We start from the raw sequence: 142,817 nt of genomic DNA on the forward strand, positions 1-142,817 counted from the left end.
GTCGCCAAGTCTGACCTGGGAATGCAAGTCTTTAAGGAAAAAGAAGCTGTTCGTCTGCGACCGGGGAAAATGCCTGTGTCCAAAGACGGGAGATACGGGTGTCGCGCTGTGCAGATGCCGAGTCGCGGCCGCTCCCACACGATCCCACGCGGCTGTTCCGGGAGCCCCTTAACCTCTAGCGCCTGGGGGGGTCCCTGCAACGTGATGTCACCAGCAGGCAGCCCCTGTCAGACTCGCCCCCCGCTCCCCAGCGCTGGGCGCTGCCTGCGGGTTCACAGGCCCTGGGCTCGCAAGCCACGCGAGTTTTTGACAGAATATCCTCGGGCCTGCGTGCCCCGGCGGCCCGCGTGTCCGAGCCTCGGCCTGTTACCCTGCTATGCTGACACTGCGCAGGGCCGCTCTGCTGCTCGCTGGCGGAAGCGAGCTGGGTGAGGCCTTGGAGTGGAGGCCGTGCTCGCTGGGGGCAGCCGCGCTCGGCCCAGCCCCTCCGGGGCCCCTCGGCCCCTCGGCCCCAGCCCTGCCTGGTTCCTGGGTTTGCAGCGCAGGGACCTGAAGTTCTGCCGGCGACCCTGTGACCTCCGGTTTCTACCGGTGAGGGAAAGGGCCCTCCTAAAATCATTCGGTCATGCCAGGCCGAGCCAACAGGAGGAGGAATTCAAATGGAACGAAAGTTAAATGCTGCAGTCTCTTTCTTCCTACAGATCTGGGTGGCGGAAACACGATCAAATAGCAATGGGCAGCTCAGAGAGCCGGAAAGGGCTCCGTGCAGGCGCAGAGGCCGCAGAGGGTGGGACCCCCGAGCCCCTGCGGGCACATTTCCGAGGGCCCCGCCTCTGCCCCCGAGCGCAGCCAGATGCTCACAGGCCTCCCTGAGCGCAGACCACGGAACCAAGCCAGCGGAGGACGCGCTACCTCGACCCCAAAGCGAGCGTTCGGTGGTGCTGCTTTGGCTTCCCTCGCTCAGAAGCAGAGCCGGGGGCTCTTCCCTTGGGTGCTGTGCTCTCAGGGACAGGCCTTGCTGTCGTCCGAAGTAACCGCGGCAACTGCGCGTCCCCGCTGGAGCTGGGCACTTGGGAAACCTGAGAACTGGCTGTGCGTTGGCGGCAGCCTTTCGGATCAGCAGCCTTGACCCGTATTTCTCTGGAGACACCTAGTGGAGAAAGTGCCGGCCGGACGTACTTCTGGAGCCAGAGACAACATCCGTCATGCTGTGATTCAAATACAAATAGGGCATCACCTGAAACCCTTTGCAGGCCTTTGCAAGTGCCAAACAACTGCAGATTAGGAACCACGGCGGGCACAAATGCTGTAAAGCTGGTTTAGGTGGACCACAGCAAACGGTGGCCGCTCTCGATAAAAAGCGGAACATCTGCCTTTGGTTTTGGGTGTCTGTGGTTGGAGGATGAACTGCTCTACTTTTTATCGGGTGGTGGTGGTGGTGGTGGTGGTGGTTGTTCTACACGGACATGGACTAGAGGTGAGAGTAGAAAATGGCGCGGCCGAAGCCGAGACGGCTTTCCCTCCTCCGGGGAAGCGACGGGGACCGGCCTCTTCGGCCGTGTGTTTTGGCCACGCGTTCCGTCACACTGGTGCGCGCGGCCGGGTCGATGCCGCCGGCGGTGTGCCTCCCGCCGTTTCTTTTTCAGATCTGAACGCCTTCGTGTGAGGGCCGATCAGCGCTCCGGTCATCGCCCGTCTCCCGCTCGCCGATAACTTCCGATAAACTCTCTCAGATCAGATGTTAAAATGAGGCGGTGGGTAATTGCTGCAATTTGCATAACTTCACAGACATTCATCCCTTCTGGTACTAGAATGTCGACACGCCATCTGGCACATTTGGTCCGTCGACACAGGGGGCGGAATTGCGGTAACTCCATTATCCGTAATCGCTCATTATCGCCCTCCTTGGACCCGGGCACCTCTGAAACAGGAACATTCCGAGCTCCCGGACTGAGAACCTGCTGATGCCGCCTTTGTTGATTTGTCCATGTAAACGCTGTCCCCAAATTCTCTTCACCGTCTGTGTTCCGTGTTTGGAATACGAGGTCTATAGTCTCTCTCTCCACATTCGAGCAGTTTCCTGCACTTCTTCCAGGAAAAAAATGCCAACCGAAGACATTGATTGTATTCTGCCCTAAAATAAACCGCGTTTCTCTGCTTCTCTAGATATTGATCATATATGACAGATTTCCAGTTGCAGGGATTCAGCCTCATTACTAGTAGAGATTCATTTTTTTTGCTTGCCCCGTATATCACGAGGGTTCCTGCTTTCTTTGCTCCAATTTACTCAGAAATGTCACGTCTTCTCTAAATACTGCAACCGATGAAGGTTCTTGTGCCCTACAATTTCCTTATAGGCAAAGCAGGATCAGGGTCCTTTGCTAGCCCCGGGGGCAACGAAATGGAAAAGACCTTCTATTCTTTCTATGTGAACAAATGTCTAACATCCTTTATATTTTTATTCTGGTTCCCAGGGGCACCCATACGTGTGGAAAAAGTAGAAGTAGGCAAGTCACGGGACCTCAGGTCACGTCTATATGCACAGCCTGCCGTATTTAATGAACAAAAAGAGAGAGGTCGATCCCGTTGGCAAAAGCTCTTGTGAAGAAAGTTATTCAAACGGACATAGAAACTAATTTTGTGGTTCTTACTCAGAAAAAGGTCCTGGAGTAATTCATGCAGCCTTTGGCATTTCAATGAGAAATGAATCTTTAAACAATAAATTTTAAGTCAGTTTTGAAGACTCACAGAAACCAACACCCACCGCTGTACATTTTTGCCGTTAGCACATCATTTTCAGCCGAAGGGAAAGAAACCCGTAAGTGTGTAGACTCTGGTTAAAATAAAAACGGTAACAGAGACTCATTTCAATGGATATACTCATGCACTTCAGCCGTGTTTGGACTTTGTACACAGAGTCCAAACGTGGCAGGAAACCCATTACTTGGAGCAGGAGTCGAGAGCGCTGGTACAGAAAGAAACTAATAACCAACCGATGAGAAGCCATGGAGTCGCCCGCGAGCAGTTCTTCAGCCTGAGAGGATGGTTGGAGAACTCAGCTCTGCAACGTATTATGCTCATTTTTTCGCTGTACGAGGCATCCGCCGCCGCATGTTGTTTGACACGCGGCCTCTTTTTCTCCCCCTGCTCTTACATAGGCGGGGGCAGCTGCGAAGAACGGACACGTTATTTGCCCCGGTTGACCCCCACTTGGGGTATTTCTGCTTTGCAGGGAGGGAGCTCAGCGAATTTGACCGGGTGTTTCAGTGCCCCGGAAGCATGCCCCCAAAGGTACTGGCAGGAAGCAGCCCCCCCCCGCCCCCTGCAGGTGGGGGTTGCCATGTGCACGATGCAGGTCCCCCTCTGGGGCCTCCGGGGCTTCAGCCGGGCGGCCCCGCTGGCTGGGGCCCCTCCAACGGCGGCAGCTGCCCCGTCGGACTGGAGGGGGCTCGTCCCCCGGGGAGGGGGTCTCCCCGCGCGTGCCCCGCGCCTTGGCGGAGATCCTGGGAGGCCGAGCTCAGGTGGGACTGTCAGCTGCGCGCCTTCCTGGGGCCTCTCCGGGGCGGTGGCCTCAGAGCAGCCCCGGGGACCCGCTGGGGCCTGCAAGTTGGCTCACGTGTGGGGGGCGCCCGGAGCCTGCCGCCCCTCGGCGGGAGGATAACGCGTTGGTGGCCTGGCAGAGGGCGTTTAGGCCTTGGGACGCCGGGCAGACCGGGAGGGGCAGACCGGGAGGGGCCGTCGGAGCGGGCGTGCCCGCCCCCGCCGCTGCGCGGCGCTGTGTGCGAAGGAAGCGGGGCAGCGCCGCGCCCAGCTCCCCGCGCCGATGCCGGGTCTCTCTCTGTGTTTCTGGACTGCGTTGCTCTTGGGGATTTTGCGGCCTGGATTCCAGATGGTGTACGACGCCGGTCCACGCCGGCAGGGGAGGTTGTGAGCCTTTCGAAATAAAATAAAGGACTTTTAAAAATGTAAGGAAATGTAGAAACTATTTGAAAATCAGAAGACAGGATTTTAGACGGGGTCCCTTGAGGACTTGAGCGGCAGTTAAATGCCTGACCTCCAGTGGTTGGAACTAATTGTTTTAAACTGTAAATGGATAAGCATTTTTTTTTTTAAAGATGCATCTTTACAAAGCGTTTTATGCTGTTCCATGTTATCATAAGTGGTGGACTTTTTCCATTTAAATTTTCACTTGCTCGTTGCCAGTATACGTATGGATAAAGTTGATTTTGTATATTGAGCTTGTATTATGCAGCCAGGGATATTTTCTATATGTCCTATTGTTACTGATTTCTCTCCAGTTTCGCCTGGTCATAGAACACACTATGCATAGTTTCAACCTTTTGACGTTAACTGTGACTTTTTATGATCCAACATGTGGTCCCTCTTGGTAAATAGGTCATGCCAATAATGTTAAGTGTCAGTAACATTGAATGGGTGGATAGTGCGAATTCTCCAATGTCCTTACGAATTGGGTGATTGCTTACATTTTTAACCATCCTTGAGAAGGGAGCGTGGAAAACCCTTCTGCTTGGTCCCCCTGGAGGAGGGATGACCGTCCGCCGGGCATTTACTGAGATGTGGAGGCCAGGACGCAGCCATCGCCAGGAAATATGAGTGACGTCCAGCTGTGCTCAGGGCAAGTGGGGGCCCAGGAGGCACGGGGCTCACCAGGGGTGCGGTCAGCAGGCGAGCACATGGCGGGGGGCTGTTGTGGTGTTTAGGGGGCAGAGCCAAGGAGTGGGAGGGTCCCCGGGAAGCTGGCCTGTTTGGATCCCAGAGGGCAGAGAGCAGGCCTGTGGCCTTTCCTGACCGGTCGCGCGTGGAGTCTCGGCTGGGGAGGGGGGCGACCAGCCTCTTCCTGATTTTTGCAAAATCTTTAACTCTCCTGATGTGTCTCCTCCTCCATTCAGCTCTTTCCGTTTTGCCTCGCGTGTTCTGAAGCTCTGATACTGAGTACCTATTTTTGCGGGTTTTTCCATCTACTTAGTAAACTGACCCTTTGAGAATTATGAATTGTAAATCTTTAACCCTGATAATTACCCTTGTTTGGAATTTTGCTTTCTTGCTATTAAATTAGCTGCCCCCACTTTCTGCAGACTGGTGTTTAAATAGTATGTCTTGTTTCTCTTCTGCCTCTTTCTGTATTTTTTATTTCCAGCTGCGTTTACATATAACGCACCTGTAACATCATGTAGCTTTACGGCGTGCGGTACAGTGAGTTGATATGAAGCGTGAAGTAGCACCGCCAAAAGGTTCGCCAGCCCGTCCTTCACCGCACGATTTCCACTTCGGTGTCGTTCCGATGAGAACATTAAAGCTCCGCTCTCCTGGCCCTTCAACGTATGCCCTGCCGTGCCACCAACTGTAGCCACGGTCGGAGTCTTCCCCTCCCGGGACTCACCCGTCTAAGGGCTGGCTGTCCGCACCCCAGGGCCCACATCCGCCCTTCGCCCCGCCCCGCCCCGTCTCCTGGCAACCACCGTTCTACTCTCTGTTGCTGGGACTTTGCGGTTCCTAGGTTCCGGATGCCTGACGTCATACACCATTTGTCTCCTTCTTTCTCTGCCTGACTGATTTCACTTTGCATAGCGGTCTCCTTCACTTTTGATGGGAAACCAAAGGACTTATTTTGGCTTTACCAGCACATTAATTAAGGAATATTGTAATGAGACTAATAATTTGGAAGAACTGAAATCAAGAACGTCAAATAATGCTATAAACCAAATTTTAAAAAAGCATTGTTATTTTTGAATTTATCAGAGTTTTAAGCTAGACGAACATGTGTATATTTTCCTGATTACTAGCACAAAGTCAACAAGGCACTTAATTGAGAATGTAGTGATCCGAAAATGTTAGGTTTCTAATTGGCACGAATACACGTTAAGTTGTCCAAAAACGTACTTGTGCGGACTGACGCTCTGAAGACCCTTGGACAAAAGGCCATTTTGTGTTAATGTCTGTCTTCTCCGCAAAGGAAAGTCTGAACACAATCAGACACGTACCCAAAACTTTAGGACCTGTCTTTTGGACTATTCAGAACAAAAATCCACAATGTTTTTTGGCAAAATTAAAAAAAAAAAATAGGCGGAGAACTTGAATAGATATTCCTCTAACGAAGACATACAGATACAAAACTGCGCAAAGTCGCTATCCATCAGGTAAATGCCAAGGAAAGCCACCGTGGAATGTCAGATCACAGCTCTTAGAATGGTGTGCCGGCAAGGCCAGAGCCAGCCCGTGCTGGCGAAGACGTGAAGACAGGCGCCCCTCAGGCCCTGCGGGTGGGGACGCAGGCTGGGGTGTCAGGAGCCCACCAACAGCCCGCCCTTGACACGGTGGGCGCGGACGAGGCCGCCTGCGCAGCAGAGCAGCCGAGGCAGCCACCTGAGCCTCGCGGTGACCCCTCCTGCCTGCCTGCTTTTGTTAGTCGTTGGCGGTGGGGGTTCACGGCGCTTGCACCCTACCGCTAAAAGCCTGCACAGCCCTCCTGATGCTGTGAGGAAGGAACTGTTCATTGCAGAACAAAAAGGCCCTGACCGCCCCGCCGCCTCCCACTTCCCCTGTCGGGAAAGCTAATATTAGACATGGGGCAGACCAGCTGCCAGAGACGTGGAGGAAAGTTCTGTCGAGACTTCCCCCGGGTGGGACGCCACCCCCCAGAATTATGGAGACCCCGGCCCCTGCCACACCCCGGGCGGGAGCCTGGGTGAAGGGAGACACGCGGGTGGAAAGGCCAGGGGAGCTAGGTAGGTATTGAGTTTAGTACTTGGGAACGAACGCATAGAAATCCCCCCCTCTGTGCATGGCGCACAGCTAACCCCCCACGGGACAGCCGCTCGGGCTGCTGAGCCCTCTGTGACCCTGGGTGGCTCTAAGGACGGCACGCGACACGGCGGCTGCACCTACGCGAACAGCCGGGAAGTCAATCGTCTCCCCGGACAGGCAGCCGCAGGGGCATAAGAGGGACCTTTACAGAGTCACCGCTCTGTCTATGGGACTTGCCTTGGCCTTTGCTGATGTTTGAGAATCACTGACGGACATTGAGCAGGAAGTAATAGTCTGTACTCCTCGCTCTATTGGAGTGTCCGACTAGCCCTCCTGGTCGGCATGACCTCTGCTCAGTACTATTGTATCCACAAACGATGGTACTTTTCCAATCAAAGTAACTTTTACTAAAAATGATTGTATTTAAGTTTCCCTGTACCACGCTGGGCTATTTTTTGTAATGACCTTTCATGTAATCACGCCATGTATCAGTTCCTTGTTTTATCCCTATAAAAATAAAGTTCCTGAGCTCAACGGCGGTCAGTCCAGGCTCACAAGTCTCGCTGTCCTTCCCTACCTCACCCTACCGTCTCCCTCTGTGTCTTGGCCGAGCCATCTCTCCTTTGGGGACCCTGAGACCCGCCGAGGCTCTGGGGCAGCCACTGTGGGAAACAGTATGGAGGGCACCCAAAAAATTAAAACTAGAACTACCATGTGACCCCAAAATCCCAGACCTAGGTGTATATCTGAATACATCATTATCTCAAAGAGGTATCTCCAGCTCCATGTTGGCCGCAGCATTATTCCATTATTCACTGTAGCCAAAACGTGGAAACAACCTAAGTATCTATAGGTTGGTGGATGGATAAAATGTCTGTCTGGAAAAAGGTCAGCCATCGTTAATGTATCGAGAATGGCCTGCGCGACATCGATGTGGCCTGGCAGCCGAGGAGAGGGGACTGGAACACACACGCGTGAACAATGACACCTTCACTGTACTCGTCATTGCGGGTGGTAGACACCGCTCGGTGAGCATGTGCCCTGTGTGGCCGTCACATTCAAAATGACTGAGCGAGTAGAGCAACAAATCTGCATCAAATTTTATGTTAAGCTTGAACGTTCCTCCACGGAGACTATTCGCGTGACTCAGAAGTCACAACTGTGGGCAACTGGTGACTGGCAGCTTCATCATGACAATGCGCCTGCTCGTGCATCACGTCTCACGCAGGGCGTTTTGGTGAAACATCAAACCACCCAGGTGACTCAGCCCCGCTACAGGCCAGATTTGGTGCTTGCAACTGCTGGCTTTTCCCAGAACTAAAATCACCTTTGAAAGGGAAGAGATTTCAGACCATTGATGAGATTCAGGAAGACACGCCGGGACAGCTGATGGCAATGAGCTGTGTGAGGTCCCAAGGTGCCTGCTTTGAAGGGGACTGAGGCGTCCTTGTCCTGCGTACAATGTTTCTCGTATCGTCTTCAATAAAGGTCTCTTTTTTTCACATTACATGGCTGGATACCTTCTGGACAGACCTCATGTTATTCAAGTGTATCAGGATGACATACAATAATTTTTCACATTTGTTTGCAACTAAATATAAATAACGTTTAAAAAACCCCTTTTGAGTATTTTGCCTAGAAAGGTTTCCTTTTTTGTTTGTTTTGCTTTGCTTTCTTTGCTCTTTGGCTCCTGGAGACAGAGACCATTGGCCCAGAGCTACAAACGTTTCAGGGGCACCGGGGGCGGGGCAGGGCGCCCCGAAAACGCAGCGGCGCGGTCGTCCTGATGAGCGCGTCCAGCGAGAGTCCAGTGGGCACGGTGACTCTGAAGGTAAAACCTTCTGTGACCTCACTCTGAGGCCACTTCAAACTGCAAATGAGGTGCTGTCCCCGAGGCCTTTGCAGGCCGCCTGCGTGCCCCTGTGGCGTTCGCGAGAAAGCGAGTCACCAATGTGTCAAGCTCTGAGTTGCTATTTCTGTTGGGGATCATGTTACCATAGTAATATATTCCCTGTGGCTGAGATAAGATTTATTTTGCTTTAGTGCTATTTTTAGATTATTCAGCATGAAATAGAGATAAAACGTGAAAATGGTTTTCTTTCGTCTATAGCCTTAACAGTGGTTTGGGCAGAAGGGGAAAGGTAATCAATGTGTCCCTTTTGAGCAACCTCCTTACGCTGTGCGGGGGCTGCTGGGGCCACCTGCACCGGTCCAGCGACCACGTGAATGGGAACCAGTGAGTATCTACATTTTATTTTTCTCTTGTCACTTGTGACTGTCCTGAGCAGGGTCAGAATTGATGCTACCCCCTAGATCGGGTCTGGATGGAGAGACAGGGAGAGAGGGAAGCACCCTGGCCTCTTTCGAGGCCTCTCTTGCTTCTGGACGCCTGTAAGTTGAGTCCAGCCGTGTTTGTTTACCGCATGGTTGCACTTAGAGAAATTTCAAACCCCCGACTTTGCTCGAGGCTCTTCACTCAGATGTCGAGTGCTGGGGTTGACTCCATTCTATTGCTAAGGCAACGCACGCTCGCTGCAGGACAGTTAGAATAAAGCCTGAATGATGAGCTCTGAAGGAACCCTGATTCTTCAGCCTCTCTCCCAGCACCTGAAAATAAGCCACTTTCCTCCCCGCCAGCGCCTGCCTCTCGAGTCTCGGCTTGCGAAGCAGGGGCAGCCTGACCTGCGTGCAGCTCCAGTTGAAAATAACTAGATTGCTATGGCAGGAGTCCATGTCCCAAGAGTTAAAACGCTGACAATGGCCCTTATTTCTCTACTGGAGTCACACCAAGAGAGCATTCTGACAGGGGAAAAAGGCATTTGGATCCCGGGAACAATGGACTCGAGCCGGTGACGGGGTGAGGGGCAGAAGCCGAGACGCAGAGACAAATGGCGTTGGCTTCCCTCTCTGTCCCCTTCTGAGCAGCCAACCGCCAATTCTGCTCAACAGCCGTACTCGTTCTGCACGGGGCCGGGCAGGAACATAACATTTATTTTGTTTCCGAATCAGGCAACAGCAGTGGGCCGAAAATTTCACAACGGAAATCTTTAAAATGTGGCATTTTAAAAACTGCACGGGAAGGCACTTGTCAAGTTTGCCCTCAGATCGAAGTCACTCAATAAACCTTTGTAAAACACCAGGTCGCGACAATAGACTCTGCCGTGACTCACATCGATGCCATTGTTCCCTCTCTTTGCTGCACACAAAGCCAGTGTTGGCTTCTGCAGCTTTTGATTGTTCTTTGGATGCCGTTTTCTGCATCACTTACCCAACAGCAGGCGGCAGAAACCTTTGTGAGCGTCTCCGGCGACCAGGGGGCAGAGGTCATGAGCCCGCAGGGGCAGAGGAAGGCAGAACAGGCGGGCAGGATGCGGAAGGCCGGCCCCGCCCGTTAGCAGTGCCCTGCTTTTAGGACCTGAAGATGCAGTGGTGCAAACGTATCTTTAGTGGGAAGTGCATGCAGGGTCCTTCCATACCCCGTTTTCAGCAGAGCGCCCGCTGCGGGCATGAATTTCAGGGCGGATTTCTTCAGGCTCCTCCCAAGACTCTACAGGTGCATATTCTGCAGAGGCAGAGAGCAAAGGAGAAAGGCTCTTTGTTTCTTTTCGTTTACACAGTTCTCCTCTGGCAGGGTTTCCAGTGTGTCAGGAAGCAGTTACCCAGGATGGTAATTATAGGTGTAAGGAATAATAGCTTATTAATAATAATTTCCTTATCTTTCTATTTTTAGTGCAGTACGAATACATGAATGCACACAACGTGACTCAGCTACCTGAAACACACGTCTCTCCCGGATTTTGACTGTAGGAACCAGGTTTGCTCTGTAGGAACCAGAGCAAATACAACATTTTGCAAAATCAGTTTGGGGCTCTAAATGAAACCAAATATCTTCTGCCATTTTTTTTATCTCAATGTCAAAAACTGTGATATCATCAGAAGAACCTGGGCTTTGGGATTAAAAATACCCTTGTTCGAATCCTGGCTCCGCCACCTTTTGGTTATGAATCCCTTGGAAACAAATCACTAACTTGCTATAATCACCAGTGTTGAGTGAGAGGGCAATGGAGTTCATCATAGGTAATTATTGTGGAAGGTGTTGTAACAATTGCGAAAATTATGAGGTAATGTTCATTCCAAGAATTGTCCCATTTTTGTAGATAGTTCTCTCCTCCCCTTTCCCTCCGGCCCCTCCCTCCCCGTCCCGTCCCGTCCCTCCCGCCTGCTCCTTCCCCTCCCCTCTCTCTGAAGCAAGGGCTGCCCTCCCCCTTACGCACCGCGTGCCAGGGAAGGACAAGGCGAAGCGCTGGCTTTCTCCGTCCGGTCTTCCCCTCATCAACACGACCGCTGCCCTGACAGCCTTTACAGGTTACATGAGATAAAATAGATGCGTGAAAGCTTCCTAGTACAACCAAGTGTTCAGACATGGATTTCTTTTCCTTCCTTATTTCTTTGTTCAGTTTCCGGTAAGAGTTTGCATTTCAGAACGCCCTTGAGTTTACGCGCCTGTCGCTCTGGGTCTGCGACTTGGCCGGCGGCCCGAAGGAGCGTTTGGCAGCTCTGCCCGCGTGTCGCGTGAGGCCTGCCCGCAGCCCACGCGCTGTCCCACGCGTGGTGCCAGGCTCTGGCAAAGGAAGAGCCGGGGGACGGGGGCGGCGCCTGCTTTTCCGGAACAGCGTTTCAGGGACGAAGAAGCAGGCAGTACAAAAGGAAGCCATGAGTAGAAAAGTTTCTGGATAGGAACAGTTTAGGTAGCGTGGTAACTGTTGAATGCTGCCGTAAAACTGAGGGCTCCAAAGGGACATATCCAACCTTCTGTTAAAAATTCCCTGGGGCCATTAATCCCTTTTGAATAAGCTTATTCCCACCGGCTCAGCCAACCCAACCTGATTTTTCTTTTCTTTCCTTGGTTTTTCGGCAACAATTCTCAAAATACACAAAAAGCGTGGATTTCCGTTACTGCTTTCACTCAGCTCTTTCAAACGAATCACTGGGCAGCCGGGCAGGGCTCCCGGCAGCCCCGACCTCGGCCCCTGAGAGCGGCCGGCAGGCAGGCGCTCCTGCTGCCCGGGAGGAGAGGGCGCGGCGCGGCGCCCGTCCCTCCCCGGCCCCCCGGGAGCTCGGAGAATCCGGGATTTCAGGCAGCCCCGCCGCCGCCGTCGGTTGCCTGGATGTCAGCCTTCCCGGCCTGGTGTTCTCCTGTGAGGTCTTCCCCAAGCCCCCGCCCCCACTTTCAACTCTGGAACAATGACTTCTTCACCTATTTCATGGTCAAGACATGAATTTTAAATAGGCACCCTTCCTTTTAAAAATAATCAGCGCCCACTTTCCATTTGCGAATACGTGGTCCCCCCGACCCCCCAGAGCACATTTGGGGGTGAGCCTCACTCTCCAAATCCCGCGGGCCCCAAGAGCAGAGAGCTGGAAGGCTGGCACTTTCTATGGCCGGCGCGGCCCCTCCACCCTGCGGCTCTCCGGCCAGCTTGCTGTGACCTGCTCTGTTCCTCCTCGCTCTTGTCGTCCCCAGAGAGAGCCTGCCCTCACGTCACTGGACCTCTGAGGGCCTTGTGGACGAAGGCCGCTTCCTCCTAGACATGCGTTCCCTCCTCGCAGCCCCCGATTTCCCGTGACCTTTCCGGCGGGCCGGTCATTTCCTGTCTCCCTTCCCGCCCCCAGCGTGTTCACCTGCCCGCGTCCCAGACGGAGGCGCGCTTCTTGGCTTCCCATCGTTCCCATCGCCAGCGTAAGTTGTCCTTTACAATCAAACACTAGAGGATGTATTGGTGTTGTTAGCATACATGTTTTGTTTTATTTCTATACATTTATTACATTTTAGAATCTGATCAAAGCCACATTCATGGTCTCTATGATCCTTTTTACCTTTGCGGGGTTGAGTCACTTTGGTCTTCAAAGGCCCATCTCTCATACGCGCACATCGCCGAAGTTGGGAGCTCGCTTTCTGGAATCAAGATGCCTGCTTGCTGTTTCCATGGTTACAGCTGTCCGGTCATCCAGAAGCCATGATTCCACATGGGCAGGCGTTTGCTTCACGAATGTAAGTGCAACGGGGGGCTCACCGGTACCGAGAGGTAAGACACTGCGTGGGAGGCAGCTGGCTGACACGCCTCCTCCCACCGGCTCACAGCCGGGCTGGGCCGGCGTTACCCACGGCTCGGGCCGCTCCAAGCTGAGGGCCCTCCCTTCCCAGGGTGGTGAGTGGCTGGGAAACGCCCAGAGGTGCTGCTCTGACACTCTTGTCCCCTTTCTCTCTGCCATTTTTCTAGACTGTGGCTGTCTCTCCCACCCTGACGGATACATCCTTGGTTTTGCCACACGAACACATTGGACCCGGGTGCCATGGGATCTTGCTCCGTGGCTTATTCTGCTTCCTGAGGTGGTTTGCAGTGTTTCCTTGACCCAAGTTCCCAGACAGGAAACTTACACATCACTTGATTCTAAATTCTTTGTCATTTCTTAATGTCTTTGTGTGATGAAAAGAAAATCCTGCACATGTAGTTCCTTATACTTGGCGAAATGTTTTTCATTTCTTTTTAATCGTGATAATTGAGCTCCTAGGTTGGGAATAGTAAATGGCTCTTTTCTCACTTTACAAATGGTCCAATAAGGAGTAAGATAAAGCGGGAAACTGAACTTCTTGCTTTCAAGCCCAATAGTCAAGCAGAAGATTCTAGGCAGCATATTTGGGTTGGGGCAGCTTTTGATATTTTCATTTATTGAACATAATAGCAACCGAATTCCCATTTGATTTAATGCCATATTCAGGGTCTGGCACAAATGATGCCCCTTTTAATGAGCTGGTAATCTATACCAAATCTTTTATTACAAAATCAGAAGCATGGAATTCTGCGACATAATAATATCACCCCCAAACCTGCCGTATGACATCCCAGGTGACATGTTCGAATTGCTGTCCATCTCGTGCAAGTGACTCACGTACCACACCAACCACACTCAATGGCGTGGCTTCCCCCAGACCCTGTATGTATATGTTCAGTATGTGTGTATCCTTGTCATCTGCTATGACGCGAGCCTGGAGGAACCGTGTTTGCAGAGGTTGGGGAAGGGGAATGTTGCCTTCCGTAGCTTAAAGACCTTCCGAATGGCGGAGGTTAGTGTGGGGAAGAGCGACGCTGAGTCGTGCTGCTGGTCCCTTTGCGAACCAGCCCTTGATCACAGGGAAATCAGGGAGTTCTGCAGGAGGAGAGGCATAAGCACCGTGGCCTTTCGGGAACACGCTGCTGTTTCTCAATCACTCCTCCAGACCTCCTGTTTTATCCAGTAAGTAGCTCTTCCATAGGGGTTTTAAAAACAGTCTATGAATATATTTCCAAAGGTGAAGCAACTAATAAAGAAACCGCTTTGAATGGATTCCGATAGCTCTTCTGCGCTAAACGGTTCTCGGACATTGATGTCTCTCTCGCTCTCTGCTTCCCTCTCCCCCTCCCTCTCACAAAGTCGTGGGAACGGGCCGTCACTCGCTCCACCAAATCCCAGAATTAGCCGGGATCATTGAATAGTAGAAGAGTGCATTTGTATACCATTTTGGCTGAAAAGTTGACTACTTTGGGAATAATAGGATGTTGACTACTCTCAACTCTTCATCTTCCTTTTTTCTTTACATCCCAACAGTTACCCAAGAAGTTTCTTCATTTGGGTTTGTGTGTTTGATTCCTAAATGTTGTCAAGTTGTATCCAGGTCAAGGGGAAAAAAATGAGAATGGTTTTGCAGTATTTTAATTGCCAGCCAGTAAATAAAATATCTAATTTAAGAAAATTTGATATACAAATATCCAACATATGAAACAATTAACATTTTGAGGATGATTATCACTTTGAAAAATAATTTATCATTTTACAAAATAATTCACTACCTTTTCTTTCTTTTTCTCTCTCTTTTTTTGTTTGTTTGCTTTTACACAGATAGTTTCCCTACGAAAGTTACTATACATTTATTTACAAAGATATTTTCAGGAACACGTCTACCACAAACAATGAGGTACCTCTTTATAGCATTCTTTCTTATAAGTGGGTTTTTCAAGATATATCAATGGTAAATGAATTGCTTTGAATTTAACCCAATTCTATTAAACTATATTTTCTAGACACTGTTCCACCCAATCCCGGCAAGACATAAAAAAATGAATAAGGTGAACAATAGCGCGATCAAGAGCGTCCAAAACACAAGGAACGTTATGCAAATGAAGGTGCGCCATCAGACCCCATCTGGGTGGTTAGGGCTTTCTGTTGAAAGGAATCTGAATAGAAGTGGAAAAGAAACCCCCAAATTACTCATTAAAAGGCCTAAAAAAAAAATCATCCCTCAACTTGCAATCCTGCTTTTGTTTTCTTCTTTTTATTTTTTCCCTACTGTTCATTTTCCTCACTGGTACCTAATACAACTATGTATTTAGAATAATATTGAATTCTAGAACATCTGGTACTAACCATACCCAACACTTTGTTTAACTTCGTAAACGTATCTGTCAGTGCCATCTGAGGGTTGTGGTAAACCATCGTTTCCAGAACGTTGCAGAACAAGAGGTTGCTGGCCCTACGTCAATTCCTCTGTGACCAGCGTGTTCACCTGTGAAGTGTCATCTCCCTAATCCTGACTGTAAATAAGCCGCTGGGAAAAATGTGTTGTTGCCTTCGTTGTCGGTGGTGTTATTTGAAGGAAGAGAGACGATGTGAAAGTCCATTCTTGTGTGTATGATCTTTACTTGGGGGAATACAACAAAAAAAACAATCATTGGAAAATACACCGAGTATTGAGAATAGGCCTACAATTCCCCTACTATTGTACATCTGACTTAGAGCTTCGGCAGTTCACTGTCCCAGGGCTAATCCTGAGTGCTGACACGTCGGACAGAGGTGTGCTGGAAGCACAGACACTTACGAGGATTATGGTTTTCTCGCGACCCACTGGGACCTCCCTTAACTCCACGGACAAACCCAGACTGAGGAATGAGCGGCGAGTCGGTGCCCGTGGCTTTTCTGCAAACTAAAATCTTCTACCTCAAGCTGAGTTCTGACATTCCATACCCCACAGGTTTTTAAAACTCGGGAATGGAACTGAGTCTAGAGAACCAAACGCCTTACATCTTTATTTTGGCACATTCCTCTGACTTTATAACAAGGGTCACAGATGTATGGTGTTTATTCATTGTCTCCTCAAAACACCATTTCAGAAGGGGCGGTGATAACCCGAAAGTCACGGGCGGATCATTCACTCGACTGCACCCCAGCATCGCCGCGTGCACGTGGCTGGCCCAGTCGGTGTAGGCCCTGGGAGGCGGGGCGCTGCGGCGGTCGGGGGCGTGGGCCGGGGCGCACCTCGAGCTGCACCCCTTCGTGTGCCCCTCGCCTAGTCTGCCCTCGCCGCTGTCCCCAGTCTGAGCAGCGGACGTGGTGAGCGCAGCGGCCACCTCCGTGTTATGCTGAGCGGCGCGCGTGCTCATGCACGCGTGGCGCATCAAACTGGCTGCCGTTGCTATTGCTGTTATTCCTTAGTTTTCACGTATTGTAAGCAGAATCCGGGTTTTGTAACACCACGCAGTTTTTGGTCAATGCTAAGTCTTACAGTTTGTCTACTCCATGGATCTATTAATAAATTTGGAAGTAAAACGAACTCAGCACTTTTCTAGTGATTTGAATTAAATGCTGATTGCATGCGGTGAGGACACGTTCTAGTATTTCCATGGTGGCTTAAGTAGACACAGGTTATGTGATTTAAGCCTTAAAAAGTTTCCGGTACCTCAGGTGGAAGCACTTCCCCTCCAGCGGCTCAATGAAGGAGGGGGGCAGAGCTAAACTACCTTGAGAACAATAGAAGAAACAAGCAATTAAGAACGTTGTCCCTAGAGGGAAAAGTACATTTCTGTATCTGCTGCTAAAATTAATTATTTTCAGGAAATTCTAATTGCCCCCCAAAAATGTAAGTTACTGCAGGAAAGAGGAAGAGAGTGTTAGGTTTCCGAATGTCTTTTGAATGGACATTATGGCACTGGTTGGAAGTAGAATTCAATTTTACTTAGATGTAAGAGTGCTGGAGTTTTCGCCGGGATATTATATGAGTGTGCCCTCCGTCACCTTGCTCGGTCTGAGGTGCTTAAACTATTCCAACTGACTGCGATTCTTTTCTGACACCGAGAATGCGGCTACCTTTTGGAAACTCAGTTCTATTCATAAAGCCTCATATCTATGCTGATGAGCAATTTAACCTGGAAAAGGCCCTGGGGAAAAAAAAAAAACACAAGAAAACTTGAAGCAAAACATTTTTCTGGAAAAATGTTAAAACCGTCAGTCATCCAAATTGATCAGAACCAACATTTCTGTACTTCCTGAAGGGAAAACCTGGGCACACTAAAACTCTGTGAAGTACACACGGCTTTCCCTTTAAGAACAGTTCGATCGGGACACCACGAGAAGCCTCCTTGCTATAATGGTGCTCTGTCCTTATCCGGCCGTTTTTAAGAAGTCACTTGTTAATACTTGTGTTTTAAAGCTAAACCGTCGGGCTGAGTGAAAAGTCCTTACCGAGTACCCCTCTCCGGAGACCCTAAAAATGTAAGAAAAGCACTAATGTTTCAGCTACATTAATTCTCGCATATAAAAATATCCATTAGAGGAGTCCACTACCACATGAAGCTGCGTTTGTTTTCCTTGAAAAAGATAGCTAAAAATATCCTGTGGCTTATTGCAACAGTACAAGAATACAAGGTGAGTTTATTTCTTAACAACAACAAAAAAATAAATTGTAAAACAAATTGTGAAAGCAAAAGCGGGCTACAAAACAAGGTTTTTTTTTGTTTTTGTTTTTGTTTTTTTGGGATAGCTTTTGCCTTATTTAAACATGTTACACGGTGTTATGTCGCAGTCGATAAATGCTCTAAAGTGTAAGTTAACATTTGCTAGTTTACTTTGAAATGCCCGCCCCCAGCTCAGAGCCCTGCGGAAAATACACGTAGGTCGGATCAGCGCCTCCCGCTTCCGGCGTCACAACCTGGTGGTCACGTAGTCTTCGTGGGCGACGGTGTCGGAGAGGGTGGCGTCGTAGTCGGAGCTGGAGTCCTCCTCCCGGGCACGCCCCCCCTTGGGGATAATGGGGACTGTGTCCTCCACCACCGCCTTCTCGGGTTTGAAGGCGCAGATCCTCTTGCCCACCTGCACGGGCAGGCTGTCCGCGCTGCGCTCCCGGTGGTCCACCAGGACGCACTGTTCGCTGAGCCCGGGGATGCTGCGCTCGCCGCGGGCCGCCAGCCCTCGCGGCTCCAGCTGAGCGCTCCTCTCCAGGGACCCCTCGGCCTGGTGCCGAGCCACCTCTTCCGAAACAGACGAGATCGGGTGTGCGTGTTGCTCCGCGGCGCTGTGTTTGGACCGTCTGTGAAACAACCCGAAATGTTTGATGTCGGCCACAAAATTCATTCTCCTCTGCTTCTCCCGCGGCGGGGGCTCCTGCCCCACCAGGGCGGAGCCGTTGCTCACGGGGTGTCTCTCTGCGGCGATGGCCGCCGAGCGTGGGTGGATCAGGGTGGTCAGGTCGAAGAGGCTGAAGTTCTTCTTCTTGTCTTTGCCTGCGGCTTCGTCGCCCCTGTCCTCCCAGTCGGCTAAGTTAGAGGAGCCCTTCTCGGCGGGAGCGGGCTGCACTGGAGAGAGCTTGCTTCCCCTCAGCAAGCCCAGGACTTCAAAGCGGAAGCTGGAGATGTCCTGCTTCAGTTCCTAAGTGAAATTTGAAATGACAAATTAGTGGGGGACTTACACAAATGCACATTGGGAACCATCAGTGGCCTGTTGCATACGATATATGGGTCTGATGGGTTCTCTGCGTTTTTTTAAAATGTATTTATTTTTGGAGAGGGGAAGGGATGGAGAAAGAGAGGGAAACATTGATGTGTGGTAACTTCTCTCCCAACCCTCCCTGGGGACCTGGCCTGCAACCCAGGCCCGTGCCCTGACTGGGAAACAAACCCGGGACCCTTTGGTTCGCAGACCGGTGCTCAGTCCCCTGAGCCACACCAGCCAGGGAAGTTCGCTGGGTTTTTAAGAGCTGGGACTCCAGCTGGGCTGTGGTTCTCTCTAGAATTTCACTCTTCCTCTTTGGCACGGTGTCATGGTTGTTGTCTATTAATGTCCATGTTTGAATTCTGTAGTAACAAGGAGACACTCTAAGGTTGACGTGAAAAGGAACAGCAAGCGTTTTCTTTTTCACCGCTGTGCCGTCGGTGCCCTGGTTTGAGAGGATTACACTTTCAAATACTGCCTCTTCAAACAGTCGTCCGCTTTCAAATCACCCCACACTCTCTCGGGGACAGCTTTGGTAAAGATCTTTCATACTGGCACATTTTGCCATCCAAAGGGACACATAAAACACAGGAAAGTGTGGCCGCCCTTCCTGCCTGGAGTTGGCAGCTACTCCGCGGATTTTACCCCCACATCGGGGGCGGCCACTGCGCCTCGCAAACTGCTTCATTCAGTCGGGCAGCCGTTCCGAGGTTCTTCCTTTTTTTCCCCTTTTCGGACACGTGAGCCCTTAGTGCCAATCTGATGGGGGCCTCTGAGGTGGGCTCCCGCCTCCAACCTCCCTCCCAAAGTACCAAGGGCCGTTTCATCCAGAAGTTCGACGCTGTGCCCGCGAAGGGCGCCCTGGGCGCCGGCCAACGCGCGGCGCGCTCTGGGTGGGCGCAGCGGATCCCTCTCTTCCCGCACTGGCCGCTCCTCTCTGCGCCCCGCACACTCGCTGCTCTTCCCTGGGAAAGGCCCCTGGGGGCGACTGCAGCTGTTTATGCCTGTAAGACCTTATTGACTTCCACCCTTCTTGCAGAATCTCTAAAAACTCAGGCAGAATAAGGGGTATTTTACACACATATTATGTGTGTGTGTGTGTGTGCGCGCGCGCGTGCGCCTACGTTTATATTTATTTATATATTTCTGTATCCCGCCTGTCTCCTCTGATAGAATAAAAATAAAACTCAGGGACAAACACTGCGTTTGTAGGTTCCAAGAACAGTGAAACCTAAAATTTCCTGCCCCCAAAGCTGTGCAGAGCACAGAGAAGGTTTTTGTGGTTGTTTTTAGCACATTGGCCACTAAGCGGTTCAGGATCAGAAATCAGACTGAAGTTCCCAAACGCAAAGCCCCAGCGGAGCGTGGGAGGGTTGGGAGAGCGTGGGAAGGTCCAGCAAGCCGGGCGCTGGGACCTCCTCTGCCTCCAACAGACCCTGGGGATGTTTCAGGTTCAGTGTGTGTGAAAACAATGCATTTTGAGAAGAAGTGTCACCATGTGCGTGTGCGTGTGTGTGTGTGTGTAATTCAGTAGCGCTTTCCTTTGAAACCAGAAGGCCCACAGTCTCGCAGGCGCCCACTGCTGCCTTGGGCCCTGATTCTAACTGCTTGGCGCAGGCTCCGCGCTCGGCGGGCCCCGCCGCTGGGTGGCACCCCCGCAACCGGGACAAGCGTCGTCACCTTGAAGTTCTCCTCGGTCAGGCCTTCCTCGGTGCGGGCGTCTCGGATCATCGCGGCCACGTAGCGCTTCACCAGGCTCCTCATCACTTCCTGGGGGTGTCAGACAAGGGGACGGACGGTCAGTGCGCGGAGCCGGTTTCTCCCTCGTCGGCTCGGAAGAGGGGACAGGCCTGCGCTTCAGGGCACGTTTCGAGGTGCAGCAAGGGAATCGAACTCACCTGGTACTGGTGGTGTCGCCTCAAGTTGTCAGCCGCCCGCCTCTGAAAAGGAAGAGGATGTGTGCTTTTCAGTGACAGCGATCTGGTCCCCACTCTGGAAACTAACTCGTTTGTGCTATTTCTTCAAAGTCGGTGTTTAACGGGACAATGGGACAATGGACAACGGCTAGAGAGCACTTCACGTGAACCCAGAGAAGGAGCGAGCCAGAACAGCCACGCCAAGGCTACAGTCTGTGCGGCGCTGGCGCTACAGAGCAAGTGAGAAATGGTGCAAATGCTGCTTTTCTGCGATGCAGCGATGGAGAACGAGGTCATTACAGTGCCCACGCCCCCCAAGGCACTTGAAATGATGGTAAGAGACACAGACGGCACATGTCAAATAAAAAATAGGAGAAATAGCAAATAAAAAAAATTTTGACCGAGTCAAAAGCTAGCATTATAATGATATAAAGGTCTTCATCAATACCAGCATAGCAAGATTCAGTAGGTAACATGATACATAGAACATGTAACCAGAAACACGCTATAAACATCCTGACACTAATTTCAGTTAGGTGCACATTCAGGGGGGATTGCTGTTTTAATTATATGGTTGGATTTAATAAAAATGAAAAAAAATTCTGCTCAAACACAAGGTTACTTATTGCAAACTTATTTTTGAAATAAACATGAGTCCCGGACATCACTCTGAAGAGACCAGAGAGGACAGGGAGCAGAGCCGTGAGTGCGGAGGGCGGGCTGAGGCGGGAGGTGCTTAACGACCGGAAAGGGTCCCTCGTCCACTGCGCTAAGTAGTGAGTGGTACTAACATTCTGTATTTGCACATTTCACTATTCTAAAGATATTAGAAGAAAGCTATCCTAATCCCAATTTTATGTATGTAACATAAATGCCAATATTGATTCTTAAAGAAGACAACTAGCCAAATCACCTTTATTTAGAAATAAAAATATTTCTCAAATACAGGAATGAATTTGATAAAGTGTGAGAAAGCAAAAGAAAGAACATATCTTAGGTTTAAATAAGTCTTTTGAGGTCGTTCTTTACTATATATTTAATTACAAATATTTAGTCACAGGTTGATAAAATTCGATTTTGAAAAGAGATACGCATACCTCATTGTGAAATGGTATTAGGAAAAATCGAACAATTCAAGACACTTCTTCTCTAGGGGGGTAGAAGAAATGGCATTTTTAGTGGCCCAGAGACGGGGTTTGCGTTTCCTACTGGAAACTTTTAGGAACAGATGAGACGATGCTTCAGCTTGCTGAAGGCTGCTAATTATAATGAACACCATTTGCTGTAACGCGAACCTTAAGAAACAAATTCTCAGTATGATTGTGGTATTCATTAAAAACTGGAAAATGTGAAATAATACAAAATTAGAACCTCTTGAAAAAATATTTTGTGCCTGGGCCACCAGATGGAGGTATGCAACTCCTTTTGAGACAGGGCTTAGTGACAATCAAAGACAAAACACCACGGCGGTAAGAGAGCGAGCCTTTTCGACCTCCCGGGGTTTGCTGCAAGGGAACAAACAGGACAGCAAGCCGTGCGCCAGCCTCGTTAACGCTCTTGCCATGGATACGGCACAGGGGACCGGTGCCCCGTGACTTAAATAGGCAGAAACTCCGAGTTTATCATGGGATTCAGTCGACGCACATTTTATTAATTTAGGGTTCTACAGCATTTCACCATTCTATTTGAGTCTTTAAAACATCCCTAAAAGTCAACAAAGAGCAGTTTGAAGCCATAATTTAACTTTAAATTTCCTTAATGTACAACTAACTGTAAGGACAGAATCATAAAATTAGGAGTAACGAGTAAAAATTGTCATAGTGCGTTAGTATAACCTCATTCCTGTATACATTTTAAAATTTTAATACAAATATAAGAAGATCAAAGAACCTTCTAAAAAATAATTTCAGGTTTATTTTTATGGGGCAATTTTTTCAAAGCAAATAATCTGGCAGAAAGAAAGAACATAGAAAAGTTTACCAAGATAGATTTTAGGAGCGATTCAATGGCCGTAGCCCCGAATAAGGCTAACAGGACTAATGGTTTTTGCTCACCAGTTTTTTCCAATTTACACAATTCTGCTACAAAACAATTTTTAGTCTTTACGATTAGATCAGCCAACCGAACTTGAGTATCCTAGGACAATAAGAATGAATGGTCTTCTGAATACTGAAAATAAAAATAAATGTAATACATTTACCAAATGATGGTTACTGAATTCTGCAGCTCAGCTCTCTCTCATGTCAACACAGTCGTCTCTCGGGGAGCATCGCGGGACTGATTCTTGTGTTCCTGACCACGACCACAGTGCCTACGTGGGTTCTACTTTTGTACTTTCTGGCAGGGAGGCTGGCGTGGGATTAGAGCCATGGACTGAGGGGCACACCTGGGTCTGAAGTTTGCGGAGCCTGAACAAGGACTTGATCTATGAGGCTCTGTCCCCTCCCCTTGTTGTACTTTCAAGGTGAAGATAGATACGCTGGGAGATTTTAAAGGTTGAATAACACTGCATTTTGCCATGTATAACGCACACCCATGTTTTTGTGCCCATTATACATGGGATTACTATATCCATGGTATGTAAACATTATACCTACGTATAATGTGCATCTTTACTTTTCCCTCAAAAATTTCGGCCAAAAAGCACACATTATACACAGCAAACTATGGTAGATGTAAGGCTTCTATCACTAATTCCTATCAGTTCCCATCGTCTTTCCATTTGGCGTTCCTGATTAGTAACAGGTTTTAACAGTTAAAAAAAAAATATTCTTAAAAAAAGCCACAGATAGTTTGACATATGGCGGGATCACCTCTGAGGAAGTGGGGGGAGGGGCCACTGAGGGGTGACGCCTCTGCGTGGGGCCAGCACGGCCTTCCGCGCTTTGGGCCCAGGCAGGAGGGGTTGGGGTCAGAGATCTGCGTGCAAGTACAAGGTCAGGGAGTGGTTCTAATAAATATGGAGAGACGTAGCGCTTTCCTTTAGACAGTCAATTACGGCTATTACGACTTTTTTCCCCTAGAGCAATTTAAAGGTCACAGCACAATTAAGAGGAAGGGACAGAGATTTCCCATGCACGTCCCACCCTCACACTCGGCTCCGGCTCCTCCGCCACCCACCTCCCCACCAGAGCGGGACAGTGGTTCCAGCTGGTGAACCGGCAATGTGACCAGCTGAAGCCCATAGCTGGCGTCACGGTTCACTCTTAGGGAAACCCCCACGGTCTGGACAAGCGCAGGCTGCGACGGCAGGACCCTGGAGGTAGTGTCTTTACTGCCCTCTGATTCCGTTCTCTGCCCCTCTACCCCTCCCCCCACCCCAACCTCGGTGAGCCGCTCACCCTGAGACTGTCTTTGCCAGAATGTCACACAGTTGGGATTACAGCCTACGCTGTCTCTTCAGACTGGCTTTTTTCACTGAGTAACATCCACTTATGGTTCCTCCGTGTCTTCCCACGCCTTGAGAGCTCATTTCTTTTTAGTGCTGGACCACAGTGCATTTGCCCATTCGCCCTCTGGAGGGCATGTCGCTTGCTTCCAAGTGCTAGCGATCGAGTCAGGCTGCTCTGCCCGTCCTTGTACGACACCGTTGCGCTATCAGTTTTCAGCTCCTTTCTGTAACTACCAAGGAGCGTGACTGCTGGGCTGTGGGGTCAGACCGTACTTAGTTCTATAAGAAACCACCAACCAGTCTCCCAAGGAGCTACGCCACCTTGCGCTGCCGCCAACCATGAATGAGAGTCCCCGCCCCCCACACCCTCACCAGCCTTGGGTGGCACTGGCGTTCCAGTTTCTAGCCAACGCAAGAGGTTTGTAATGTTGTCGGCCATCTTTCGGGAGGTCCCCAAAGGTTTGTGGACATCTCTGCATGACATTGGACTTTGGCTATGGCATCTCTGTGAGTTTTCCTCGGAGGTCTCTGCATCAGGAATCTTAGCTCACGGGGCCAATGTAAGATCTACTTAATAAGCGCCTACATGTTCATGGCCATGAGCTGCAAGAAACCAGAGATGGATAAAACATCTTTTTTACCCTTAAATGGCTTATCGTCAACTAGATGGATTGCGAAGAGCACGTATGTGTCTATAGATGAAGGCAAGACACAAACAGAGACCACAGGCAGTGCTCTGCGGATGTTCTTCGAGAACAGGGAACAAAGATGTGGCCTTGAGCTATGGAAGGTATCAGTCACAGCCTTCACCCCGGGAACGGGGCTTCCGGCTGGACAGGAGCGAGTCCCAGGGCTTGGACCGGCAGCGGCGCCCTGGGGTAGGGCGCGCAGACGCACTGGCGCCAGAGACCGAGAGCCGCGGCCGCCTGCGCGGGGGCGGCGGGCCCTGGTGAGGACTCCCGGGTTAGGGGACGCGTGGGGGCTGCGGGTGCATCTTAGATGGCACAGTGGATCCAGCGGTTGGTAGGCACCCGAGGTTGCTGACTAACCAAGTGACATGGGACGACAGTTTAATTTCTGGGACAGTCATCTCGCGGCACCATTAGGCAGAACAGTAAGCGCGAGAGAATCGGTGGACGAAGCTATCAGCTGGGAGGCTGTTCCCACAACGGGACTGAAGGGTAAAGTAGGTATGAGTGGACAGGAGGGGACAGGGGACGGCAAAGGCTGAGGGGGACAGAGACGGGGGGCTTTGAGGCTGCAGCGGAGGCACAGTGACAAAGACTTTCAGCTTGGCTGCTGAGAGAGTGGTGCTTTAAAAACGTAATAAGGAATTCAGTTTTGCAGACACTGACGGAGGACATTAAGGTAGAAATGCCGCCGTCTGGGTGAGCCATTTGCGGGAGCGTTAGTGCTAACCAGGGCTCGGGGGCCGCGTGCGCAGGTGCGACAGCGGGTAAGCTCGCTCACTCGCATTGCTGGGCACGAACCAAAGGCAGCTACCACGGACAATAAAATCGCTGATAGATTGTGACTGTATCCGTTAGGAATGCATAAAATGACCCTCTTTGTTTTGAAAAACTGCCTTTCTTAGGCTCCCTCTAAAGCTAGTTTAATTCTCTCACCTCCGAGGATCTACCTAAGGTTGCAAAACAGACTGGGATTTAAATTTCCACACGTGGCAACTGACACCCAGGCTTTAGAAGAGACACCTTGTTTATCAGAGCCAAAGACTGGCCCCCGTCTCCCCGCCTCACTTATAAGCAAGGAAAGCAAGGCCCGCATTGCCGAGCCAGCGACCGGAACGCCCGAGGCTCTCCCGGCAGTGCCGCCCCGGAGCCCCGCACTAGGACTCGCTCTCCCTCTCGGGGGACACCAAGAGACACCAGAGCACACCCCCTCCCACCGCGCCGTGACTGGGGGGGCAGCGTCCTTACCACACTGGGTCCACCTTTATCGTAGTAAAAAGGAGCAGCCACAGCATGGCACGGTGTGTGCCGCATTCGTTTCTTAGGGCGGCCGTCCCGCAGTGCTACAAACCGGGCGGCTGAAAACTACAGAAATCGCCGTCTTGTACTTCTGGAGCCCAGAAGTTTCCCATCAAGACATTGTCAGGGATACGTTTACTCTGGGAATCGGCGGATCCTCCCTTCTGTGTCCCCGGCTGCCGGAGGCGGCTGTCCGCGCTCAGGCGTTGCCCGGCTCGCCGCTGCGTACCGCCAGCCTCTGCCTCCGCCTTCCTTGCCACGGCGTCTCGTCTCTCGGGGTCTCTGTGTCCCCATGGCTGTGTCCCTGTAAGGACTCTCCTCCAGTAAGATCCCCCCTAAACCAAATACACCTGCAATGGTCTCGCTACCAGATACAGTCGCACCCCGAGGCCATGGGGTTAGGGCTTCGACATACCTTTGTGGGGAGACGATTCAACCCACAACATGCACTTTTTGCAATAAACATGATGATTGTTTTTGACAATCAGTGACGTTGCTAAGTATTATGCAGTAGAACTACCGCTGACAGTCACCGGTAGTATGCTGGCCACATTTCTGTCAGTCAAGGTCAGCTGAGCTTCAAAGGGATGCGCCCTCATAAGGGAAGGCACCGCAGCACATAATTATCTGGAAATAACCCCGGACAGAATGGACCGACTGGGTTCTACAAAAGTAACATATTAAGGACATCTCTTTAAAAACTACCTAAGTGAGTAAGGGTTATTCAATTTTTTCAAGCCATGCACATGTTAAATGTGGCTGGTAATCCACAGCGGTTAGGGGCGCTGTACCTTCACTGAAAAAGAAGAAACGAAATAGAATTACAGCAAAGCAGACCTAGGTTAGAAATAATTTCTCCCGTGAATGAGTTCACGTTTGCAGTGCTGTTGAAAAATTTATGGGACGTGCCTTTTGCAGCTTTAAAAAAAAATTAGATTAGTTATGTGTAAGAGAGAAAAAATGGGCCATGTGATCAGGAAGGAGCTTCCTTCCTTAACTTGCTGTCTCTGAAGATTGATTTGGCCGGTGGGGGGGGCGGGGGCGTGGGGTGGGGGCGGTGTGGTCAAGCCCTGGCAGCCGGCAGTTGGTTTTGGCGCTCAGTTCACAGTCCGGCCTGCAGAGCCGACCTTGGCGGGCGCACCTGCGGGCCGCTCCTGATTTGCTGGGACAGGCGTGGGCAGTATCTGGATCACTGAGCTAATGATCAAGGACAATGCCGACCAGTGAGAAGCCTCTGCCTCGGAGGCTAAGGCCGCATTACAATGGAAGTGTCAGGCGCTTTGAGCAGGAGGGGGTTGCAGCCGAGAAAGAAGGCCCTGGGGGAGCAGCTGTGACATTTTCCGCGCGGTTAGCTCCCCTCTCCGCAGGCCCCGCTGCCTGGGCCGCCGGGCTTTCTTCGCGGAGCTGGCTCCCCGCGCTCGGCCGTGGGGGCCCTTTCTCTCCGTCCCACGCTGCCCTGGCCGGTCGCGAATGGGCAGCTGTGAATGACGCCCTTCATTCTTCGCTTCGCTGCGCGAGTCCCGCGAGGGATGCAGCTGGCTGCGCGCTTCTCTTTTTAACAACAAGCGAAAAGGCGGGGGCGGGGGGGGGTGGCCCAGGAGGAGGCCCCTTTATAAAAATTGCAGTTTTGCTCATTGACAGGCGCGTCTCTGTGTTGTTCTCCGTGAACACACGTCTAAGCACAAGCAAATAAACAGAGTAAAATACCTGAACCGTTGCCTTGTCAGGCCAAGTGTCCAGAACCTCACGCCCGAGATACCGAGAATAGGAAGCAATTTCCTCCTCCCTACCCCCACTTGGGAAAGCACAATTAATTAAAAGCCGTTGCCGGCAAAACTTTCCGCTGTACACCACGAGGACCCGAGTCACTCACAGACCAATACTGTCCTCTCTGAGATTTGTAGGTAGGCCCACCGAACGCGACACAGATTCAGGAGCAGGACCGTTTGATGAATTATCCCTAAAACGGTGGCGGAGAGGCACGTACTAGGAGCATTTTTTCCCTCAGCGGTGGCAGCTGGCGCTTACCCCAGCGCAGGTTCTAATTCCTTGGCAGCGACCCTACCTGAGCCCTTCCGCGGCGACTCCAAAGGCACGAGCCCCGCCTGCAGTCCCGTGGCGGGGAGCTGACGGGCCACAGGAGGCGGAAGTGGAAAACCTCCAGCCGAAGACGTAAAATTTGTTCGTGATTTTTTTTTTTTTTAAAGTCCTCATCTTTTCTGGCTCAGCATCCTGGTCACTTACGCACCCACTGAGAAACCCCATCCAGGGCACAGGACCTATTTCAGGGCGAGACGGGCCGAGCGGCTGTGGGGGCCGGGGAAGCTGCACTCACCCCGCAGGCACCAAACCCGATCAACAGCGAAAGTGGGCAGCCGTCCCCCGCGCAGCCGCCCGACCGCCGCTGCACAGCAGCCCCTGGCCAGCGCGCCTTGTGCACCGTGTGCGAGGCAAACGCGAAGTGGAGCCAAGGCTGACACGTTAGGCTCAACGCCATAAAAATCCTGGAGGAAAACCCAGGCAGGAAAAGGTCGGACGCTGCTCCTCGCAAAACGTGTTCTGACACGCTCTCCTCCGGCAAGGGAAACAAAAGAAAAAATAAACAAATGAGACGACATCCACTAAAATGTTCTTACACAGCAAAGGAAGCCGTCAGCACCATGAAAAGGCAGCCCACTGAGTGGGAGAGCAGATCCGCCAAGGACACATCCGATAAGGGGTTAATACCCCAAATTTATAAAGAGCTCCGACAAGGCAACGCCAGGAAAACAAATAATCGTGGGCAGAGGGTCTGACTAGACATTTCTCCAAAGAGGGCACACGGATGGGCAATAGACATAAGAACAGTGGCTCAAAATCACGCATCACCAGAGAAATGCAAACCGAAGCCACACTCAGATGCCACCCGATGCCTGTCAGAGTGGCTGTCACCGGTACAGCCACGCAGAGAGCAGTGCTGGGGGAGGGTGTGGAGGAAGGGCCCGGGCTCTGCGGGCGGGGGCGCGGGCGGGCGCAGCCGCGCGGGGCGCCAGGGTTGGTTCCTCAAAATACTACAAACGGAGCTGCCCGTGGGGCTTCCACCCGTGGCGGGGCTGGGCCGGCCTGTCACCCAGGAACTGCGAGACTCCCGGGCGCAAGTGCAGCTGAGGACGGTGAGGGGACCTGCAGCAGCTGCCGGAGGGCCTGGGATGGGGGGCGCGGCGGCAGGGAGCGGGGCGCGGGACAAGCGCCCTGGAGAGGACACTATGACCGACTGGTTGCCTCCTGGTTCCCACAAGCGCCTGGGCAAGGCGGACCGGGTCTCGTTTACAGGGGATGGTGGAGCCCGTGGTTTCCAAGGTCCTTTTGGAGTGTAACGCGATATTCCAAGCCCCCTCTGGGCTGCACGAAGTGACTGTTGCCCTTTTATGCGTGGGTATGCGTAGATCTCCTTGCCTCCCCGCCTGCTCAGAGCTGTGAACAAAGGAGAGGCATTCACAGCGAGCCCAAGGCTTTCTCACATGCTTTTCTCATTTAACGCCTCTGTTAATATCAGAATCATCTTCATTCACTTGGGTGTCTCTTACATGTCTATTCTTTACAATGAACATGTATTATTTATTTCCATCTACAACAGAAATGGATAGAACTCAACGAGGAGTGTGCAAACCGAAGTAGTACATCCTCCCCACCCGGGGGACGCAGCCTAGGGAAAGGGTGGGCTCCCAGCCCCGCGTCCGCGTCCGGGGAGCCTGGGCCTTGCCCAGCGCCTCGGCCCGGCAGAGGCCAGGCAGAATCGAGAGCGGGATGAGTCTGAAGACAGACGTGACTCACGCTATTTCTTTAGTTTTTCATAAATTCCCGGAGCATAAAAATACCCAGAGGTTAGTAAAATGAACGCGGCTCAGGAAAAAGGAGTGGTTTGACATCGCAGTTAGTTGTGAATTATCTTTCTGTGCAGCACCTTGGATCAAGACATTTACATTGAGAGACAGAGACAAAGAGATAAATATTTTTTCAGGCGCAACCGTGTATAGAAAAGAAAGCTTTTACACGTGCCCTTCTCCCTCTGAAAGGAGGGCGTCCAGGCTGTCAAGGAACAGTGAGCGAGGAGCCCCCGTTTGCCTCTATGGAGGGAGGGTAACATTCCTGACAATCAACAGTGGGCGGAGCTACAGCGCGGGGGCAGGGCAGTTGGAAGTCACATCCCGAGGGCCGTTCTGCCTGATTCTGGGGGCGGAACGCAGGGGTTCCTCAAACTGCTAGAGCAGAACCTCGCATCTTCCTGCAAGTGTGGTGGCGCCCCGGAGCCCAAAGGTCCCACGGCCCTGGCCTCAAACTAAAACACTAAAGAGGAATTTCTTCTGTGCGTGGCCTTTATTTTGGGACCCAGAAACTCTTTTTAAATCGAAAAACACCTAGGACAGATAGCATAACATGGTATTATTCACTAATATCTTTTTAGGGGTGAAATGAATTTCTGATGAATTTCAGAAAAAGATGGGGGACAGGAATAAACCAGGGTGCGGCTTCTTGGAAACTGTTCCCTGTTTATCTCAAGGAAAACATTATTTCTGGTGCTGTGTTCCTGGCATGGAACTGTATTATAACGTTCAATATATCCTATAACCTGCATTATAGGGATACGTCCTCACGCCTGCCTCTCCCATATTAGAAACCCGAAGACGTGGCCTTTGTAAGTCCCCCACCCCCAGTTCCTAGCTCAGTTACTGGCGTGCCGAACACATGCGGTAATGGCCTAGTAACACTTAATGACATCGTCACATTTATTTTACAATCATACATTGTTTTAGTAACTTGAACCTACCTTTCAAAAAAGAGAAATTAAACATTTGGAGTAAGCCGATTTAACCCTTCCTAGACCAGCGCTCAAGCCTATCCATCCGCAGGCAGACCGCAGTGGGAGGCTGCATCTTAACCTGGTCTTGCTTCTAAGAGCAGAGCTACGCCCGAACTGCAGTCCTCCACGTCTACGAAGTCACACTTGAGAGGAACAAAAACACCTGCCTCTCCTCACTGTCCTCCTGTTGGCCACACTCTCTTGCCAGTTGACTTCTCTTTAGAATTGGAATTGTCACCGAGATCACAGACACGCCAAGGCCACTCTGAGTACGGAACGCCCCTTCATATTAGATAAAATTAAACACAAAGCGTAATTTTTTCACTAAGTAACTAGCATTGCTGGGGAATTCCATTACAAAGGCACAGTAGAATACTTTCTAAAGCAATTTCTCTTAGAAGGTCAAAGTGATTAACGAACGCGAAGGTGTTAACTCCCAAAATATCCCCGTGAGAACTTGGACGCTGAGGACATAAAGTGAGAAGTCAATGAGGAACGACTTGTCCCACGTCAGTGGTTTGACGGGAACAAAAACCTAAGTCCACGTATTTTCTACTGGAATTGCTTGACCTCTTGCTTTCCAGTGTCTCGTTCCCAAGGAACTAGAACCTTCCAGGGTGAGAGGACCATGGCTCTGAGAGGTCCTGATACTTTTTACAGACTCGACTTCTTGGCATGTGCTATAGTCGCGAGCGGAAGCCAAATGCGGGACAACGAAGCGGAGTCTGAAATGCCTGGGCCTGTGCGCGGCCCAGCATCTCCTAGGTTCAGCGTTCGCCCCATCACGCAACTGAGAACATTTCACCAAGCACCGCAGGCTCTTGACGGAACCTCGGCTTGGCACCAAGACTCTGAGGTGACACGGAATCAGGTCCCCTCCATCACAGCCCGGAGAGAAAAGCAATGAGGAAGAAATGCCACAAATAACCCGCTAGCTCTGAATGGATCTAGTGACTGAGGGCTGAGAGGACACGTGCTGTTCGCCAGGCCTGACCGGCGGGTCAGGAGGGGCCTGTGTGACGTGTGGCCCCTAATGAACAGGCACGGTCCTCAGGGCACAAAGTGGGTTTGCGAAAGGCAGTGCTGCGCACGGCGTCTTCGATACGGGAGCTCTTCACCGAGGCAACCAGTCAGGACAGAGTGGCTAAACACGCAACAACATTCGGTACGAAACACAAGAGCGTTTACATACACAGTTAAAAGAAGGAGGGGTGCGAACATGCTGGGCTCTTACCCCTATCGTTCCAAAGCTTTCCGGCTTCCTTCTCATCTTCTTCTTGCACAGGTGCGTCCATATCCACTTGACCAGGTACCAGAGAGACTTGGGGCTCGGGATGACGTTGAAGGGCGTGGGCAGGGTCCCCCCTTCTTCAAAATAGCTCATCCAAAGCTTTGTTCGAGCAAACTTCCACTCTATGTCCGCGTGGTCCTGCAGGCAAGAACAGGGCGGCTGTCGACGGGCCTCCTGGGGACGCAGGCCGGGGGGGCCTGGCTCTCCGCAGCCCTCGGCCCGTCTCGCCATCGCTCAGGGACACAGCGCTGAGCCCTGGGGAGAGTCGCCCGGGCCTCCCGGACAATGGCTTCCTCTGGCGAGGAGTCGCCGCCCCCTCGCCCTCTTCGCCCTCCCCTCTTCCGCGGACCAGACGCCAGCAATCACGACGGCCCGAGGGGCTCAGGGGCTGGCTCGCCCGGAGGAGGGAGCTTTCTGCCCTGCGTCGTGGGGCCACGCGAGCTCAGTTTCTTTAGGCTCTGGCCACCAACTAGCCTTGAACCACTCCCCTCCCTGCCTCCATGAATGTCACCTTCGTGGGTGCTCACGGCGGAGCCTCCTGCTGTTCCCAGGAAAAGCCCAACTTGATACCCTTGCCCAGGAATCATCCCCGTGGGCAACAGGCGTCAACTCAGAGGGAAGTTCCCCTGACCAGGGCACAGGGGCGACTCGGACGTGCCATTGACCCTGGGCATCGCCCTGGCCCGATGGCACCAGAGGATGGTCTGGCTGGTGGGGGCGCACAAGCCGGAGGTCACCCCCCATCGTCACGAAGCATCATTGTCCTTTATTTATCTCCTGGGAAACTCCAGGGCACGGGTGGCCATCGGTCAGAGAGCAGCCAGTCCCCTCCGAAATCAGCCACGAGTGGGTTTAAGCGGAAAACCTGGGAAGCAGGAAGTGCTGGCCACAGGCAGACACACAGTGGCGGACCGCGAGAGGGCTCCTTTCAACCCATCGCGATGACGGGAAAGGCCTCAGGGGTTGGGGAGGACAATACGAGGCCGTGCATCGTTCCGATGCTCCTCAACTGCTGCGCGCCCGTGAAGGCGTGTGTTGTAAACGTATTTCTACTGTGGACAACACGGCGTTCGGTCCTGGCACCGGATGAACGGTGCTTTCCACAGGAGGCGCGGCCTCCGCGGCTGTTTGGCCAACGTCCGGTGGGAGGCACCAGTCAATATCCGGGAGCACAGGGGCTGGTGTTCCTCCCCTTCCCCCCGCCCCGTTCCCGCTCCTCCTCTTTCTTTCTAAACAAGCTTACAGGCCCTGGCCGGCGGCTCGGGGGGCTGCAACATTGTTCTGATGGGCCAAGGCTGTAGGTTCGATTCCTGGTCGGGGCACACGCAGGAATCAGCCACTGCGTGCACGAAGGGGGCGGAACAACAAGTCGGTGTTTCTCTCTTTTTCTCCCTTTCTCCTGCTTCTAAATTAAAGCCAGCACTTGAAAGTACAGATTGTTGGCTGCGGCCATGGAAAAGGGGACTTCGGTGCTAAAAAGGCGGTGACTTGGAGGAAGCAGCGGCCTGTGAGCGGCTTCTGCGCCTCCTGGTTCTCCGGTGGTCCCAGGGCACGGGCTGCCTTGGCCTCAGCAGGCGCTTTTACTAAAAGCTCAAAGCAGGCGCTCCCTCGGCCCCTTGTTTGGGATCCTGGGGGAGTCTCAACAACGTCTCCAAGGATTGGAAACACTGGGAGCGGACAGTTCTAGGCTGGGGGTGACTAACCCCCTTCCGCTACGCACCTCCTAACTGACCCCTGCGCTCAGGGGTCGGCTCTGGGAGGACGCCTGTCCCCGCCGCCATCAGCCTCGGCCAGCCCCTCCCCCACACGCCTGGTCTCCTGTTCCGTGCCCTGAGCACACTCTCGACCCCCTTCTCTCAGTATTGACATTACTAACTTACTTTGTTCCTACTACGTGACAATTTTCTTGAGGGCAGGGACTTCCCTGTCGGTGTGTCCCTAAAATCAAGCAAGTGTCTGGCATATATTAGGGTGCACCGTAAATATTGAAGCAAAGAACCAATGAGCGACAAGCAGGGTTAGATGTGGCTGCCATGATTGATTTTTGCCTGTTAACTATTCGACTGCCCTCATTTTTCATGCTTTACCTTAAAGCTCTGAGTTAGGACTAGCAGGGCCGAGGAGAAGGTCCTCGGGGTGCAGTGTGATGTTCTGGGATGGCGGGGATACAACCCTGGGCGGGTCCTCCAAGGAGGCGGGGAGCACCCCGGCACAGCCTGCAGCGCCGGCTCTCCTCTCAGGGAGTCTCCGCGTGCGGCCGGACAAAAACAGGCATGGGAAGCCCCTTCTCGTGTCTGTGAGAAGCAACCTAGGAAGACCCGCTCCACAAAGCAGCAAAAAGAAAATGCCATGCTGTTCTTGAAGAGTGTTCTCTTACTGGACTCGGTATGTTTAACGTTTTATAGAGTCCAAATCGGAGAGACAGCGCCCCTGCCTATGGCTTTATAGTTAGAGGCTCCCTAATGGTTTTGAAGGCTGGTCGGGAAGACAGACCCACCCTGCGGAAATGTGGCGATGAGCGGAATGCAGAAGCTCTGCAGCGAACATGGGGGGACTATGTAAAAACCTGTAAGATGCTTAAACGAAGCTCCACGAATTTAACCATTCACACGCAAATCCTAGGACCCAGATAGATCCGAGTGTGACTATGTTAGACTGTGAATCGGAAAGTAAAAGTCATTTTTCTTCTGTTTACCCGATTTATCATTTGTGTCGTGTACATAAAATCCAAACATTGAGTCTCAAAATAACGATAGCAATGCTTCAGCGTCTCAGCAATAGATTCCAAGATGCACTATGACTGTAGCTCTTTGTGGAGAAAATGGGCAGCCTACCATTATCCTCACAACGTGACACTTGCCCAAGGTACAAATCGTAAAGACTTAGAAAATGCCTTTCAGTCCAGTACGCTTTACGTGGTCACTCGTGGCCGGCCAGGGACACACGCCCACAGCAGGGAAGGGCCAGCACGCAGCAGGCTCTGTCTTCCTTGTCGTCGCTGTGTGGCCAGGTCCTAGGGCAGAACCTGGCAGCGGGGTAAGAGCTCAGGAGAGTTTGCAGGATGAGCGAGCGAAAACTCGCACTAAGTGCTTGGGTCCCAGAATTTCAATTAAACACACACGGCGTTGCCCGTGCCGCTACAGAGTTCAGGGTCGCTCCTGCCTGACTTTTGCTAGGCTCTCAGAAGCGACAAATCCTGTGATTTTTTCCCCCCTCAGACTCCCCCGTGGGTTGTCTTTTGTGTCTTGCCAAGAGGGCCCGAGGTTGCGTAGATGCAGGTTGTAGGGGCAACGGACAGAGGCAAGGCAAAGTTCAAGGGTCACGGCACAGGCATAAGGCGCCTGTTCCTGATTCGTTCCTCGCCCCCTGCTCACCGCAGCCAACGACTGCCTGGTAAGGCAGACTTAGTTTACCTTATAATCCCATCTATTGTGATACCACTAAATTAGGAAATAGCTAAATACAGCGAAGCCTGCTAAGGGCCTTCAAATTAACCGTTTATATTTCACTACTGTCTTATCAATTACAAACCTTATTTCCAATGACAACAGGTTGAAGCATAGCTAAGAACAATGCCTTCTGGGGGGAAATATTGAATTAAGATAGAATTAGTCAACTTACAGCAATGAGTTGGTAAGAGTTATTCATCATAGCTATTAACATGTTGAGCAAGACAACCAGAGAGATGACGTTGTACGTCCCAAACATGGTGGCACCAACAAACTCGGTGAATTCGTGCTGGGCTTTCACGTTGGTCACGTACAAATTGATGAGCCCAAATATGGACCAAAACAGGGACTGGAGTGTCTCAAATAACCTGGAATAAAGACACAGTGGCACCAGTGGCTCTATCAATACAACCAGTGTACAATGAGATATAACAGTAAGGTCTGGCTACGGTTGTGTGTATGTGATTAACTTGAAGATACATGTCCTATCCTGGGATTCTACCCAAAACATTTGAAAACATTTATTCGCTAAGATAGATGCACCCCTATGTTCATTGCAGCATTAGTCATGGCGGGCGAGACACAGAGGCAACGGAGGCGTCCTTCCAGGGAGGACCGGCTAAAGATGGGGCGCACAGAGATGAGGGAACACCAGCCAGTCCGAGAAAAGATGAGACGCTGCCATTGGCAGCAACACGGATGGACTCTGAGGATATCGTGCTGAGCGAAGTCAGTCAGAAAAAGCCAAGAACCACATGGTTTCATGCATACGTGGGATATAACACTGAAAGCAACACATGAACAGACAAGGCAAACAGACAACAGTGTGGCGGTGACCAGAGGCAGCGGGGGCTGGCGGGTAGTAAGGGCGTAAAGCGGTCAAATGCATGGTGATGGCGGACACTCAGACTTTGGGCAGTGGGCGCACAATGCAACACACAGATCACATGTCACAGAAATGGACACCTGGAACCCAGGTGATCTTATTAACCAATGCTACCCCCACACACATAATAATAAAAAACAGTATCTTAGCTCGCCTTCCGTGAGGCCATTTCGAAAGAAACGACCATTTTACTCCACTTCACTAAAACTTAAAATACATATACTGAACTTTTTTTTAAGCAAAGGAGCCTTATATCCCAAGGCTCGCCGATTCTGTGTTCTGCCCTAAGCATAACTTGCTCGGCAGCCCCTGGTCCCGGATTTTTCGAATCCCTAACGCGGCGCGTTCCGAACGCCGCCCAACCGCCCCGAGAGAAGCGCTCGTCCGACTCACGTGGAGAACGCGTTGTTCTGCTTCTCGCACCGTATGCCTTTGCAGCCCTGCTCCTTCGTCTCCTCGTAGTAGAAGTACAGCTGGTTGAGGCCGTTGGCGAAGGCCAGCAGCACAAGGCAGTAGATGAAGAGGAACTTCAGGATGTCCAGCAGCATCCGCCCCAGAGAGATCTGCAGCGGCCCCAGGTGCGAGTTGGCCGTGAACAGCGAGATGAGGCGCAGGGAGCTGAAGATGTTGGCGATGGCGAACAGGGCTTCGGCCACCAGCGTGGGGTGCCACATGTCCCAGGTGTCTCGAGGGTTATGGGCGCTGTACTGGAGAAGGGAAGGACACAAAGGGAGCGTGAAACCAGCCCACCCGGCCGCGCAGGCCGAGCTCAGGCCAGGGTGCCCGTGCAGGCAGGTCGAGCCCTGGGGCCTGCCGGGGGGAAGCCGAGGCCGCAGGATGAATCTGCGCGACAAGTCAGGCTCCTGGAAGTCGTTCGCAGTTTATACACTTCCGCGAACGTGCCTTCCTCATCTGTCCTCGTCCCTGGGAGCATTCATCAATATGCAAGGGACATCTGTCCGGGCCCCTCCAACGGGATTTTGAAAAAAAAGGAAAGGGAAGCGTGACATGGCGGGAAAACTCTGGCTTTATACTGGGAAACACCGCAGTAGCATTTGAACAAAGAAAAATCACATGATAAGTGAAAGGCGCTACATTTCGAACACAGTCGTCGACGGCTTTACTCACCGTATTTGACACAGTTGCCTAGTCCGGAGGAACGCGTGTAGGATACAAGGCACGGCTACACGGTGGGAGGCGCTGCCCGTGGCCTTGGAAACAGCCCTGCGCAGCGCGGGCGGCGTGGTCAGGGATGGCGCTTAGCAGGGAAGTCATACTGGAGGCCAAAGAATCGCTCAATTCTCATATTTAATGTGTAACGTGATGTTTACCTGAACATTCCTTAATGCTATAAAACATGCGATTTGAGAAGAATATTTGCTACATTAAAATCTGACCAGCAATTATTTGAAAAGAGTTAAAAATCAGCTGTGAATTATCTTCATGTTGAGAGCTACCTAGAGAGCACCATGTGTTCCTTATAGCACTGAAGCAAACTTGTTTCCTTCTCTAAAACAAGGGTCAGATATGCTCTTTGAAATATTGCATTATAAAGACCTACTATATTATATTTGTGTCAGAAATGAACAAGAAATCGAATTCTCTTCTTCATACACATCGCTAAAAACACGTCTGAAAGACTGCATCTTTTTTTTCCTGTCAGAAAAAAACTTTTTATTTCCTTCTGAGTCCGTCAGAGAATTGCCTTTCTCTTTATATTACATTTTCTACCAAAGGCCTTTACAGCTCTTAATCCATTGGAAACTAATTGATAGTGATTTTTAACTCCCTGGAAAAAAATGCAGCAGAAGCCCCCGACTTCGCTCAGTAAGGAGGCTCCCGCCCGAGGCCGGTTGCAGACACCCCGTCCGCGCGGGGCCCCCTCCCGCCCCCCACCTCCTCGCCCGCGCTTGTCTGTGGGTGCACCGAACATAGGCGTGTCCTCAAAAATGGAGCTGCCCTGTGACCCAACAAGCCACTTCTGGGAATTTACCTGAAGAACCAAAACACTGACTCAAAAGAACATATGCCCCCTGGGGTCACTGCAGCATCACTTGTAAGAGTCAAGGTTCGGGAGCCGCTCAAGGGCGGTGCGCGGGTAGGAAGCGGCGGTACGTTTGCCCAACGGGATCCCACTCCGGTGTAAGAAGGAAACCTCACCTTCTGCGGCAGCGTGGACGGACCTAGGGGGTATTACACTGAGTGAAATGGGCCAGTCCGAGAAAGACAAATGCCATAGGACCTCCCTTAACTGTGGAATCTAAAGAACAAGATAAACTGATGAGCAACAGAGACATAGGCTCACAGATACAGAGAACAGCGGTCGGGGGCGGGGGGTGCAAAGGAGTGGGACTGAGCTGAAATAAGCGTGCAGACGGAGGACAGTGCGGTGACGACCCCCGGGGCGGGGGGCGGGGGAGGGGGGAGGGTCCGGGGTACGTACATGGTGGCCGACGGAGACCTGACTTGGGGCGGTGAGCACAGTACAATACACAGATGGCGTGTCCCAGAACTGCACCCCGGAAACCGGTACAATTTATGAACCAGTGCCGCCCCAATAAAGGCAACACGCGTTAAAAAAAAATTAAAAAGCTGAAAAAACCCATTGAATCTGAACCAGAGGGAGGTTTTAGTCTATTTTGAAATCCTTGTGACTGTCCTTAAGTGTCCCCACGTACAGCTCTAGCAGAGAGCAGGCGATGACGGACGGGAGGGGCGGATGAGAACTTCGGGTGTTAGGGGCGCCCCCCAGCCAGCGCCAGGGCGGGGGTGCGTGGTCCCTCACGCGGTGCTTCGTCTCCTGCTTCTAAGACCAAGGTCACAAGCGCCTCCTTTTCTCACTTCTCTCGGGAGACACCACGTGTAAGCAGAGAACAGCGCCCCCTCTGTTGAGGGCTGATGTTGTGTTTCTGTCTGTCTGTCTGTCTCAGCACAGGCCACGTCTCCGGCCGTAGAGAAGAGGCCCCGGCACGCGCGCGTGAGGATCTGACCCTCCCCCGGGACTTCCTCACAGCCTTGCACACGGGGCCCGGCGGCTCAAGATCCGCGTCGCCTCATCAAGTTTTCACGGTCCAGCGAGGAGGACGCGGACGCGGGGGGACGGGGCAACTCGCTGTAGCAAGAATGCGCTCAGAGGGGAGGGCGAAGGGCTGCAGAAAACAGGGCAGAGCTGGGAGCCTCAGCCGGGGGCCGATCGGAGACGCACCGCCGCTTCGCCGCCAGGGACCCACGTCCGGCAGAGGCGCCGGCCCCTGTTCCAGGCTTCACGGCTCTTCGAGGCAGCTGGACAACGGCGATCTCAGCTGGGATTTCCAAAATCGCGAGGGGGACGCGCCCCACTTTACAAATCCTGAAATGCTAGGTCCTGAGCAAACGCGCTGGCGCCAGGGTCAGGGAGCGATCGCGGGCCCACAGGCCTGGCAGGCTGACCACAGGGCCTCCCGAGAGGCTCCGAGCACCCCCTCCCCGCCCCCGGGGCCTCCATGACGGGACAGCAGCCGCAGGGGCCCGGCCTCGCGAGGGCCTGTGTCTAGTGTAGACGCGAAAGTCTCTCCCCTCCTGCGGGGGGCGGGCGCCTGCGCGGTCTGGGCCCCGAGACCCCTGCCCTCTGGGCCCTCTCCTCTGCGCCAGCCGTGGAGGCAGCCCCTGCCCACCCCCCCCCCGCCCCGTTGCCCTCTCAGGGACCGGCTCCCGCGACAGGCGAGCGACTCGCCGGGGAGCGGCCTCCCGTTGATCCCACCTGCTTCATGGTTAGCAAATCTCTTCTGTGCGGATCCTACCTTCGCTTCTTTCAGCCCCGCCTTCGCCTGGCGCCCCCATGTCCACTGCCCTACGGCAGGGTCCTCGTCACGGGGCGCCCTCTCTTTATGTGCAGGAAAAACCCCAGTTGTCCCGCAGGCGGCGGGACCGTCCCTCCCTGGCCTGGACGCTCTGTGTGCGCTGGGACTTCGCACGCACTCCCCGTCGCCTGTGTAACTCCAGGGCGGCGCTAGCCAGGCGCAGCTCCCTCCCAGGGGCACCCTGGCCTCAGAGGCAGGCCCTCTGGCTCCGTGCAGGCGCCTGGCCGCCTGGGTGCCTCTCCCCGGCCTGGGCCCCCCACCTCCGCCTGGCTGGGGGCTGCCGGGAGGCGGGGCTGTGTCTCCGGCCTCTGCGCTCTCAGCAGCCAGGTCCCCGGCCGGCATCCCTGTGCGCCCCGCGCCCCGTGAGCGCTCACTGATCGGCTCCTGTCCTGGCCGTTCCCCTTACGAGAGCAGGGTCTGGTTCTGTCCACAAACAGCCACCTTTTCCAGAGACGGCAAGTTCTGAGTTATTTACAATGAGCGTGAAAAACTGAATGATACACCAGAAGGTGGTAAGTACGGGAGTCCAGGCCCGGAGCTACGCAGAGCTCAGCGTACACAAGGTACGGCATATAAACATGTATCTTGGGGTGAATATTGTACCTAAGAAATGCACGAGAGGTCCCTTTTGGAGCCCATGCGGTGCTTCTCCGGGCCACCGAGCAGACTCCCCTGGCCCAGGGCGGCCTCACAGCAGCTACAGCCGCGCCAGGGGCGAGCCCGCCAGAAACGCGAACTGAGGCCCTGGCCGGCCCTCCGCCTGCCGTCTCGGGGAGGAATGAAAGGCGGCGGGGCTGTTCGCGCTCTGGGTGATGCCGAGGTGAGAGGGCGCCGCTGTCTCCCTGTAGCACGGGGACCTTGTAGGTACCTGCACAGGCCCTCAAAGGGACACCCTTGGCTTGCGTTGAGGTGTCGAAAACCAGCCTGCACCTCTGCTTCCTTAACAGTCCTCGCCGAGAACCGAGGGAAGGTAGAGGCGTTGGCAGACAGGCTGCCTACCTGCCCGACGGAGGCACGGCTCCGGGGTCAGACGACGCCTTCCGCTCTCTGCCCACGGCCGTCAGGGGCAGGCGCCTCAATGCTACCAAGAAAAATCACCAAATTACGTGTTCGTTGTTGCAAGAATAGCTTGCCTTCCATGGACTAGGGAGGAGACCCTTCCCCCGAGGGTTTTGGATGCGTGCCGGAAGCCTTGCAACTGAGCAAATTCTAGGGACCATGGTCTTTCCGACGGGGGCGGGGGCAGAGGCCGCACAACCTCTGGCCGCTCCTTGGGAAACTCTAATACAGGAATTCGCTCGCCTCCACACGCGCCTTTCCGAGCTCGGATCGCCACCTGGCATGGATCACGCCTAGTGAGACGCTCTTCCCTTGTTACTACTTCACTGCTACTTTGAAACGCATTTTTTAAAAAGATAAAAGAGGGACAACGGCAGGTAGAAGGAGATGACAGTACCCTGCTTACAAAAACACCCCCCAAAGTATGAAATAATCCCGGTTGTCGCTGCAGGACAGAACTGTCTACGGGACGTGCGTGGCTGGCGTCGTACAAATCCGGGGGGTGGGTGTGAGGGGTTTCGGGCCCTGAGTGGGGCGAGGAGGGAAATTACATTCTGCTGAAATACTTTCAAACTGTATGAGTTTAAACTGAAATAATAACTGCGGGGCTTTGAAAGAATAATATTTCGACCTATGTAATCTCATCATCAGTTAGTTATAACTCATAAAAATAGATGGCTTTTTTTTTTTTTTTTTTTTTTGGCCAGAATTTAAAGTGTTTGAGGCAAGAGCTTCATTAGAAATCAAAAGGAGTGGACACGGGAGGGAGCGTCGCGAATAATTCCGGGACCTCGTTCCGGCACAGCGGGGAAACCGGGCGAGAACACCCAGTTGCCCGGCAACTTTGTTTCCTCACTCCCAGTCGTGTCCTGACCGCGGCACTTCCTGCCTCTCACTCAACGCGCCCCGAGCTCGCGCGCATCCCACGCAGACCGAGGACACTCCGCGGAGCCGCGGTAATGAAATCGGCAGCAGCGGAAGGCATATCGCGTTTACGGGGGTCGGTGCCCCACAGCAGCATGAGCCATAGCTACCTTCACAAACGCCACGATTTTCAAGGAGATGGTGGCCAGATACAGGGAGTTCATCACGAAGTCCATCAGGTTCCACCAGTCGTGCACGTAGTCCTGGAGGCCACCGTCCCACATCTGCTTGATCTCCCCCCAGATGAAACCTGCAACGACAGGAGAGCCGCGGTCAGCGCGCTTTCCAATCCAGCGGCGCGAAACCGGCTCGCCGTGGAAGAAGAGCAACGGCGCCTCGGGGCTGGGAGCGGCCGCACACCGCAGCCTGCCGTGGGCCAGGCGCCGGAGAACGCACGTTCTGGGCCCAAACTTTCAGGGGGAAAAAAACCTTGCGTTTTCCTTTTTTCATTCAGTGTGTTATTCAGTTATATTTAGAGAGTCGTCGTTTGCACTATAAGGGACGGTCCGCATGGATTTTTGAACATGTTATGGTGCAAGGAACTGGATGTGACAAATAATTTCAGAACAGGAGAACAGGTAACAAGGTGTTTCAAGTACCACCCCTGGACAATGCACATCCTTCTTTTCCCCTCAAACATTTAGGCCAAAACGTGCCCATTACACGCGGCACAACACGGCAGCGGCCATCGGGGGCCGCCTCCCTTCCCGGGGTCTGGCTCACGGCGGCCGGACGGCGGCCCGAGCTGCCCGGCTCGCTGTCGCCTGCACGCGTTGGAGAAATTCATACGAAGGTAGAATTTTCCCACCAAACTGATTCCTCTTCAACTACATATTTTTTTTTTTCCATGAAACATATCATAACATCCACCTGTAAACAACCACTAAAGGACGTTCTTCATCCCAAGTCAGAAACGGCGTGTCTCGCCGGCGCGCCCGGCTTCGCCCCAGGGCACCGGGCGCTGTGCTGCTGTGCGTTTGTACGCGCTCGGCGCCTCGGAAGGTCTGATCTCAGCCACGTTCGCAGCGCTGCCTTCCACACTGAGCAACAGTGGCCGCATTCACGGGACCTCATGCCCTCTTTAGCAATCGCTTTAAAAGCCACATCCAGAGAAAACAAAATCCCTTCTCTTTACGACGGCTAGGTTTGCAATGGGAAATGTTCTCTCTTTAAATCCGAGGAAGTACTGGTAAAATGTCGCTGGATACCATTGTTCTGTTTTCATAACCTTATTGAAATTTTATAATTCTGTTTTTAGAGCCCAGTGGTGAGAAGGATATGTCAAAGTATCTAGAATCAGGAAGTGTTAAAAGAATGCATATGACTTTGTAAGTACCTTAATACAAGGAGATAATAGGAGTCTTTTAGGAAAAAAATGTCAGCCTGGAAAAACCAAACGGGTGGCCCCAAGCTCCACACCTGTCTGACCGTAAAAGCATGAGGAGCCAGAGGAACTCTGGAATCGTAACTTCCCGTGAACCCGTGGGAGAGGCGAGCAACCGAGGGGCGGGTCCTTGAAGCGCAAGCAGGTGTCTCCAGGGAACGCCGCAGGGAGCGCCAGGCGCTGGGGGTGCGCGCCCCCGCACGGCCAGGTGGAGGCGCAGCAGACCCGCACCACGCGGGGCGCGGGAAGATGTCAGAAAAGGTGAGGATGGGCGAGCACGTGAGGCCAGAGTCCCCGCAGGCAGGCTCAGAGGACCGGTGCCCACGTGTGCCTTCGCCATGGGCTGCCTGCTGCGCAGGAGGCGGAGCTGCGGGGGGCGCCCTAAAGCCCCACGCAGGCTCCTGCGCCCTGGGAAGCAAAACATTTTCGCCCTGTGGGAAAAGCGGCAGCATCCGGGCCCAGGGCTTACACTGATTTATCGAAGGCTTCCTGCCCACGGCTCGCAAGGCTTCAGCACCCGAGAAAGGAGGTGCGCCCCACCGAGTCACCCCCCACCCCCCTCCGCCAGCCGGACAGACACCAGGTGAGAGACCGGAGCCCATGGCCACCGCAGAGCGGCAGGAGCCGGAGGAGACGCCCCTCCCCCGAGGCTCAGGCACCGGGGTAGCCAAGAGCTGCGGATGGGGCAGAGGTTCTAAGAGCCTCCCTCCTCCCCACCTGTCCCCGGGGGGTTCGGTCTCACTGACTGGTGTCCTCCAAAAAGCGACGTGAATTTATCATCCTCGTGGAGCTGCAAAGGCTGGGACCAGGGCCAGCCTGGCCCGGGGCTGGAGAGCACCGCGGCCGGGGGCAGACGCTGGCCTCCATCCCTGTGTCCCCACTCAGCAGCAAGCGAGAGGGCTGGCCCCCTGGCCTCCTCCGGAAAGAGCACCAACCCCCCGGCCAAAATGCGTCCCTCCTACCCTGCTTGCCCTGCCTCCAAATAATGCAGCGTGGGGGTAGGATTCCAGCACAGGACTTTGAGGGGACAGGCGTGGCGGCCAAGACGCTGTCCTGAGCAGAAGTTTGCCTGGGCCCCGTCTCCGAAGCCAGCCCACAGGCACAGCACCAGGGAAAATCCGGCCCGAGACGCTGGGTGACCGGTGCCACCTGCCCGTGAACGGACAAAGCAGGACGAGGCGGGGCCTCCCCACGCAGCGCGCTCAGACACGCCGCATCCTCTCCCCTTGAGGAGTCACCACGCCATTTGTTTCGCCGGACACGGCCAGTGCCCAGAGACGGGAAGACGTGTGTCTGCAGCCATCGACTGGACCGGCGCACTTCAAACTGGCCGTCCTGAGAAGGCACGGTGGCAAGCATGGGGCCGCCGGGCGTGTGAGGCGGCAGGCTCCGCGCACCCAGCAATCAGCTCTGCATCGTCGGCCGGCCGGTGCCTCTCCCCGGCTTCCCCGTGTCTCACTGCGAAGGAAGAGCGCTTCGGGCTGTCGGCGCGCAGGCGTCTACCGATAGACTCACACGAGAACCATCGCTCTGCCCCGGGCACTGAAGGAGCCGGCCACGGCTTCTTCCTGTTTGGGTTATCGAAACTTCTCTGCAGTCAGTCATCGCAAGGACTGCCACGGGAGATGAAAAACAGTCGCGTGGCTGCGGGGGTGGGCGCGCTTTGGCCGGCCCCCAGATGGAGAGGCTGGATTTTTGAGGGGGAATCACAGAAAGGAGCCTTCTTGCCCCAGGGGAGGAAGGCGATCCGAGCTGTTCCCAAACTGGCCTGGCTCGGCCCCTGGGACTCCAGTCCCCACCTGGAGCGTCTCCCGTCGGTCACAGCTGGGGGACCCTCCAGGGACGCGTGGAAGCCCGGCCCGCCTGACCCCTGAAGGTCATTCCGGCGCTGAACCTGCGGTTCTAGCGCTTTCAAATTGGCGTGTTTCGTTAAGTGAGCGGCCGTTTCAACACCTGGCCCATGCGAGGGTTGGTATTCTATTTTCCTTTACAGGCAAAGCGTGTCTCTCTTTCTGCTCCCACCAAACCGGAAAGCCAAACGTGAGAGACTATTAACATCCACCAAAATAGACATGTTCCAGAATCTTGGGGGTGATTGTGCAGAGGAAAAAGGACATTAGGGCCAGCGGCTTTAAGGGCCGGACGAGGGGCACAGGGTAGGGGTCACGGAGAAGCAGCCGGAAACTTACGGACGGCAGCAATCGAACCGACCGCCCCTTCGCACCCGACGGGATTCTGTCCTCATTAGACGGGTTCAAGGGCACGGCCCTTCCGTCGGGCGGCTGGGGAACCCGCAAAAACTCACCCTCTGGACACAGGACAGCTCCTTCGGAGTTCAAAGAGGAGACTTGAAGCCTGGCTTCCTGACAACATAAAAATAGTTCTGCCTCTGACCTTCGGGAGGCACCGTTTTATGGGAAAAACAGAGATCCGATCCAATCGAGGACTCACAGCATCATTGTTTTTCTTTTAAATGTGAGCTGTACATAAGGCTGTAGATTAGTGGCAATCAGCTAACAGGATCTTTTGTTTTCCCAGCACAGATGAGATGCTCGTCTCCGTGGCTCTCGTCCCCACGCCTCTGAGGACGAACAGCTCCTCTTTGCTATGAGCACGTCCGTGAAATGCCAAGGGTCCTCCATTCCGGCCGCACGCACGGACATTTTTGAAGAAACGAGCCTTTAGGAAAGCCAGTGGGTGGCATCCGCTGCCTGGAAAACGCACCCAGGGAGTCAACTGTCCATGGGAACGGAAACGTCTGCGGAGAGCAGAACCGGAGGGAGTGGCTGCCCCCCAACGTGTATCCTGTCCCCGCAACGGGAACGCTTCCAAGTTGCTCTCTGCGGTTTGGAAAAGGATGACAGGCTTTCTCAGAGCCCTCTAATGACAAGCGTTGATGCCCAGGCTGTGGGACCCAAGGCAGGAGAGATCGCAGCACAAATGAGTCAGAAAGCCGCCTTGTAAAAATGCACGTGATGGGTGCCGGCAAGTTTTTACGATGTTTTCCCAGCTTTTCCACAGGGGGGCGGCCGGGGCTGTTTGTTCCGGGACTGACCGGCTGCCAGGGGGCCAGGTCCACGTGAGGATGCGCGCAGCCGGCCGGCCGCCCCGGGCCCTCCGGGGCGAGCGCGTTGCTCGCAGCAAGGCCTCCCGTCCAGCCCCCGCTTGCTTTCGGGGTTGACACAGGCAGATGATCCCAAACAAAGCAGGCCACCTTCCAACCTCGGGCAACCTCCGAGGGCGCGTTCTGGCCGCCCAGAAGCTCGCTGAAGGAGCCGACCCTGGGGGTCTCGTGCAGAACACGTGGTTCACGCTGCGGCGCCCGGTCAGCGAAGACGGAAAGAACAGAAAGGACTCTCCTTGCTGCCGGTCCTGTCCCCAGCGCAGGGAAGAGAAGCGCAGGCCGCAGCCAAAATCCTGCCCCTGGTCCAGGAGAGACGGAAGCGCAGCCGTTGCCGCAGCGAAGCCTCACGCCACGGTGGCCGGGAGACGCACTAAGACGAGGGGCGACGCCTCCTGTCACCGTTCCCCTTCAAACGCCGCCACAAAGACAAGAGCCCGGTGCACCTGCTTTCTGTGGAGAGCCTGCAGGGACTCTCAGCCGCCCCATCTTCTGGGGCAGACTGAGGGGCACGGAGCACACACCTTGTCCCCCGCCACCTGCACTCCAGCCTGGTGGCCCACGTGCACGTGTGGGGCGCGCCATAGAGATCCCGGTGGCAGCTAGAAATTTCCACCAGGAGAAGCGGGCCTCTCCCCACTGCTTGGGTGTTGCCCGTCTCTCCTTGGGTCCAGTTCGTCAGGGACAGTGGAAGGAGAGAGGGGTCTGGCGGCGGGTGGCCGGCAGCCTAACCCCCTGCCGTCCGGGGTGGCGAGGCTCTGCCGTTGCTCGTGGAGGGGCTGCCTGTCCCCGGAAGCAGCTGGGCCTGAGCCCTCTTGTCTGGGTCACAGGACCCCAAAGGGCCATCTGCTGATGACAGAGTGGAGGAGCTGGAGGGGGTCAGGCAAGCGGATTCTGAGAACCGTGCAGTGTGGAGGCACCCGGGGTCCTAAAGGACACCCACCCCTGCACCCCTGCACCCCTGCACCCCTGCACCCCAGCACCCGTCGGGGGAGCCGGCCGGTCAGGCCGATCACACAGGCCGCTCGGTATCAGCCAGCGATGCAGACACCAGCAAGGGGAGGGCTGGGACCCGGGTCCCGGAAAGACATGCAGACGTCTGAGGCCTGTGCTGCCCTCCCCTTCCCGGCAGCCAGGGAAGGGGGAGAACACAGAGTCTGTCCCTCCCTCTCTCCGCCCCGCCGGTGCTGGGCTGAAGGACAAGCGAAAGATGGACAAGGGCGTGGCCCGAAGCCGCGCACCAGGGATGCTGGGGCGAGGAGAGCTTCATACCGAAGATAAGATTCAAGTTTTAAACTGACCTAGGACGGCTTCTTAATACGCAGAGTGTCAGGAATGGCTGATGTCTACCCGGCTGCTGGGAGACAAGGAAGAGGTGGCCGTTTGCGTAGGTGTGGGGTGGGGCAAGAGGAAGGACGACCACTGCAAGGTTAGGCTCCAGCTGAGACTCCGTAGCAGAGCCGCCCCGTGAATGTGGCATCGGGCTCCCTGGACTGTTTCTCAAGCTACCGTTAAAGACCCCTGGGGTTTGGGGATCAGTCAAGAGGGGAGGGAATTCAAAATCTAAATTTTTTAATAAAAACCCGCAATGACCAGGATTTTCTTCAGCAGACGACCCCTCGAAAAACGCTGACTTCAAGGGGCCATGAAGAGTCAAATATGCTTAATTTGACATCTAAAAACCCTTCATTGCCATGGCTTTGCCATCATCAGATTAACATTTGGAGGAAAAAAAGTAGGAATGCACAATGAAGGGAGTATGTATTTTCAAAGTCTGTCAAGAAACGGTGTCATCAGAGCTTTGGATTAAGATGCAGGATGTAGAACTTAGAATTCTGGGTCATCTGACAGCTTGTGACCAAAATATAGTAACTTAGAAAATTAAGTTTCTGTCAACACACTTTCTGTTGAAATCAAGTAAGTTTCCGTTACTTAATTTCTTGTGCTGACAGAAACTTACTTGATGTACTTTTTATAGAATTTCTGTTTAAACGTTTCCATAAAAACTAAGGCACAGATCGTTCATGAAGATAGGGAAGCAATGAAGGAGTGAACTTCCTCCAAATCTTTGCTCAAGGCGCCTCTTCAACGAGAGGCGGTGGTTCCTCAATACCTATTTGTGGAAGAGTGAATGTTACTGTTTTGGTTATGAGAATTCCAATTTTTCACCCAATGCACACCTCTGACTATTTTTAAAACAATTATCTACAAAGAAAATATACTTATCTCTACCGTTTCCTGAGGAAGCCCCGACACATCCACATACCAATGAAAATTTAAAAAATCAGCCCCCTCCGTGGGAGCAAGGAAATTTAACTTCAGGTCTTAACATGTGATCGCGAAACCCACACCAACAACAAAAACTGGAAAGGTCACATCAGAGGACCTTACGCTTTCTTTCCCGGAATAGACGCTTCTCTCAGCCTTGGGGACCCATGTGTCGCGCACGTGGGTTAGCTCGGAGGCGGGCGGTGGCGGCCGTGGTGACGGAGGTAATGGCGGCGTGATGGGGCGGTTGTGATAAATTTGGCACATTAGCCAACGCGATATTCAACAGTAAATTATATCGAGTGTGTTACAGCTTCTATGACTCACAGCCACGGTCCATGCCAAGTTGACCTGGGTGAAGATCAACGTCGGCAAAGAGGCAGAGGACAGAGGACATAACTGTGTGTTCGGAGACCTGGCTTCCTGGGCCGCTTGCCTCCCTGAGTGTTTCTGCGCCCATTTCCGGGCTGGTGTGTACAGAGGGCGCAGGCTCCGGCTCTACGGTTACAGCGACTGGAGTCCGGATCTAGCGTCTCCTGCTTGCTCACCCCCCGATCCTGGGCAAGGGATCACGCTCGGCTATTTCTTCTCTGACAAATGAGACACCGGCATCGTTTCTTATGGCTCAACGAGGCAGAGTTCCCATGAAGGTCACATGAGGCCACACGCCCACATCGCTGAGCGTGGTGCCTCACTAACTTCCCAGCCTCTACCCTTACTGCCTCTGTCACTGCTGCTCCGCCTGAGCTTCCGCTGCCCTTCTGTGGCTCCTCTTAGCTCAGAAAAACCACTTCCAACGTCCCCTCGGCCGTTCCTTTGACCCCCTCCTCCTTCGCGCTCTCCCCTCCTCTCCGGTCCCTGCCCCCGGACCCTGTGCCACGGGAACTCTGCCGCCGAGCATCCTCTCGTGGCCTGCAGATTGGACATGCGGTGTATCAGCTGTGCGTGGCGTTGTCGGGGCCTGAAAGACATCGTTTCCTTGCCAATAAAAAGTCACTTGATCAGCAACAGAATGTGCGCGACCGACAGTCTAAATCTATATAAACATTCTGTGGTTGGAGATCGCAATGCCTCGTGACTTTAAAAATGCTGTTCCCTAGGGATAAACAGGAAGGTGAGGTAGATACGTCATACTGCAATAATTATCTGACTTTTTTGGAAATGAAAACACCCCTTGAAATGAATAAACGGATGCCCTGCGGCGGTGTGTGAGTGTCTCCGTGCGTCTCCAGCCAGTTCACGGGGGAGCGGACGCGCCTTGCCCACGGAGGGAGTGGGGAACAGCTCCCAATGGCAAGAATAACTTCTGGGGATGTTTGGGAAGGGAGTTCATTCAGGGCACGACGGAAAGGATGTGGCCACCTGAGGCCATATGCTCTGATGCCTACTAGGCAAAAGATGAAGAAATTGTCACAGAAAGGAAGAATACATACGGGCAAATGCATACACACACATACATATAAAATCCGGCTGCAAAGGTGACCGCCCTTGTCTGTTTTACACTTCCCGTTTGGCAGGCCTTGTGAACATTTTCAGATGTGCTAATATCAACCTTTCAAAAGACAAAAATATAAAATAAATACGGAAACGAGAGGCAAGTTTTGTTAGAAAAAACCTGTTCAATAAGTATGTGTTACAGGCAAGATGTGTAATCCGGATGTGACGGGCAATTCTTGGCTCACGCCTAGGAACCCGCCAGGGCTTATTTTTAACAGAGTGGGAAGCCTCCCTCTGACACGGCTTCGCCTCAGCTCACCCTCCGCACCTCGCTCGGTGTGCGCAGGTTTACAGACACCCGGGAACCGCGGCGGCCTCAGGCCCCCGGAAAACAGCAAGTCGTAGCAGCAGCCACTTGCCTCTTTCATCGGGAGCAAAGTACGTCCTGCTTTACTAATGGACCCGCCTCCATTATTAGTCTACTTATTTTATATAAAAAGTTATCAGTTTCATGACGTGGGCCGCCCTGACGACCCACGTCTACAGCTGGACGTTTCCCACCCGTGCACCCTTTTGCTGATGGGAAGGAGCCACGACACACGGGGCGACTGTCGCTGCTGAGTCAGGGGGTGTCTGTGGAAAAAGAAAAACCAGTTTCGGGGGAGGCCTTAGAAACCAGCACCCAAAAGCGTTCTTTTTCATATTGCGCTTCCCGCGCTCTCCAGAAACAAATGGCCTCTCCCTGAGATAAAACTGCTCCTCTAATTTACATGATTTCTCATGGTATAGAGTATACATATCCACTTGCTCTATTTAGTTTACATGTAAATTTTATGCAAAAAGGAACTTCTCAGATGAACAGTTGGGTCACTGTGGAACCCGAGCACTGCACGTTACAAACCGAGCCCCACGGGAACTGGAGCCTCAGGGTCCCGGCAAGCAGCAGGCAGAAGAAACGCAGCCTCTGGCCTGGCCCGGCCCCTTCTATCCGCCATCTACTCTTCCTGGTGACTCTTGAGAGTCACGTAACAAGCAGAGCCCTGTTGCCAGGCCTGTGCGCATGCTTGGCAGAGGTACTGTTTTACTTTTCACTCCAGTTTAAAGGGATAAATGGACAGTCCGAGAGGTATACTGGTGTCTGTCTGTCTAGTATCTACCTATCGAGTGCGAGAGTTATAACTGAATTATCTTGAATTCCCTTTTCTGCGGGTTATCGCAAGACAACCTGAGTCATCAGTGAGAGTCCTGCGTGCGGCTTGTAGATTCCTTTGCTTATTTGCTCACGTTCCTCCTGACAGCTAACACCTGCAAGATCCCTGAAGGCTGCCTGATGGGAAAGAAGAAGGAAGGGTCAATAACCTTCAATACCGGGGTGGCGGTGGGGGAGGCCAAGGCTTTCAGTTGTCCCACGGGGACCGGCACAACAAGAACAGGTCGAAACTCCAGAAAAAGAACTCAACGAAACGGAGATAAGGCGTCTCTCAGACGCAGAGTTCAAAGCACTGCTCATAAGGATGCTCAAGGAGCTTAGTGAGGACCTCAACGGCATCAAAAAGATCCAGTCAGAAACGAAGGACACACTAACAGAAGTAAAGAACAGTTTCCAGGCAATCAACAGGAGGGCGGATGAAGCTGAGAATCAAATCAGTGATTTGGGACCTAAGGAAGCAAAAAACAACCAATCAGAACAACAAAAGGGAAAAGGACTCCAAAATAATGGGGATAGTGTAAGCAGCGTCTGGGACAACTTCTAGAGGTGCAACATTCGCCTCATAGGGGTGCCAGAAGGAGACGAGAAAGAGCAAGACACGGGAAATCTATCTGAAAAAATAATGAAAGAAAACTTCCCTGATTTGGTGAAGGAAATAGACATGCAAGTCCAGGAAGCACAGAGAGTCCCAAACAACATGGATGTGGAGAGGCCCCGTCCAAGACACATCAGAATTAAAACGCCTAAGTTTAAAGATAAAGCGAGAATCTTAAACACAGCAAGAGAAAAGCAGTTGCCTAGGTAGTTGGCTGCAGGGGAGCTCCCATAAGACTGTCAGCTGATTTCTCAAAACACACTTTGCAGGCTGGAGGGGACTGGCAAGAAATACTCAAAGTCATAAAAATCAGAGTCTCAGCCAAGATTGCTCTACCCAGCAAAGCTATCATTTAGAATCAGGCAGAAAAAGAGCTTCCTGGACAAGAAAAAACTAAAGGAGTTCATCCTCACCAAACCATTATTATATGAAATGGTAAAGGGGCTTATTTAAGAAAAATGGTATCTAAACTATGAACAATAATGGCGACAAACATGTATCTATCAACAACTGAATGTAAAAAATACACTGAGCAAATAAGAACAGAGACAAAATCGTGGATACAGAGAGGGCTTTGGGTGGGAGGGGGATGTGGGGGAGGGGCGAACAGGTGAGGGGATTAAGAAGCACAAATAGGCACTAACAGCACAGCCACGGGGACGTAAAGTGCAGCACCGGAAACGGAGCGGCCAGAGGACTTACACGCGTGCCCCACAGGCACGAACAGTGCGGGGGCGCGGCCTGGGGGCGTCGGGGTGCTGGGAGGAGGGGGCAAAGGGGGAAAAACCGGGACACCTGCAACGGCACAGTCAGCAAGAATATAATTTTTAAAAAGGGAAGCCGGAAAAAATACAATAATTAATCAATAGTAATACGAGAATCAACTCTGCTTCATGCACGCACAACGGTAAACCGACTTTTGCCCCGCCCTGTATGAGAAAGTCTGAAGGAAAAATAACTCAGAAAGGTCTGCGGTATTCTTGACGATACTCCCTAGGCTGTACACCTCACACTACTATAGAATAATATTGAATGGCAACGGTAACAGAAAATACTTTTTTTAAAAAATTGAAAAAATACAAACAAAAACTTCTGTCAGCGGTAAGTCACAAGTGATGGATCACACCCTGTGGAGGCTAGAAAACTCAATAGACGTCGGTGTAAATCCCCAACAAGGGGTTAAACTTCAGCAGGGAAGATATTAAAAATAACACAGAAACGAGATATTTGGATCTGTGAGGCTGAGTAAGTTCTTACTGTTGCCGTTCGGAGAAGTGTCTGAAATGAAAGCAATTCCCAAGAAAAACTAAGCTCCTTAAGAGATAATGGGACTTAGTTGAGAGAAAACTTTTCTACTCAGAAAACGTGAACATTCATAATATCAATATGTAACACAAATAAAAGTCTTTTTTCAGGGTCAACAGATGGGCGGTACACGAGTCCTCATTTCTCAGAAATCATGGTGTCACAGGTCCGGGAAACATCCTCTAAATATAGAGGACAGTGCCTCTGGCAGGAGGGAAAACATTTCTTGACACGACAAGAAGCTCTGGGAGCGGCGTGCGCGGGGGACCTACGCGGGCTTGCGAGGGCCGGGGCGCGGCCCGGGCCCCGAGCCGCAGCCGCTCCTCCCCGGGCGAGAGGGCGGCGGACCCCCGCGAGGGCCACACTCTTCGCCGTAAGCTGCTCAGTCCAGCGGCTACCAACCTAAACCCACCGCACCGGGCCGCCTGGGGAGGGGCACGGAAGAGGCTCATCCGTCCGCTCTCGGCCGGTCGGGCCGTCCCTCCGCGGAAGTTTCAGCGGGAAGCTCCCCCATTGCCTTTGATCCTCCTCCTCAGCCCCTCCTTCCATTAAAAAAAAAAAAAAAGGACCAATTTTCTCTCCACTACTAACGCGCCCCAGCAGCCTACGAACGGACAGAGATCGAAGGGTGCCCTATGGGAAAATTTCCTGCTATTTTCATTTCCTCTGTCATCCAAAAGACAAATGGATTCATGTTAACGAATGTTTGCGGCTACTTCACGTCCAGAATGCCTCCTTCCGCAGAGTCGTTTCTGCTTCTCTGTGGAAGGCACAGCGATTAGAAACTCGGGACGGCTACTTGCGGTCGGCGTTAAAAGGTAAACACACAAGCCCACACCCGGGGACGCATTCACGGGACAGGAAGTCATCGAACCCTGGGGTCCTAAGACCTCGGGTTCTGTCTGGCCAGCTGCCCGCGGGGGCGGCCCGGCCTCGGGGGTCAGGCCTCGGAGCCCGCGGCGGGGCGCTGTTGGAGGCACTCGGCGCCCTACACGCAGGCGGCTACTCTGCTGAGCAGCACAGTCTCACGGCAGGACCACGCGCTTATATGTTCTATGGGAGCGCATTTACCCAGGACCCACGGTAATATCATCCACTCGACGATGGTTGGTGGCGGCCCTTGCCGGTTCAAGTCTGACCTGTCGATGTGCTGGGAGGCCAGCAACAGCAGAAACAAAAACGTCAGATAGGACGCTGTGTGGCAGATGAACTTGATAAATGGCTTTCGGATGAACAGTCCGAGGGCGCTCTTAGGAGCTATCAGGTAGCACACGGAGAAGACAGGGAAGAGCAGGCCTATGACGAAGCAGGTCAGCATCTTCACGGCCCAGTGCCTCCTCCGCCACCCGGGGAACTCGTCGTACCAGCGGGACGCCAGCAGCTGTTGGCAGTTGGGCTGGGCTACAAACTGCAAGAGGAGGAAAAGGGAGAGGGAGAGTCAGCGCTGCGTGGGGAGGCCGCGCGCGCAGTGACCGCGGGGCGCGCTCCGTCCCCGCCGCACGCACCGCCGTGACAGGGGCGGGTCCGCTCACACCGTAAGGGCGTGCGGGCGCGCGCGCGCGCCTCCGCGTACACGCCCGGTCACGTGCAGGGGCGCCCGACGCCTGCGGCCCAACGCAAAATCGTACGTTGACTTACAACCTTTTCTGTTTTTGCTCATCAGGTCCCGTTAGCGTTTGTGCATTTTGTGAGTGGCCCAGAGAGGCCACAGGGTCGGACCCGCCCCCCCCCCCCGGAGGCGCGACATGTAATATTTTTCACTTTCAGCATATGACGGAGGACGGTAAGCAAGCCAACTTATATACATTTACATATTATATAAGCTAAGTTTAATTAAAATCGTGTCGCAAAGGTGGGGATTAATCTTCAAAGATTTCTGTGAGAAATTCACATGCAAGAGATCATAATTCAAGCATAAGGGAATAGCAATGAAATAAGGAGTGAACTAATTAAGTTTTCATCAGCCTTATTAAAAGGTTACACGTAAGTAAGATTGCCTCTGAGAACACGTCGGCTAAAAAGCTTGAGGTCAGCCAAGAAGGCTGGTCGATAAACTTTGGATTCCGTCTTCCACAGACCGTCCTGACCAACAAACCCCCCGGCTCTGCCCAGTTCAAAGACTCTCCCACCCGGCCCTCGAGGCGCCTTGGGCGGGTACGTCAAATTCAGATTCGCAGGTTGGAGTCCAAGGACTAGCTCCAGGCCCGTCCCCAGGGCACCAACCGCTCTTCTGACGCCCACAAATCCAGAAGGGAAGATGACAAACGCCACCTGACAGTGTTGGTGAGGCGGGGGCAGGATTCAACTTCTTCCATCATTTCTGGGCCTGGATTCAACACTGGTTTGGCAACCGCGCTGGGACGATGTGTGGGCGGCGACGCGAAGCGGAAAACACAAAGGCAGAGGAAATACGGTGGGCGGTGAAAAGCCAACATCGCCTCCCTTACACCATTGAACTTGGCAAACAAACAAAACCCCAGGGAGGCGGCGGGAAGGAAGAGTCGGTCGCTGCTGCGGATCCTGTGAACATCGCCAAGGGCAGCAGCAGGCGGAAGGAATCCCATACCTCTTCACCGCTGTTCCCGCTTCAAGGTGTACGTGAAAAATTGTTTTAAACTACCATGAGAAAAAGAGGAGGCACCTGCCCATCATTTCTCGGTGGCTACCTAGAGGCTTTTCTAAAAAATGAAGACAGATGTGGAAGCAGCACGTGATAGAGTTCTTAAGGTGCCACCATTTGACCGTTGGCCGTAGGTGAACACAGGTGAGGACGGCAGACGGGAAACGGAGGTTCGGTCTTCGCCTTGGCCGCCCCCCGCCCCCCGCCACGTGCTGGTCCCCTGACGAGCCGCCAAGCCTTTTGGCACCAGGAGGGCCACGCTCGGGACGGGTGCCCCCTGTCACCGAGTCTCCTGGTTTAGAGGACTAAGCTCGGCGGTGCTGTCTCCCATTAGACAAAGAGCCGGAAAAGGAAAGAGACGCAATGGGAATGCACGCCAGTTACTCCTGCGAGTGAAAGGCTACAGGCGCTCCCGGAGTGTCAAGACCCACTATTTCTGAGGCTATTAGAGCGCGCAAGACCCTGTACCCCAGGGGGACTGTGTCCTCCTTTTCAGAAGCAGCAGCCGATCTCCCCTAGCAGAGGCTCCCCTCTACCCTGCGGATTTGTACACGGAGATAATTGAAGGGAACAGCTGTATTTGTTTCCGATGTGTTGGACCACACAAACCGGAAAGCGTTAAACTCTAGCCTCAGGGTCAGGAATAAGGTGGTTCCCTTTCCCGCCCCCGAAACCCTCCGCTTCCCTGACCTCCCCGACCGTGGCTCCTCAGGCCCTCTCGGCTCACACGTCTCCCAGGCCGAAAACTAGCTCTCGGTTGTGACTTCTCTGTGTATTAAGGTCAGGATAAAATTATCTAGTCGGTGACAGAGTGAGAAAAATTGTGTTTTGGGAAGAGCAGAGCCCACAGAGCCACTGACCCAGCCAGGGCTGGTCGCAGAGGGACGAGGGACGAGGGGACAGACCGGCACACGGCAGGGCCGGGGGAGAACAGCCCCGGGCGTCGCGGCGCCGGCCCAGCGCGGAGAAGAGGGAGGACAGGAGCGGCGGTCCCCAGGCTCTCTCCTGCGACGCCCTTTCCATTCTCCCTCCACACTATCTCACCGCCGGCTGCCGGTCCCCCCCGCCCCATCTTCCTTGCCTCTGTTTCTCACCAGAATCACTGAATAATGGGCTTCTCTCGCTCTCTTTAAAAAAAAAAAATACTGATTTGAGAGAGACAGAGGTTGGTGGTTGCCCTTACTGATGCATCCTTGGTTGATTCTTGGGTGTGCCCCGGCCCAAGATCGAACCTGCAACCTTGACGTATCAGGACGATGCTCTCTTTCTCTCTTTTTATGACGACCTTGGGATGTCCTTCAAAAGGACAGATGTGTCCCGGCCTCTCCCTCCTCACCAGTTGCAGGGTTTCTGCTTTGCCACGCGTGCAAGGTTGCTCATTCGCACCCTCGGGGTCTTTCTTGGGACGGCTCCCTGGGTCACCGTGCGTGTCAATGGGCGAGGCCAGGTCACGAAGCCCATGTGAGGAGTGGCTTAAAAGCGAGGACTGCGCCAGGTGCCCCAGGGCCCGAGCGGGAGAAGTGGACCTGCACCAACGGCGGGAACCTCGCTGTTTTATTTTTCTCTGACCCCAGGTGCTGCTCTCCTTGTGGATACGGAAGGAGTCTGTGCATGAACGGTACCTCCCTTCGATCTCTGAGGTTTTATGGAGACACGTCTGCGCGTTGTATGGGGGCCGAGGGCTGCCGTACAGAGAGCAGCCAACAGGGCGGCGTAGGACAGCAGCGATTTATTAACTCCGTATTACCTCACCGCCCCGGAGGCTGCCAGTCCTCCAGGCGCTGGCAGCGCCGCGCTGCCTCCCCGGCTCGGGGTGCGGCCCCCGCCCGCACGCCCTCCCGGCTGGGGCGTCCCTTCGCTTGCGGCTGCGTCACTTCGGCTGCGTCTCTGCTGCCACGCGGCCCTCGCTCCACGCGGTCCCTTCAACGACCGTTTCTCGTCTTGTAAGGACACGGGTCATGAGCCTGTTCCGCTCCCATGTGACCTCATCTTAACTACTTTTACCTGTATGACCCACATGACCCTTTTCCCAAACATGGTAGAAAACTGAGTTCCTGGGGTTAGGAGCTTAACGTATCATGTTGGGGGTACATAATTCAAATCGTAACACTGGCAATCACTCGTGTTCTAGAAGCTCCCAGTATGTAGGTTATGGGTCTATAGCTTACATAAGCATCGCTGTTTCAAATGCATAAAATATATTTCAAGTTCGTGAATAATTCTTTAAAACCCCGCCTTCCGCTCCACGTTTAACGTCCCTCCCTCTCTCCACTCTGTTGTCTTAGTTCCTTGCTTTCTCATGAGGACTGATGATAAAACATGCACGTGTAAGAGTCTCTGAAAAGTGAAGGTCCTCTCTATGAAACTGTCCCCTGCATCAGCCCGCTACTGTAATTAAAGGCGTTTCCTAAGGGCTTCCTGGAAAAGTGCGTAGTTTAACTGACATAAATCATTCAGCCGCGCAGGCAAGCAAGGCACAGAGCACATAACACGATGGTTATCTGGTTGAAATAGGGCTTCCATGGGATGGGATTTAAGAAGTGCAGTTTTGGGGGCTGGGAAACAGGAGAGGCAGGAAACCGCGGCCGGGTTCAGGGCTAACCCCGGAGCGGGGCGCTCCAAGGGTGCGGGGACCCACAGGCGCTGGCCGCAGGGAGGGCCTCGGGGGCGGGGCGCGCACAGAACTCTCCAGCACAAGAAAGACTGCGACCGCCCAGACGTTCGCCTGGTTGGACCATGTTCCTAAGTTTAAATCACCAGTGGGGGTTTTTTCTGTCAGGAAATGCTCACTTGAAAGCCAGATACAAACAACGAGAGTCCCCGGCTCCCAAACGCATGTTGTTTAACTCTGATCCCCTCTGCCCCTGCGCACGTCAACTATCCAGACACCAGAACAGGAGAACCACCCAGGGTTTCAAAAGTGGACCCGAGATCTGAACAGAGCCCGTCACGAGAGGTACCTGCGTGGAAGAACATGTGAAAGAGGCGCCGGATCACATGCCACCAGGGAAATGCCGGTTCAGGCCACAAGGGGACGCTGCTGCGCACCTACCGGAACGGTCGGAATGGCAAGACCACGGCGCACGTGGGCAGGCATTTAGAGACCCTGGGCTTCCCACCCAGTGCCCATCAGAATGGGAATGGCCCGTCCCTTTGTAGACAATTTTCAGGTGTCTTAAAAAATTAAACCAATACTTACCGTAAAATGGACTCATGCCCGTCCCAGACACGTCCAGTTATTTGTATGGAAAACAATACAATAATTAATAAATACTAATACAGGAAAAAAAAGAAGAGAAAAGAAGGTAGATGTCTCTCCAAAGACTTGCATACGAAGGTCACGCACACGTTTGGAGGCAAGAGCCAAACGCAGGGACAATTCACGTGCCCCTCACACAGTGAACGGATCAACGAAACGTGGTACCTTCACGCCGCGAAAGCCCATCTGCCCGGCAATGAGAAGCGCGGGAACGACCGGCCTTCCCACGCGGTGGCCTCGCCCGCGGGGCCCGAGTGGAAGCAGCCGGGGGAGAAGGGCGCCTGCTGTGTAGCTCCGCGTGGATGGGCCCCGCAGGCCGCACAGCGACCCGCAGCGGCGGCGCCCAGGGCTTCGGCCCGGGGAGGGCGGCAGCGTGAGGCGAGGCTCCCGAAGGGCCAGGGGCGCGTGCGGGGCGAGCGGGGCGGGCACTGCCCTAACTGCGGCGGGAGGGTATCCAGGGGCTCGCTTCACACGTGTCCAGTTTATCACATGTCCATTGTGCCTCCGTAGAGCGGCTTAAAAATGGCCCCAGTGTGCTGGTGTCATAACCACGTCCGGGAGGGTTTACGGACCCCAGTCGGCTCCCAGCGCCACCCGGTCGGCCTCTCTGTCCTGTGTTCGCCTCCTCGCCTCATGGCAACGCCCGTTCTCGGCGCACACGGGCCGGCGACATCGTCAGCAGAGCAGAAGCGGTTGCCCGGCTCTCAGGCAGGAACGCACAATTCCCGCGCGAGCGGCCAGGCTGAGTCTTGCTCCCCGTCCACCCAACGCTGAGAGGCCGGCCCTCGACACAGGCAAACCTAACTGGGTCTCTGATCTGAAAGTCTGCACCGGCATCTCGCGGACACCAAGCAAAGGCCCCGGGCTCAGGCCAGGCCTTCACGGCCCCGGGCCCCCCCACCGGCCCCGCCCTGCCCGGCCTCGCAGGGAGGCCCTCCCGGCCACACACGTCTCACGAGGCTCCGACCCCAGCTGGGCCTTCTGGGCTCCAGTCGGTTCACGTTTGCTGACGACGTTGCCTGGAACTACCCACCTCTTGGGCGAATCCCTCCCGGTCCCCCGACTCAGCCTCTGATCCTCCTGGTCAGGCCCCGGCCGCTTGTTCTCCTCCTGGTACTGGCCTTGCGCTTTGAACAGGCATTACAATTCCACTAATTCCCTCTCTGTCCTGCACCCGCATCGCGGGCTCCAGCGAGCAAAGTGCTGCAACGGTCGGTCCGCTTTCACCACGCGACCCCCGGCACCGGCGCCTGGCGGGGGCGGCCGCGAACGTTCACGCGGTTGAATGAACTGTTGAACTTTCTCAGGAATCGGGAACTAGTCATTCCTGTAAGTCCCACAGAAAAGCCCCAGCTGACGCCATTAACGTCGACAATAAGAAGGACACTTTACAGCCGTGTCCTTATTTCCAGAAATTAAAAAACTAGCTGCTTCCGTTTCTTCTTCGTGCCGCGATTTTCAGCCGCCTCCACCTCGTGGCATGTAAACTAATTCCTGAAAGCCTGCGGCACCCCCCAACATATATCTTTTGCTGACCTGACAAAAAAAACAGGTGTAATTTTGATTCGTTCACACTGGGCAGCCATTGTTGTGTCGGCTGTTGCGATTTTATTCGACAGTCTCAGGGAAAGAGGTCGGCGCCCCTGACCAAATACTCGGGAATGGCATGTTTGAAAGATCCTTGCGACACACGGGCCGGCCATCGCTGTCCTAGTGTCACGTGAAACACACACGTGTCGGTCCCCGGGACTCCCACAGGGCTGTTTGAGGGGAGGTGGGGAAGCCGTTGCAGCCCAGGCCAGACGCCGGTGCTCAGAAGCTACGACAAACCAAGTTTGTCTTGGAAAAGACGTCTTTATACAAGGAGCACAGAGGCAGCGTATTTCAAGTGGTTGCCAAGGAAAAGCATTTCGGAGAAATGCAGTCCCGTTGCCCTGGAACCCATGAAAGGGCGACCAGAGGAGGTGGCGGAAGGACGTTCAGCCCCCCCAAATCCTTGTCGTTTTGTTTAAAGAGGATAACGACAGTCTTCCCTCTCCCTCGTCCTTTGTGCAACGAGAGACGTGCGTGTCGGGTGGAAAAGGTAAGAAAGAGTCCATCTCAAGGAACTTGCTTCCTCGACTGTAGAACTATGACGATGTCCAAACATTGGGAAGAAAAGACCCGCGTTGGGCTCGTGCAAGGAAACACTGATGTTAAAGGACAGACATATAAACTACTCATCTCTTTAAAAAATCACTTTCGGTCTCTATACAGAGGATGAGTATTATTCACTACTCTCATGGAACGGAAACAGGTTAAAAGCAGATTCAGAGCTTTGTTCTCTCACGTTGTCGCGAACAGTTGCGGGTACACCTCAGACAGCACGTACTGAGACGCTAAAGCAACTTATATGTGTTGGCTGAAATTCTCAACACTTAGTATCACTCTGTTCCAAAAGATACCCAAACGGCATTTTATCGATTTATAAATATCTGTAATACAATCTGTTTGGAGATTAGGGATTGTCTCAAAAAAATTTTTCATTAGTTCTCTTTAAATATCACAAGATGTGAACATAATGTGTAGGAGCTCGTTCTGCATACATAATCTGATTACAAAGTCCAAGGCAAGCTCTGTAATGAGCCTAGTATTCGAGCATATTGACAGGGTTCAATTTCTGTTAGGTTTTCCAGGCCGGCGCCGGTAACCGTTCCTACCCGTCACTGCAGCCCCGCCCACCGAATCCCCCAGGGCAGGACCCAGGCGGCCCTGCGCGCAGCAAGCCCGCGGCCCTTAGCCTCCCGCCCCCGGAATCACAACTGCACACCCGCTTTCTTAGCAGCAGGACCAAGCCTGCTTATATTTCGTACAAAATCACAGCTCACTGGGTTCCCCCTCCTCTTCCATTTGCATCTAAGAAACGATGCAAGATGGTGAACGCAGAGATCTGGGCCCCCGAACGGAGGGACCTGCGCCTTCCCCCGGGTGCTGCCCACGGCTCTGGTCTCAGGGCCGCGTGTCCCGATCTGTGCCCTTCCGAGAGGAGGAAGGGCACGCGGCCAGCCCGTCCTCCACCTGCACAGCAGGCGCCCTCTCTAACCCTAGGACAGGGATTCCGTTTTGGGGTTCCGACAGGCATCTTCATACTTGATAGTGAACAAAGTCACAATCTCAGCGTAACAAAGATCACGGTAATGACACAGAGCGCCTCTCCAAGTACCTAGACTGGCGGGGGAAGTGAATGCCGGCCACCAGGGCGTTTACAAAGGTGCAAGCGTTTCTTGCTCAATTCTCCTCCCGCGGTGGGACGTCCGTCCGAGAGCAAACAGAGCCTGTCTGCTTCCTCTCATCCCGACAGATTAAGGGCAACTCTGAGTAACTATTTACCCACCTGCAAACATTCATAATGCGGTTTTTGGTACATCATACAGATGAGAAATACAGTCAAAATATTTACTTACATTTCAGCCAGGATAATTTTACTATACCCAAAACATTGTCAAAAGCTGAAGACAGGTTGACCTTTTTTCCTGTTGCTAAATTCGGCGAGCCCGCGATGGTATTTCGGGCATTGCTGTGGGCCCCTTGTTCCCTAATTCCAAAGGCGCTCAAAAAGGGGGTGTTTTCATCTCTACTCCCAGAACTTAATAACAACGAGCTTAAGTAGAAGTCCTAATTTCCAGTACATCATTTCACTTATTACGTTACCTGAAAACTAAAAAGCTAAAGGCCAAAACAGCGGCAAAGAAAGCTTCCTCTTCTTTCACTACATAAATACAGGGCAACGAGGTAACCTCTACCTTCTGAGTGTGCTGAAAATAGCTCCTTTTGCAAAGGGCTGGAGAAGCCCGTATATTAAAATATTCTGTCAACTTCATCTTCCACCACAGTAACCTTCCGTCTCGTCTGCACAGTTAGGCGTCTCCGCAGAGCGGGGCCGGTCCTCCTCCAAGCGGTCAAGCCCCGCAGAGAGGACACGCCCCGCCCCAGGGCGCCGCGGGGCGGAAGGTCCTGGGCTGGGAGCCTGGGGGTCTCTTCTGCGATCCTGACCTCGAAGTGTAGCTGCATGTTTACAGATTGAGAACACGGAGCTGAGGATTTGCAATGTTCCTTCACTCATCATCTGAGAGGTGACAGCCGCTTCTGGTACGAGTGTCGCCAACCAGATGCTGCCCAGATGTGGAGAGAACACAAAACACCCCAAGGATCTGCCAGTTACACTGCACAGAAGAAGGAGATACAGGTAACCTTGTCTCGTCAAAGCATAGCATTAATATTTAAAATAACATTCCTATGAATCAGTAGTCACAGTAGGATTCCTGATTAACTGAGAAAGGCCGAGCTTTGTACATGTGGCAACAAGAAAATGCGACGTCATTTCTTCTCCCTTGACGCACAGGGTCTGAGCTCCAGCAGCCCTGCCCCAGCGCTGTCCCCTGCTCACTCCGCTGCCCAGTCGCCACGGCATCGTCGTGTCTGGCCAGCGTTCCTTACGAGACAGACACACCTGCCACGGTGGCAGGTCTTCCCTAGGTAAACGCGTCTCAGCGTCAGTTATAAGAGACTTGTGCCTCCCCTTTGCTACTATTTATTTCTGCCTCCACGATGCTTTGCATAGTTGCTGGTACTAAGAAGATTCTTGCAAGTATTTTTAGGATGAATAAATAAGATATGAAGAGCCACGTCCAGCACACGCCCGTTGCTGCCTTTGAAAGCGCTCCCCGCCGCTGCGTGGCCGTGGCGCCGCCTGGCAGCGCGGGAGGGGCCGAGTCCAGCCAGGCGGCTGCCGGCCGCGGACAGAGGTGTGACCCGCAACCCGCTGTCCCGGAGGCAGCCAAGGGCGTCTGGCTGGCTCCGCCACTGCGTCCCAAGGGCGAGGAGGAAACGGCTCTGTCAGTAAAGGAGCATGGCCAACAGGTATGTCAAAAGGCTCCTTAACGTTGCTGCAAATTAATACTGATTCCTTACTCTTCTTGGATCATTAGACTCGGCTTTCCTGGGTTATGTAAATACTCAGAAGAAATGTTAACCTGGCTATAGATAAGACTTGGAGCATCAACAAAATAAGTATCGACTGTGACGTGTGTTACCAGGCGATGCTCAAACAATGAAGTCAATCAACAGGGCACAAAACCTTTTTCTCTTTTGGTGACTGGTTTTAGTTTCAAAGAAGCTGTTTGTTTCCGTTTTTCAGATGTGGAGAGGGTAAGTTACTACTCCCACCCCCAAGAAAATGTAGTCCATAAATATTCTCATTTCTGTTTTTTAACTATGGTAAAATTAATTTTATAGCTCTGGGAAGAAAATTTTTATTTTTTACATCAAAGACACGGAAAAGGACAACAGAGAAGAGAGAGACGCAGCGTAGAACTGCAACTGTCGGATGGCGCGTCCCCACCGGGATGTGCTGCCAGCGCACACTCCCTCGCTCACCGCGACGAATCTCATTTTCATAGATTTCACTTAATCTAAGGACTCCGTTATCTAATTTCGAGATAGAAGCAATTTACTGTTTTCTGGGGACACGTTTTTCATGCTTTTCGGCCTGTGCCCAGCCTGCAGGACCGGCGGGCACTTGGCTCCTCCGTGCAGACCCCGCATTTCAGCGGCTCCTGGGGGCCGGCGGCCGCCGCTCACGAGGCCACTCCTGTGTTTTCCAACGACAGACTCACGGACCCCTTTGGAAATCTCTAAAGAATCCTCCAAGAGGGTCGCCGAGCACTGAGGGTGGAGAAGAGTCAGCAACTAACGTTGCTGTTTGGGTGGCTGCTCACCAAGGGTCTGTTCCAGAAGAAGGTGACTGTGCCTCCTGCCCTGCCTGCCCCTGTTATTACCTGGTGAAAGCAGGTGTTTAGCGATGACCGCGCTTCTTCCCCCGCCCACCCCAGACCCGCGTGGCGCAGGGACTTGCACGCTCTCGCCCCTTTACCGTGCACCCCAACAAAGTGGGGGTGTCATGGCACCTGATACCAAACTGCACTACGAGGCCGTTCTAATCAGAACCGCAAGGCGCTGGCATAAACGCAGATGCAGAGGTCAATGGGGCAGAATCGAGAGCCCGGAAATCACCCCACAGGCATGGTATTAGTATTTGACAGAGGATGCAAGAACATACAGTGTGGCAAAGGCTTAAATGTGAGGCCTGGTGCTACACAAAATCCTAGAGGAAAACACAGACAGTAAAATCGCAGACATTTAGTAGTTTTTTTCCTATATATCTCCTCAAACAAAAGAAATCATAAATGGGACAACAACAAATTAGAATTTTTTGGCACAGGAAAAGAAACCATCAACGAAATGAAGACCACCCATTGAATGGGAGAACACATTCGTCAATGATAAATTTGATAAGGAGTTAATATCCAAAATATATAAAAGACTTATACAATTTCACATGAAAAACAAACAACCCAATCAAAACCTGAGCAAAGGCCCCGCAGAGACACTTCTCCAAAGAGGACATGCAGAGGCCGACGGACATATGACAAGGTGCTCAGTGTCCACATCACTAACGATCAGAGAAATGCAGACTAACAGCACAGTGAGCGATCACCTCGCACCTGTCAGAATGGTTCCCATTAATAAATCAACAAACAAAGTGCTGGGGAGGAGGGGGAGGGACGGGGGCCCTCGTGCACCGTGGGCGGAAATACCGGTTAGTGCAGCCACTGTGGAAAACAGTGGGGAGTTTCTTCAAAAATTAAAAATGGAAGTGCCTTATGACCCGGCAATTCCATTTCTATTTACACATCTGACAAAACCCCAAACCCTAATTCTAGAAAAACAGCTGCACCCCGTGTTCATCGCGACATTATTCACAGTAGCCAAGGCCCGGGGCAGCCCGGGCGCCCTTCCGCGGGGGAGAGGACACAGCAGCGGGGGCGCGTTCACACGATGGAGTACGACTCGGCCGGGAAAAGGGACGAGACCTTCCCGTTTGCCACAGCCGGGGGCGACCTGGGGGTAGAGTGCGAAGCGAAGTAGATCGGTCAGAGAAAGGCGGACACCAGACGATTTCGCTGATGCGTGGAACCTCAAGAGCAATGAAAATGAGCAAACAAAAGGGAAACAGACTCACGGACACAGCGCACAGACTGAGGGTTGCGGAGGGGAGCGGGGTGCCAACGGGCAGGGCTGAGGCGCCCCGGCCGGTCGTCACAGAGGAGCGTGAAGTACGGCAGAGGGGACGGGCCAGTAACACTGAGTCGGGGTGGGTGGTCCACGTTAATAGGGCGAATACCGAACATCCCGGGAATACTCTGTAAAGCATAGGGCTGTCTAACCACTATGTTGTACACCTGAAAGTAACGCAAAATAGTATTGAATGGAAAGGTAATTTAAAAAATGAAAAGAGAATTTTTAAACATCTTGACAATGGAAGTAAACACAGAAAAAACATCCAAAACATAATAAAGGCTGTGTTCAACGATGGGTATGGCTCCTCTGAGACGCCAGCTAATGCCAGAAAGTTTTGAATGAGGGCAGGGTCGGGGAAGGCAATAAGGTGACGATTTCAACTTTAATAAAATCAGTGGCATTAAAGCAAATGCTTCCCGGGGCCAAAAGATCACAGTTCGTTCCTTCCTCCCACCTTCTTCTCCACGCGCAGTCTGAGCTGAGCCTTCACGCGGCTCGGAGCAGTTTGAAAATACTTCTGTAGTGGCGCGCAGGTCTGCGCTGGGACACGGGTTGACTGAGCTCAGTCCTGTGTTACCTGATCCCCGCGTTGTTCTGACTTTATAAGAAATTCCTGTTCACCGGGTCATATTTTAGAGGCAGTTTTTTTTCACCCAAAACACTTGGGGAATCTGCCTAGTGCCACGTGATCTAGGTGATCACCCAGAATTCGCAACTATGGTGAACGACGTCGGCCTCCCTTCCCCTGGAGCTGCGCGTGGAGGTGGGGCTGTGGCCAGACCTGAGTGGCCGGCCGGGAACCGCCACGGCCCCCCCCGCGAGAGACGCGGCGGGTCGGCGCAGGGGGCGGCGCGGAGGGGCCGCAGAGCCCTGCTCAGGCGCCGAGGCCGCACGAGGCTTCCGCAGGGCTGTTCTACGCGCGAGCTTCTGGCGCGCCCTTAGGAAACTCAACTGGATAAAGCTTTGCTAGACTTAAATCTCTGGTTTCCGTGTGTATTTTAAAGACCAAGAGGATCCCTGGCTGGTGCAGCTCAGGGGACTGAGCGTGGCCGGCGAACCAAAGTGTTGCTGGTTCAGTTCCCAGTCAGGGCCCAGGTCTGGGTTGCAGGCCGGGTCCCCCGTGGGGGACGCGTGCGAGAGGCAACCACACAGTGATGTTTCTCTCCTTTTTCTCCCTCCCTTCCCTTCTCTGTGAAAATAAATAAATAAAGCATTAAAGAAAAAAAAAAAAAGACCAAGAGGAACATCGTAACTTTTTTTTTCTCTTCTAGCTGCACATCAAAAGCAGTGAACAAAACTTGTTAAAGTAGGTCGTAATTTTTTTTCCCCGGGAGAAAGACCCCTCTGTGGTGGCCGCGAGGCCCCGCAGAGACTCTCAGGGTTACCGCTTTAACCCCCCGGGGCAGGGACGCTGACGAAGGCCGTCCAGGGCTGGCTGCGTCCCGGCACCGGAGAAAAATGACTCGGAAAGATTGCACTGGTGAAAGTGTTTGATGTAGTACCGGCCTTCTTCAGCATGCGTGCAGAGATACATCCCTCTCTTACGATGAAAAATTCCTATAGTAAAGCCTCTAATTATTCAATTTAAATTAAATCTTAAGTGAAAGGTTGAATCATAAAGTCACAAACCAATTAACCTTGAAACCATTTAAATTTTCACATCTATTTTACACCAACATTTCATGAGCGAGCGTTGCTTGACCAGGCTTTCGCCAATAAGGGGTAGTTTCGGCAGAGAAGGCCGGGTTAGAGTTTCTAGCCAAGTGTTTTACAGAGAAACTTCTACACTGAGTTACTCTTTCTCAAGATAAAGCTGAACTCTGAACCTACATAGCATATCCGGGAAGCGGTTAATTCTGTGTGTACGTGGGGGAAGGGGGGTGATTTATCCGAAGGGCTCGTAAGACATTACTGATGAAATATAAACTCTGATTCTTAAATATTTTTGACATAAAATCTCCGATAAACAGATCTTAAAAAAACATAATCTCTCTACTCAAGGTCTATTTTTAATCATTGCAAGTCTCAACAAGCAGGGTATTTTTAAACTAGGAAGCTGGAAAAAATTTATTTTTAAACTGTCCTCTGTGAGTTTATTTTCCTCATAGCGGCTCCTCTTGGGTTTTGTGGCTTTGGGGGGTTTTTACAGGTTCCTATGGAAGGAGACAGCGAGGGAGGACGGTGAGAAATCACAGAATGGCGAGTCTTTACGTTCACACACGTGCGCTTGGTCAACTCTTCGATGCGGAGGCCCCTGGGAGGGTGCAGCGTGGAGGTGGGTAGAAAACTGCAACATCACCCCGGGGCTGCCCGGGAGGCAGCAGCCCGTTTCCATGGCAACGGCTCAGAGTCCCAACATTTTACAGGGAGCGGTAAGGGGCAGGAGGAGGCTCAGAAACAATTTGTCAGATTGACAACAGCAATGACTTGGCATCAATGAACTGCCAGGACGTAGAGCTCTAAGGCGGTTTACACGGAAGTGTTTCACAAGAAGTGAATGCTAACAGAGGAAGATTTCAGACAATAGTTCTAAAGCAGGCTACTGCTTCTGTTTTACCAGCTGAAAGCATTTATATCTACATTTTAAGTGCTATGTGTGCATTGGTGTTACAGTAAAAAGGCTCCAAGAGTTCAGAGTTAAGATGCAGCCCTTAAGCATGAAATAAAGACAAGGCAGCTTCATGAATAGAAAGACTCACAGATGCTTTTCAAAGGGCTTCTAAACATGAAATTCGCACTCTTTTAAAAAAATTGTTGGTGTTTTATTTTGAGCTCTTGTTTTCCAATAGCACCATGTACTCAGAGGAGGCCGAGGGGAGAGCCGGACAACGTGCTCGCTCCGATTAAGGCGGCAAACACGGGGCCCGCCCGTCAGGCTTTCCCCTGCATTTCAGAGCCTCCGACTTGGCGATGCACCGAAAAGGTCTGACTTAGCGCCGTTCACTTTCCGCTGGGGGGCAACAGGCAACGAAGTAAGATAAAACAACTCGTAATAGCACAGAAGTAAGTATGTGGTAGAGTTAACGAAACAGTGTAACGCGGGTTAGGACGTTGAACAGTGCGAGGAGGGTTCAGGCCCCGACCCGAGAGAAATCAAGAGCGGCTGGAATGTTCTAGAGAACGGTGAGCAACGACATTATGTATCGTGTGCTTCAGTTCAGAGGCCGGAGAGACCCAGGCAACAGTGTGAAGACAAATTCAACACGTGGTTATTGGACACGAGGCATAACGGAGAGAACACGCTCGTGTTTGTGATACTGATATTTGCTCGGGGTGGGCTGCCTTCGGGCAGCGATTGGACCGCGACGTTAACATTGCACTTCACGCCACAGATATTGCTGACCCACGGGAACGGGGGTGGGAAACCCGTTTCCCCCCGCATGCCAGCACGGGTCTGTCGGCGAGCGCTCCTGGGGCCGCGCGCCGAGGAGGAGACCGCGACTGGGTCAGAGAGATTCTTCCTCTGAACTCTAATCGAGTCTCGGCCTCTCACTGCCGCGGCTTCCGTCTCCGTGCGGCATGGCTTTGCTTTTCCTCACATACTGTTAGGGGCTAAACTGTGTTCTCTCAAGACTCACATGTTCGAGTCTGCACCCCCAGTAGCTCTAAATGTGACTGTGTGTGTAGATAAGCTTTTAAAAGAGGTAACGAAGTTAACTTAGGGAAGAGGACAGCCCATGAGAAGAAGGAGAGAGGACAGTCGCCTACAAGCTGAGGGCACAGTCTCGGGGGGGGAAGAAAAACAATCCTGTTGACACTTGGCTCTCAGGCTTCTCGCCTTCGGCATGGAGGACAATTACAGTTACGTTTTTGCCCAGCCTGTGGTGCTCTGTCATGGCAGCCACGGCCGACAGGGAAATAGAGCGAACCTCTCGGAAAGAACAACTATACCTTTCTATAAAATAAAAACTTATTCTATAATTCTAAATAATGCAAAAAATTACAGGCCGATTCTGGGAAAGAGAAGACACTTGGAAGAAAAGACCAGGAGAGCAAGTTTCTATCTCCCTATCTCCCTCCCTTCCTCATCTGTGCCTCTATCTGCCCTGCGTTACACTGCGGAGCGGCAGAGTCTCTGAAGGATCGAAGGGATCCTGGTCCGCAACAGCAGATGGTGGCATTTACGGCCTCTGGAGCTAACGGACAGTGGGGAGCGACTTCCAGAATTCCTTCCGGGCGCCCACGTTCCGCGCAGATCCCTACACCAGGTGGGGCGGGGCAGGCTGCCAGCTCAACGGCCTCTGGGGAGGAACTGACCCAAGATTTTAAGTAAAGTGGCCTCAACTTTAAAAAAAGAAAACGCTTGAGATGATCCTCACATCTAGAGTCTCCACAACATCAGTTTTACAATATCCAGGCTATGATGCCGGAAATGCGAGCCACTCTCAAAGGACAGCCCGCCAGCGAGCGCTGACTCTGGGGCGACTCAGAGCCTACGAGCCACAGCAAGGGCTCGAGGGGAGCTCTCACAACTGCGCTCAGGAAGACGAAGAACACGACGGGACAGCAAACCAACAGAAACTACAGAGAAAAGCAAGGGGGAAATCTAGAACCGAACATAAACTATCTAAAATTTAAAAGTATTTCGATGGGAAAGAGCAGAAGGTATTCAGTAACTGTTGGCTGCAAAGAATTACTGAATGAACCTCAGGGAATAATGGGAATAACAGAGGAAACATAAGTCGACTTGAAGATAGAGCGATAAAAATTAGGCCACCTGAGGAAAGAAGTAAAAAAATACTGAACTAAATTAACAGGGCCTCAAATATCTGTGGAACAAGAGGTATCACTGGAGTCTCATGAGAATGAGGAAAAAAGAATGAGTTGGAAAAAAATATTTGAAGAAATAATTAGCCTAAATTTTCCCCAAATTGTTGAAGAAAATAAATTTATAGAGTCAAGAAGCTCAGAAAACACCCAACAGGATAAACATGAAGAAAACAAAATGCTAAAAGACATAATAGTAAGATTTATGAAAAACCTACAAATGAAGGAAAACGTCTTAAAAGTAGCCTAAGAAAAAATGGCATATCACATAGAGGGAAATGACAATTAAAATCAACGTTGTCTTTTCGTCAGAAATTATAAAGTCCAGAAGACAATATTTTAAATGGCTAAAAAAGAAAAGAAAAAAGCTGTCAACCCAGAATTCTCTACCCAGCAAAAACATTCTTCAAGAATAAAGGTGAATCGGAGACATTTTCAGATAAAAGAAAACTAAGAAATGTGTTGCTTAAAGACAATTCTCCTAGTCCAAAGGAAACAATAACAGAGGAAAACTCAGATTGTCCAGAACAAACAAAAAACATAAGTAAAGGCAAACACTCAGATAAACACAGAATTTGAAGGGCACCTTTTGTATGTATAAATACATATATAATCCAATACTATATTAAGTCCATTAATGTAGAAAAACATATATAATCCAATGTTGTAAATATTAAGCCCATTGAGCAGATGAGAACACCAAAGCTCAGAGATCTGTGGGACTCTCTAAAGTACACTACTTATAAACGACAGAACCAGAACGCTCAGTCTGAAAATTCTAAAATGCATTAGTTTTTTTCATTTTGCCAAAGGAAATGTGTCCATTTTAACAGACACCAAAACCATTGCCAAGTATGAAACCACTGATCCCTTTTCAGCGTACTTCAGAGCTACGAACCTGACAAATAAGTATAAATCAAGCGATAAACACCACTCACTCGCAGTTGAGTAGAAAATGCCCGTGACTACGTCCGGGCTAGGAGCTCACGGCACCGCGGGTGCACCTCGCGTCCGGCAACACCCACCTCTTTCTGACGGTACTTGATGGCCAGTTTCAGTCGTGCAAGGTCATTTCCACTCTGCTCTTCTATGAGGCTGTGGTCGTCGCGGTAGTTCAGGATGATCTCCAGCTCCCTCGAGCTCCGGGTCTGGTCCAGGAGGTCCTTCGCAAACTGCTTGCACTGGTGCGACAGCTCCTCGTACTCGGACTTGAACTCGTTCTCCACCTTGCTCAGCTCCTGGAGCTCCCAGCTCAGCTGGAAGGCCGTGAGGAAGGGGTCCTCGCTGGACAGGGCAATGAGGGAGGGGCTGGCCAGCGCCTTGTAGATGTTGAGCCTGGAGCGCGAGTGGCGAAGGCTGTCCACGTCTGAGCTGGACACGCACTCCACGCAGTTGCAGCGGACCTCGTGCGGCCTGGGCACCGACACTCCTTTCTGCACGAGGAGTTTTATGATCTCGTAGTTGTTTGTGTGGGCTGCCAGGATGATCGGCGTGATGTCCGGCGTGAACTCAGAGAACTGTTTGTCAAGGAGGATGGGCGGCACCTGGGGAGAGAGGGACGCAGAGGCTGTGAGCACCCTTGTTCAAGCCTCGGACGGCACGCTAGAGCGGCGGCCGGCAGGTTCACGGGGCTTTTGCCCGTTTTACGCAGCAGATAGATGGCTCTTTGTCCCCAAAAGGCAAAAAGAAATTACAGAAAAAATACCTTTCCAATATAATGACACATTATTCTTTCTTTAGTCTGCATTGCAATGTTTTATGAAGCCTTCAAACAAGTGGCCAGGGAAGCTCTCTATTTGATCACAGCCTGTCTTGCTTGCAACTTATTTTCTGGCTGTCAATCTTCGATTTCCTTTCCCAGAGACCTGACTCCCGAAATAAGGAAGAAATACCTTGTAAAACCGTTATTGATTTATTTTAACACCAAGCTCTCCTCTGAGGGGGGGGAGGTTTTTCAATTCTCAGTGTTTTTTTAAAATCTGTGTTGCATCTTCCGCCCCCGTCCCGGCCACCCGGCGGCAAAGGCGGTGGCGGAGCCCAACAGAGCCGCCCGCCCGCCCGCTGCTCCTCGGTGGCCTGTTTTCCAGGGGACAAGAGGTGCTAATAGCATTGTTTTATTAGAAATAAGCAAATGGTCCCCGTGAATCAGGTCGCGGGTGTGTGTATCCGTAACTTCCTGTGGGTTATGCTCTCGGGACGGCAGCCATGAAAGTGACCGGAGGCGCTCTCCCCCGGCACCCGCCCCCGACGCAGGTGGGCGGCCCCTCTCGGAGCCCGGCCGCGCCCCGCGCCCTGCACCGCCGCCCCGCCGCTGGGACTGGCGTCCCGGCCTGCTGGCGAACAGTGGCAGTGGCTTCTAGGAAAGCCAGCTCCAGAGGAAAAAGGCAGGCAGGCCCGGCAGGAAAAATAACGATGTGTCGCATCGCGTCGCACGAGAATAGGCTGCTGGTAAAATGTGAAGGAGACTACAATGGGGCCCAAGGGAAACCACCAGGCAGAGGAAGCCGGTGCTGCTGTGCGACTTCCAGGGCACGGCCCTTGGGGAGAGGCCGGCTCCCCGGGGCAGCAGCTGAGCCTGGGGGCTCCCGAGGTGGCGGCCGCCCGCGCGGCCGCCATCGGACGCCAGGTGCCGAGGAGAAGGGCCAAACGGTCTGACGTGCGTGCCATCCGCTGTCAAAAACAAGAGTGACAGCCACAATTTTTAAAATGTGCAAATAAATTCCTATAATAACAGTGTATTTCCGTGACAGATACAATTTAATAGGGTTTTCTGGATTCAGTATAATGTCATCATTGGGTTCTGTACTTTTAAAATGTGCTAACAACTTATTAGCCATAAGATGCAATTTTGAATAATTTCTCAGTAAGCTATATGAAAATAAAGCTTATGACCATATCGAAACACACACTTTTTCAGAATAAGTCAGTGTCATAATACTAGAGATATGGTTAAATAATTGATAAAAATCTATGATAATACACCAACATTAAATATTCTATTTATGCTTCTTAGTGACACATAAATCATTGTGAAGTTATAATTTTTAATAGATGAACATTTCTCATTTTATTTTTTATAAGAACCTTAATTTTTTTTAAAGAACTGTTAAATGAAACTATTTAAACGACCACAAATATACTTAATAACATTTTGTGGTCAATAAATAATTATTTTTTATTCTACTGATTTTACCTCATATATATATATATATGAAAAAAGTATAACCTCTATTCAATTGAAAAAAGTGGTTTGTTTATAAACTGGCACTAAAACAATTTTCTATCCCAACAAGCTAAACAAAATTAGCTCCTATCGTATTTCACAGTAATAAATTTCAGATGGAATCAATATTTACATGCAAAAAGAAAAAGCAACGCAGTGTAGAAACACATTTAAAAAATCGCTGCGTGGAGCCAGGGTTGGGGAGGACTCCACGCAAGCTTGAAAACAGAATGGAAAACTACGTATTTCCTCACAAAATTCTTAAGCGGAATATCCAAAGATGACAGAAAGTCATGAGATAAACTACAGTAAAACACATCCACAACATGCAAGACATTCCTCGCGCCCACAGCACACGGAGAACGTAGGAGCCGAAAAGAAAACCACGAACAGCCCAGCGGACAAACGGACAGTGACACAAACAAGCGTTTCTCAGCAGGAAATTAAAAAGCCAGGGACAGCGCACGATTTTTCTCATTCATAACGGGGGGCGGGGGGCAATTAAAGCAGCAACGGGCGACGCTGTTTCTGTCGCCCCGCCGCCGGCGGGAGCCGCCGAGGCAGGCGCCTGGGGCCCCGGGACACGGCCGAGCCGGGCAGGGTCCGCGCTCCCTGCGACCCCCTCCTCCCGAGCGCGGGCGCCCTGAGAGGCGCCCCGCGTCCTGACTGCCCTCATCGTCCTTCTCGTAGAAACGTGCGTGTCGGCGGGACACGGTTTACACGAGAGCCGTCGCGTGAACGGTGGCCCGTCGCCGCGAGGACGTAGGGCGAGGCCCCGAGCCGGGACGGGCCGGCCGCCGCCCGGGGCAGCCTGGGGACGCGCCCCCGCGGCCCTCCTGTCCGGCTGCAGCGCTGCCGTCCGGCCTTCACGCGCAGGCCCCTCACGCGCGGTTCTTTAACTCGGGCGAGGGACCCGCTCCAGGACCAGGCACTGCCCTTGGGCCACCCAGTGGTCCCTTGGCATTAGCTGCTCTCTTTGGTAAGCGCAGGCGCCTGCGGCCAGGCCCCAGCCCGGTGCGAAGCCACCCGCGCGCCCCCGCGCCGTGCACCCCGGGGCCGGCCACCCGGGGCGGGGGGGCCTTCCGTGCAGCTTCCCCTCCGCGGCCCGTCCCCGCTCCCCCAGCCAGTTCGCCACGCGCTCAGGACCCCACGCCGACCTTCCCGTGTCCACGCGGCCCTTCACAACGCCAAGGCATTAAGCTGCGCGGTTCTCTTCAAACGGAGGTGGGGTAAAACGCAGGCCTTGTTATTATTTTTCACGCAAGAAGAGAGAAATACCCATTCCCCTTCCCAGAAAAAGAGTTTGTGAGACAAGTGAGGAAGGAGAGTGCGTATTGCACAGTTCCCGACTCTGTTATTTCCTTCAAGACCTTTCATACAAAATCCTTACACTTTTACTCAAACGTGGGTCAGTGATACATCCCATACAAATACGAATCATAGACCAGTAATTTCCAGCTTTTTAAAAGTTAACCGTTTTAAACGGCGTTCGCGCCATAATGTCTTGCAATCCTACTTAAAGTCGCTCTGAATTAAACAAGGCGGCACGCGGACACGGTCTGTCCTGATGTGGACCAGTGTCGGGAGGCTCGCAGTGCACACAATTCCCTGACGGCTAAGAAGGCAAATTTATTTCCGTCCCGTGACTCCCACGTGACCCAGACACCCAAGGACCTGGCAAACATCAGCTCCTCGCGGACCATGTCAGCACCGGTAGGCTCCGGTTCTGACCACAGGGACGGAAGCGGTAACGAAGGGTGTGCGGCCCTCGGCCGTGGGCCGTGCCCGAGCCAGGGGCTTGGAACGCCTTATTCTCCCTCAGGCGCGTCTCCGCTAACCCTCAGAATCGGTTTGGGACGTGGCTGTTATTATCTTCCCTTTTTCGCAAGCGAGGAGAACGCACCCTGGACCCCCGGCATCGCTGGTCCGTGGTCCCAGAGAGATGCCGCAGCTTGATGCCCGTCCAAATCCTGCATTAATAGGCTATGTCTCATTGGAAACCACTTGGCATGAGCGTAAGAAGACACGCGTTAAATCCTGCCCAAGCCGTCTTCTATTTGGGTGAAAATGACAAAGCCTGTTCATTTTCCTGCTTTTCCATTTTCCCCCTTGGAAACGTGGGCGTTTCTTCGAGGTGCTTTTCAGTGTGGGATAAGCACTGGAGAAATGCCCGCCTGAGGCTTCTCAAGGGTAATTCCCCCAGGGATCTGCAGATCCGGTGTGAACGCGCGTTGTAATCTTTAAATAACAGAATCACAGGACGGTACGAGCGTCGGGGGGCGAGCCTGAGCAGGCAGCAGGAAGAGCAGAAAACTGACCTCTTCGGTTATTCCAGTTTGCCGCCGTCCTGTGTTCCTTCTCACGCAGACACTGCCTCAAGGATGGCGCTTGCCTCGCCGGGAAGGGGCAACAGGACTGTCCTGGCGGCCCAGTTTTGCGAGGGTGGGTGTCAAGCGTTTGGACAGGCCCCTTTCCTCACTGACCCTTTAAGCCGCCCGCGTGTTCTGCGGGCTGCTGCAGCACGCACACCTCCAGCAACAGCCATCATTTCAGCAGCGGTCGCCTCTTGGATAAAGCCCTGGAAACACCCGTCTCGGGGTCTCCGGAGACACCGAACCAGCAGCCGCTTGGACCTGCCAGCCGCTCGGGCCGGGTTTCCTCCCCAGAGGCGGCTCAGGGTCGGTTGTCTTCCCTGATGGGGTTCGCGGATATCCCTTTTACTTGAAAAAAGAAGCCGGCGCTCTTTGTATCTGTTCCACGGAAGGAAAATCTCTTCAATGGTATCTAAGTGAAATCTTTTCTTGTTGGAACAGAGCTCATGAGCCAGGCTCATGGGTAAGTTTGTAAGGCTTCCGTGTTGATTCTGAATGATGATTCTGCTTGTAACTGGACCGGTCGCTGTTGACCTTTGTCCCCCTTTTAGAAGGCACGGCCCCACAGCGGCGTGACTCTGCGCTGCGGCGGGCAGCGCGCGGGCTCGGATGCCAGCATCTCCCCAACACAGGAAGCTCTGGGAAGGTTCTCTGCGTCCCGCCCCAAACTACAGTCGCCTCGTCCGTAAAAGGGAGACAAGGACAGCCGTCACTTCCTAGGGCGCTTTCAGGGACAGAAAGCAATGATGAATGTAGGCACCGCGCACCTGCCTGCCGGGACACGCTCTCTTCCGGTTACGGCCATTGCCGGCCGCACGATCACCGCCGTTTCCCCTGCTCCTCTCCCTCGCCCTCCCTCCCCGCGGCTGCTTCTCCTGCTCACTCCTGCCTTCAACGCTGTTCCCTCTCGGGGATCAAACTCAAGCCCAGGGTCCCCTTATTCCACGTGAAGAATTCGCATTAGTTTTTTCTCTTAGGGTTCATCATAGTCTAAATGAGCCCATTTTTATTCCTCCACACATCCAATAATACTGGGGAGCCCAGATTTCATGGCAGTCACCCCTCAAAGCTGGGGGACCCAGCAGAGCACACAGGGTCCCTGCCTGTGTCCCCCTCGATGACCGAATCCATCAGTCTTTGCCCCAACGCCGCCCGGTGTAACCGAAGCACAGGTTCGTTCGAACAGGGGCTCCGGCTACGAGAGGGAGTGGCGGGCAGAGCAGGGCTTTTTAGGCTGAATGTCCGCTTCACTTTCAAGCTCAGAAAGTCTTGTAAACGTGCAAACCCCCAGCTCTCGAAAGAGACTCAGTATTCACATAATCAAATTAATCGCAATATTATTTATGCCATCCATGCGGAATTCAGTTATTTGATATTTATTTATCCCTTGATAGATTTTAAGTCTTATCATTGTGGCGATTGTCCAATAGTTTAATTAAAAATTAAACTGTAATTTACTTAATTACCTCTGTTTGAATATAAGAAAGAATGAGTGATTAAATACAAGTGTCTTTTTTCTTTGGTTTTGTTTTTGCTAACCATTGCTAAATTACTTTTCCAAAAGGATTCAGCTCCACAAAAAAAAAAAGAGCGCTAGTTTCACTCTATTGATGGAGCACAAAATAATAGAAGATTGTACAATTTATAGATTTATCATGATTCACTGATAAATATAATTATTTTTATCAATTTTGTCATGTTTTATAAATTCTTTTTCTACGTCCTCCTGATTTTATGATTTTATTTTGAATACACAAAGCAGCACATACTATTAAATTATGACAGAGATAATCTTGAAATAAATCTTTCAGAGGTTAAAGATTACAAGTTGAATCTTTTTTTGTCTTATCTTTTTCTTCATTACGTCTGTTTAAAATGCGCTGCATGTAAACGAGTGAAGATTTTCATGAAGGAATAAAAGAGAGTCTAATTATGTCAAGTCCTGGGACTTCAGGTTCCAGCAGCGGCTCCGCCGATTTAAACATCTTAGTTCATATTAAAGCCAAAGGACGTTAGCAAGCCTGGCAGTCATTTTCAAGTGGCCCGCGACCCTGCGGGCTGCCGGAGACAGAGCCTAGACTGTGTGCCCCACACCGGATGGAGCGCGGTGGCAGGAACGTGGGGACAAGTGACAGAAATCCCCGCCCCTGAATCCACGTTGATTGAAGGACACTCGAAATATGCGGAATGTAAGTACAGGGACAAGGCCTTCGGGTCCTAATTGGGCCATATACTTTGACTCACTGGTATTGATCCTGAAGTTTCTTTTTAAAGTTCCGTGTCACGCGTGGAAAGTTCCCTCTGGGAGCTTCCTCGGTCACGGTCCCCGCCTGACACGGGACCGACACCCGGCAACTCCTCGGGCCTCCTGTGCCGGCAGTGAGAGGAGCAGCAGGTGCACCTCGGCAGTGCGTCCTCAGGACACGCAGGCTGGCGCGCGCGAGACCGCGCAACAGGACGGAGTCAGCGCGTGCAGCTCCGAGGACACGCGTGAGGGGCTGCAAGCAGCAGAGGCCGCCCGAAGGGCCTGCCGCTGGGCATGCGGCTGGCTCGGCCACCGAAGCCGGAGCGGAGGTCCCGCCCAGGGCACGGGTGGCCGTGGCCCATCCACCAGCTACCGGCGTGGCCTCCTGCCCGCCAGTCCCCACCCTCACCCTCGGCAACGGCAGCACCGCCTGCCCGCCCCCCGCAGTCAAAAGCCAAAGGGCCCCGGAGCAGCGGGAGCCCTGACGGAGCGGCCGTGGCTTCTGCACGGGAGGGGAGGCGCGCTTCACGGGCAGGGCACTACTCGGGATGATCCAGGCAATTATCATAATTATAGGGTTTACTTGTCTGTGAATAAGGGGAACACGAATGTAAAATCACTGATCGTATTCCCCAATGTCACCCCAATAAATACAATAAATATAAATAAAAATACCAAAAAAGTTTAGACGTAATTTTTGAATACTAAAAGAACTGGCCTATGGAGAAGGTGTGATAGATATTTCTAAGTTTTATGTCCCTTTTATTGATTGCTATAATAGTATAATTAAAGACTTCCAAAGAAACAGCTCTAACAATATTTAAGCCTAATCTGCCCCTGTATTTAATCATTTCCTTCTTATCCGCTGACTTTTGCACAGCATCATAATCTTTCAGACCAGTGTTGACTTTTCTGATTACCAAAGCTATATATCCTTATTGCCTAAAGATATTTTAAAAGTCAAAAGTACAAGAGGTGAAAAATTTTACCCTAAATCCCGCTATCCAGATAGGCGTTGTCTTTATACATGCACACATGCCCACATATGTGTATTTCGTATAAAAATTGTGAACTGCGCTTCATGTTTTTCAAACAATTACAGGCTTTTATGGGAAAACGGCGACGGCTACGCAGACGCCCGCCGGCTTGAGGAGGGCCCGAGAATTCCCACGGTGTCGTGGGGCACTTCCCTTACCAGCCTCCGAGCGCAGCCGTGAGACTGAGGACACGTTTAAAATACAGGCACGTTCCCAGAATGTTTCCTGTGAAAGACATTAATAACCTTGTTTCTATTTCGATAATGAGCTAAATCAGAATCGCACGCGCTCTGATGTTCGATTTTTTCGTGCCAACGTGCTCTTCCTGGGATTTATTTTCACGAGTGCTAGCGGGAATTTTTTAATCCTCCACATTCGCCCTTCTCCTTTCTATTCGACAAACTTTTACTTACTACCCAGGATGCGCACAGAGTTCTGTAGAAAGAAACAAGACTAACATTTGATTGGGTTTAAAGGGTAATTTATGTCTAAGGAACAGACGGGTATTCATGAGCTTGAGAAGAACGCGAACCTACCATCACAGCACATCAGACTGAAGAATGATTTACATCCCACGAAGGAACAAATTAAAGGGACTAAAAGCTTCCTCACAAAGAATTAGCAAGTTAAAGAGAACGAGCACAGGGATCCAGTCTGTCACGGTGACAGGATATGCGATACTGGTAAGTTCGCGGGCAAGGCCACGAACCCTTTCTCTTTCAGACTTAAAAATACAGCTCTGCCACTGAAGAGCGTGACCGAAATCCCTCGTGTCCAAAGCTTCTCTGAGCTCTGCACAAAAGTGACCGAAATAACCCTTGGAAACAGTCTAGGCCCTGAGGGCGCGAAGCGAACGAGGAAAGGGCAGGCCACGTGACGCCATCCACATGGCAGGCCTTGCGGGCTAGAGAGACGCGGGGACACCCACCCCTCCTCTTGGACGGCGGCTGCATTCCGGCTACAGCTGCCCGAGCGCCGCCCAGAGACCCGAGGCGCTGCCGAGATGCACGTGGGAAGGGGCGGGATCTCTCCTCTTCCTCCCGTGGGTTTCTCTAGCGCGACCTCGAGTCTTTAGGTGTGGCGTGAGCGCCTTCAGTTCTTAGCCACCCACCAGGGGACTTCATAACCTCTATCTTGATGTGTCAAAAAGTACGTAGCAGGACAGGTGGAGAGGCAACATATCCCTAGAAGAAAACATTGGAGATGAATTGCCCCGCTTTCCTGCCCCAGATAAAATACACAGAAGGCGTAAAGTCCCAGGAGGAAGCAAGGCCAGCCTCCCCCGGCAGCGCAAGCAATGAGCAAGCACTGACTCTCCCCTGCTCCTGGATTTTTAGACAGGAGTTGCAACGAGTGGAATGTATCAGCATTGTAGTGACCCGAAAACGCCATTTTTGTCATTTTGCTATACAATTAAGTAAAGAAGAAATACCAAGAAATATCAATTGCAGTGGTTCATAAATTTTTATTGCTTTTGGGAGTAACTTTCACCCCGAATTAGGTGACCTCTCAAGACGTGTTCATAGCAATTCATAAAATCAGGTACAAATGGACACATTTCATGAAGAGTTGTGATTTTAAGGTGCCTTCACAAATCCTCTGCAAATATTGCAGAGTGCAAAAGCTCGATCTACTCAAAAATAATAGAGGGTGGATGCCCATGATTTCCAAGCTCAGGCCAGATGTTTCAAATTAACACACGGCTTTTCTAAAGGCCTGGAATGTTCCCAGGCGGCCGTCTTCCCCCGAGGGGCGGTCAGAACCAAGGTCTGCTCTTGGGCGTCTATTCCAAGGGCTGCGCGGCTTTGGCGAGCCAATCGTCCTGCATCTAGCCTGGCCGTGGTGAATTCTAACGTTCGGCCTCTTTGAAAGCACGAGCTCTAAGATGCCCTCCGGGAATGCGTTTGTGCTTCTGGGAGATCACCTTCAATCGCTTTCCTTCATCATAATTTTTCCCGTTCTCTTTACTCCGAGGGAAGCTGCGTCTTATCTGATCGTTAACGACACGCACAGGCCCGAGCGGTCTCGACGGCGCCGGGCCCCCTCCGCCTGGTCTGCCCGCGCTCTCTGGACTTTTCGAGGTCTCTGAGGTAACATGGTCAAGCTCCCGGGCCCCACCCAGCATCTGCCAGGCTCACAACCCCCCCAACCGGGGCGCGGGCAGGTAGGAAGCCCTTCCTCTGAGGTTCCGTCACCAAACTCACCCGTTGGCGCCGTGTCCTTCGCTGGCATATTTGAAAGCCAATCACAGCCCACCTGGGAGCACAGTGCACATGGGAGGGACACGGATCGAATTATCACACTGGCTTCTAAAGGGGGCGATGGTGATAAAGCCAACCACGCGAAATCAAATGTGAACACGCTGGGCCCCTTACGTGAAAGACACCGCTTGCCTAATTCGCATAATAAGCGGGGAGTTGGCCACCACTGGTCTCTTGTTTCAACTTTGAAACAAGTCGCCCTTGGGTCCCAACGGGGGCACCGTGGTGGAGCCGGACTCGAAGTCCTACCTGTCTGATTCCAAACCTGATCCTTGTCTACCAGGAAGCACTTTCTCTTCTGTGAAACGGAGCCTTCAACATTGGCACGAAACACGTCTACCTACACCTGCATCTTGACCGGAAGTCCCAGAAAATTATCGCAAAAAGATAAACGAGAGAACTCTTTCTGTCTAAATGCTTGCGAGATGGTTTTTGAAAACATTTAAAATGCTATACTTCATAAATCCTTGTTTTCTTGTGTTCAGATGCAATAAAACTTTCCTTACTTTGCTTCTAATCAGAGAGCAGGTAAGCTAAGAGTAAGCTAAAAGAAGAGGGCATTTTTAAATTATTTTAGATTGTATTTAATTTATTGGGCTGCCCTTGGTTAATAAAATGCCATAGGTTTCAAGCATACAATTCTAGAACACATCGCCTGTCGATTGCGTTGTGTGCTCACTGCCCAAGGTCGAGTCTCCTTCCATCGCCCCTTAGCCCCCCTGTACCCCCTTCTGCCTCCCCGCCCCCCTCCCTCAGTTATGAGACACTCTCACCTTAATTCTATGTATGCTTTACTAGCCCCGATTACATCAACACCTTGCCTATTCTATTCATGACAGTTACCAAACAACTCGCTGTTATTTCTTAATGATTATTTAAGTGTTACATTTAAGGAAGTTCAGTTGGTTTCTTGCTTACTGACACGTATTGTTTTTAGATTTAATCCCAACATTTATAATGGAGTGGCGGGACTTTAATAAATCTGACCCCCCAAAAAGACTTCACCAACACTCACATTTGACAGATTGGTTTCACTCTCTTACTTTAACATAAACTCATTCTTCAAAATCACACATATATCACATTGCATTTGTTTTAAGAAATATTTAGCCTCCTCTCAAAATACATATGCATTTCAAATTAAATTAAAATCACTACGTGTGAAATGCTCAATGCAAGATCAAGGTGGCAGGACTTAAATAAACCGTGCTTTCTTAGAGCGAGGCACTTCAGGTTGCTAACTATTTAACCTTGAATCGCTCTGGCGAGCAGGGACTATAAACCACTCTTATTTATGAGAAAGGTAAGGCTTAAAAGACTGAGATTATAAAACAAAACAAGATTTATATCCACGAATTCCTCTCTCTTTCAGCCTTCTTCATGGCATCTTTTTCCTTCAATCTAAACCAACATGCCGTGCCCTGCCCGGGTGGCTCAGTCGGCTGGGGCATGGTCCTGTACACCAAAAGGGTTTGAGCCCAGGATCGGGCACATACTCAGGTTGTAGGTTCGATCTCTGGCAGGGGCGGTGCAGGGAGCAACTGACTGATGTTTCTCTCTCACATTGATTTTCTCTCTCTCTCTCCTTTGTTTCCTTTCTCTCTAAAAACAATGAGCATATCATCAAGGGAAGGTTGAAAAGAAATCCTATGTGCCTTAGTTTCTCCGTCCAAAAACAGAGAACGTCGCCCTGTTGTATATTTTCTTACTGCGGAACGAAAGTGACTAAACGCTTAAGAGGTTTGTCTTATTGCCTGAGGTTCTCGAGGTTTTTTCCCCATTTGATTTTCAAAGGAGACTAACCTTTTGCTCTTATGGGTTCTGAACATATTTAATGATATACTTTTAAAATGTCATAATAAGTGTGGCAAGCTGGGAGGAAAGAACAAGAGGACATGTTTCAGAGGGATTATTATTTTCTCCTATAATTTGTCGGTCTTCAAGAAGAATAAAAGGTAAGCGGACACTTGGTTCCATCCCAAACACCTACAGAAACATCTGATCCATTCCAGAAGGTCCTTGAAATTTGTCCTACACAGACGTCCACGAGCACATTGGTCCACGTCCAAGGGTCCTGGATATTCAGCCCATTCAAAGCGCGTCCCTGGGCTCACGCAGCCTATAACCTACGCGTTAATTTACACTGTAGGGTCACAGAATCAGCGCATACAAAATATTGTCAGGTTTTATCGGTCCAGTAACTGTGCTGTGGCTGTACTACTAGCAGTAACCCTTCTCGCGCCGCTGGCCGAGCCGGTCCACGCGGGGCGAGGCAGGCGAGTCCATGTGGACCCCGGGTGTTCTGGACAGGACGACCATCAGGGACTATTGGGTGTGGACCCAGCGTCTTTGTGGACGTTTTGGAGGGGACCAAACGTCCTGCAAGAGGACGAACTGTCAAAGCGACTGAGATTAAATGGTGCGTCACTTTATGAGTCGGACTGACCAGTTAGCTTCGGCCACTTTATCGTGGAAACTGCGCAACACAGTCCGCCTTTCAAAGTCTTCCCATTTAGGACAGAATTATTCAGACCTCGGAGGGGCGACTGCCATTTCCATGCTGACTAAATACAGACTACGCTCTGTTGTAATAGCTTTTCCATGCCCTGTTGTGAAATAGCGAGAGGATTTAATTTTGGCACATTCCAAGAACTTATTCCAACTTTATGCTATAAAGATCATATTTGGGGATAATTTTCAGCTCTCTCATAGCAATGAGAGACTTAGGCAATCTTGTAAACAACTCTTCTATTGCTAGCTTACAGAAAAAGCGCAAAGAAACGACAACCGGTCCCTTCCCCAGTTACGTCTCACAACGGGGTACGCGTTTGGCGGGGGCGACCATCTTTAATACCCTACTACAACTCCCCGCTCCTTCCCTCACTCCGCTCTCCCCGAATGTGCGTGGCGCCTAAGACTATGATCACACATGCATTCATGTGCCGTAGATACCCCGGAGGGAACAGAAACAAATAGAAAGGGGTAGCCCAGCTGGTCAACCGCTAAGGGGAGACGAAAAGTTCTCAGTCTGCAGGGGCGGCTCCGAAGACGGGAGCACACAGGCCGCCTGCGCGAGCCGTCTCGCGGAGGCGCCCCCGGCGGGCCCCGGCCGTCCTCAGGGCCCAGGAGGCAACCCACCCGTCCGAAGCCCAGGGAGAAGCAGCAGAGGAACGCAGGGGTTCAAAGGAAATCTGGGGCGGCAGGCGGGTATCTGAGTGTGAGAGCAGGAAGTAATTGGGTTCCATCTGAGAATTCTAGATTGTCCGAAGAACCGAGTTATCTGCCGGTGGCCAGAGCTGTATTTATTAGCATCCATATCAGTCCCATGATGGCCTCTACTCTCAGCCAGCGGGGCGCACCTTGGGTGGAGAGCGTCTCTGCATTGGCACCCTGGCGCCAGCCTTTAGTGGAGACTCTTTGACAGTCTGGTCACATGACAGGTGCCGTGTTCTACTAGAGCCGCAAACGGTATTAGCAAATACACTGGAAGTATTTTTTAAAAAGATCCCCTAGGGGCATTGAGATTAAAAGGAAAAAAAGAAGAGAGTAAACGGAATTAAATTCCCCTACCTCTCCCAGATCTTCGCAGGGTTCCTATCGCCAGTGACTGCGTTTCTCAAATAAAAAATAAAAAGCCGTGCGCTCTCGCGGGTGCGTTGCCAGGGCTCCCCTTTAGCTCGTCGGCATATGTCATGGTATTAGTACATTGGTTTGTCAACAGAAAGACAGAGATTACGGCATGACTAGTCATAATAGTATATTACGCTGTTATCGCATTTCCTTATGAAGCATGTTTACAGAATTTGACCCCCAACAGACTTTGAAAAGCAAGTAAATTAACACCATAATCCCAAGTAATTGGCAAAAAGCCAAGGCCGAGAGTGGCCCAGAGACCTGTCCTGTCAGGAAATGACACACAGGCCAGGAGGCAGGGTCCCTGCGGCTCAGCTCTGCCCCTTCGCAGCGCGACGCCTCCAGCCACGCGGCTTCCCCTTCGCGTTTACCGAGCAGCTAAACGGTTGGCGGCGTGTGACGTTCCGGACAAAGACGCAGCCTGAACGTGCGGCCCTCGCGGCTCTTCTGCGTCGACGAACCTGGCACCCTAAACTAGGGTAACTAATCAATGACTCAATGACACAGCAAACGCCAGTCAGCCCCGGGGCGCCTCCCGGGGCCGCCGAGTCCCTGCCACGCGCGTCCGAGACTGGCGGCGCCCTCGAAGGCGGCTGGCCTCGCCGTGTTGTCTCCAGACCGGCGCTTCCCCGGGCGCTTGTTAGAAACACAAGCTCCAGGGCCCCGCTCCGCCCCTGCTGCATCCCCCGCTCCGCCCCTGCTGCGTCAGGCGCCCGGGTGGGACAGAGCTTCTGTGTTCAAGGGGCCCGCCGGGCGCTCCGGTGGCGCTGAGGACTGAGAGCCGCTGCCAGAGCGAAGCAGGGAAAGGGGGCACGGTTCCTGAGCGGCACGCGCTGAAGCAGCTGAGGCTGAACGTGGGCCTGGCATGAGAAGGCCGCAAAGAGAAAGGTCTGCCAGCCACAGGGACGAGTTCAGCAGCCAACCGGCGGCTGGAAGCAGAGGGCTACCGCGTCCTTCCCCGTGGAGGCAGAAGGTTACAAAAATGGAAAAGGGAAGCTCAGTAAAATTATCAGAGGTTCGCAAATAATGAGTTCCCCGAGGGGACAGTCCCGGGAAAAAGGCCCAAGGTTTCGTTTTCCCACTGGGTGCGCTGACACGCCGTTCCCTACCTGCCCACCACACGAATGAAATCAGTTGCTTCTTTTTCCATTGTTTGACAGTAAAAATAAAAATACATTGATCTGAAGGTCTGCATGAAATGTGGAAGGAACTAGTAAATGCTCTAGGCCCAACCGGCAAAGCCTAAGTATCTTCATTAGATTCTCCACTGAGAAAAATCTTGTAACGTAGCAACAATCACAAACATTTAACCCACATATAAGGGCAAGAAGAGAAAATGTCAGAATGATGGGAAGACAACTGACTTTCTTTGCTTCGATGTCCTCTGTGTCATTTGTACACTGATCCCAGCCCATTTCTTAAGTCCCCAGCGTCTTATCTCCTCCTACGGAAATTCCGTGAATCCCAGAGTGAGCATTTCCGATTGGGCCCCTCGACCCTCTTCTCGCAGCACCTGTGCCAGGTAAGGGCGCTGCCTCTTCCCTCTTCTTCCTCTTTCTTCAGGCCCTTTTCCTTCCGTGCCTGCCGCCGGTGGCCTTTGGTATTTACCAGATCCCACTGGTTTACATTCACAGCTACCTGAGGACGTATTTCGCTCTCCCCTTTCCCGTTGCGATCGCCTTTACCCCACGCCCGTGACCTTGCCCTGTCTGCCCGTAACTGGGCCCGAAGACCCCGGAGAACGCGGGCAACGGCGCCCCCCGGAGCCCAGCACGCCCCTGGCCCCGCAGCGGCCTCAGAGGTCCCCGGGCGAATGGACCGGGTGAGAACACAAACCAACTGAAACCTCAGGGCCCGCGGCATCAGGCCAACCTCAAACACTGAATCTTTTTTCAGAGAAAGAAATGAATATCTGACAGTTTTGTAAAAGAAGAATATATAGCCTAATCCACATTTGTCACATTTTAAGTTCTAAGGGTCTAACAATCACACTGGCATGTTTTTTCCTGTGAGATCCTCTTCCTTGACTCATTTTAAGACAACGTACGTGCATTTTGTCCACTTGGATGTTACCGTCCTCAGGTTTTGACGCTTGGCTGAATGACCTCGCCCACATTAATGGCGACGTGTCCGGAGTTCTGGGGGGCACCCACGAGACTGAGAACCAGCCGATTACAGTAACAGGCAACATGGCTTTCAGTGAGCAACACGAGAAAAGAATTCCTGCCTGGAATGCATTTGCCACCTACCACACAGCGATTCGTGGAAGCCTGTTCCCGAAGACACTGGCCACGCTGCGGAGCCACACTGCCGAAGCCAGCCTCACGCCTGGGCCGTGCTGTCCTGGGGCTCGTCCCCTCCAATCCAAGGACACCTTCTGTGTCCTGCGCACCGCCTACCTGTCACGCGGTGACCGCCGCACTCTCACTGCGCCACGCACCAGGTCGCAGAGGTGGGGAGACTGGAGCTGCCCTTTCAAAATTATAACATGCAAACAAAAAGAGACAGTTTCTGGGCCTTGCCAGCGCCGTCACGGGAGAGGGACTGGATTCTAAAACGTCCCAGCAGAGAAGGAACGTCTCTGCCAGACAACTGACACCAGAGGAGTCTCCCCAAGGCTCACGCCTGGGATATTTCAGACCCTTGGCAGCTCTCAGACTGTTACCGCCTTTTATTAATGCACGCAGTTTAGATCCAGTGCCTCGAAGGAGCCAGGACTCACTTGTGAGCCGAGAGCAGAGCGCGAAAGTTTACCCTCTCCCAACAAACAGCCATCAGAACAGATACCTTCTCCAGACGCCGGGTCGCCCTGCCAGCGCGAATGGCCGCGGCGAAAGGCACGTGGAGACGCGGGGCCAGAGCGCGCCCGAGAGCAGGGCTGGGGGCTCATTTTGCAATGAAGGAGAGGAACGCACGCAATCGCAACGTCGTTCGGTAGACCTACGGCACTCGGAAACGACCGCGACTCGAGGCACAGCGCCTGTCTTACGGTCGCCTCTAGAGACAGAAAACAAGAGGGTGGACGTTGGTGTTAGAAAATGCAGCTACTTCAGGGCTACAACTGTGGACGGTGACTGAGCGGGGAGCACCTGAATTTCCCCGGTTCAAAACAGACTCCTGGTCGCGCCTAAGTGTCCTGCACCCCATCAGTGGTGGACAACCGGGGTACGACGCTACACATGCCATTAGTGCAACCATCGCCTGTCTACGCCCCCGTCCTGGCTGTCCAGCTTTGAAAAGGCGAGTCAGACAAGGACATTTCTCAATCAGTCAAGTGTAGCCATCCACTAGGAAGGTCTCACACAAACACCTGGAGAGGAATCAAATAACAAAAAGCCAGCCAAGCAGCAGACGGAGAAGCGCTGCCGCTGCATGGTGCTGTTTTATCTCAGTTTGGGGTCAGGGGAGGGGCAGAGGTGGATGGAGGGGGGACACAGGGACGGACCGGTGAACACAGGCTTCTGAGACGCAGTGGCAGTTTTGCAAAAGACACCCAGCCCCAGGCTTCGCCCCCAAACGACAGCGAGGGCTCTGACGGAGGAGCTGCAGCGCGGAACAGACCACGACCGCGACGGGCAGGCCTCGCTGGGCGAACGGCGCCCATCGACGAAGCGCCGAAACTCGGCCGCATGCCCAGAAACACGTGCTTTGTGGATCTCCCCCCCGAAAAGAGGTATAATTTTGACTGATTTACAAAAAATAATAATAACGGGAATTGCCAACCCCTGTGGCTCCTGAGTGACTTTTTTAAAAGTCCAACGTGTATCGAAGGATTTCTGGTACCAAGAATTCACCCTTGAGAGGTGGCCTGATTGCACGGCACGACCGATAAGATGCAGGTCTGTTATGTGACCCACAGACTTACGGTTCAAGACAGGGCACCCCCACCAGGCGGCTCCCGTCGTCTCGGCTGCTGTCGGTTTTTATGGGACCCTCACAGGGAGAGGAGGTCAGCGCCCCTGACTAAGGAGCCAGGGGCCGCGTGTTTTCAAAGTCCTGGCAGCCCAGCCCGCTGGCGGAAAATGCTGCTTTAAAAGAATGTAATGCTCCCGAGAGCATATCATGGACAGGAATAGAGATTTGCTCATTATCCAAGAGGACAGAAATTGTTGGAGCTGTAATAACCCTCCCATGTAATAAGATTTTACTTTACAAGACAGATTGTGAGCCGCTGCAGCACATTCTGTGTCTTCGCAATTAGTCAAATAGACTTGACGCAGGGAAGCGAGAGATTCAGTGGGGAAGGAAAAAAAGATCAGACAGGCAACTTAGACACAGAGCAGTGACGGGGACAGGACCTAGAAAACCAAACACAGATTCCCTATTCATTTCTGCCTACGATTTCTCTACTTCCTGAGCGGTAAAAACAGGGGGATAGAGAAGGAAAAAAACAACCACATTCCGTGACATTTTCATTTATTTTGTACCGAAGATAAGACGCAGCTTACAGTTCTGCCGTTAATAAATTGGATGTTCAGCGTACAGTCGGAGTTCAGCTATTTTCTCGTAATCTTTTTTAATAATGTGAGTCTCAATTTAAGAGGCTCCCGCGGAGTCGGCGAAGGAACAGTATGGAAGGCTGGACGGCACAACTCACTTCTGCCGGCCGGTGCGGACTCTCAGGCGGGCAAGTGGTTGGAGGAGGAAAACACCGAACGGGCTCAGCCCCCTCCCGCCCGCTGTCAGAAGAAGGAAGGCCACCGGGGAGCAGCCTCGCAGACACTGGGGTCCCAGGCAGCCGGCCGCGCCGAGACCCGCCCCCCTCCCGCCGCCGCCCCGAAGCGCTTCGGATGCGAAGGGAACCGCCATGGGTTACTCTGGTTTGGGTCCCACTAAAGGTCCCATCTGCCAGGTGAGAGGCGCCAACAGGGGCAGCGGTGCGTGTGGCGGACGGGAACTGCACTTAACAGTTTTCCGTCACAATCGTTCCGATTTCAATGCTTCTATTAACACGCGCAGGGTGTCCGACCCGCAGCCCGCAGGCCGCGTGCCGCCGGGATGGCTGCGAACGCGGCCCAACACAGAATCGCAGGTTTACTTAACACGCGTTAAGATTTTTTGGCGATGACGTGTCGCGATGTATTGAATGTGTGGCCCAAGACAACTTGCCTTCTTCCAGGGCGGCCACAAGGGTGGACACCCCTGGTTAGCGGGGTGTGAAGATCTATAGAAACCTTCTGCATGCAAAATAAGTGAAAACCAGTATTTTTTGCACATACCTGCTTTTCTCCACTGGGCTTTTTGTGGTTCAGCAGCAGCTCAACAGCTCCAATGACCTCCTTCCTGATCGCGTGGAGCAAGGCGTCCCCCACGTAGACATTGAAGCTCAAGAGTAGCTCGATGAGCTCCAAGTTCTCATTTTCTATTGCAATCAGGAGAGCAGTCCTTCCGAGGGGATCGATGCAGTTAATATTGATTTTGAAATAAATTTCAGCTTCCTCCAGGGACTTCTTGACACTTGCATAGTCTCCCTTCTCCACGGCATTCAGGTAGGCCTTCTCGGACGGCGAGAGCTCCGATTCCGCCCGGACTATGCGCAGAGGGATGCGGTCTCTGTGGGGCGCGTTGGCGTTTCTTTTGTAATAGAACTGAGCCATGCTTCATGCCATGCTAGTTTGTTGTCTCTGAAAGTGCAAACAAACAAACAAGAAAACCCACAAGGGTTAGTGTCAGTACACTTCTTAATTACTCTGCATCCTACGACTCACAATTACGAAGTAACGCTAGTGACGTTTTTTCCCCTTCAACAATGGAAGTGGAGTTAATAATTATTCGCGTACCTGCCAACACAAGGTACAAAGTCCCACTCTAGGAGGAATAAAAAGAGGTTGGTATCTGCAAGTCGTTTTAAAGAGTTCCTTTGCGTGCCACCTCAGTCCAATGCTAAGTTCAGCCCCCACGCAGTTAAATTTTACCCTTGAACATCCAGATTATTTACCAGGATTTCTCACATTCCAAGACTCAGGAACGAATATTTAAAACTGTTCATTAAGTTCATCTGGTCTAATATGTCATTTAAGGCCACTGTTTTCCTGTTGATTTTCTGTCTGGAACACCTGTCCATTGATATAAATGGCGCCGGAAAGTCCCCTACAATGGCTGTGTTACTGTCTGTCTCTCCCTTTGTGTTCAACAATATTTACTTTGTGTATTTAGGTGCACCGGGGCGTTGTGCATAAATGCTGTTAGATTGATACCTTTACCATTATTCATTCTGGATACTGATGCTGTGACTTTGCAATTTGTTGTTTTAAAGCCTGTTTTGTCTGAAAGAAGTACTAGACTTCAGCTTTTTTTTTTTTTTTGCTCTTATATAAAATATCTATTCCTATCCCTTTACTTTCAGTGTGTGTGTGCGTGTGCGTGTGCGTGTGTGTGTGTGTGTGTGTGTGTGTGAATCTGCGGGGGGTCTCTTGTAGACAGCGCATATATGGGCCTTGTTTCCTTATCCATTCAGTTAGTCTACGCATTTTGATCGGCGCACTTCATTCATTCACAGTTAAAGTGATTATTGATGGGTATGTAGTTATTGCTATTTTTTATGCATCCTCATATTTCTTTTTTTCTTCTTAAAGAAGTCACTTTAACATTTCTTATACCAGTAGTTTGGTGACAATGAACTCCTTTAGCTTTTTCTTGTCTGGGAAGCTCGTACTCTCCTGCAATTTTAAAGGACAGCCTTGCTGGGTAGAGAAATCTAGGTTGCAGGTCTTTGTTTGCCATCACTTTGGACATTTGTGTCAGTCCCTTCTGCCCTGAAAAGTTTCTGCTGAGATACCAGGTGTTAGTCATCTAGAAGCTCCCTTGTAACTCACTGCATTTCTCTTGCTACTCTTAAGATTCTCTGTCTTTAACCTTTGTCATTTTAATTACGCTGTGTCTTGGAGTGGGACTCTTTGGGGTCATGCTGTTTGGGACTCTGTGTTTCCTGGACTTACGTGTCTAGTTCCTTCACCAAACTGGGGAAGTTCTCAGTTACTATTTTTTCTAGTAGGTCTGTGCACAATCTCTTGCTCTCTCTCTTCTCCCTCTGGCACCCCTACGACGCAGATATTGTCCTGCTTGATGCCCCCGGTGTCACTTAAACTATTCTCATTTTTTAAAATTCCTTGTTCTCTTTGCTGCCCTGAGTGGGTGCTTTCTGCTACGCTACCTTGTGTTCCAAACCGCTGACTCGATCCTTGGCTGCTTCTGTCATTTTCCCTAGTGTGTTCTTCACTTCCGATATTTTACTCTTCGTTCCTGACTGTTCCTTTTTCATGGCCTCGACGTCCTCTTTTACACCGGCTACCTCTTTGCTGGAGTTCGCCCTGAGTTCCTTGGGCGTCCTTTAACCTACGATAGCGGCGTTTGACACCCTGTGGTCTTTCTGTGTTAACTTCAATTTTAGTGCCACTCCAAAGGTGGCCTCTAGATATTACTTCACAGGACAGGAAATTATCGAGTGTAATTAAAGACAAAAGAAACCATAAAGTGAAATCTCAGGGGTTTGTTGTCCTCATACCGCATGGACGGACTGGCCCTTCACCGAACTTTCACTGATACCAAGGAGGCTGAGCTGCACGGCTGCTCCTAAATGCCCATTCCGGACACAAACGGCAAACAGTCCCTCGACAACAGCAATAACATCCACGTCCCTGGAAATTTCTCGCCCTGGTCTCTGTTAATCGCTCTAGTTGAGGCACCCAAACGGAGAAAGCTTCGGTGTTTGGGGCATAACGAGATTTGTTCGGGGGGGCGGCCCTCACAGCCCAAGGCGAGGCCAGCCAGAGGCGCCCAGTCATTGTGCCCTCCCCACCCTTTCCCCGGCCGCGGAGTCTGCGCCCGGGCCAGGGCCGAGTCCACGCCTACGTCCCTCGGCCTGGGCCCGGCCCCCCGCTCGCCACTTCTGTCCACGGCCGGAGGCCGAGCCTCCGCGCCCCTCCTGCGCCAGCAGAGCTGGCGTTTGAAGTCTCTGTTCCCAAGGGGCTGTCTAATCCAAACTCCAACCTAGGAATGTCCGTGAAGAAAACAAAAGAAAATTGCGTCAGTCAGTTTACGGGAAAAGTATGTCCAAGGCACCTGATACGGTCCCGCGTTCTAGTACGATCGGTACGTGCGCCAACGTGCTCACATGTTTTTTCTCCATGAGTTGATTAAGAACCCGAACTAACCACACCCCACCCCGGTCCCTCCCCTCCCTCTCCCTCTCCGTACGCAGAGCCCGTCCACGCGCCGCAACAGCTTCTCCCTTCTGATCGCCGCCCAAGCCATCCCTCCTCTGCGCCTGCCCGGGGCGCGGCGGACCCTCACGAGCACGTTCCGTCTGAGCATGTGGACTGGGAACTGACCAAAAGCCAACAGGCCCCCAGAAATGGGAGCGTTTAAGTATCACACTCCCTTTTCAGGCCGTCAGCAAAATCATCATCATCCTCATCCTGTTAGCGGTAATGTTGCTTTAAGTTGTTCACAATTAAGAACCCCATCTAATTATACCCAAGTCATAAGCATAATCGTTCTAGTGTCTTTTTTAAGAAAAACAAACCGGCCATGTAAAATGTGAAACATTACGAGCTGCTGCAGACCAAGATACCGGGGTTCCCCGGTCTCCCTCGCCTCATGTTGCTGTGGGGAACGCCCTGTCCCAGACCCCCGATAAAACGTTCACTATCGGGGGGGTGCATCGATTCCTGCAAGCCGGACAGAGGACCACGGCAGCGCCGTGTCCAAAGGAAAACGGACTGTACAAACCCCTCCGCCCTTCTCTGCTGCGTCACGGACAGTATCGCTCTCATTTATATCAACCCTGTTTCTGAAGAAATGACCCACTGTTTTAATGTAGGGGAAAAAACTCTTAGCTTACGGCTGAAAAAGCCTTCTAAAGAGCATATTTGGAGATCTTCAATTAATGTCATAAATCTCCTTTTGTAAGTTGACTTGAAAATGTAGTTTTTACTTACGTTCAAAAGAAGACACCCACTTTTGTTCGTAGGAAGAGTCACAACTTCCCTCACTAGGGGCCCGTTTTGCTCTCACGGGTGCTGAAGGGGCTTGTCCCTCGCTTATCCGCCCCCTTTCTTCTTTCACTGCCTCGGGGGCTGAACCTACCTCCTGGGCCTGGGCCCTGACCCGGGGTCAGACTCACGGCCTTTTTGGTGTCCGGGGCGACGCTCCAACCGGCTGAGTCACACCAGCCAGGGCGCTGTACCAATTTCTTTAAAAAGACACTGAACTGCAAAGTCACAGTGTCAGAGTTAAACTTGTGCCTAAGATATCTTTTTCCTCAGTGATCGTGGATCACACAGTCTCGACAAATACTGTCTTGCACTTAGTAATTATGCAAATACCTGTCAGTCAAATGCAGTCACTCGGATAATGGATTCCGTCCTTTTTTTCCCGTTAGTGAAATTTTAGAATTCTTTATGTATTTGAAAAAAAGGAGCGAAAGGATTCAGTGGGACTCTCTTTGCCTTTTGTTTGCTCTGACACAATCAGTATATGGATCTAGGGAAGTTAATGCCCACTTCTCCGTGCCTCACTTTAAGTATGTCTTCGTTCTTACAGAGAGAGAAGCTTCGACGGGAAGCTAACACTATACGTGCCAAGATTCACATTCTAGACTCGCACGTCCTGGCTGCAAGGCCTCCCCGACGACCCCAATGATCCCAAACGCCCTCCGTTCACAGAACAACACACGGGGGCTTACATGCACAGCAAACCCCACCTACGGGGACACAGCTGCAGAGCCGAGAGGCAAACCCTGGGAGACCAGCACCCCCCTCCGACCGGCTGCCTGTTAAACCCTAACAGAGCCCATAGCTAGTGAGAGCTTTGAACAAGGGAACAGGCAGGAAGGTTTAATGCGCTGAGCACAGGACGCGTGCTCGGGGAATATTAACCAGCAGTCGTATTGCTATGCTGTTACTGCCGCTGGGGCAGAACCGAGGAGGCCGGGGGTTCCGCTGGGTGCCCAGCGCTCTGCACCGCCCCCTCCCCCCTCCCGCCCCCCACCTCTGCCCTGTATCAGGACCGCGGCAGAAGCCGAAGGTCCGAACCTCCCCAACTGCATCGTGATCTCATCTGTTTCTCTCTCTCCTTGAAGTTTAAATACTACGGTTAGGGTCCGGGGCACCCCCGGCCTGTTTTACAGCTCAGGCCTGTCCAAGGCTCCCCGGCGTCTCCATCCACTCGAGACAGACAGCCAGCGGGATCGCAGTCGGAAAGTTACCACCGCGCGGCTTGGGAAGAACCCGCGAACTAGAACGCCGTTTTCACAGCGTCTCGGTAATAAATGATCAGCTGTGATCCTCTTGCTTCGAGGGGGATGATTATGTTTCCGACACCGTGACATATTATGCCATATATCTTACCAGCGGCACTATTCATTAGGGATGAGCACGAGGATTAGGGACATTAAGGGATTTATTCAACTGTGAAGATCAAAACTCAAACTGGAGCCGACCGAACACCGAACCGGAGGCTTTTTACCGCCGCCTCCCACGGGACCGCAGAGGTTCCACGCAATTCAAGTGGCAGGTGCCAGGCAAGGGTGCCGTCCTGCCGGCGTCGCTCGCAAACGCAGCAGACCGGAATGTTCCTGCCGCCAGAATCGTCCATCCTGCGATTTGCTGTAAGAACAATCACATGCCAGTCTGCAATACGACCTTTTCATTAGCTGGATCGTCCATCATTAATTTTCACACACACCTTTTGCCTTGAGCCAAATTTCTGCAAGCAGAACGTAATATGTGTTTCCTTGTGCTCTGACGTACCGTTCTGCCGTACAACTTTGTTGACAGGTTATATCAGCGAAGGTGCTGGGGATACAAATCAAACCAACAAAAGGGAGGCTGGTTCCAGAGAACAACACATAAATTATTTAGTTCTGCTTTTTCATCGCCGCCGTTGTCAGATACCTGCTACTTCAGGAAGAGGACAGCTTGGCTCTCTCAGACCGCGGGCCTTTGTCCGAAAGGCCCTGCGTCACAGAAAGAGGCCTATTACCAGGGAGAACTATCTCATGGAATTATTATTCTAGACCTATGTCAGAAGTCGACATTTAAAAACACACAGGCATTTTCTAAAAACATGCAAAACAGAACCGCCGCGTGACCCCGCGACCCCACCCCGGGGGGCACACTGAGCGCAAGTGCGAGGAGGGCTCCGCGCCCCGCTCCACGGCAGCGCGATTCCCGGGAGCCCACGCGGAAGACCCCGCGTGTCTGTCCACGAAGGAGCCGCGAACGAAGGCGACACACACACGGAACAGCGCGCCAGCCGCGAGAGGGAAGGCAGCTCTGCCGCCTGGGACAGCACGGGAGACCTCCGGGGCCCCGGCCGGGGACATTCCCGACACGGACCCACACTCCGGGGCACGACGTCGGGCTCCCGGGCACCGCGGGTCTGGCGCGGCTGCGGGGCCGAGGGCGGGGGCGGGGCACCCGGGACGCGCGGGGCGAAGGGCCCCGCCGCTCGGCTCCGAGACGCGTCAGGGCCCGTCTCCGTCTGCGCGGCTCCTCGCACTGCGCCCCACGGTCCCCGGCCGCCCCGCACCTGCTCGCAGCCGAGTCGTGGTCCGTCGGGCCCGCGCGGCGGCTCCGGAGCTTGGCCGTCGCACCCAGCGCTGCTGGGGACGCAGGGCCGCTGCTCCGCCTCTGAGGATAAATTCCCAGAAGGGGGCCGACAGGCAGGTCCACGTTTAATTGTTCTGAGGAATCCCCACACGGCTTCCCACGGGGCGGCCCTGGTCGGCGCTCCCACCCGCAGGGCGCGGGGTCTCCCTCCCTCCACACCGCCCCCCCCCGCCCCCGCCAGCGCTCGCTGTCGCTGCTTCCGGGTGACGGCCACTCAGGCAGGCGCACGGGCGCCGTGGGTGAGGGCCGGGGGGGGGCCGGGGGGCCAAGGCCGGGGGGGGGGGGGGCTGGGGGGGGGGGGCAAGGCGGGGGGCTGCGGGGAGGGGCCAAGGCAGGGGGCTGGGGGGGACAAAGGCGGGGGCTGGGGGCAGGGGGACAAAGGCCGGGGGCTGGGGGGGTGCCCAAGGCGGGGGCTGGGTGGAGGGGGCAAAGGCCGGGGGCTGGGGGGCAAAGACAGGGGGGTCGGGGGACAAAGGCGAGGGGCAAAGGCAGGGGGGTGGGGAACGGGGTCGTCTGTACTAGTGCCAACAACAAAAGTAAAGGTAAAAAAAGGATGTATAAGTTTTGAGGATCTAATGTGTAACGTGAGGAATGTAGCTGGTAAAATTGTATGGCGTAATTGAAATGTGCCTGAAGAGTAGAATGTAAATGTTCCCATCAAAAATGACACAGATATGAGGTACTGGATACGCTAATGAACTAACATTTCCCGGTGTGTCAGATCGCTGCAATGTACGCCTTCAATACCTTACGGTTTTATTCGTCCATTACAGCTCAATAAAGTGGAAAATAGGACGCCTCCCCCCAGCCACCCTCCGGGCACCCGCGGGTCCAGGCACACGCTGACTGGAAGTGGGGCGACGCCGCGGCCCAGGCCGGCCTTCCAGCAGCCGGGCCGGTCCGAGGAAAGGGGCCTGGCCACGCGTCCAGCGACAGGAGCGCGGCCTGATGGCTGCCTGGCAAATCCACGCGGTGTGTGCGCAGCCAACAAGCCCCGAGTCAGGAAGGCTGCGGGCCGAGGTCTCCGGCGGAGGAACGAGATGGCTCTCCGGGTGGGGCCGGGGAGACCTCGAGCATCCGCTCCTTCCTCAAGGTCCATCTCGGGCGTCCAGGGTCCCCCGAAAGGCCCCCGGCAGCCCCTCACCGCTTGCGGCGGAGCGTGGTTGCCTCCCGGGTGTCCTGGAGCTTGGCCACCGCGGCCCGCTGTCAAGGCCTGGGCCCTCCTTAGACAAAAGCCGTGGCGTCCTGGGCTGGAGGCCCAGGCCCCTGACCGAGGGGGACCTGGGTGGGCCACAGGGGCATGCTGGTCCCTGGGCCTTCCAGCGGGTCCGTGTCGCGGTCCCCGCTGATCTGGAAACTGTTTTCTCTGCACCACGACGACGGCTGGGAAACAAGAGCGGCCGGCCGTTACGACACACAACACTAGGGCAGTCTCCGGAGGGGGGCCGCGGCGCCCCACGACAGGGAAGGGCGGCCTCAGGGCAGGTTCCGCGGGGGCCCAGAGACGGCCAGCTTGCTGTTGACCAGGACCGGCCTTGTTTCCATGGTAGCGATCTGGCGCTGAGAACCATGGTTACGCCATGCCATCAGATTCCGGACAGAAACACGGGCTAGAAATGTCAGCCCAATAGATAAGGGCAGCCCTCTCTTCCGGGACACGGCCACCCAGCCCTGCATCTAGAATTTACCCTGACGCCTCGCTATCTTTCGACTGAGCCTGAGCGATGGTCACCCAGGCATCCAGAAGGGCTTGGCGGCCGATGCGGCCGCGGGACGGGCGGCAGGAGGGCAGCTGGACCCGGCAGCCGGGGGGTCCGGCCGGACAGCCTGGCCCGCCCTGCGCCACGGGGCAGAGCGCGCGCCCCCTCCACCTCTGCACCCCTCTCGCATTGATGAAACAGCTCTGTATATATTTTTAAAAAGACAAATGCTGCCCACCCCAGGCTCGCCCAGTCTGGGTTCCACTTGACAGCCTCTAAAATCGGAGGTGCTGTCCCTGCCGCTGCTTGCTGTCCCTCGAGGTACAGCATCTCGTTTCAAACTACAGTGACAGACAGACCTGCGGTGTCAGAGGGCAGCTTTAGGGAAAGACACCACCACGGGCCTCAGGGGGTTGGGCGGCGAGCGTGACACAGAGCAGCTTCCCACGCCTTTGTGAGGGCCTGCGAGTGGCGGCAGTGAAGGTGACTCAGAAACACCACAGTCCTGGACAAGAGTCTCACCCCCGTGACGGAGGTCTGGCTGCGGCCGCGTCGCAAGGCCTCCGCTCTTTGTTCAGTGCACAGTGTGTTTACTGGTCAGTAAAGAAGGGCTACTAGTTAGAACTGAATCACGACTGAGTTGTGCCACATGTAGACGGTCTTATTTTGGATTTATTTTTTAATCCCACATGGCTTCAACGTGGTGACTCGGTTTCCAATGTCCAGGCCTTGGTCATTGTCCCGACACCCTGGTACACAGGTGCTAATTTAAAAACTCAGGCTAGAGATGCCCGAACTGTGTTGCACTTGCCGCGTTTAGCCCTCTCTGGGAGCGATTAGGTGCCTACGCTGTAGCACGTGAGAGGAGTTTCTTTTAAACAAAATGTTTGCCTACACATTTCAGTATGCAAGTCAGAACATAAAATACGGGGCACCTGCATTTCCGGCTTGGAGGGAATGGCTCATGCAGGACCGGTACACCTTTGGGGAACAATCAGAAAAGGTGAGTGAATCCAAGCCAACCACCCCACAAACAAGCTTCTATGTAAAGAGAGGCGAAGGGCCAGCTGGCGCGTAGGGAGCCTGGATCCGAGAGAGAGACCGGAGGGGGAGGAGCTGGTCTTCTGCAGAGGCGCAGCCCTCCAGGCGCGGCAGGGCACCCCGAACGCGGGCCCCCGCGTCCGGTAGGAAGGCAGACAGGTGAGAGTGAGCACCACAGTCAGCAGCTCCTCACCCGAATCCTCCGTTAAAACCTTCAGCTTTGCAGGAAAGTAAGGAAGGCACATCAGAAAACTGCTGAAAATGAGAGCACAGTATTCATCGTTCGAGCCAAAATTCCGTCTTCAGGAGCCTGCCAGGAGAACCGGTCTTATTAAACAGCCTTGGTTCTCAGACCTTGGGGAGGTATAAATATTAACGAGGTCAACCAGGGATTCAGAGCTTTGCAAAGTCTGAAAATTAGCCTCTCGTTAGCTCAGCTCGTGGCTGGATTAACGTACCCACTCCATCCTACCTTTCTGCTGAAGGATGGGGTGTGTCCTCTCTCTGGGAGAGGATGGCAAAGTTTCCATAGGTTTTGGTATACATTTTTTACCTTTAAATAAAAAAGTATGAGGCGGTCCGAAAAAGTAAGAAAAAAAGACCAACATATAACTCTGGTATTGGAGGCACTGGCCTCACGCTTTAAATATTCTAGGATGTTCAAAATTGAGACAGAAAAATGGAAAATTTTATTGGGAATCTAGAATCTGTAAAAAAAATAATAAAATTGAAAGCCTTGAAGTGAAAAGTGCAATAGTTAAAAGTAATGACTTAAATAAGTTGAAGAGCTTACAGGACATGGTAAATAAAAAGGATTCATGAGCAGAAAGATAAGGCTATAAAAAGTATCGAGATTATAGCACAGAGAGCAAAACTGAATGGAAAATACATTAAAAGAAGAAACAAAATAACAGAGAAATGTGGCACAGAGTAAAAAGGTAAAAATACAATGATTGGAGGCCTCACGGGGGAAAGTGCAGAACTGTCTCTGAAGAGATCACGACCGAGAATTTTCTAAAACTGATGACAGATATCAAAGCAAATTTAAGAAACATTGCAAACATCAAGCAGTGGACATCCAAAGAGATCACCTAGGCACATGATTATAAAACCACTGGAAACCAAAGACTAAAAGAAAATGGAAGAGCAACAGAAATTAAAAACACATTGCCCTCAAAGAAACGACAATTAGACTGACGGCCAACTTCTCAGCAGAAATGATGGGATGCGAACGTCAATTGAGTGGCCTATTCACTAAAGAGGAGAATGTCCAGCCTAAAATATTCTACCCAATGAAAACAGCTTTATAAGTGAGGTGAAAATAAAAACTTTTAATTAAACAAAAACTTAGAAAATGCATTGCCACTGGCATAATCCACTGGCATGAACCATAGTGACTTTAACTCTTGACTCTCCACAGAGGCAGGTTTGTGTCAGAAGGAACGCGGGCATCTAAACATAGCAGCTGTGGTATCTGCAATTAGAAGTGGAAAAGGAAACTAAAATAGAAAATAAAACAGATATAATTGTTCTTGAAAAGAATAAAAAATTAAATCTCTCCAGTTCAGGCCACTGTCCCCCAAAAGGCATGTGTGTGGGCATGTATAAAATTTTATTTTTTTAAAGATGAATTTTCTATGCCTCAAATTGAATTCAACCTACTGTTGAGTAAGAAATAAAGGCAAAAACAACTCTTCAAAAGTTAGATAAATATTGCATATTTGTTGGTCTTACATTTATTTTTCAAATACTTGGCAAACACTTTCAAAGTGCTGCTAAAAATTTTAGAAAAGTAAACAAAGTTCATAAAATTAACATAGTTAGCTCCTTTTTAAACTAGTTAGCTATGGTTGATAAGTCAGTAATGCAGCTTCAGTATTGTACCATTTCAGAAAAGATATTTGAGAAAACTCATACAGGTAGTGACTATTGTTAGTATTTATCCTCAGGATTATAGTGAGCATTCATTTATTGTCAAACACGAAAATGGCCAGAAACACCAGCAGCGCCCTGTGACGATTTCTTCCTTGTAGGGGAGCAGAGAGGTCAAGCGATCCTTTTTCCTCACCACAACAGATTGAATTTGCTGCGCCCTTCCTTGTACACAGAGAGAATATAACAACATGAAACCTTCTTTCGTAAGTTCTTTCCCTGAAGCCCTTCTTGGCTTCATTTTTCTTAAATGTGTTAGGAAAAAGAAAACCCTTCTACTTCCAACCTTAAGAAAACAAACCCATAATGGTATTTCATGGGTCATAAAGACAACAGAGATGGCAATTAAATTTCACCACACACACACACAAGATCTTCGCACAAGTTCATCCATGTTCGGAAAAAACCAGCGCCCATCACCCTGGCCGCCTCCCTGTGGGAGCGCCCTGCTCCGGCTCCGGTGGCCGCGAACCGGGGTTTTACGTGGCCACTCCTGTTACGGGCTCCAGGCTCCTGAGGGAGGAGTCTCGAGCCCAGGACCCGTGTAGACAATGGGGGAGGTGCCCCCGGGTCAGGACAGGGCTGACGGGGAGCGAGCGGCAGACGCTGCTGGGCGTGCCACTGGCATGACCCGGAGGGGACAGCACCCCCTCTGAGCGGTCACTCGCGCGCTTTAGTTACTGGTGTTTCACCACTTCACTACGGAGAAAATTAACAGAAGGAACCCCGAAAAGGCCCTGAAACCCTTTTATAAGCTGAGGAAGGCAATTCGTTTTATGAGTAGAGATTCTCTTGAATCACATTCATTTCGATACATAATCCTTCAATATTTTTACAGATGAGATGTGATTTTGGCCCATAATACCAAGAGCATTATAGCGATGTAGCTCCTCTTTCAAATAACATTTGTTGAATAAAATGAAATGAATCGAAGTTTCCAACCTACCTAGATTAGCCAACAATGCACCCTTCCAAACCCTTAATTTCTTTGCATCTTCTCAATCAGCTTGTTTCCCTGCCTCTATTTGTACTTGGTAGATATCTGTATTTCTAAAAAACCAGAGGCTCGCATAGTATATAATGAAAAAGACCCTTTGCAATTTTTGTTGCCAACAACTATCACCATTAACTCTTATTCCAAAAGAGGGAATTTCTCAATATTTAATTGTATCCAACGTTCCCATTACTGCCACGCGATGACTGGTAAGAAAGCACTTCAGTATACGCGAGAGTTACGCTTGACGTTCAGGTTTTCATGGTTCACAGACTACAAAACAGTTTTTGTTCTTCGAGTGAAAATTGTTGATATTTTACATGTTGGAAAAATTCTTTATTATAACTCCTAAGATAATGACATATTTTTTCATTAACGCTTCCTTCACTCATGAAAGGGCAAAACTATTTGTTGGTTCACTTTGTTCCAAGAATGTGCCGAAGGGCTAATGAAAAGCAAGCAGCCTTGCTCGCCGAGCCGGCACGCGTTACCCATGAAAATGTGAGGCTGGCGGGTGAAGTAAACCAGAGAAGCCAGTCAGTCCCCACCCCCCTCCCTGCCCCCCCCCCCGCCCCCGCCGCCCGGCCAGCATTTCCTTCTTACGCAGCATATGCAGAAGGACCTCGCTTTTTTTTTTTTTCAGATACAAAGCTATTTAATATCCTACAGAGTAACAAGAACCCTAAACTTTGAATTTTCTTTAGAAATACTTCTTCCTTCTCACTTGCCCGCCTTCTCAGAGGTGGCCGTCCTCCCCGCTGCACGGAACGGCTCTCGGAAAGCAGCCGTTCAGGCCGAGGGCTAGTCCTAGGGACGCGGGTCCCAAAGATGGATTTTGAAAGATGAACGTGGCTCGTTCGGTTTCTTTTTCGTTCGCCCTATTTAATATCACGAAAAGATGGCCTGTTTCTAGGCCTGCCCTGCGCGCTCAGCTCTACAAAGAGCTGACGGACAAACACAAACAGTGGACGCTGAGAATCCCCAGGTGGCTTGCAGGATGGAATTGCTCTTCCAAGAATATCTTGAGTCGACATGTTTTATGTCCCGAGGCAAAGGTGCAGGGTGTGAGCATCCAAGTCACTACACTCCTCACTCAAAACTGGCGGCTTCTGTTGGGCGTGCGTCACTGGTCCCAAGCGCGGGGGGTGGGGGGTGGGGGGTGGGGGGGGCGCTGGGCAGATGGTGAATGTAGCACCATAAATCCATCAAGACTTTGGAAAGCACCTCATCTCCTAAAACGCATCGCCTCCAAAGGGTAAGTTAGTAACAGCTGCATAAAACAAAAGCACCATCGTTAATAATACCCATAACGCTATGTCAGTTAAACATAGGTATGTACATAATAGTTGGAAAACCTAAGTCCTACTCTTACAGGGAACAGTAAGTTGAGGCAACAAGGCTGCAGTCGAATTTCTTCCAACATGACCCAACAGTTTGCTTTTTGAAGCCCACGTACAGGCTCCTTTATTGTAACACAGTTGTGTTCGTTCCTCCACGAGTTCTCCACGCCCGCGAGGAAAGACGGGAGACAAAAGAGCAAAATGTCTGAGAGACAACATGGGCGGCTGATACATGATGATAAGGGGTTTCTGAGGCTGTTTGGTGTGAAATCTTAAAGAAAAAGGAAAACATGGGCCCCTCTGCATGCTAAGCATCTAGACCAGTGGCTGTTAAATGAACTTTTAATAAAGCACCGTGTGTGTGTAATGTGTATATAATACATGATAAAAATCATTTAGCTGTAAGATACGAGAGTCTTGCTTAAAAACAGACTTTTGAATTAGATGACTTTCTAAGTCGTTTATTCTACAGCTACTCGTTCTATAGGTTCAAACGCCGGCGGACAACTCTCATTGTCCGTGACGGGCGGCCCCACGGCCTCGGCCGACGCACCCCTTCATCCGACGTGGGCCTGTAGGCGCCACCTGCGAGCGCCCCGCCCGGGCGTGGCCTTCCCCTCCTTAATATTCTTTATTACTTGCACAGCCCTCTGTGTATACAGGTACGTGACTCTCCATGCAATTAAACAAGGCCCACCTGGGCTTATGAAACCACAGCGGCCAGGTCGGGGCCTGCGGTTACAGGTTAACCTTCTGCGTGACCTTCCGGGCCCGCCGTTTGGCTGCGCCCAGCCGGCGAGGGTTCTCCACAGAAACTGATACCTGTGCTGTCACTCACGGGGCGGGGGCGGGGGGTGGTTATAGCTAAAGCTTGACAGGCTCTCCATTTCTCACGCCGCGTGCGCCACGCACGCGGCCAGCCCTCTCGCCGTCTTGTGGGGGCTGCGGGCGGTGCGCCGTGGGCGCTGCTGCTGGCGAACGCCCCGTTACCGCAAAGCGCAGCGCGCGAGGGTGACAGCCGGCCGATCGTCGGCGCACTCGTCTCTTCCATCCGTCCGTTCAGAAAGCACCCATGGAACACTAATCACACTAATTCTGGAAAACAAACATGACAGCGCGCTCGGTGCGGTGGACGACGAGCCCGCAGCCCCGGGCACCAGCGCGCACAGCGGTGCCCGCGTCCCACGCGGGGGTGTCCCCCCGCGGCCCAGGGCGACTGTGAACGCGGCCCCACACAACGTGGTGCATTTGCTTAAAACGTGATGAGACTTTTTTGTGATGACGTGTCGCAATGTCTTTCATGTGCGGCCCAAGACAGGTGCTGGCGGGAACAGACGTCGACGAAGTGGCCGAGCACCTCCGCCCCTCCCATGAGGTTAGGTCAGGACACTCCCGCTCTCAGGGAAGCAGAAGGAAGAGACCTTAACACAAAGCGCTCCTGCCACCCCGGGGCAGGCGGCAGGAGCAGCCACACCTTTGACATCAACTCTCAACCGGGTGTCGGAGGCAAGCCCTCCACAGCTGCCTCGGCTCCCTCACTCCAGTGGGGTCGCGGGGAATGCTCGCGGCCACCCCTCCCGGCTCTGCGCACACCCCCCGCCGTGTCCCGGAACAAGGGCCCTCCCTTAGGAGTCCCGGCCGAGCACCCTTACCTACGGCCCGTGACGCCTGGTCCTGTAAGTCCTGTGGAAGCAGCTGTGTGGCGTGACTAGCTGACTGGGAGGTCTGTCCGCTGCGGAACTGCGGGTTAGTGACTTTTGTAACATGTGCAATAACCCGGCGCTCAATACATCGCACGCGTGCAATGTTGTTACTATAGCTGGTTTCATTACGTACACAAATATGCTCAAATTCAGCCAACTGTGGTCCCATAAAACTGTGAAACAAATTCATTATGCTCAATTACAAAAGCCTAGTATCGATGACCATCTAATTCAGTTGAAAACGTATGCATTTTTTGGAGCCTCCTCTGGAGCCTTCTTATGGGGGTTCACTGTCTGGTTCAGGAAGCAGACCCCTACCCACCTGCAAGGCAGGATGTCACACGCGTTTGGCTTGTTTTACTTGCGACACCTGGAGACAGGAGGGAACTCTTCAAGCAGACAGTAATATTGAGCTGGGCTTAGCAGTGGGAGAACATCTGACAGCAGAAATACAGAGGAGCTTTGCCAGCAAACGCAAAGTTGCAGGGCTTACTCATGCGTTACTAATCTAGTTATTCAATTATTCATTTACCAATACTCAACAACTGTACACTCGACGGGTACCACGTCAGTGCTAATCTTTGTGATGGTGTTTTTCCGGAGACACTATTCAACCTCAGCATCGACAGGTCTTTGGACCTAAGCACTTTATGTTGTTTCTAACTGCAGGTATAGGTTTAAACGAAAGCAGGGCAAATTTCTCAAAATGTGCTATTAGCCAATGGATGGCTTCAGGGATAAACGAGAGCTGCCTTCATGAAATGAGTATAAACGAGAGCTGCCTTCATGAACTACCAAGGGACGTTAAAAGTAAGTAGGCAATTAATTTCGGATAAAATTAAGACAAAGCCGCTTGTGTAGGAATTTTATATAACGTTGATAAGATGCCGTATAAACCTAACATGTCTGGACATGACTGCTATTTCCATAATCAAAGATATTTTATTAACGGCCTGCAGATGTTTTAAGTTTGAATGAGAGCTTTTATTTAGAAATTATCTCATGATTATTTAAAGAAAAATGTATAACCTTGAATTTTATCCATAAAAATAAACCTTTTTTCCCTTTCCGCATGTATCACATTTATATTCACGAGTGAGAAAGGAAATAATTTTGAGAACAACCTGCTCCGCTTCAGAACTTAGGGAGTTCAGTTAGCACAGCATCGCTTCCAACTCTAGTCCCATAGTGGGTTTAAGCCCCAATGTTACGGTGGTTAGAGTTAAAGCAATGGATAGCTGTAAGAATGCAATGAATTTCCAAATCTTGTTAAAAGTTTACTAATTTTATCTTTGAAACGGTAAGAATTAAGTACAGAGAGTATTGGCTTTAGACACAAGCAGACATGAGTTCAAATCCCGGCCCTCCTACGGAACGAACACCTTTGTGAATTTTTAGAAACTTAATCTTTTCAGATTATTTAAAAGGCAGTAATACTACTTGAGTTTTACTAGATGTGAAGACAAACATAAAAAACCTCCCGCGTTTCCAGCACAATGCCTGGCGTGTGGCGAGAGCCCGCAGACCCCGGCCCCTCCTTCTGCCCGGCTTCCCTTCGCTTCATAACAGCTCCTGTTTTCCGTCTCAAGTAAATTTTAACTCTTAATGGTACTTGTTCAAGCAAATTACTTATGGTGACTTTTCCAACGTATTTCAAAACTGTAAGAGCAAAGGACAGCCAGAAGGTAATGAACGCATTTCCGAGTCACTTCCTCGCAGCTACCACTTCTCACAGGGGGCGGCGCTGGGCGGAGGGACCAAGGCACCCTTTTAGGCTGATGTTTTCACCCCATTTCTGACTTTCTGTGCGAAACAGTGGCCGGGTGTCAGCTGCTGCCTCTCAGTGATTCTAGGGCCCTGCGGTGTTTCAAGGAAAATGGTTTTTTAAAAAAGAGGCAAAACACACAGGAATATTAATGGGATGTCCTCCACAGTTTGTAGGAGCAGATCAAGTACTGAAACTATTATCTCTCGTATCCTACTTAAGTAAAACAGAACTTTTGGAAGGATCATACCTCTTTAAAAAAAATTTAAGTAGGTCAATTCATCTACCAAACTGTTCATGGAACAATGGCATTTTAAATGGACATAGTTTCCTTGCAGGTGTCTGCAATTTCTGTTCTCACGGGTGAACGGCATCTCCTTCCAGACGCATTTTCATCACGGGGTTATCTGGCGGCGCTGACGTCCTCAGAGCCCAGGGCAATATCAGCGCGGATTAAAAAGGTGTATCCACGATTGTGTGTGTGTGTGTGTGTGTGTGTGTACACACATATATCCCTGAACAAAATACGCGCAAATCTCTTCAAACACTGAGGCCTCTGAGGGGATTAAGAATAGGAAACCGAAGGAGAGGAAAGAGTTCTAAAGCCACTTTTTAAAATCACAACTAGAGAGAAGTACATGTCCAACTGAAGTTGGGTGGAAGTAACTAGTTTTCAGGTTGATCTGGTGTGGAGTGGAACGTTGCCGGATTTGGTGAAAACACAAGGTTGCTACTTTGATCTGTCTCCTCGACTTCACTTGCAAAGCGCGCACAGCGTCCCGCGGGGCGGTCCACCGACGCACGGGGCGAGTCGCACTGGCTTCGGCTCAGCGCGCACAGCCCGGCGTGGGAAGGCGGGACAGAGCCCCTCAGAGTCTGACCTTGAGTGACGTTTGGCAAAGACAATTTGTGGGGGGGGAATGTAAAAGTTTATTATATTTTCCTTCATCTAGCTTGTTTTAAAAGATGAAACAATCACATTTTTACAGGAAAATATTCAGCCTCCTGTTACTATCCTAGCCAGTGTTTAGCATTTTATATGTATCTAACTTTATTTGCAAAATCCTTCATCTCTTTAGCACTGATATTTACAATGTTGAACAAATATGTACCTATCTTTCTTTTTGTTCCTAGGTGTGCATTAATTAGCAAAGGTAGATTATTTCCATTTTCAGCTGCTACATGTAATATTGATCATCTGAATTACCATCAATTATCCTGGCAGTTTAACATGAAGGTAGAAAGATATGACAATATTTTCAACAATATATTTGTGAATGTACTTTTTCATTCAGTAGGGTTAATCAGAATACATTCTAAGGGCTATTACTTTCATAGAAATAGAATCACGTTAATAATGGGGTTTAAAAAGTTTAAAATATGTGTACCAAACAGGATATTCAAATTTCCCCTAATCAGAAAGAATAAAGGCACTATTTCTGGTGTTCCCTATTTATGTAAAGTAAAAATTGATTAAGGTTATCCTACATGGCAAGTTATTTGGTCTCTTACTATATTAACAACCAAGGAGGGCATAAAATTCATAGAAAATTTTAATTTTCTCACAGTTTTATCTGTGCATTTTGATCTTGACCTTCCAAGAGGAACTACAACAGAGAAATAAACAACATAAAAATTACAAAATGTGAAACGCTCCAAGTAATGGAAATGTAGCCCACCTTTTACAAATCCTAGACAATGACCATTAAGCAAATAAATGAAAACTTAGCTTACTTTTCAAGATCAGAGATTCTTTTTTTTTTAGATACATGTTAACGTTTGACAGTTTTACTAAAGAGACGAGTTTTGTTGTATCTGTGGGCGTACTTTATACATTGATGAATGCTCCTGTTCAAGGTCTTAAAAGAAATTGTCTCGATTTGCAATTGCAGATTTCTCGCTATGCCTTGTCTGAGTGACTGGTCTCTCCGTGTTTATTCACACGGGGACCCCTGAGCCCTCCCGGGCCCCAGCCTGCGCCCCCTACCTGCTAGTACTCCCCTCCTGCCTCCCTTCCTTGGCCTGAGCCTGGGAGGCCTCAGGCCGCCGGCCGCCGGGGAGCCAGCCGCTCTGTGACGGGCTCCAAGGCTCAGTGGGGCACTCGCTCCCAGGCCACCGGCCACGGGGGGCCTTCCTTCCACCTGTGCAAACGCCCTTCACCAAGACATTTGCACCAACCACCTTGATAAAGTCCACTTACTGCCTGACGTGCGGTAACTGCATTGATTCATGTGGGTTTTCGGTGCTGCTTTAACAATGTCATTCAATTTTGACTCTAATGTCTGAAGGACCAGTGATCCCTGTATCTTACTGATTTTTTCTTTTTCGCCTTAAACACTTACGGGGGGGGGGGGTGTTTTTCCTGGTCTGCTGCCCAGGTGAAGAGAAGTACGCATGACAAATATTACCGACGGAAGATTAAAGGAAATCACACCACAGCGAGGACGGTGGCAGCGTTTTCACGTACCCACCCACTCAGATTCCCGCTGTCTCTATCAAAGTTTTCCTTTTAAAAAAAACGCTAGTTAACCTTTTTTTCCGAAATAATTTGTAATTTGTACTATGAGAGATCTGAAATTGTATATTATTAAACGTAATAAAACATCAATTTACTATAAATATTCTGTGTTAAAAAATAGGCGATCTGAATCTTATTTTTCAGTTTTACAAGCCTGTTCTCAATTCTCTTTGAACCCAACAAGCAAACCCTGCTTCTGCCCCCCCCACCTCCCTCGGCTCGGCGCGCACCCCGTAAGCAACCTGCTGCCTTTTGTGGGTGCGGAGTTTAACGGGGGAGGGTCCCCTAAGGCGCCAGGAGAGCAGGGATACGACTCGGTGGGCACAGGCCAGGCCGGGGGGCCCCCGTCCCACCCTCTCGCAAACTCTCCGTCCCTGCCAGCGTCTCCCCAGCGCCCAAGGCAGCCGGGCTCGCGGCCGGAACGCGCTGCGCGGTCGGTCCCAGCGACCTGCCCAAGCGGCAAACAGAGTCGCTGGAGGTCGGGCGCCCAGCGCACCAGGAATCCCTGGCGTGGGTCCGGCGGCGCGGAGAGGCGTCTGTCTGTTTCCTGAGAGAGAATGGAAATGACGCAGAGGGTAATCGATCGGCAGGGCGCCGATCGCCGTCCTTTCTTCGGTCCTCCCGAGTCAGTCCCCGGAGCGGCGTGGCCGGGCTCCCTGGCAGGCTCCCGGCGGCCACCAAGAGCTCTCCGTTCTCCCAGCGCGTAAAAGGCTAAAAGCAGCCTCGCTCCCGGCCCCGCGGCGTGGCCGCAGCGGCTCTGTTTACCATATAAGTCACCCCGGGTTCGCCCCGAGCCCTCGCCCTGCGCCGGGGGCGGCCAGAGGCTGAGGCGCGTTCCCGGACCCGGACCCGGGGCCAACCGCCGAGCGCCTCGCAGACCCGGTCGAGCCTTAAAGAGCAGCCGCGCAGCGCGGCCTTTGGAACTGCTGGTCCCCAGGGACGTCGGTCCGCCTCCCGGGGGAGCCGGCTGCCTGGGCAGCCCGGGAAACTTCCCCGAGGTCCCGGGGAGGACGCGAAAGCGCAGCTCGGGGCAGAGGGAGCGGCCGGAGGCGACACCAGCCCTACCTGCAAAGTTGCGATCTTCGGGCTGAAGAGGGGTCGGTCGGAGGATCGCGGCCGCGGGCGAATTCCAAAGGGGGCCTCCGTCTTGGCCGAGTTTCCCGGCGTCCGAGGAGGAGGGGGAGGACGCCCGCCCGAAGCTGGGGCCCCGCCGCGGGCACCGCCTGGGCGGAGAGAGGATGCTCCGCGCGCGCGGCGCCGGCGAGCGGGGGAGGGGCGGCCCGGAGCGGGAGGACGCGCCACCCCGCCCCCACTGGTCCCTCCGGATCAAGCGAGCGTTCCCACGGAGGACAGCGGATGAGCCCGGAGGCAGGAGCCCCGCCCGCGGTCCCGGGCGGCCGTCGGACTCCGCGTCCGCACAGACCCGCGCGGCAGGGACTGTCCCTGATCGTGCGCGCTCCGCGCACGGCTCTGCGCTGGCGGGGACCCGCGCGCTCGCGAAGGCTGCCGGTGGGTGCCCGGCTCGCCGCCCGGCGTCGCCTGGGCGCCCCTCGAGGTCAGCCCGCGGGGCGGGCCCGCTCAGCACAGGCCGGTCCGCAGTCCGGCAGGGTGGCGGCCAGAGCCCACGCGGTGGTCCTGGGAGCGGACCAGACACACCTCCGGGCTTGGGCGAGCTCCCCGGAGGAGCGTCGTCGCGACGCGCGGGGGCCCGGCCGCGTCCCTGCCCCCGCCCCGGGCCACGCGCCGGCGGGAGGCAGGCCGCCCGACTCGCCGAGGCACCTCGCCCCCGCTCCCCAACTCTCCGAGCGGCTCCCACCGCCGCTCCTCGGGGCTCCCGCACCCCCTCTCCAGGCCTCCAGGTGTCAGGCTTCCCCTGCAAGAGCGGGGTTCTGCGGCTCTGCCGCCGAGCCAACAATAGAGACGGTCGCGCGAGCTCTCCGGGAGGCGCGGCGTCCCTCCGCCCCCGCCCCGCCGGCGCTTTCCAGCAGGCTGGGGAGTCAGTAAGTTTCCAAATGTGAAATGGAACCCAGAACGCGCACCAGCCCAGGGAGCCGGGGGTCGGCGCCGCGGAGCGGGGTGTGTGTGCGCGCGTGTGCGTGTGCGTGTGCCTGTGTGTGTGTGTGTGAAGATGCTCGCAGAGCGTGCTGAGGTTTCCGTATAAAAGTCATCTCCGCCTGGCCAGGCTCTGGTGCCCACGCAGGAAAATAAGATTCAAGTGCAGAGAGGTAAAGCTACACACGGCAAAGTTGGCACTAACTTACTTACTGGACCTGCGACGCTGTGACTCGCAGCTGGTCACTCCCCGGGGCTCGGTCAGTCTACATCCTGTGACTTGAGTCCATTGTCAAAGAGAGAGTGGCGTCCACGCGTCCTCTCAGCCAGCGAGGTTCCGGGTCAAGAACCTTCGGTTTCCACTCGATTGCGTTTCTGTCCCTAAAGCCCCGGGGCGCTGGGAGTCGCCACCGGCATCTGAGCAGATGTCCGCCGGCCCGGCTTCGCGCCGGTGCAACAGATGAGCGCGGCCCTGCCTCGCGCTGCCGCCTGGCGCTGCTGCGCCTCCGGGGACGCAGGCTCCGCCGGCCCGCCGGGCGCAGTGCCCCGCGGCCGCCCCGAGAGGCGGCAGGCCGGCACCCCCACGCCGCCTCCGAAGTGCGAGATTAACGCATTTCCTTCTCGGCCACCTTTCCCCCTCCTCGGGGCCCAGGAGTCGAGGGCTGGGGGCGTGTTTACAGGAATAAAGAGGATGTCAGTAGAGATCGCCGGTCGCTGTGCGTTCTGCGGCGCTTCCTTCCCAGTCGCTCCTCTGATTTCCACGTTTCTCTCTCTCTCTCCCTCTCTCTCTCTCTCTCTCTCCCCCCCTCCCCCGCTGCTGCTGTCCTCCCGGGCTCATCTGACGCCCAGCCGTGACCGGGGCTCTCAACGGCCGCGCGCACGCGACCTCTAGGTCGTCTTCTCCAGAAGGGTGAGGTGCGCTGAGGCCAAGCTGCTTCTTACAGCATTTTCCCCAAAAAACAACCAAAGGGAGGACAGCCAAAGATCTCTGTTCTTTCCCCAAATCTTGCTTCACTCCTCACCACGAAAGTGCATTAACATCCCTCGACTGTTTTTAAATGTTCTCCATGGTAAACGATGGCATTTATCAAATAGGAAAGGACGTGTTCCTCTGTAGGCCGGGGGATGACCTCTGTCACACCGGTGAGTCCACTTTCTCCCAGGGGTGGGGGCAGTGTAGACGGAAGTCTGTTCCGTGCTCTGCCACTCTATTTTTGTATCTTTTCATGAAATAACATTCCCATTAATCATCATTGAAATGTTTTATCGCCTAGGAAACAAAAGCGAAGTAACATTTAATGATGCCGTGTTTCGTCTCGCTCTGGTAAACAATATTCTACGTCCTCTGTTCGATTGTCTTTATTTTTCACTGTGTTTCCGCTCCCTCGCAGTCCCCGACCGTCCGCCCGGTGCCCACACTGCTGTCCAGGTCTGTGAGTCCTTGTGCCTCTGCGCTCAATCCCTTCTCCCAGTACAATTCCACACACTGAGATGTGTGTAGGTCTTATAATACATTTTCAAACACATTCAAAAGAAAATGGCACGGGGACGGCCGGACCCCGTGAGTGGAGATTAAGACTTTTGCTTTGCCACCTCAGCATCTGTAGCAAATTATACCCACCCTCCCGCCTCCCTCAGGCCATCTCGGTCACGGTGGGGGGGCCGGGCATCTTTGTCTACGTCCCTAATTTGCTATTTTCCCCAGAGGGAACGCGTGTGCATCTACCATAAATGCAGAGCAGAAAGGAACAGCAAGGGCGGCCATCTGAGGAGGTTGTTTCCGCAGGAAGAAGAACGTGCTATTGGTCTGGGAGCTGCATTTTCAACATTTGCATGTGATTATTGATGGCCAGCTGTATGCCATCTACTAAAATGATTAGCAATTACAGAGAAATTATCTGAGATATAGTTTAAAACACAGTGAACTGCATATACCGCAGTCCCTGGCAATAGAAGGAGGACGGTCTGTTTTGTTTACAATCTTAAAATACACATTTGGTAGTACCCCGTGCACCTGCATTCTGCTTAAAAATGCAAGTCACCAAAGTCAAATCAATTACAGTAAAATGTTATACGCCGACTCAAGGTTGCTGTTGAGCATCCTAGTCAGAAAAATAAGTACACAACAAGGTGCTCTGGTTTTGAAATCAGCAGAGCACAAGGGGCTCAAGAAATGGTCGCGGTGGGACAATTCTCTGTAGTGTCCTTCATGGCTAAAATATACCATGGAAAGAAATGAAATTACCATTGTTTTAGGAACTCAACTTTCAACTTATCCTTAAGTATTATTCTTACACCGAGGAGCTGATAGGTAACGTGTGAGGCATCCCAAAGCTGCGATATCTCAGCCGTAGAGAGAATCACAGCGAAAGTATTGGGCACCCGTATCACTATTAGCATTTGATGTGACAGCAAAGTACAGAAGGAGGCCACCGTCAGACAGCTGGTCATGGCCTTATCTTATAAAAAGGCAAATGCGGGCACTTGGTCGCCATGGTCTCTGAGGCCTGTGTGACCTGTGTTAATGCTTCAGTGACCAGAACTCTCCCCTGTTCTGCCCCAAGACCCGTCCAGGTCCCTCGTGCAGGTGGAGGGGGGGGGCTGAGGGGGCGGAGAGGGGGCTGGGTACCCCGCTCAGCTGCAGGCAGACGCCGCCCTGGCTCCAGGTGTTCGCGCCCCGCCCCACGGCGACGGGGCGGCCGCTGCGACTAGACTTTGACCCCGTCTGCTGGGGGCGCGGCCAGCCCCGCTCTCCGCCTGCGTGCATAAAAATGTTAAGGTTTTCAAAGGCACCGCGTTTTCTTCAAAAACTTTTCTGTGAAATACTTAAGTACGTCTCCTCTGATTCCCAACTGTAAGAGTTTACGGAAAGCCTTTGTACACACTGTCGTCTTTACATCCGATTCTGTCGTCAGAATAGAGCCTCCGAAAGAGCCACTGCATCCAAATGCGGGAATGTGTCCAACCTCGCGGTACAGACGATGTGTGGTTCACTGAGCCCTCCTCACACGGGGTGCACATAGGTTTCGTTTCCTTTTTCTTTTTTATTTTTCTGGCTGACTTCTTTTTTAAAAAAAATGCCATCTCAATGTAATGAGTTGTATTATTAAAAATACCTAAAATATATACGTATATTTTTTATGCTTTGTTATTTCTTCACTTTCTTGTGAGTTATAGACCTTTCCAATACTAATAGGCATTTTTTCCCCTCGTTTGATTCATAATAGGCCTTAATGTATTAAGAACATTAATCCTTCACTGTATTTATAGCAGATATTGCCCATTTTACTTATTGTAAGAATTGTAGATATTATTCGTTTTTTAAAAGGCTCAATTCTTTTTTAAATGTTATTGTATTTATTGGGGTGACCTTGGTTAAGAGGACCATGGAGGTCCCAGGGGCGCACTCCTTGGTGCCCCCCCGATGCTGTCCCGTGCGCCCACCGCCGCAGCCACGCCTCCTCCCGCGAACGCGCATGTGCCCCCTCACCCTTTTCTACCTCCCCCGCCCTCCTTCCCTCTGGTAACCACCACACCGTTGTGTCTGTGAGTTTGTTTGTGTGTTCGCCTTCTTTGTCAGTGGGCTGATTTTAGTGTTACATCCCACATAGGTGTGAAGTCACATGGTTCTTGACTTTTTCTGACCTCCCTTGGCCTGATATTCTCAAGGTGCCTGTATGTTGGCACAAACGGCAGCGTCTCTCTCTTCTTATGGCTGAGTGGCGTCCCGTTGTCTGGACCGCGTCTTCTGTATCCGGTCACCCACTGAAGGACACTCGGTTGTTCCCAGGTCTGGGCCACCGTGAAAAATGCTGCAGCGAACACAGGGGTGCATATATCTTTGCAAATAAGTGTTTTCAATGTGGGGGGTAGCTATCCAGAAGAGAGATCGCTGGGTCATAGGGGGACGCATTTCTTAATTTGTTGAGGAGCCTCCGTGACGTTTTACCTAGTGGCTCTACCAGTTTCCATTCTACCAGCAGCAAATAAGGGCTCCTTTTTCTCTCCGTTTCGTCAATGCTCTCTATTTCTTGCTTCTTGATTTCTAACAGCCATTCTAACAAGTGTGAGGTGGTATCTCATTGTAGATTTGATTTGCCTTTCTCTAATCGCTGGTGATGTTGAGAATCTTTTCATATATCTGTTGGCTACTTGTGCATCTCCTTGGGAGATGTGTCTGTTCAGATCCTCTGCCGGTTTTTTAATCGAATAGCTTGTTTGTTTTGTGTTGAGTTGTGAGTGTCCTTATATATTTTGGATACGAACCCCTTGGTGAGCTATTGTTTCCAATGTCTTCTCCCATTTGGTTGGGTGCTTTTTTGTTTTATTGAGAGTTTCATTTGCTCTGTAGAAGCTTTTTAGTTTGAGATAGCCCCATTCATTTATTTTTACTTTTACCTCCCTTGTTTTTGATGTCAAATTCATAAAATCCTCTCTAAGACCAAGGCCCATACCTTTAGTACCTATGTTTTCTTTTATATATTTTACTGATTCAAATCTTACATTTAGGCCTTTGACCCATTTTGAGTTAATTTTTGTGTATGGTGACAAATAGAAGTCTAGTTTTATTTTACTTATATATTTATTTTTTGCATGTGGCTTTCCAGTTCTCCCAGCACCATTTATTGAAGAGGTTTTCTTTTCTCTTTTGTATGTTTTTGGCTCCTCTGTCAAAAATTATTTGCCCGTATACATGTCAGTTTATTTCTGAGCTGTTAAGTCTGTTCCATTGGTCTGTGTGCCTGTTTTTCTGCCAATGCCATGCTGTTTTGATTATTGTCATTTTGTGGTATAATATGAAGTCAGGAAAAGTGCTATCTCCAGCTTTTTCTTTCCCTCTCAGGCTTGCTTTGGTTATTTAGAGTCTTTTGTGGTTCCATACAAATCTGAAGTTTTTTTGTTTCTCTAAAAAATATCATTGATATTTTGATGAAGATTGCATTAAATCAGTATATTGCTTTGGGTAATATGTCCGTGGTAGCTATGTTGATTCTTCCAGTCAATGAACACATTATTTTTGTGTGTTTTCTTCAATTTCTTTTAAAAATGCCTTGTCATTTTCAATATATTGGTCCTTCACATCCTTTGCTTATTCCTAGATATTTTATGCTTTTTGTTGCAGTTAAGAATTTTCTTCACTTCGTTTTCAGAAGTTTCATTGTTAATATATAGGAATGCAATGGATTTTTTGCATTGTTTTTATATCCTGCAACTCTCTAATAGGGTTTTGGTGGAGTCTTTAGGGTTTTCTATGGAAAGAATCATGGCACCTATAAAAAATAACATTTATTTTTCATTCCCAATCTGGAAGCCATTTACTCCCTCCCCGCGCCGGCCTCTCTGGCGGGGCCTGCCTGCGCGGCGTCGGGCAGAAGTGGGGGGTGCCCCTTGTCTTGTTCCTTCTCTTAGAGGAAAGGCGTCCAGTTATCCCCACTGAGTGTGGTGTTGGCTGAGGGTTTGCCATACACGGCCTTTATTCTGTCCAAGTACTTTCCTTCTATACTCATATTATTGAGTGTTTAATCATAAATGGGTGTTTTATCTTGTCAAATGCTTTCTCTGCATCTATTGATAGGGCCATGTGATTTTTTATTCTTTCTTCTGGGACTGTGTGGCCTTGCATTGGTCCTGTTGCCTGGGGTGTGCAGTCCGTGCAGCCCTGGAATGAACCCCGCTTGATCGGAATGTATTAGCTTTCTAACGTATTGTTCTATTCCATTTGCTAGCATTTTCTTTAGGATCATTGTATCTGTATTCCCCAGAGATACTGTTCTACAAGGTTACTTGTGTGTGTTATCCTTCCCAGGTCTTGGTATTAGGGTGGTGTTGGTCTTGTAACATGAATTAAGAAGTACTACCTCTTCTTTAATTTTTTGGAAGATTTTGAGAAGCACAGGTATCAAATCTTCTTTGAATGTTTGGTAGAATTCACTAGTAAAGCCATCTGGTCCTGGATTTTTACTTTTGGGGAGGTTTTTGATGATTGTTTCAATCTCCTAACTGTTGATCGGCTTATTTGGATTTCACAGTTCCTCATGATTCAGTGTAGGAAGGTGATATGTTTCTAGGAACTTACCCACTTCTTCTAAGTTATTGAATTTGGTGGCACAGTATTGTGGTATAGTCCTTTGTATATCTGTGATGTCAGTGGTAGCTTCTCTTTCATCTCTGATTTCATTCGAGTCTTTTCTCTTTTTTTTTAATTGAGTCTAGCCAGAACTTTGTTACTTTTATTAATCTTTTCAAAGAACCAGCTCTTTGTTGGATTAATTCTTTTCACTTATATTTACATTTATTTATTTACTTGCCAACACATTTAAAATCATATTATGAGAAGTAAAAATATTTGAAAAATGTTTCTACTGAAGCTATGTCACAGAGCTTTATAGAAAACCTGCTTTCACATGCATTTAACCACTTGGAGACACACTGCTCTCTTGACTGTGTGAGGCACTCGTGTGTAACACTATCGTTCGAAGGTTTACCTTACGCCTCAACAACCCGTTCGCGTAGCAGTAGAATCATGTGTTTCTCCGTCTTATATACGTACGCTGCTGCTCATCACAAAACAGACAAATAAAAACATGTCACGCTATTCAGTAAGATAAGACTAATTTCCGTCGTTACTGAACACAAATTACAAGCACACGTTCCTAGAAACGATTGCTATGTCTGGGTTGTATTTCTTGGTCTCCTTTGTTACTGATGACTCTTCGCTGGCGAGCTCGGTGGCCTCCGTGACCTGCACTGATTGAGGTTCAGACTGATCTGCTAGACATGACTTCATGTTTTATTAATCAAAATGAGGTCAGTAAGAAAACCCTCAATCCCAATGCTGTAGAATATGAGAAGCTGCTTAAAGGCTGCACGAACGGTCGTTCCTTCTTTTTGAGTCACAAGTTGAGAACTACAAATGGAAAGAAAACAGAGTCAATTAAATTACCTGGTATGTGTAGCTGTGCCGAAAGCTGTATTAAGAGCCGAAGGAGCTGTTTCCTGGTGTTAGTTCAGTGTTTCTGAGCACACCAGCCGCGCACTGGGGAGAAAATGGAGTCCTTATTAGTAGCTTCTAAGGAAGAGAGAGAGAGAGAGAAGAGGACAGAAGAGAGGGCGACAAGGAGAGAGGGCGGCAGGGAAGGAGGGAGGGCGAGGAAAACCTGGTCTCGGGGTCCCAGACGTAGTTTACCCCTGGCTAGGGAGCCGAACTGCCTGAACTCTTTAAGGATGTAATAGAGGATGTTCCTTGTTACTCTTCTTCGGCCACGTAACGGCGGTTTCAGATCGGCGTGCGGGCCAGAGGCCCCGGGGTGAGGCGCGAGCCGGCGCTGCACCCGCCCCCAGCCGCCCTGCCCCGCCTGCTGCCGGCGGGGGGCGCTCGGCGCTGAGAAAGGAACCTCGGATGTAGGGGAATAAAAAAACGCGTCGCGGCTTCTCCAGAAAGAGAAATGTCACGTCGATATTTTCTGCTTGTTTCTTTGGAAGCGTCTTTGTCTTTCGTAAGAAAATAGAAGCTTGGTTGAATGTATTAAAAGCCAGGCTTTTGCAATTTCTACTTGGTTTTTCCATGTGTGAAAAACCAAAAGAGTTGTTTTTCTTCAAAAGGAGCAGAGTGTCCTTCCCGCTGTAGACTGAAAGCTGTCCCCAAATTCTGCATTAGCATGTTTTGAATATTTTTATTGTTGAAATATTTTACATTTCCGAAAAATCGATGATTTTCTGAAGAATGTATGTGCCTGTCAGACAACTGCAAAATAGACATTAAAAAAAACAAGCTCTTACTTCTAGAATGTCAAGGCCGGGACAAAGTTTGGTTTCTGCCCCGCACGGCAAACGCATGTGGTCTCAGCAAGTTCCCTCAGTTGCGTAAATCTCTGGTTCCTCATCTGTAACTAGGAAGTAATAGTGTCTTGTATGATAATCTCACAAAATTTACAAAATCTTGATAAGTTAAACATTACAAAATATATAGAACTTTATCATCTCATACCTATCTATCTTACATTGGATTCATTTTACTTCTTTAAGCGCATGAACTTTTTACCGTAGCAAATTTTATTTCAAGTTTGTTAACCATGTGTCGCGAAACTAGTTTCAAAGGTGGTTGGTTTTATTTTTTTTCCTCAAAACATGTCTATGCAGAGAACAAGCATGTTTCTTTAGACAGAGTAGCTTCCATAGCATTACTACCTACTGCTCACGCATGAAAGAAAAAGGAAGGCTAAGATTTGGGTGCAAGGACCTGCGAGAGAGAAGAGGGGCAGTATCTACGGAATGAATTACGCGGCGGGAGAGCACAGGCACCTGGCATGGCAGTGTCGGCGCAGACAGAGGCGGGAAGCTGAGAGGAGGCCGGGGGCACCGCCAGCCTGTGCGGGACCAGCTGCGGCGATTTTGTGTAAACGTGTCCTGCGCCCCGGCTGTGCCATGCGACCGTCCAGGCGTGTGTGGCTTTGCACAAGGTGCGAGCCCCGGTTCTGCACCAAACAGAATCTTCCTCCTGTTTGTTCCGGGTCCGCTCCCCAGAGAGACCTAAAACGCAGTTCTCAGCTCTGAGCTCCTTCCCACCAAAATTAAACCAGAGAAAAAATCACTAGGAAGAGGCACTTGATATTTAGAGTTGGTTAAAATGTCATACATGATGCATTTAATTGTCTTTGCCTCCTCGTGAATGCCAGTTTTTGAGGAGTGCTTTGTACATATATGTATTTATATACACACATGCATACTTATGTATATGTATGAGTCAAGCAAAATAATTTCTAATGGAAAGTTAATGAGTCAAATTATGGAATACAGATATAAAAATCTTTTTTATTTTCACATGAAATGTTAAAATGTTCTTGCAAGTAGAAACTAGTGAAGAACAGTGCTGTATATGGAAAGTAATACCAGGAAAAGAGAGATTAGTCATTTAGCACAAATTATACCCCAAAGGCAAAGAAACCGGTCAAGAGCAAATACATTCAGCTTGAAGAATTAAAGTTACCTTGATTCGACAGATAAATCATTCTATTTAAAAATTCTTTGACATTGTTTTTAAAAGAACACTGTTGAGGTAACCACGTTTTTGTATACCTGGCTCTCTTGCAAGACAGAGGAGTACAGTGGATGCCATTGTTAAGGCCAGTTATTTATTAAACTTCAAGATGGGAAATGAAAACAAAAGGTAGCAGCAAACAACAGCTGCTCCTTCCAGCTGCCGAGCGCCGTCAGGGAGCCGCGGGGCAGCGCAGCCAGGCGGGCGCTCCGCGGGCCGCACACGCCACGGCCAGGAGAGCCAGCCAGACCGGCCCCCTTGCATCCCAGCTCCACATTTCTGCACAAACACGAGGAAAGTGATAGGAAACATTAAATTCTGAAAAAACCACCAGCTGGAGATACCTTTGAAAAGGTCCTACGATATGTTCTAAAACGGAGAAAAACATCTGGCAAATCATGAGTGGCAGTAGCAGCGGCCCAGGCCAACATAGCTCAGTGCGTTGGGGGTCATCCCACAAGATCAAGGGTCACCAGTTCAATTCCCAGTCAGGGCACATGCGTGGGTTGTGGGTTCGGTACCCAGCTGGGGCACATCCAAGAGGCCACCGACTGGTGTTTCCCCCCCACCCCGTCTCCCCTACTCTTCCCCTCTGTCTAAAAATAAATAAATAAATAATTTAAAAAAAAAAAATAGCAACCCGCAGGTGAAGTTGGTTATTGGTATGAAATGCTCATCGCAAAATATAATGAATAAAAGAGCAACGTGGAAATTGCCGAGCTACGGAGAATCACTCCGTCGTCCAGGTGGACTCTCCCGACCGATAAATCCCTGTCGATGTGAATGTGTTGGAAATAAGAGCACGTAAAGCGAGGGAAGCGCAGCAGGCTCGTTGGGGCAGCTCACGGCAAGGCCCCACCTTCATGTCTGTTTCCCAGCCTCGGTCGAATTACTTTCACAAGTGTTGAGGAGAGACAGATTAGCTTTATGGAATTCATGCTAAAAATGATCTGTCTGGCTTTTATCAACGTAGCGACTCCTAAGTGCATGAGATTCTCCTAAAGGGGACATGTCTGGTAACTTCTGTTCAGGGTAAGAAAGAAAACCCACTATGCACACTTGCCTCATGCAGTGTGCACACTTTTACTGTTTTCTAAAACCAATTTGCTCCAGATTTTTTCCTTATTTTAAATGAGCCATTGTTAGCCAAAAAGCTATCAAACAGCTCAATGTAACAAATCAGTGTTTTTTCTAGGTTGTTCAACATACATTGTTTCCCGTCTCCAAAGCCAAATAATTATACATATTTCTTTTGGAACCTAAATTTAGATTCTAATAAATGTCTATTAAATCATCCATAATGATGCAGACCATTTCTTAATTGTTTCTTAGCCAAGATAAATGAAGATGAATTTGACATTTAGAGTTTGCTAAAAGATTTTTTTTTATTTTTTATTTATGGATTTTAGAAAGAGAGAGGGGAGGAGAGAGGGAGAAACGGAGATTTGTCGTTCCACTCACATATATGCGTGCGTTGGCTGCTTGTCCGCGCCCTGACCGGCGAGGAATTCTCAATCTGGGTGCGTCCGGACGGCGCCCTAACCCACGGGGCTAGCCGGCCAGGGCCACATGAGATCTTCAATCCCTTCTGCTAGCACAGGAAAAAGACGCGAGAGGAGCACTTGGCAAGGAGATAAAAAGGGCCCAGAAAAAGGGCAAAAGACAGAGGGTACAGTGGAAGTGATGGAGTGAATAGAGCGATGCAGGAAAATAAACTCTAATATAGGCCTTACCGAAACCTCCTAAGTGGAAAAGCATACTTTCCTCCTTCCGCCCACTCTCACTCTTGCAAGTCAAATGTCCCCTTTTGTGAAAGGAATTCCTACCTGCGGTAAGCAATTTTCACATTCTAGGCAGGTTACGGAATGAATGCAAAGGACAAGCTGGAGCCCAGGGCTGAAAAGATTTTCTCACTTAGAGTTTCAGCAAAACAGCTTTCTCCTCGAGTAGGATGCTGTTCGGAACATTTTGACTGCCTTTCCTAGATAATTGCTATAATTTGGTTGTGCCCGTGGAAAACGAGAACATTTTTTGTTAGGCTTAGGAAGCCGGATCTAACAATTATTTTTTTAAATATAATTTCTGTCCTCAGCTCTGGTGATCTCGGTAAGGTGAGCGGCTAAATGCAACAGGCCCCTGCTTCTCAAGTTGCCGTGCGAAAGTTACCGCTCAAGTCCCCGCGAAAGCCCCTGTTCCCTTCCAGAAGCTCCAGAAACTCTCCAGACCCACCGGTGTCAGAGCAGAGGAGGACACGTCTCCCTGGGACTCAGAGACGGGTCCCCGGCTGGGCGGTTGGCCCCGGCTGGCAGGCGGCTCCCCGGAACTCACGCAGAACGAGGGGAGAAGCAGCGCCCCGGGCGGGAGGCTTCCGGGCCGCGGGCAGCTAAGCCGAGGGAAGCTGCGAGGGGCGCCCCAGCCCGTGGAGAAAGCCCTGGCTGTCCCCGAGCAGGAACGGCCGCTGTGACCTCCGGAGAAGAGACAGGGAGAGGGGGGCGACGGGAATGACTCTGTGGCAAGAGGCCCCTGGGGAGGCCGCGTCGCTTTGCTGCGACCGGCCGAGCGGGAGAGCGGCTTCGCACCCGCCGGTCCTCGTGGGGCGTTTTGCTTTTCTCGGTTGGTTGGTTGGAGTTTTTGTGAAACTAGCTTGCGATGGGGTCCTCCCAGTGAAAAGACTAAAGTCCTGATGGACCCAGAAGGGAACGCGCGGCGGGAGAAGGGGCGCGAGGAACGGAGGCCTGTTCAGCCCCGGCCGGGCAGCTCTCGACCGCGAGGTGCCGGAGACGCCGGGCCGTACTGTGCAGAGCGGAATGCGCACTTTTTTGCCCAAACTTTTGAGGGAAAACTGAGGATGCACATCATACGTGGTAGCATCTGAAAGAGCTTGTATCTGTTCCTGTGTTTTGTTATTATTTGTTACATAAAATTTCTTGTACTATAATATGTTCAAAAATAAATGCTCAAATTCCTTACAGTACAAAGAAACAACGATCTAAATATAAATAAATAAAACGTTGAATTACAAAATAAAAACAAAAGGGTTTTTCCCCTGAAAGCTTGGGCCAGAAGTGGGGGTGCGCATTATACACATCAAAATACGGTATTCTGTCTTCTCGACAGTCATTTATTAGTGAAATGGGAACGCAAACCTTTGTCTCCTAGAATTCCTGGAAAATCAGACGTGATTACAAGGAGGAAGGGAACATCTAATTGTCCTGCGTTGAACTGGAAAGTCTCCCCGGATGTGCGGTTTTCGGTTAGACACTGAACTGGGGATGGAGCCAGCGTAGGCCATGGAACAAGTGACTCACGGCGAAAACGCCCCGGCTGCCTCGGTGCGGACGCTGCGGGGTGCGGGGTCCTCGTCGGTCTCAGGAGCCGGACCCCTGGGAGGCCCTCTGGCCCACGGAGCTGTCTTCGCGTGTCCCTCCTGAAGGCAGAACCCCACTTCCCCCCCGAGTAATCTCCCTGCTTTTCTTCTTCCCTGAAGCACGCCCAGCCTTTCAAGCCAACAAACCTGCAATACCATCTTCTTGAAAACTTTATTGGGTTTTGGGGGGTTTTTTGCAGGCTTTGCCGTTGTTTTTTTTCATCTGCAGCAAAGGATATGTGTATGGATTTTCTATAGAGAGAGCAGAAGAGGAAGGGCAGAGAGAGAGAGAGAGAGAGCGAGAGAGAGAGGAACACTGATCGGTTGCCTCCCATGCACGCTCCAGCGGGGACCAAACCCGCGACCTCCTGGTGCATGGGCCCGCTCCACGCAGCCGAGCCCCCGGCCGAGGCAGCTCAGCAGCAGCTCCTTATCCTCGTTAGGGAAACGGGCGCTGGAGCCCACGTTCGGAACCCGTAATGAAGCCCAGTTTCTCCTTTCATCTTCTTTTGTAGCCTGACCCACATTATTCTGTGACATTTAATGGAGGACACAGAAGTGTTTTTCTGTTTTCTTTTCAATAAAGCTTTTTTTTTTTCTTTTTGGTAGCGTTACTAATGGCTTCCATTAGGGCTTACAGCCTGGAATGCAGAGAGTGGGTGGGCGTTTTTCAGGTGGTTCTGGGCACACGCAGCAAACCGACCACCATCCATTTTATGAACCCAGAGGCCACATCTGTGATGGGCAGGGCCAGGAAAATCCTGGCCCATTTCTTTATTGTCCCTGGTTTAACGGCTGCAATACAGCAGACGCTGAGTGACTGTGCTGCGCCCTTCCCCTTGTCCTCTGACGTCCGAAGCCGCAGCGGCCGCCCGGCCCTCCCCGACGGCGGCCTGGACAGGGCGCGGGGCCGCGGGGTCGGGGGACGCACAGCGCGGCCCTCCAGGCGCCAGGCCTTCCGCCCGAGGCCTCTCTGGCGTTAGCTGTTTTCCCTCTTTTCCACGTTTGCCCCTCAGCCTCCCTGGAAGGACTGAAGAGCAACATCAGTTCTTTCGACGTGAGACAAAACGGGATTAACGAGGTGCCTCGCTCACCCGTGAGGCACACGCAGAAGGAGAGCCTCATCCGAGAGCCGGGGAACCCCTAGAGGCTTGTTGGGGAGAATTTTGGTGACTCAGGAAATGCCTCTGTTGGGTAACAACAAACGAACATTGTAGGCTCTCAAGAGAGTTGCTGAACAGAATGCTGGGAAGGGCAGGTGTCCACAGGACAAGAGCCTGTACCCCAGAAACCACAATAAAATGCGAAATATTGATGGTAGCTTATTTTTTAATAACTGAAACTGAAAATCTATCAGCAGCTAGTAAGTGCGAGTAGGGATGGCTTTATACATCATCTACATGGTGTTATTCTTTCTAGAGTGTAGATTGTTGTTATTATGATTATTTTCCTTAATGGTACAACTACTTAAATTAGCTTAGTTTTAAGTTTCTTGTCTACAGAGGGTATTATGTCTTACTTTTTTCCCCTCAGTACTAAGCCCTGAAATCTTCGAAAAAAAATTACATACACTTCTGGGAGGAAAAAAAAAATGTAGCTTTTATGGACCATGATGAGGAAGCTCAGGCAGAGAGAACAGGTGAGGGTTTCAAAGCCATGCCACCTGTTCCCGGAGCTCTGGACGTCTGACCACGTGCAGATGAGAAACCGCCGGTGGGGATAAAAATAAAGACGGAGACGAGAAACTGCCGCCGCTGAAGGCCGTGCCCGGCGATCTTCACAGCTGGAGAAAACGGAAAAGGAGAAACAAACCTCCCTCCCGCGACTTGTCGAACAGTCCAGCCGGCCAGGTGCCCGCCAAGCCCGCTCCAGCCCTGGACGGCGAAGGAGGCCCCTTTTCCAGACAGACCTTCCTTTGCGTCAGCTCTGGGGTGGGTGCCCTCCCCGCGCCTCCCAGCCCCGGCCACCGTCCCCTGGGGGGCTCCGTGGGGCTGCCCGCGCCGGAGACTTCGCAAACGCTGTACACGCACCACGTAGCGAGACATGAAACAAGGAGTGGCCTGCGGCGTGGGCACGTCCACGCCTGCTCCTGGACGAGCCAGGCACCCGAGGGCCCTCCGTCCAGGGTGCAGCGTCCAGGGCCCGGCGCCCTTCCTCTGGCCCCGGAGCGTCTGTCTGCCTGTCCCTCTGTGCGTCTGCTACATGTCAGCATCACTTGGTCAGGAGCTTGAAATAAGAAAAAAAAAAAAAAGGTCACCCAACAAAGACCCCACCGGCAGTGAAGGCACTGGCACGTGTGTTGGGGAGCCCGGTCCACGCGCCGCCGGGAGGCTGCCCTGCGTCTGGGCGCCGAGCCCGAGCCCCGGCCGTGGTAACCGCGCGCCTGGCTCCTTCCCCCAGTTCTGTGGAGAAAGCTGTCAGAGTGCGTCCCTGAGCAATAAGGGTACCTGACTGTTTGGGATCTGAAGATTGTCTTCCCCTGCTCTGTACGTTGTCATTTAGACAACGCGGGCCTGCGGAGGTCTGGCGGGGATAAAAATAAAGTGGAAAGCGGAATAATGCAGTCACTGACTGCGGGGCGGGGCGGCAGGTGATAAAGTCATCCCGTTTTCAGGCAGCCTGGTGTGTAGTTGACAAAGAAAGGAGTCCAGCTGGACAACAACGGAAGTTGCGTGGCCCGCGGACCAACAGCGCCTGACACGGCATGGGCCTTAAAGGGTTAAACCACACAGCCCCTCCTGCTGCGCCCGCGTGTGCAGGGGCCGGCTGGACGTTACAGCCCGTCTCCAAAACAAAAGGCAATCTGGGTAACCGCGCCCCCGCTCCACAAGAACGAGAAGGCTTTCGCTGGGCAGCAAGTCGTGGCAGCAGATTTGTGGAGGAAAGGGACAGAAATCTCTTCAGTGTCTACAAACACGTGGCTTTGTCCAGTATCTGATTAAGACCCTGGCGAGCGGACACTAGACGCGTAGTTGGCGACGACGTCAATGAGACAGGTGTCTACGCGCCTCTGCGTCCTTTGCCCGCGTGCCACTCCATGAAGGCCACTTGTGCTCGCCCCAGCGTGTCCCCAAAGAAGTCATCGCAGGGGCCGGCACAGAGCAGGCACCCCATGCACAGCTCCGAGGAGACGCCGAGGATTCCCGTGAGCCCAGGGCAGCCTTGAGAGGGAAGGACGGGCGGCTGCTGGCGGGGGTGACGCCGCAGATGACGGGGTGATACAGGAGCAAGGGGCCAAGGGCGGAGGAGCGGCGCACGGCTCTCCCGCCCCCACTGTCAGGGAGAGAGTCCTCCCGACAAGCCGGTGTGGCGGCCCTGTCCAGGCAGAGGAAACCGTGCAACGTGCAGGAAATAAAAACAAGAAGGCGACGCCCTGCGGCACGCATAGGGCATGATCGTGCCGTAAGGGGCCGTCGGAAATTTAGCTGCGATGAGCTCTTTAAAAAGAGAATTCAGTGAATTAGTGAGGGGCACAATTGATGGACAGTAATGCAGAATATGCACGCATGAAATGACATCGCTAGCAACCATACAAGGAAGGACAAGACCATTGCAAATACAGGCAGCCTCGACCTACGCGGGTGCCATTCACAGGATGTCAACGTGATGACGGTGCAAAAGAAGCCTGTGTAATAAAGCACATGAGAGAGTCGGCCCTGGCTGTGAGACAGGCTTTGTGGTCGACGGGCTTGCCCAGCTGCAGCCACGTGTGCGTGTTCCGAGTGCGCTTCGGGTGGGCCGGGCTCTGCTCTGGTGCTGGCAGGTGCGGCGTGTTAAGTGCGCTTTCACCTTAACGATATTTCCTACTTAAGGTGGTTTTATCAGGACAAAACCCCTTCTTAAGATGAGGTGCAATGGTATTAACCAAAATGACAAAATATGTAGGAATACAATTGAGAAAGAACGAGCAAAAGCAATGGGGAAAGCTGGGAAACGCAGACGAGAGTAAAGACAGAAGCGGGTCCCTGCGCCTTGCGGCCGCAGTCGGGACACACAGCTGCACCTCCAGGGACAGGCCTCCCAGCCTGGGCCCCCAAAGGCACTCACACCGCCGTTCCCGGCTTCCGCTGTAACATCTGAGTTGCCGCCGTGGGCCCGGTGGCCGCGCAGCGAGCCTGAGCGGAAAGGCAGCCGCAGCTCGACATCATCTGCCCTCATGCAAGCAAACAGCCTGCTCCTTTCGCAAAAAGACACACAAAGTGAACAGTGGGGGCCTGGGCACAGTGGAGTCAGATGACACACAAACAGCATCAGAGCGTGAAATCTGCTCATTTCTGGGAAGAAACAGGGATAAAAAGGAAACAAACATGAAAGCGATACATGGGCAGCCGATGGGGAAATCGAGCCCTTTCTTGTGGGAGAAATAATGAAGAACGCTGTAGCATTTATATTTTAGCAAGACAGAAGATCGATGGCGTTTTTGAAAGTTGCGTGGAAACCTCTCCAGCCCATGGAGCTGTGTGTGTGTTGGGGGTGTGGAGGGGCGGGGCGGCTGCTCTGAGTTTATCTTACAACTATTTGTGGAGGCTTAACTGCATCCTGGGCGCTGCTGTGGCGCCGGACTCACACGTGAACAAAGCAGGTCAAACCCTCCCTGTTGCCGAGCCTCCTTTCCTGGGGGGTGGACAGGAAACGCAAGTGATCGCAGGTGTACAATTGCCCCTGGAGTTCTAAGCGCTGTGAAGGTCACACGGGCCGGGGCTCCCGCGGTGGGGCCAGCGCGACGTTCGATGTCTGGTCTGAGAAGGCCTCTCTGAGGAGGTGACGTAAAGCCTGTTCTTAGAGTTCGGTTCTCACTTCTCTTTTAATCCTCATCGAAGAACTTTTTTCTTTATCGCTTATGGAGAGAGGGGAAGAGAGAGAGAGAGAAACATCAATGCAAGAGAGAAGCGTGATCGGTTGCTTCTCGGACGCGCCTGAATCGGGGATCAAACCCCGCAACCTTTTCATTAGGAGACGATGTTCCAGCCGACTGAGCCCCGCCGGCCAGGGCTAGAGTTGGGCTTTAAAATGCGTGTGTCGGGTGGGGTGGGGGGCGGTTTATACCAGTACTTCTCAAACAAGAGGAAGACGGCGAGGGGCGCGCACAGCACATTTCCAGAGCCGCCCGCTGCGCCGCAGCGCTGTGTCGGAAGCAGCAGTTAGGACGAACATGGGAGGAAGGCTTGAGGGACGTGATCCAATTCTTTCTCTCCTTTCCTGAGACATTGCTACAATATGTCTTGATCAATAGGACACTGATTTTCAGAGGTGCCGGGCTTAAGGAGGACACGCCTATTCATGGACTCCCCGATTCCAGGCCATACCCGAACCTCTAGGAGGACTCGAAAGGTGCGTTGGGGAAGGGACTTGGGAGCAGTAAGTGGTGGAGCTGGGCCCAGGCTGATGATCCCAACAGCAACCCTGAGCACCGTTTCTCGGCACGGACTATAATTAACTGGGAGAATGAGGGTTTCAGGCTTTTCTGACACACCACACACACACACACACACACACACACACACACACACACAATTTCTTTTTGCTCATCAGTTGGAAAGATCATTTCACTAAAAGGAGAACATTCAATTAAATTATGAGCTGGCCTTGATGATAATGTTTCTCCTGTAAGTGAGGAGAAATAAACACAGAAAACATTTTTTAGGTTTGCGATGGTCAAGTGGAGCAATGTGTCCTCGTATTAGAGAAAGGGAGGAGGGTATCAGATGGAGAGGCGAAACCTCATTTTAAAAAACAGTTTTAAAAATGTGGTGCTTAAAAAACAAGCTAATGACCAGGCTCTCAGCGATATCACTCAACAAGAATGTAAAAAAATAAACCCATAAAAATTTTTAAACATGCAACTCAGGAGAAGCAATTTGTGTTCAATCTAACCCAGAAGTCCAGAGGGAGTGCAAATGAAGACAAAAAATAGTTGTTTCAAAATATTTGAAACAAAGAAAAAGAATTGTATACGCCCCACAAAACATGACCGTACTCTACGCATTACTAGGCAGTGAGTATTAACTAATTAAAAGAAACAGGAAATTAAAAGTAATTTATTTGGTTGCTCAGATAACACATACCTGTAGGTTGTGTCCTGTATTTTAGGCATAAGACTTGGCATTTAGACTTATGAGGGTTTGTACAAAACAGTCAATAAAAAACGTTCTGTTTGGGGGAAAAAACAACACACACACTCACCAGCAAAGTGGCTTGTGGTACATTCGCTCCTTAAATGAACTCACATCATCTCACGAGAACAAGCAAATGAGATAAAATGCACAGCTCCCTTTTTTTCTCATGTTATTTTCAAAGGAAGTCGTTCTCCAACTGCATATATGAAAAAAAAAAAACCCAATTATTTGGGAATCAAACTATTTTGGGTAAATTACTATTTGGCAAATGATCCCTGATGGAAACATTCCCATTTTATCTCTGAAATGCTCATCGATAATAGTGCCCTCATTTAAAGTATCTTGGAAGAATCTCCACCAAGAAAAAGGGCTGAAATCACAGGATGAGACAGTAATGGAGGAAAGGTCCCAGACAAGCTCACGGAGGTTAAAGACTGACCTCTGTCCGGAAGGACGCTGACCTACGACGTGACGACCTGCTACGACTCGCCTTTGTTAAGACGTTTCCATCTCCGACCGTCCTGTGCAGTTCCTCGCCGTCCTAAGCAAGGGCGCACTCACACCCGTTTGTGTCTTGCCAGGCTGCCAGGCGTATTAGGGGACGTGCCCCAGTAGGCCAGCCGAGTCGCACGCAGGTCCCACGCCACGCGGGGAGCACGCACGAAGCAAGCAGAGCGAGCCTTGGCGCGAAGTCCCCGTGACCGGCAGCCTCGGCGGACGCAGGGCCGGGCGTCCGTCTCCGGGCAGGTGGCTGCGGAGGCGGCGCGCGTTCGGTGGGGTGGCAGCTCAGCAGGGCTCTGAGTGTGGCCGCCGGTGCAGCCGAGCTCGGGGCTTGGAGGTCAGAGCCCTGGGTTCCTACAGCCCCCCAGGGGCAGAGTCCCACTCACACGGGTGTCCAGACGTGGGGTGTGGGGTGTCCCTGGCCCCTCAAGGGCGTTTCCATAACACTCCGTCACCTCAGTGCTGACACGGCCCTTGCCACGTCGGTCACGGCCGCCGGTGACGCCGTGGGGGTTGTCCGAGGGCACCGGAGACGTCCGCCTGCCCCCGCCCCGCCCACCTTCTGCCTCTGAGTCTGGGAGGTCGCCCTGCGGCCCCCCGAGCCTGTCAGAGTTCGTCGGAGGCCCCCCCTTTGCCCACACGACACGTGACACAGAAGGATTGCTCGGGTCGTGTCTCTGTTTCCAAGAAAGCGTTAAGTAGGCAAGCGAGCTGATCTCCCCCCTCGGGAATCTGGGCAGGGAAAGAAGGCCCGGGCCCACACCCCGCAACCCATTAATAAACTGCGAACAGCAAGTCACTTTTACAGGGATAATGTAAACAGAATCAGTGCGCTAAAGCTCGCAGATGACAGGTTGGAGAAGATCAAGGTGTGCGAGGCCCGTCCAGGAAGTATGCAGCCATGCGCTACGAAAAAGAGAGACCTTTACTGAAGAGAGAAGAAAGGCCGTACGCAGGGCAGCGACGCCTCGGTCCCCTCCCACGTGGGGACCGTGGGACCTCGCGCAGTCCTCCGGGTGGCCCTCAGCTGCCCGGCCGTATTTCCCCGAATCTCATCCACGGCCTGAAATCTCCCCCTCTTCAAAGGTGATTTCAGTTTTGGGAGAAGCCAGAAGGCGCAGGGCGCCGAGCAGCCTGGGCGGTAGGGGGGGCTGAGCCAGCTGGGGCTTTGCTGTTTCACCAAAACACCTCCCCAGGAGACCCACGCAGGGAAGAACCGAAGGGCCAGTCCCCGTGGGAGGGAAAGGGAGTTCCCATCAGGTCGCAGCAGGAAGCCCAGGCCCGGCCCCCGGGCGAGGGGGGCGCGCGCGCGCAGGCCGGCCCATGAGCGCGGGGCGCCCTGCGCCAGCCGGCTCGTCCCCGGACGCGTTTCCACGGTGGGGTGTTTCCGGACGCCCCAGGGCTGCTTCGGGCTCCTCCTGCCGATTGGGGAGGGCCCTATTCCTGATACGGTCCCCTCCCGGGTGCCATGGCCTTCCTCCCCCGCGGCCCCCTCTACCTGTGGTGGCACTTTTCATTTCAATAATATTCTAATGAGCGTTGGGGTCATTCTCTGGCCAGTTTTTTCTCCATCTTGGATTGCTCTGGTTTTAGCCAGTCCTCGTTGTTGTTATTTAATTTTTAAAAATATGTTTATTGATTTTAGTGAGAGAGAGAGAGAGAGAGAGCTATGTGAGAAAGAAACATCCAACGGCTGCCTCCTGTACACACCCCAACAAGGGCTCCAACCCCGTAACTTAGGAATGTGCCCCGACCAGGACTTGAACCCCCAACCTCCTGGTGTACAGGATGTAGGATGAGGTGCCAACCCACAGAGCCATGCGGCCAGGGCCCCTGTTGGCGTCGACTTCTGCGACCGCGGCGGGGTCCCCCGCCGGAAACGGTTCCCCTAGACGGTGGGTGGAGCGGACCTTGCGCCTCGTCAGCCCGCGGTGTCGGACCAGCCCTGCGAAGCCCGGTGCCGTCTCCTCACCGCACGTGGCAGGCTGTTCCCTGACTCCCTTCTGTCCTGCCTCCACCTCGCCAATGAAACGGCAGCTGGAACACTCGCACGGGCTTTGTTTCCCAGGCCCGGTGCGCGGCGCCGCTGCCCGTGGGAAATATCTGGTGCCCCACCCGTGCCCGGGATCCGCCGCCACCGGAGAAGGACGCCTGTGGGACCCCGGGCCTCATCTTCATTCCCAAGCCCCACGCCCACGCGAGGCCCCTCTGTGCGCCATCCACGGAGACCCCGCGGGGAGCTCCCTCCCTCCTTTCCCGCCGCCCCCCTCGTGCACGAGCTGTTTTCAGTGAACGCCCTGTGCTTGACCTTGGACTGAGCTCAGGGCCCGTCTCCAGGGCCTTGAGACTCCGGAACCACAGGCTCCAAGTTCCGCACCAAGTCGGGTCGGAGTGAGTGGCGCTGCGTCCCCAGATCTTCTTCGCTCCCACCCCTTCCTCTTCCTCATTCCTCGCCGCTGCCATCACTTAAAACTTATTCTAACTGTCACGAGCGCGGCGTGGGGCCGCAGCCCCCCAGAAACCTTCGGCAGCGGCCGCGCCGCCGCCGCCCTACGACCCTCCTGTGCGGCACGAGAAGGGGAGAGAGGCGCTCGGGCTCCGAAGTCCGGTCGGCACCTCCCCACGTGGGCCTGTGGCCGCCTGCTTCCCAAAGGCTCTCGTTGCACGGTGGCCCCGCTCTGGTCAGGGAGACGAGGGCTCAGCAGGTGCAGAGCAGCCAGGGCAGATTAGACACCGAGGGCGGCTGGGATGCCCCTGGAGGGGGTGGGAGGGGCGGCGTGCGGGATGGGGGGCGGCCTCGGCGAGACAAACACCGGAGCACGTGCGACCTGCTGAGCCGCCGGAGCGGGATGGGGCGCCTCCGCGAGGCCTCGGGCCTTGGGGTTTTTATCGTTATTTTTATTTTTATTTTGGCCGAAGCCTAACGTGTCCTTCCAAAGAAAACGCCAGCGTGCTTAGAACATTATTCCCTAGCCCGCGTGCGGGTGGCAGGCAGAGAGAGCAAACAGAAGGAAAAAAGGGCGCAGCAATTTCCAAGCCAGCAGAGAAAGCTCGTTTGGAAATGCAGGCCACTAACACTGAATAATTTCACTCACTATAAATAGCGCATTAACCGGGAAGGCAGATCGGCCGGGCGATGACTGAGCCGCGGCGGAGGGCTCGCTGTATCTCTTTTTATGGAAATATGTTCTTTGACTGCAGCAACTGGTGAATTAAATGAAGGACCGAGTGTAGAGACAATCAGCACAAATTGGAGATTTCTCGGCTGTCTTGTTGGCTCAGGGCAGAAGATGAAGTTGGAAAATGCAGGTAGAAGAGATTTGTGTCCTAGGACGTGGAAGAACCGCACGGGTATCCGCAGCTGACAAACCGGAGCGCCCTCAAATCGAATTCCGCTCTCCGCAAACACAGCGTAAATGAATAGAAATAGTTTCCACAAGAACAGTCATTCTTCTCTTATCTGGAAGGATTTTATGGAAAAGTATTGCCTCTTCTACAATTGGAAAGAAAAAAATGAGTATTTTAATGTATGGATGGGAAAGCGCTGAGGTTTTCGTTCCCTGCCTCCCAAGCTATAGAGGTAATACCAAGAAAATGTTACCTGGCTGCCCTCTCGTAGCTGCTTGGGAAGAAGTGGACACTGGAGGAGGATGAGAGGTTTGCTGGGAGAGGACCACGCAGCCCGAGGGTGGCCGGCGGCAGCAAAGGCTGGATAGCAGGACTCCCCGGCCGGCGCGGAGCAGGTGAGCGCAGCGCGCGCGCGGAGCACATGGACCCCGGGCCGTGCTTCCTGCCACAGCCCAGGTGTGGCCCCCGCGGCCCAGGGCCCAAGCCGCGAGGCGGAGGAGGGCGGCCTGCCAACCCCTGTGGACGTGGGTTCTTCCAAATCTCACCTCCTGGGGGCGGGGGGCTGGGTGAGGGGAGGCGGAGGGGGTGGAAAAGGGGGGCATCTAGAACCGCGTCAACAAGAAAGAAGGAACTTAGTCCCGCTTTCGTTTCTAAAGGTGAAAACACTATCATTTTCTGGGTTTTGGTTTTGTGTGTCTTTTTCAAAATTAGGAATGAAGGGGATAGCAGTTAAAACAGGAGGGAAAGCCAGTGCGTGGGGCGCAGAACAGGCGCGTCCGCACCATCCCTCCCGAGAGGAGCCGGCGCGGCGGGGTCCTGGAAGGCTCTCGGGGGGTCGGAGAGACACGCGGGTGTCCTGGGACTACGTCTCTTCTACCGCCGCTTCCCAGCTTGCTCTACGTTTCTGCAACATCCTCGCACGCCTTGAACTGCAGTGTGTTAGGGATGTTTCCAGGGAGCCTTTTCAGATGACAGCATATGAGCTGCCTTATGATGACGCACTGTGAGCATCAAATGCCCCAAGTATAACAGCATAATGTGTCCCTATGCAATAAGACAAGCCATGGGGTTTAGTGCTCGTATCCTTTGTCCTTAGGATGCTTTGCAAAGATGACAGAGGAATATAAACATGTACAAATAAAAAACCAATTTAAATACCTACAGTAATAAAACAACAGTTTAAGGACTTGCTCCTCAACATGAGTACTCCAGTTCTTAAGTCTTGATTTAATTGTGTGCTTCCCAGAGCCTCGGGAGCCGTGTAGGTCAGGATTTTACTTCCCTGGTAGCTGACTCCGAAGTGCCGCTGGTCACTGCCTTGCTACTTTGTCTCTTTTTCCTGAACCGTATAAATTCCCAGGACCTCTCACATCCAGCACTTAGTAACAACAAATCATTAAACACAATACACAGAGACAGCCTAATACACGCAATATCAGCAACAGTAGTATCTCATATTTATTTCCAACGTCAGCTTTATCAACTCTTTTTTTTATATCATGAGCCAATGAGGCAACAGCTATCGCTGCTACTTTTGTTTCCAACGAGAGGAAACTGAGTGGCAGAGAGTGGGGAACGGCCGGCTGGGCCTGGCTCCGTCTCCCACACCCCCCCACCACCCCGGCCTGCGCCCCCACTCAGCTGCACCGAGAGGCGCAGGGTGTGGGTGCGGCCTCGGCGCGTCCGCGTTGTGGTGCCCGCGCTGTGGTGCCCGCGCTGCCAGGTACCGGCTCTCCTCATCGAGACGTGAAGAAATCAACGCAATCAGGCCCCTGTGAGTTAAGGAAGGTAACACAGTCCGGTGGCAGGGACGCTCGCTCGGGTGTGGCCGGTGGGGTAACAATATGGGCGTAACAATGTATAGTTTGAGTATCAACACGTCATCTGAAACGTAGTCCGGTGCGCCTGAGTGTGCCATGGTTATATTACAGAACGACAAGCTTAGGATTTTGTCATAAAAGAGTTTGTAAAGCAACAGAGGCGTTATTTGTAATGGACCCCTCCCTGTTACGCACTTAGCTCCGTGCCTGCCACACAGCCGATTCTCCATAAATTGTATCAATTATTATAGCTTTTTGCTCGTCAGCTGCTAAGAATGTTGAGGAAAGGATGAGCCACGCTGTTTGCACTGTGGTTATTACAATAAACTTTGCACCACCTTCCACGTATCGTTCAAGCTGTTGGCTAAATCAGCCTTTCAACTGACACTCATCCCGAAGCCTAGGTTAGATCCACTCGCGCTTTATCGAGAAGTCCAAAGGCACAGGGCCCGAATGTCCTCACCCACGGCAGGCCGAGTGCTCCCGGGGGGGTGGGCGGAGCTCAGCTTTGGGACTCGGGCGCCCCGCTGCCGGCCCAGCCCAGCCGCCTCTGCGCCGGTTTTCCCGTTTCTAGAAGGCGGACGCTCGCCGTTCCTGTTTCACAGGCTCGTCGTGAGGCTTGGAGGCAACCACACACCGAAGGTGGTCCGAACGCTACCTGCCTGACAGGTAGCGTTTTACACGGTTTGCTAATATTAACCCATCAATCCTATGAGACGTCAGCTGTGAACCAGCATGCTAGTGTTTAGGGTTTTAAAAAGGTTCTAATCCACGTTTACGCTCCAAGAAGGTGACGTCTTGGAGGGATGTAAAGAGGTAGGTGGGCTGATTCACCGCTAGGACACCAGGAAGCGAGCAGAGGAGGCGAAAACATGCCACGTGTTACAAGGAGGCAGGGACTGTGCCTCAGTGACTGAATTGTGAGGAGAGACAGAATACGATCCCTGCTCGGCGGAGAGAGAAGCGGACACTTGGAAAGACAACACGGTCCCCCACCTACTGGGTGTTAGACGAGACCCTTGAATCTAAACTTCCCACTGCATCCCGCTGTTTCTAATTATTTTCCCTCTATTTCCTTTTTCTCACGGATGTTTCTCTCGGACGAGCCAGAAAAAGTATTTGAGGAAAATCGTCCCATCGTGCCACCGAAATAACCCACCTGCTTCTGTTTGAAACCGTGCATTCGATGCACCGCCCACGCTGGCGCGCGAGGTGGGCAGCGCGGGCGTGGGACCTGCCCTCTCTGCGCCGCTCTCGCCCTTCGACCCTGGCGGAACCTGGCGCCCTAGAAGCCACAGGTGGCCACCTTGACGCGGCCCTTGTGCGTCTCCCAAGGGGAATTTAGGAATGGGCTCTGCGAGGGCGCGGGGGCTGGGTTGGTGGCAGGGTCTCCCACCACGGCCCCGGGGAGTGTAGGGTAGCACGGAGGCTTGGAACAGGGGAGAGGTGGCTTAGCCTGGGAACCCGGGGCTCCACACGGAGTTTCTCCCCGGGCTCATCTTGGACAACACGCGTCTCGAAGCTGCGCCCAACACTTCCGAGCCTCGTGCGGGTGCACATTACCCTTTGGGGCAGGTGCTCTGTTTTGAGAGTCATGGTACAGTTTACTTTGCAAGTCGAGGCTTCTACTCTCCCATACGGAAGGGACCTGGGAGGGTTGGTCTGCTCTCTGAAGGGTTTAGCCCCTCGAGAATGTTTTGATTTTTTAAAAAGACTTTATTGTTTTATTTTCAGAGAGAGGCGAAGGGAGGGGGAAAGGAAGGGAGAGGAGCATCAGCGCATGGTTGCCTCTCGCGCGCCCCCTGCTGGCGGCCTGGCCCACAGCCCGGGCCTGTGCCCTGCCTGGGAACTGACCCGGCGACCCTGGGGTTCACCGGCCGGCGCTCAGTCCACGGAGCCGCACCAGCCGGGGCAAATGTTTTGAGTGTTATCTTGACATTTGCACTCACGCATAACTGAGAGCTAGTCTTCATATTTCCACTTCTAAGAATCGGTGTTTTCAGGTGCATTTTTAAGCACACGTTCCCATGGCCTTACACTGCGCCTCTTCAATGATATAAACAGCCTTTTGTCCGACTTGGAGACATTGCTGTTGCAGGCTTCCTTTCAACTCAGCCTTCTGGAACATTCCTAAAACCCTAAAAGTAACAAAAGGACCACTGAGATGCAGGCAAAGTTAGCGTCTGATGGTTTGTATCGTTCACCCACGAGGAAAGACTTAGGCCGACTGATGATCATATGACTTGAGTTCTGTGCTTTTCTGTCCTGCAGACGCCACAGATGGGGGGTGGGGAGGGGGGACCTGGGGGGGACTGGTCTCAGTCAGCAGTGACCTGTGGTTACGGAGAATCTACCAGCAAAAAATGGTAGAAGGAAGGGAAAAACTCTAAAAGACTAATAAAAACCCATTTGTCTTTCTAATATGCATCCCATATTTTATGACTGACTACAGGAGCGTATCATGTAATCACATTTTCTTGATGATTCCCAGTTATTCCCATTATTATAGCACACCGAAGACCTCCGAATCTGGATGAAAGAGTTTTATTTTCCCCCAGCTCTCACCCAGAAAACTCACTGTGCTGTGAGAGTATAATCATCCACAAAGGTCGGAGAAGTACGGAGTGTATTTTAGAGAGAGTTTAATTACAATGAATATGATTTTAAAACAAACACCGGGGATTAAAGAATTACATATATTGGTTACCTGGAAATGTTTTCCTGGGTATTCAGCCTCCCCTGCCCCGGTGGCAGAAGGCTGGCCCCTCTCCGTGGGATCCCCACGGGCACAGCCGGAAAAGCCCTGGATGCTGTATCGGGCCACCCGCACGGGTTGCGACCCATCTTGGTCGAGCCCAGAGGGCGGGCACCGCCTCCCAGCACCTCAGACACCATGGCACGGTCCCCACAAACAGACAATTCTAATTGCCGCCCTTGCCGCAATGAGCTCGGGTTAGCTTCCCGCCAACACCAGGGCTCAGCAGCGGGCTCCCGTCCCCACTGCATCATGAGACCTTTAACAGCTCTTCCGCGGCTTTAACAAACATGGGGTGGCCCCAACCCGCCTTCGCCGGTCGTGGGGGCAGTCACTGAAGGACAGTAAGTCACATGAGAAGAAGAGCTGCACATCCTCGTGCGTTAGCTCGTGTGGCCCTGTGCCTGGTGTGGCGCACACGTGGCTTCGTGGCTGCCTCGCAGGACCCGCCCTGTGCCTGGTGGCAGTGCCGGCCCCCCGAGTTGAGCAGGGTGTCCCACGTTCCCCGTCCACCAGGCACAAGCGCGCCCTGGAGCGACATGTCCTCACGTTGTCAGTACAAACGTTGCGAGCCCGATGTCAAACTCTGTGCTCACGTTTCTTGCTTGTCTATAAGCCACAGCTTGCATGTGACTTTGATTCCTCACGCGTTTGTGATTTATCACGGGGTCGTTGCCTGCAATCGTAGACGACTATGTTTCTACCACCCAAAGGGGTGGAATATTCTCAAGACTAGGCCTGACCGCCTTTCCGCTCAGCCCTTCAGAAACGCAACCTTGGACAGCAAAGCCCAGACTCAAAACTGTCCTCCTTCGTGTGCATCGGACTCGCTAGGAGCAGACGCTGACTGACGATTCATCCCTTCGAATGACTTAGGCGCTAGAAGTGAAACATCAATGAAACGAAAGACGTAATTTAGTCGGGGGTGGGGGGGAGTGTAACAAAGCAGCGCTTTATTTAAAAACCCTGGTTACGGGGGAAAAATACTACATCTGTGAAAATGTAAGTCTACAGTTCTGTTTACATGCAATTACAAAATGGGCTATTTTTAAATCGGCATTTTTTATTTTTTCTGGGCAAAATTAACAGCCGTTCTGAGGACCATCAGGCCAGGCCGCTGTGCGCCCAGCTCTGCCTTTACGCCGACAAATCAGCGACGCACGTTCGGGCCTGGCCTTTAGCTGGCGTCGCGCATTAGGGTGAAGCCTTACTTGGAACCTTGACCAGTGTCTGGAGCCAGACTCTATCTAAATGTTTCAATCTACATCATTAATATGAAATGTGTTTTCTTTGAAATCTCATCAGCTCTGGATCAGACGGTTCTGTGGACAGAGGACTCGGAAGCCCTGGGAAGGTGCCAGACCCGAAGGGAAGCCGAGGGGCGAAGAGGAACACCACGGTGAGGACCTTCGAGGAGGTGGGACCCAGGCTGCCTGTCGCCGTAGGGATCTGCGTGGGCCTTCGTGGCCACAGACACAGCGCGGGCCCGCGCCTCGCGCCTGGCGTTGGGCCGCAGAGCCCACGAGTCCGGCCGTCTCCCAGCTCCTCTCCCCGTGCCTGGCCCTCCACGTCTCAGCTGTCCTGCTGTAAAAAGTTGCAAAAGCAACAGTGAAGACAAAGACCACATCACCCGAGGCATCTTGAGTCCCTCGGGGGTCCCCCGGCAGCGGTGGAGGCTGTGCCAATGGCGCATCTCAGCGACCGCCTGCGGCCCAAGCGCACGCTCGCCAGGGTGGCCCTGAGCGGGGCTGGAAGACGCTGAAGGGAGGTGGGGACTCAGCCAACGCGGGGGTCTCTGCAACACGCAGCGCACCCGCTTCTCCCTCGCAGTATGACTTCCAGCAGGATGGAAGGGTGAAACAGGAGCGGGTGCTCCGTGGGAGAATCCCAGGGGTCGGCTTCTGAACGCCCGGCGGGGGCGGCGGGGGCGGCGGGGGCGGCAGCGCTCCCTGCGGGCGTGCCAGCCCCTGAGGCCGGGGGAGGGGGCCGTGGGCCGCAGTGGGGGGGCGGCCTCGGGAGCCCGGTGGCCTGGCTTCGGATCCAAGCCCCGCAGTCCCTAACTTCCGCTTGAACTCTGTCTCGGTTTCCCCGCCTGTGCTGTAGACAGCGATGAGGGTTAAAGGGAACATCGGTAACGCACTGAGTGGTCCCATACAAAAAATTGTTTACGTTTATTTCTTTCTAGAGAGCGGGGAAGGGAGGGAGAAGGAGACAGAAAGCAGTGTCGATCAGTTGTCTCCGGAACCGGGGACCAATCTGCAACTGGGACGTGTGCCCTGCCGGGGACTCCGGCCGCCCCGAGCTCTGCTTTGCCAGGCGACACCCCACCCACGGAGCCACAGCGGTCGGGGCCTGTTTTGTTTTTTTTTTAAGTCTTCCTTGATTTGTCCATTTTAATCCTCTTTGAAATGAGCAGGGTGAATACCAGGGTGTTGCAGGACCACGTTCTGTGGCCTGGGAGGTCGTACTTTCTTGTCACCCCGCAGTCTGCCGTTCCCCGCCGGTGCTGCCGGGAGAGATCAGGGAGCACAGCAGCTTCAGGCCTGGGCTCGTGTGTGTCATATCGAGTCCCAGTCGATCTTGTTCCAGGAGGGACACGTCACATCGTACTTATTTCTGAGGACTCATGAGAATTTCAAAATCATGACAAAAATAATTATTTCTAATTTGGGATCAGTTTCTCAATCTGCTCTTCTTTGACATTCTCTACATTATTAATTCCACAAATACCTAGACTAATGTACCTTCATACTCTCTCTCAAAAAAGAAAAAAAAAAAAAAAGAATACGAAGACGTTTCCCACGCCTCCATCAATTCCTGTACGATCTCCGTTCGGTCCGAAGGAGAGGGTGGCCAAGCCGTAGCCCTTTGGCACTGTGGCTGCGGGCCCTACTTCCACAAACACAATGCGAACAAAGCCATCGTACATCAGAGAGGGAGGAAATGGAGGAAGGGCTCGGAGTGCCGGCTTTCATTAGGATTGTGTGTGCGCGCCAGGACCTATAGGCATTTACTGAGACCCAAAATTAAATCGATGAAGCGTCGCGGGCCTTGCCATGTGCCTGCCACAGCCTGCCGGTCCCGCTCGGTCCTCGCTGACAACTTTGGCTATTCGAGGTCTAGCTTTCTAGCTGACAATATAGCTTTTTAATTTTGAAAAAAAGAAATACAGCCAGTGGTGGGGTATAATGTTTCTCACCTCCGAGAGAAACA

General features: G+C 52.1%; 1 protein-coding gene across 6 annotated transcripts; it reads right to left on the bottom strand.

Annotated features, from left to right (window-relative positions):
- Nucleotides 1-17,778: 17,778 nt before the first annotated feature.
- TRPC4 (transient receptor potential cation channel subfamily C member 4) lies at nucleotides 17,779-91,600 on the bottom strand. Of its 6 annotated transcripts, XM_054586672.1 has the most exons (11): nucleotides 91,223-91,600; nucleotides 72,258-72,776; nucleotides 54,539-54,875; nucleotides 42,258-42,397; nucleotides 36,719-37,032; nucleotides 35,612-35,807; nucleotides 31,934-32,128; nucleotides 20,463-20,504; nucleotides 20,245-20,334; nucleotides 18,357-18,501; nucleotides 17,779-18,104 (listed from the first exon to the last, which is right to left on the bottom strand). In XM_054586672.1, exons 1-11 carry the CDS (start codon nucleotides 91,598-91,600, stop codon nucleotides 17,779-17,781), a joined length of 2,682 nt encoding a protein of 893 aa, XP_054442647.1. The 6 variants fall into 6 exon arrangements, with proteins under 6 accessions (XP_054442647.1, XP_054442649.1, XP_054442648.1 ...); XM_054586674.1 differs by lacking the exon at nucleotides 31,934-32,128; XM_054586673.1 differs by lacking the exon at nucleotides 18,357-18,501 and having other exon boundaries at nucleotides 20,268-20,334.
- Nucleotides 91,601-142,817: the final 51,217 nt, after the last annotated feature.

This window comes from Pteronotus mesoamericanus, unplaced genomic scaffold (assembly GCF_021234165.1).
Source record: "Pteronotus mesoamericanus isolate MK-2021 breed Mesoamerican mustached bat unplaced genomic scaffold, CSHL_Meso_final contig_94, whole genome shotgun sequence".
Taxonomy (NCBI): Eukaryota; Metazoa; Chordata; class Mammalia; order Chiroptera; family Mormoopidae; genus Pteronotus; species Pteronotus mesoamericanus.

Coding starts and splice junctions, on each gene's coding strand:
- TRPC4 (XM_054586670.1), bottom strand. CDS start 91,600: ATGGCTCAGTTCTATTACAAAAGAAACGCCAACGCGCCCCACAGAGAC. Junction 37,033..42,257: donor AAATCGTGGCGTTTGTGAAG/GTAGCTATGGCT, acceptor TCCCTTCTCCAG/TACAGCGCCCATAACCCTCG. Junction 32,129..35,611: donor ACTCTTACCAACTCATTGCT/GTAAGTTGACTA, acceptor TCTTGCCTGCAG/GACCACGCGGACATAGAGTG.